Source organism: Rosa rugosa, chromosome 5 (assembly GCF_958449725.1).
Source record: "Rosa rugosa chromosome 5, drRosRugo1.1, whole genome shotgun sequence".
NCBI classification, from domain to species: Eukaryota; Viridiplantae; Streptophyta; class Magnoliopsida; order Rosales; family Rosaceae; genus Rosa; species Rosa rugosa.
The window spans coordinates 48513857-48653684 of NC_084824.1; the positions used below are offsets into that span (position 1 = coordinate 48513857).

Consider the following 139828-nt stretch of genomic DNA (forward strand, 5'->3'; position numbering starts at 1 on the left):
GAGGCCATTAGAGTTGTGGACCACCATACAACAACCATAGAGAGAGATCGGAGGAAGACGTCCTAGTATTAAAAAGTGGTCGGAGCCGCCACTATAGTACTTGTCGATGCCACAAGTCGGCAGCGCTAGGGTTAGTGCAACTAGAGAGAGAGTAGGGTTTTTCATGTTTTTTCTTTGTATAGATCTATACTTTCAAAGGAAATCATTATTAACAAGGCCTCATTTAAAATTTTGCACTGGGCCTCTTAAAACTTAGGACTAGCAATGATTCAATCACTTTCCAATGATTAAAAACAGTTGAAGTATGACTCAAATTCCTGCTATGTTTTTAGCAGGTGCAATATTATTTAAATGAAAATAAATAGGCTGCAATACACACAAAGTAAATGTATGTGATATAACTCATTTATTGTATTATGGAACTAGGTATTGCAATAGCTAGGTTGGTGCAGCCATCCTTAGTTTCAAGACAACAAACTACAATTATGCACCGTTGTTCTTGGAGTGCATAGAGAATGAGCAGGGAGCATGTATGCAGAGAAATCAATAGTTGAGAACTATTAATTGATAGTAATTTGATACTATTGAATAGTGTAGAAATACTGAACGGGTAAGAAGTGAAAGCAAGACTCTGCTTTTCTCCTTGGCATGTTTTCTATATATTGGTTGCGAAAGAGTTGGCTCTAAATTGCCATTAGACTTTGGCATTGAGTAATGTAGCATCCGGGAGATAGTGTACTCCAGTGTTGTCAGAGATTTTTCTTCACTAGTATTGAGAAGGGTGTACAAGGGTTTAAGGGTTCGAGTTAGGGATATAAACTTCAGTGATTGAGTAGTGTAGCATCCGGGAGACTTTCTCTTGTTTATAGAGAATTTCATTCTCTATCCAGTGTTGTCAAAGATTTTTCTTTACTATAGGATTGAGAAGGGTGTACAGGGGTTCAAGGGTTTGAGTTAGGGATATAAACTGGAGTGATACAGCTTGTATTTTGTGCTCATTATTATTAATAGTAAAGAAATATTGGATCATGTCCCATTGTGCCGTGGACGTACCTCAAGAAATGAGGGAACCACATTAAATCTTGTGTTGTTGAGTGTCTTTTTCCCTATACTATTTGCATTCTCGATATTGTATCTTGCTGACCAATCTGCTGCGTAAAACCCAATACAAACTCTATCGTTTCGGTCTTCACTATATGTTGGTCACTGGTCCTACCTGGCTGCAAATCAAGATTATGTGTTATCTTTATCTTTCATTTGGTCAACGGAGTAGCAGCTGCATGCGGAAATTCTTTCTTTTGATACGAAAAAGACTTTAAATTAAAGTTGGAATCCTCTACAGCAACCACAATTTACATTGTCGAAAAGTAAGGCTCTTGAGACCTTATTGGGAACTCTATTGGTCCACATTGAGCCTATTACAAAGTTATGTCCTAAATTGACAATGGCATCCGCAACAAAATTGACTTCCCTGAATATGTGTTTGAAATTAATAGTTGTAAAGTATGTAGCAATGGCCTGGATGTCTTGGATGATCTTTATCAGTCTCCAAGGGGGTTGAATAAGCTTATTTACTGTATCTATGACCAGTTCAGAGTCTCCTTCAACTTCAACAGTTCTGTAGCCTTGCTCTCGTGCGCGTAGGAGTCCATCCCTTAGCGCTAAAGCTTCTGCCAGAGGTACTGTGGTGGAGAAATCCCTTCTTTGGTTGGGAATGTGTTATTAACTTAATTTTCTTTCTCATGGATGTTTCTTTGTTCTCTTTCGTGCATTTTTTTTTTAACAAATTGCATATAAGTTATTGACAAAAAATTGTTTACAGATACATCCTTTAAAGATGAAATTAAACATCCAAGAACAAAATCTTACAGATAAGGACAATCTGCTCTCCACTTGCCACGTGTTATAAGATAAATTACTTATTTGCCCTTAACTTATTTTTTTTGTATCTTTATTCCCTTTCTGCTACATCAAGGATAGACCGTCTCTCTCTCTGTCTCTTTCGTCGGCGACCCGTTCTTCTTCTTCTTCTTTAATTTGAACGCAGTGAGAGAACCCGTCCATGGAAGCTTTCTGATTTCTCTTCTCCTATTGAAAGCGGTCGAATTTCCAGGTTAGTTTTAGGATTCTTCATGTCTTCATGCTTTTGTGTCAATTTCATGCTTTCTAAGATTTTGATCATCTACTGTTTCATCCAATTTCATGTGAATTTCTTCTAGTTTTGGTTTAATTTGTTTTGTTTTGAATTATTGAACTCGTTTTAGGTTGAATTTGATTCTTCTTTTTTCTTTTTACTTTACATTTTGAATTTGTGTGTTGATTTTTTACCTTCTGTGTTTTTGCATAATTGGTACGAGAATATATATTCAATCCTGAAGTTTGAGGTCTGAGTTGGTTTATAATTGGAGTATTGTGATTTTAGTGTCTGATGGTTTATAATTGTGGTATGATTGTAGTAGAGCAGTAGCAGGTGTTTGAATTTGTGTAATAGCAGTAGCAGGTGGTTGATTATTGTGTATGTGAGGTTTGATATCTTGTAGAGCAGTAGCAAAGTTTGATGTGATGTTTAGTTTTAATATTATCATAGTAGCTGTTTTAATTGTTTTGCTTTTAGGTTGTACAGTAGCGGTATATACATTAATAATAGTTTTCTAAATGTGTTTTAGGAAGCAAAGTCGTGGGCAGGGTCAATCCTTTCTTGCTAACTTGCCACCCGAAAACTATGTTATTGCTTGCTTCCCTGCCAAAAGATATGGCGAAATGAGTAATTCTTTGGCAGAGAGCTTCAACAACATGGTCAAAGATGAGAGATGCATGCCGCTGCCTCAGTTGCTTGAAGGCATTCGTGTGAGAGTTATGGAGATGTTTTGTGAAAGGAAGGTTCAATCTTCTACTTGGAGGAGTGTGCTATGTCCTAAGCTTGAGAAAAAGTTGTCGAAAATTATAGAAACAGGGAGAAATTGGAGAGTTCGCCAGTCTACTAATGATATTTTTGAAGTTTGTACAGAGGATAGCACCGTCATGGTGAACTTGGTTGAGAGGGAGTGTTCTTGTGCTTGGTGGCAGTTTAGGTGCTTCCCATGTTCTCACGCAATTCAAGTAATGCAGAAGGCGAACTGTATCCCTTACCGTTACATTGAAGATTACTGGAAGACCTCATTCTATAGAAGTGCTCATGATCTTCCTATTTTTCCAGTCCCGGATCTTGATAATCCCGATCCTAGTAGTTTTAGTGATTCAGCTTTGCAGCCTCCCAAGACTCGAAAACCTCCCAGAAGACCACGGACAAGGAGGATCAAGTCGTTTGGGGAAGAGTCTAGACCAGTGAGATGCACACGGTGTGATCAACTTGGCCACCACAACCGCAGGTCATGCAATGTGGCTATCTGAGACAGTAGCATATTTAGCAGTAGCAGTAGCATATTCAACGGTAACAGTAGCACATGGCATGATTCAGCAGTAGCAGATTGATTCAACAGTAGCAGATGGCATGATTCAATAGTAGCACATGCAATTTTTTGATTCATATATGTTCGCACTGCAATTTTATATAGTAGCAGTGCGTCAGATTAATTTTTTGAGCTCTTGAGAAGTTTCTATGTCATGAGGAACTGAGTATTGTAGGGATAAATGGTCATGGATGATCGTTTTTAAGCAGTACCATATTCAACAGTAGCAGATGACATTGTTTCGTTGTTGCAAATTAAAGATTTTTAAAATTTACAGGAAAAAGTTTAATTTCAGTGATTGATATTTTTGGTTTCCAGTAATGAAGTAGCAGATTTGTTTATGTTCACTCTTCTGTCTTCTTTTAGTTTGTGTAGTAGCAAAATGTTTTATTGTAGTAGCAGGGCCTGTTGGCGGTGCAGCGGCACGCTGCCTTGTTTTATGTTTCGGGTTCTGCCTTCGTGTATATTCAATTTTTTCATTTTATGCTTGGTCACCACAAATGAAGCAGAGAGTAAAGGACACCAAACCCGAAAACCACAATCCAATGCCTTCCAACATTTTGGTTCCCCAACAAAATATCACACCAACTTAACATCAAATTTTGGTTTGGCTTAGAAAACTTGAATCAATTTCAACCTTTTAAGCAACTTTGCAATTCAAGATTTTGATCCCCTTCCCATCCTGCTTGTTGAAAGATAAAAAAAATAATAGGCAATAGCAAATCTACAAACATATCCCTATCTTCTGCACATGAGAATATATACTAATTTGGATGACTAACTTAACACCGAATCCCATACGATTGGTGCACCAAAACAGACTACTAATATGTTTGTGAAGTCCTTTAATTGCTCTTCTTCCTCTGTTTCTTCGATGGTTTCTGCACCTCAAAACCTTCTAGTTGCTTCTCTTTCCGATCGGTTCTTTCTTTGATTCTCTTTATTGTTGATCGTGTCCTCGGTTCATTTGTAGAAGCAATAGCACGAGCAGGAACAGCAGCAGCAGCATCTTCATCGATCTCTTCATCTTTTTCTACCCTTGGCACTATCATCATTAGTTGTCTGCATTTGTTTCTCCATTTTCTAATCTCTTCTTCCTTCTTCTTCATCTTTGTCTTCAACTTTTTGTATTTGTTTGACACTTCTTCTTTTTCATCCCACAACCTCTCTATATAAGCTTGACAGTAGTAGATCCATAAACAATGAATATCATATCATTAACATAAACCATAAACGAAAAAGTAGCAGATCAATTCGATCTAAACAGTAGCAGATCATATCATTGACAATAGCAGATCCAGCAGCTGGAAAACATATCATTGACATAAACTATAAACATATATAGTAGCATTCAAACACAATACTTTCTAATTTATTCACTGTTAAGGGACAAAAAATAATAGAAACCATCTAATCCTTTGAAATATGGACTATATTCAATGACAAAATAACAATAGGTAGAAACCATCTAATCCTTTGAAATATGGACTATATTCAATGACAAAATAACAATAGGTTTTCTTGAACAGTTATCACACAAAGTAAATGGGGATGCCATGATTACTGATCCAAGGCACATCCAGCCAATTTTCATATAATTGACGAGCTATCATAATCGATTCAAATGTTGAATCATCAAGCAATCAAAGTGCCTAGTTTTGATTGTAACAACCACTCGAAACATTACTGACAAAAATTCACAATATAGCAATGCAAATGCACCAGTTCCATTCATAAACAAAATGCACAACAAATACATAAATAAATGAAAACAGAGACACAGTAGCAAGCAAATACCAAAAAAATCAAGAAGCTCAATCAAACAAAACAGAGACACAATAGCAAGCAAACAAGAAGCTTAATCAAACAAACCAGAGACACAATAGCAAGTAAACAAGAAGCTCAATCAAACAAAACAGAGACATAGTAGGTCATCTCTCTCCCTCACTCACTATGTCAAAAAGGCCTTCAGACGACAGAACTGTTCTGTCTTCTGAACGAACAAAAATGTGTCGTCTAGTACGGTGTCGTCTTTTGGGCGTATCGAACGACAGAAGAGTTCTGTCGTCTGAATTTTCAGACGACATAAAACATGTGTCGTCTGATGAGTTTTGCATTTTGGGAACATTGTGATCTGTATCTTTAAAAGCATTCAAACAACGGTTTTGTATTGTCTGATAAACAAAACAATGACAGTATTTTTTGAAATACTATTCTGTGAAGCATATTGCAAGACTTATTTGTGTGGTCTGAATGCCCTTAAATAAGAAATATGAAGACTCATATGTAGTGTCTTCTCTCATACAACAACACTTAAAGGTTGTGCTAATTTACTTTACACGACAATTATATGTGGTCATAAATTATATCAGAGGACAATTAAGTGTCGTTCTATGGTTGATTTGTATGACATTTAAGTGTTGTGTGAAAGATTTTGCAATTATACATATGTGATGTTGGGAAATGATTTAGACAATAGATTTCTGTTATGTCAATCTCATTACGACGACAATTTACTGTCGTTTGAGATTATTTAGACGACAAATTTTTGTGGTCTGAATATAACAAGGACCACTAATAGTACGGACCACTAATAGTACGTGTTTTATATTATCTGTAATCACGTCCAATCACACTTATTTGTTGTTGTTATACACTTTAGCCAGTACTTTGAACTAACTTATGTTGTTGTTTTGGCTTTCAGACTACAATTTTCTGTTGTCCCATTGTCAAACAGACAATAGACTTATTATTGGTTTTTGTGTTGTGTCTGTGCAGCTGCAACCACACATTTTGGTGTGCTTTTGTTGTAGCTTGCAGTTTGTGATGACACATTTTAGTAGTCCCCTGTACAATTGGTATGCATGCATTCTGGAAATTAAAATTGGCTATTCCTGAAACCATAAAATCCACATCCAAAATCATTCTAAAAATAATCCATCATCGTCTCGTGTACACAAGCCTAATCATGAACATTAGTTCAAAATGGCCCATATCTAATAATCTAGGCAGCCAACAAAATATATGCATGCAGTACTGCAAGGTAATAAACTAGAAGCACTACACAATTCGGGCAACCAAGTAAACAACATAGCAAAATAGCTAGCAATACTGCAAGTTTGTCCAAGGTTTTATTGATCTTGAACTTGGGTAAATGGAAAAACTTTTGACCCTGAACTAAAGCAAAGCAGTATCAGCGTGACACTACTGTGAGGGTACCTTATTCAGCACATCGGTAGAGTTTCGAGCGTGACAGGTACCATGGTTACAGTTCCCATAGCTTCTAGGTGGAGTACCGAAGCTTGAAAATTTAATAGTAGAAATGGATTGCTCATTTGTACACTCTAGACGAAGTTTAGGCTTCTTTTGCTCCTTCAGTTTGCCTCGGTTCTTGGTCTGCCATTTCTCAACACGTGGGTGACTTTCAGAAGATCAATCTTTGTAACATCGCCAGCAAGCTCCTCAAATACCACCAACAAATTTTGGGATGGCTTGAGCCAAAACCGAGGAACATGATACCTGAAACATAGATAGAATATAGGAAATTAGTAAATAGGTACTTAATGCTTTTTTCTGATCCAGTGGTAAACAAGTTTATACATACCATTGTTGAGTCGGTTGGAGACAACCAAATTGGCACTTGTTAATCCTGAATGTACCAAAATAATTGCACGCGCTGCAGTTACCATTAGCATGAACAGTCCAGTATCTTCCAATGAACAATCCAGTTACCATAAGCTCAATTATTCCTTACGTTTTAGTTACCTCTAGGAGTGATATACCATATGATTAAATCAGTGGTTGACCCTAAACTTTATTTAGCATGACATAGTGTTTCATTTGATTGCTGAAAAGTACACACAAGTAGAGACTGTTAGATCATAATGTCATGGTGTCCTGAAAAGTACATTGCTGCTAGCTCACTACTTTATTACTGATCCTAGTTTCCTGTAAATTGCTGACTCACTTTGGGACCAAAGCACCCCATTTAGAACATTTACTCAAAACCCAAGGCCAGCTTAGCCCCTCCCCTTCCCTTCCCTTCCCAAGCCTGGCCTTAGGCTTCCTTTGTGTACCCAAAACAAGAAGGGAAAAAAAAAAAAAAAGACGAAGACAAAACACACCAAGAGCGAAGAAGACAAAACACACAAAGCACTAAAGAATCAAAAATCAAAAATCAAAGAAATCAAAGAATTGAAAATTTGAAATAGTAGAGCAATAGAGCATTAACCAATTGAAACGGCAACTTACAAAAATAAAAAATGAACCAGCAGAGCATTAACTAACACTAACAGACCTGGGATCTCTTATTTTAGACATTAAGCAATGGAGGCGACAAGCTTCATATATAATAAGCATCATCACAATTACTCCTATTTTGGACCTGTACTAACCTTGTACTTAACTCGTCATCATACAATACGAAAAGGAAAGCAGCATATCATATGTACCAGACTACCAGCAATGAAAATCACTATGATCTACAAAAGGAAAACACAAAACAAAATCAATCTCAGCCAAATAGAAAAACTCATGTAAATAAGCAAAATTAGAAGTAGCTAACTCATCCAAATCAAGACTAAGTACCAAAATTAGAAGCAGCAAACTCATTCAAATAGATACGAAGAAGTGAACCACTGAAGAACAAATTCTTCTCTTCAAAGTTCAAACTGTCCAATACTCCAATTGTTCAATCCAATTGCAAAATATTGAAATAGATTCAGTACCCAACTACCCATTAAGTCATTAACCAATTCAAACTTAGAACTTACCTTAAGAGACTGAATATGATGTGTGATGCACTCTGAAAATAGAACACCAGAGAGATATTTATAAGCAGCCAGTTATGTTTACATGGAAATTTATACATAACTGACAAACGTGAACACAAGAAAGAAGTGTAAATAATTTCTTTGACATACCAAGATCAATAGAAACCCAAGCCACATGCGTTTAGGTGAAGGGAACGGAAGCATTAAGCGGCCAACACCATAGATGGCAGCTGCAAAGAAATGGAGAAACAAGTGTAATGGACGAGGGTTAAGACCAGAGAGAAGAGAAACTGGTCCATATGAGCAGATGCCTCCAAGCCTCCAAGGGATAAGACAGTGTTGTATCCTTCCCATCTTTGTAAAGAGCATAACCAAACACTTTCTGGGCATCAATCTACTCATTTGCACAATCTGTGGTCAGGAATACATATTGTTCAATGTTCATCAAAATTTAGGTACTAGTTTAGTAATAATCATTCAACTTCAGTAGAAGTATGAAGTTAAATTAAACAATTTCAAAATGCACACAATTCTAGATTAGGTGATTGCTTACCTTCAAGACCCAACTCAATCAATTTGAGATATCCCCCAGGCTGCAATAGCACCCCAACAATTCTGTCTGGCTCACTCAAGACTTTTGCACTCCAAAAATCACAAAGTTTCAGCTGATGTGTGTGTGGATTTACCTGAATATGCACAGGTAGGATTTGAGCATGACCAATAAAGATCAATGAAAGAACAAATATATAAAAAGGATGGTCATCAGATGCAACTTAGTTAGCGTATGTGAATTCTTTTTTTGAACTTATCTGTCATGGTATGTAGCAAGCTAGTAGATCGATACCCCAGTTTGCTCAGATTCTCTACTGATAAGAAACTCTGTTAAATATTTTAAATTCTTATTCCACCATTTTAACAAACGACACAAATCATGATTGCAAAGTAGTAAATTAACACAGACTTTTTAGGGTAATTAGTACTTCAAAGTGGATCCCTCCAGGTTATCTTTCTTTGCATCTGCAGCAGCATTATAGTAACCAATTTTCTAAATACTACAAGAAACACAACTGTTTCTAAATACTAGGAATAAGACTGTGGTTTGGTTCATATGCCTATGCATCTTTTACAAAAGAATGAGCTTGAAAGATGCAATACAAGAATACAACTTCCAGCCAAATCAATGATAAGCCACCACTAATATAGTTCACAGGACAACTTTCTTCTTTCCCAAAACTAGTAGAAATAAACTGTAAATCCATTAGCATCCACAACCATGCTTAGCCTGCTCACCTGTAGTTAATGCAGCAAGAATTTTCTTTGTTAAAGGAACATCTCCAATGAAGTAATTGCCCACATATAAGGTCTTAATCTGTCAAGCACACGATTCATACACTAGTATTAGATACCAATAAGTTAATGCCAGAAAGTAGTGGATTTTCCTGCAGACAACAAGAAAATAGTCTGATATTGCAGCAAAAGATGCCCTTGCACAAACAAATAAGTGATGAACAAAATAAGGAAAATATAGACCATAGCTGGTGTGTCACATATTTATCTTACAGCTGGTGTGTCACATAGCTTCAAAATTTAATAAAAAAGACCATATTTAGCAGGTGTTGTAGACATATTTAGCAGGTTATATTGTAATTTAAACAACCCCATGATTGCAATCTACAAAATACCAAAAAGCACTATTACTTTGTAGTGGTAACGGGAGAGTGAAATTCCAAATTATAGTTTAGAAAACGAGTAAAAGAGGTATACAAGATAATTGTTTTTTATCTTTTTGGTTGAACTTACATAAAATTGTAGATGCTCCTGTAAATACAGCACACCAAACACAGTAAGTAAGTTAATGTGAAACTTGAAGCAATTCCTAATTGAGATACTCCCGTAGGCACCTCTTATTCTTGATTGATGTATCAAATAGCTTCAACTGTTTATGCAATCACCTAACCACAAAAAGAAATTTGGTTAATGCTGGAGATAAAATTGAAGAAAATTGGACAAGAATATACAAGTTTTAATCTCTTTAGAAGTCACTGAATAGAGTTATATGGTTTTCACAACAACAATTCCTTCACATTTGGGTTCTATGTATCACCATTGTTAATGAAACCTAAAAATCGGAGTGAACTTTTTTTTTCCCTGCAATTATTGTAAAATGAGCATAGTTCTTCAAGCTCTAGCAGATGGAACAAAACTTGTTTTTAAACAAGATATTCTTTCTCCATCGAGCTCTCGAGAGTGAGAAGGAAGAGCCAAAAAGTATTCTTGTCACTGGTTTATATAAGCAAAATGAGGCATACAAAATAATAACTATAAACACTAAACCTGATCAGTTTCAGCTTTCATCCCTCAGCCATATCTTAGGGTATATTTGAAAACTAAAAACACTAAACCTGATCCAAATGAACTCAATTATAAACAAAGAAAATGAAAAGTAAGTTACTAACCCCATCAACCTAGGGGTGGGCAAAAAAACCCGAAAAACCGGAAAACCGGACTGGACCGGTCCGGACCGCCCGGTTCGGTTCGGGTTTTCAAAAAAAATTTGACAAAAGTTGCCGGTTCGGTCCCAACCGCTTCAAAACCGGTTCAGTCCCGGTTCTTAATTTTGAGATATTTTAAAACCCGGTGGGCCCGAATTCTTACTTAATAATTCAATATTTTTTTATTAGGCATGCTCGTCTATCTTATTCTCTTCTGAATAACTCTTTTTTCTCTTTCTTCTTTTTCAGTTCCTCTTTCTCTTCCCTCTGATCCTCTTTGGCTTCCTATTTCCCATTTTCATCAAAACCCTAAAATCACCAATTCAATTATTCTAATTCAAATTCCATTGAAATTGAAAGTGGGCTTCCCCGATTCTTCTTCTTTCTGCTCATTCACAGTCTCGTGCTTGGTGAGGATTGCCGTGAAGGAACTGGGTCGGCGTCGTTTCGGGGATGCAAAGGAAAATGATTGGGTCTTTGAGAGGGTGGAAGAGGTCGAGAGATGATGAGAGATCAGTTCAACGTTTAGCTGGTTTGGCTCCATGATCTCAAATTCACACAGCTCATCTTGTTCGTCATTAGCTAAAAGAAATTAGCTTTTGATATTTTGGGCAGTGGACCAATGGTGCAATTTACAGAGGAATGAGGTGTCAAGGAGGATAGGATTTTGGGTTGGATATGAAAATTGTTTGTGTTTTGGGACAGGATGGTCTTTGATTGATGTTTTGGGGCGATGGGTCTGGAATGAAGGATTGATTTTCACTTTTTCAGGTGGCTAAGCTCCCGTGCTTGGTTTATTTCTTATCTTCTTACTGGGTTTCATTCTTATCTTCTTCTTCTCCTTCATTGACTACAGTCAAGTTTGCAGAATGCAGATTCAGTTCTGTCAAAATATTCCAAAAATGGATGGGCCCGAAAAAACCCGAGGACCAACCCCTTTTTTTTCGGTCCTGGCTTTCCCGGTCCATAAAACTTGAAAATGAAATTTGAGCCCGATCCGAACAATTCGGGCTCGGTCCCGGGCCTTGCAAATTACATACCGGGCTAGGACCGTGCCCAGGCCTACATCAACCTCCAACTCTTGGCATTGTTCTGCATCAAGAAGTTCAATTGAAGAAGGAGATTTCTACCGTCGTCTCTTTATATGGTTTTCCCACTCAGTTCTTTCAACATCTATGCACTGCAGTCAATGGCTCAGAATTTAGTGTAACATTCAGCTACTTCTCCCAAAAATTACAATCTTTCCAAATGTACAAAAGATGATGTGAAGATGCAAGATAATAAAATAAAATAAACAGCAAACCTTTCCGGCGTCAACCACACTGAATGGTACAGACAAGGATTCGCCCATATCCAAATTAGTATCTCCCTCATTGACTGAAAGGATGCACCCCTTTTCATCGGACAGACTTGAAGGCCTTTTAAAATAATTGTACAACAAATCCATACTAGTCAAGCAAAAGGAAAAAAAAAAGGATAAATTGAGCAGAATATGCACAAGAAATCACACCTGCATAAAATTTCAACCTCACCTGTTTAGAAAGACAACAAAATGGAAAAAGAAATTGTCAGGACTTGAAACTGATATAATCCCATTTTTAAAGAAATCCAAACTGATCTAATTACTGTAAGATGCATCTCATAACAAATTATGGAATGTCTATCCTTCTTATTCACATTTCCATACAAACTTCACAAGAGGATACAAATTAGACTCAAGTTTCAAACCTTCCTATGTTCGGAAGAAGATTACTTACCACCAGATTCACCTTGGAGACCTTCAAGCAAAAAGTATTCAATTGTCGCATAAACATTGTTCTTCTGAACCCCAGCACATGCTCCCTTAAGAAGTTTAATTCTCTGACCACACTTCCAGGTCCTTCCATTCCTTGTTACAGATTTATGGACCCTTGCAACTACAATTTAAAGAGACATAAATCGATGGTTAACAAGAATGGGAGTAAATTAAAGTCAGAAGAACTCAGTAAGCAACTGATGTAACAAAGGATACAAATTATTTAGAAAAACCAAGCTTCTTATCCATCTACACCTACCTTCAGATGATATACGAAGTTCCTTTTTGTTTGCAGGACTTACAACAAAGACAGGTTGGGCTTCACCACAGTCAGCTTCATCATCATCATCATCATATTGACTATGCATCTGAACTATCCAATCCTCATAGTCCTTCTTTAGTTGAGAAGGATTTAGCAGGTTTCCTTCTTTATAAATTTGAACTTTGATGTCTAGAGAAATAAAAATTTATTCAGACTAAAGAATACTGTAAAACAAGGAAAGATGATAATGTTTCCATATTTATTGCAGAAACAAATATAGAAAAGAAAAAGGATTATACCATTCTCGTTCTCAAGAGGCTCATCGCTGAAATTCCTCAATGCAGTTGTCAAAGGACTGTGGTGTGCTAGATCAGTCTGCGATTAACAAAGCAGTAGATCAGAATTTTGATGTATAGACTGAACCAGACAACCAAGACAGAAGGGGACAATTGAAGATCAGTTGCGAATCTAATTTGGTGAGGCGTTGCATAGCTTGGACGGAAGGTAACTTGCGAATCTAAAGGGTTACCATGTATGACCATCGCTGCAAGGCTATGTCCACTTCACCTCAGTCCTATGAATTAAGTCAACATGCTCTCATACAATCCCTAGATCACTGCAAACATTATAGAAGAATCACAAGTCAAACAGTCAAGCACACATCCAATTTGACCTAGAACCAAGATCATCACAAACCATCTAAGCTAATCAACACCGATAAAAACTTCAAAACTAGCGAGCGATCCATTTCCAAGGCAAATAGAACATAGAAATCCAGATCAACCATCACAGCAACAGTTAGAAGTGCTTGAATTGAAGTAAAATTCAACAAAAAAAAAATCCGGTAACTAAAAATTGCGGAAGAAACAAAGCAGCTGGAAAGACGGAAATCAGAGAAAAGGAGGGATTGGGTACCCGTTGACGGATTTGGTGACGACGCTGAAAGTGGAAGCTATAGAAGCGAAGAAGCCTCCGCCTTGCTTGGGATCCTTGGGCGCCATCTCCGATTACAAACCCTTAGTTTGGTCTGAGTCAATGGCGACCGTCCAGGAGAGATTGAGAGAGAGACGACGACGATTCACTAAGTGATTGACTTCGGATTCAAGGAGACACCAAGCAGAGTCACTGAATGCCGCCGTTTCGTCGTCGTTGAATATCAAGGAGGCTGAGAGAGAGAGAGGTCTGGGTTTTCAGTAACCAGAACCCCGAATGGTGTTCATTATTTTGATGAGGATAAAAGGCACCCCATCCCCAAATAGAAAATAGCCGAATCGAAATCAGCTGAGAGAGAACCGAGATCTGAGAGAGCTAAGTGAAAAGGAGAGAGCGAGGCAGGTGTTTGAGTTTTCGCGGGTTTTAGGTCAAGATGAGAGAGCTGATTGATCGAGTGAAGAATGACAGAAAATGACCTAATTGTGAGGGACCTAGATATGTCAAATAGCACAAGTCAAAATAACTTGGGAAATTTTAAAACAACCCCCACATTCGGACAACATTTAAATGTTGTCTGAATGTCACAACATTTTCCAGTCAATTAAGGTGTGGCTATTTGAGAGGGAAAAGACTCAAATCAACTGTTGGATATCCCTCCAAATTTGAGATAGGAAATCACCACCTTCTACAACTACATAAATGTGTTGTCTGAATGCTCACCATTTATCCAAATTTGAGATAGGAAATCACCACCTTCTACAACTACACAAATGTGTTGTCTGAATGTTCACCATTTTTCCAAAATAAACCAGTATGGTTTTAGTGTATATTCAGACAACAGAAAAAAAAATTATGTCGTCTGAAAAACTCAGACGACATAAAACAAAACTTATGTCGTCTGATGCGTGTCGTCTGAAGGCATTTTTGGCATAGTGACTCTTACTCTCACTATCTCTCTCTTACTCTTAAATCAACATCATTACAAATTCATAATGCTATATGTTACAAATCATCTGCTCAAGAGCAGCAATAGAATTCTCTCTGTACAATTCAACAAAATCCAAGCCAAACACAAATGTCAATATCAAGATTTCTACTCTTCAAACAGTTCTTAAACAATCAAATTTCCTATTCCAGATTCCAAATTTTTCAGCTCAAAAAATCTGAATTATTAAATTTTATGAACCAAACAAGCCGAACCGGCGGTGCGATCAAACAAGTAAACCGGAATCCTCTGCAGTAAATCGAATTGGAGGTTTCAAGCTGAGTAAATCGAATTGGAGGTTTCAATCGATTCTGCTGCTACTTTCGATTTGCTCAGCTTTGGAGGTTTCAACCTGCTACTTTCGATTTGCTCATCTTTGGAGGTTTCAATCGATTCTACTGCTACTCCTACCTCATCTTTTCATATCCTAATTCGAAGAAACATAAATGAAGGCAGCAAAATTGGAGTAAGGGCTTACATTACCGACCTCCATTGGAGCCAGATTCAAGCTGAGTGCTACTGCTTCGGAGATTTTGCAGTGCGTTTTGGATCCGTCGCTGGAGGTTTTAGGGTTTCTGATTTGGGTTTGGGCGTTTTGCGTTTTGGGATTTCAGGTTATGGTCGTTGCTGATTATGCCAGTGGCATGAGTGTAAATTGTAATAAAAACTTAGCATTTTAGTCATTTTCTATCAAAATTCGAAGCCAGGCCTGCTTTATTTGGTTTTGGGTCTGAGCTTGTGTCCTTATTTGTATAAAACTATTTGAAGGTGGGTTTTCTGTGTTTATATCTTTGGTCTGGTGCTACTATGTAATTTTCTATTTTTTTTTTACACACATAAAATAAAAATCATTTTCATTCTTAATGTTTATATCGGTGCAGATTGTTTTTCACGTCCTGGTAATGCTTGCGCATTCAACAATCCATACAAGGGCTTCCCTTTAACACATTTATGGTTCTGTACGAGTGTACTCTGAAGTGCTACGACCACTAACGATTGCTGGGGTTATTCTTAGGTCCAAATTAAACAAATCTCCAATTGGATCAGTGGTTTCAAATCTACAATTCAGTTTACACTAATAGCTTAACTACAATTGCTTGATTAGACTATTATACATGTAAGGATTTCAAGTTTGAATATATAACAAGAAGCAAACAAATGGATTCAAATGATAGCGACTGCATTCTATGATTCTATCTAATGTTTAAGTACTATCACTAAGAGAGCTAACACGGGAATAATTTGCAGCCTCTCTGCAGGGCTTAGATCTTCAGAACATCATAACAGATTCCCTCTACCGTACCATCTGTAGTTCTTCTTTAATCGCTTTGTTTCACATGATTGAATTACCTTTTCGGGTGATTTGCTTCCGAAAATGCATGATAGACCATTTTATTGATGCTTTCTGTGGAAGACTTTGAGTGATACAGATGGGCAAGCCAGTAGAAAATGAACAATGAGCACAGAGAGAATAGGTACAAGTCATTATCATCAAGCTTTGTGGACTTGTTGGTAGTACTGTTATGAAAGCAATAGTGTTGATCATAAGAAGTGTTTTCAGTTTGGACAATATAATGCTGAATATGACTTTTCTTCTTGTTGCACTTTCTAGTTTTAGTGGCAGAACTACATGTACTAGTCCATCATCAGAATGATATATAATGCTTATCTACGTCGAAACCACATCATTGTGTCCACCAAATGTTCCTAGCTACCACGTATATGTTTCGTAATAGTTTTAAGCTTTGCTCTTTCTCGTAATAGTTCCTACCACATCAGTGCTGCTACATCTATCATTTTCGATGAACACAAATTTAATATGCTTGTAGACAGCACAAGTAGAAAAGATTTGTTATGATCCATTGCAATTTTATAGCAAAGAAAACTGCAATTTACTTATCGCAATGGACCAAAGTGATTGGGTGACTAAAGTGATTGATAGTGTAATAGTTGAGTGACCAAAGTGATATATTTGAAACTTCAGTGACCAAAGTATCGAATGAGTCATAATTGAGTGACCATTTGTGGAATTTTCCCTATATTTATTGGTAATTTGCAACACGATTGGCTGAGCGTACCAACTACATGGCATGCCTGCCCTACCTAAAAATTTCTCTCATATATTATATCTTATGTGTTAATGTCTAAAAGTCCGGCGGTAGCTGAACCTTAGTTAACGCCGATCTGGTGAGCGGATCGATACTTGTGGTGTTTTCAAAGCCTCCGTTACCTGTCAAGTAAAATACAAAGGGCGTCAGAGGGAGACCGCGTTGGGCGGTCTTCGACTCTCCGATGCCTAAGTTAGTCAATGTATTTATATTGACAAAGTAACAGTAGGTAAGTATTGAATGCATAATTAATGAGGAGAGAGGAGAGGACCTTTTATAGGTGAGGAAGAGGTTGATCTTCTCTTTGTTTTCAATGTGGGACTGATATGCTTCAGTTCCCAGTTTCGGAAGCTTCTGATGCCATCTTGGCGCGGCGCGTGGCGGCGCGTCGCCGCCGATCTGGAGATCGTTCGACGTTGGGGCTGTAGCCCGCCTGGCGGTGTGTCTGCATGTCATTCCTTTGGTTGGAATTAGTACCTTTGGCGGTACAATGAGCGTAGCCCATTAGAGCTAATTATGCTTGCAAATGTACATGTATGTACAAGTCCCCCAAGTCCCCAGTCAAGGAGGGCAATCTTGGTTGGGGAGTTGTTCGGCGGTTTGAAGCGTTTTCTTCCGCTAGACTTGCAAGAGCATAATTAGCGTCAGTGCGTTGTCAACCGTTGGTTTTACTGAGCAAACGCTTTATACCCTTCCGGGTGGGCCCCTGCTAGGCCCCCCAGAGAGTCCCCCACTCCCCGGCTAAGATAGACCTCCGGATGGTCTGCAAATTGTTTGTTGAGGGGGAGCTGCACAGAGCAGAGGGTGTTGAGTAGCGAGCTCAATCTTAGTACCCGAGTGACGGGGGTCAACGTGCTTGATCAGGGCCGTCGTAGACTGTTGACAAGTCCCCGTGTCCCGTAGGGACGGTCTGACGGTAATGCCGCGTGGCGGTCGTTGTCAGTGAGGCGTGGCCTCGGGATTCGCCGTTTGGCGGATATCCCCCCGCTGAATGTAGCAGGAAGCAGCGTCCGGTAGACGTGCCTGGCAGTATTTTGTTGAGCGATAGTGCTGAACAAAGTACGCAGCTAGCAAGCTGAAAAGAGTGGGGTTCCGCTAGAGGTGTATGGCGGAAAACGCCCAGCTTGCTGGATGGCAAGGGAGAAGTTCCGCTTAGCGGGGTTGCGCTCGGCGGGGACTTCGTCACTTGGAAGATGACAAGGCAGAAGTTCCGCTGGCGGGGTTTCGCTTAGCGGAGACTTCGTCACCTGGAAGATGACAAGGGGGAAGTTCCGCTGGCGGGGTTTCGCTCAGCGGAGACTTCGTCATCTGGAAGATGACAAGGGGGAAGTTTCGCTGGCGGGGTTTCGCTCAGCGGAGACTTCGTCACCTGGAAGATGACAAGGGGGAAGTTCCGCTGGCGGGGTTTCGCTCAGCGGAGACTTCGTCACCTGGAAGATGACAAGGGAGAAGTTCCGCCGGCAGGGTTTCGCTCAGCGGAGACTTCGTCACCTGGAAGATGACAAGGGAGAAGTTCCGCCGGCAGGGTTTCGCTCAGCGGAGACTTCGAACGGTTGGTGAATTCAATCTAAGCGGTTACTTCGACCAGACACTTCGTCTGGTGGTGGTTGACACGTGTCCAACCCGCAGAGGGTTAGCGTGCGGAGGCTTGTCTCCCAAGCCTGGCCGTCTTCTCGCCATTAATGATAGTAATTATGGATTTTGTAACCGAGGCGACGCCTCGGTTAATCCGGAGAGTAAGTGGAGACTTGTGACACGTGTACGGCTGGTGTGTGATGTCGTTTTTTAGCGGACGGCTTAGAACGCGTTGATGTTGACATAAAAAGGGGGAAACCCAGCGAGATTTGACACTTTGGTAAAAGCTTCAAACTCACAGTCGTCGTTTTATTGCTCTGTTGGTCCGAGATTGAAGAAAGAAGTTGCCGGAGCTTAGAGACATCGTTCCCGGAGAGACGACGAGCGCACCCCCCTAAGATTACTGTGCACCATCGTATCGTGGGCTTCACCACCGAGGTTGGTATCTGGATTCCCTCTTTTCCTGTTTCATTGGATCTACTATTTTCTGGGTTTTGGTGTTTTTTGATTATTTGGGATGATTTCTGTTTTGCTTTGGCGTGTTCTGAGGTGTAAAGTGAGATTTGGGGGGTTTGGGTTATGCTGGTTTGCAGAGAGTTGGTATTTAGGGATTTGCTAGATGGTCGAATCTGGGTTGAGTGCGTATGTTCTTATTTTGGCATTTTCTGGGTAAATTGTTCTTGATGCTCTTGGCTATAACTGATGTAATAATAGGCTAGATCTGTGTTTGTGCTAACTGGTGTGGGTTTTAGGGTTTGGGATGGCTAACGTCATAGAGATTTCGAGCAGTGAGGATTCCGGGTCTGACGTGTCGTTCAGCGCGGCGGATAGGATATTTATTGACTCGTTGCGTCCGTCTACCCATGCAGGAACCTCACTGTCAGAACCGCTAGAGGTTGAGCCGCTACAGACCATACCTTGGGAAGTAGCCATGGGTCGTGCGTCACGTCCAGAGAGCTCTAGGGCGGGTGAGGCTGCTGCGGCCAAAGCTAGGCGCGACGAGCGTTTGGCGAGCCATAGCGCTGCCAGCGGCTTCGCTGGGGACAAGGAAACAGCGGGGGAGGACGCTGAGTCAGCGTGGTTCCTCCAGGATGGCACCCCTGTTGACGAGGCAGGAGGGCGGATGAATGTCGCCGCCGTTACTAAGATGAAGCAGACGTTCCGGCTGCCGGGCTCGGTGAAACTGCGCCCGCCGACGGTGGATGAGAAGGCGTCAATTCTCCCAGTGGGATTTGCGGCCGTTCACGAGGCGATACTCCGCCAAGGAGTAACACTCCCGCTGGTGCCAAATCTCCAAATTCTGGTGTGCGAATTTGGCCTAGCCTTCGGTCAGATTTGCCCCAACATGTGGCGGTTGATGTTGGCGATGAACTCGCTGTGGCGGTTGTCCGGGTGCGAGGGGCCTACCGTGGCGGAAGTGCTTCACTTTTACGAGCTGGTGTATGTGAAGCGCCAGGGTTGTAGAGGGCAAGTGAACCTGAGACGTCGCCAGGGAGCGCCCAAGCTGATCGAGAATCTGAGGGATTCGATGTCCTACTGGCGGGGGACCTTCTGCGTCGCCACAGAGGGGTGGGAGTATCAGGCTGGGGCGAACGAAGAAGGGCCGACGTTTAGGATTAAGTCGGAGTTCCAACCTATCCGAGGTTGGTAACCAGTTTCCGCTGGACGTAGCTGGCGGGCTCTTTTATCTTGCAGACTTGGGTACTTTTGCTAATCAACTTGTGTTTGTGCAGCGGGATTACGGTACAACCTAACGCGCGAGGAGGAGTGCCGTGTGGCGCGGATCAGAGGCTGTTGGCGGAACCGCAATTTGCTGGACTTCCGACTTCTGACTGGCTGGGAGCTGTTAGTCGAGCAGAAACTTACTCGCTCCGTTGGTAAGAAATCTCCGCCAGGCTGATCTCTTTTTTTTTTTTTTGTAATAAATAGCCGAGACTGACTGATAGACAACTTTCTGGAGACCATGTACGCCGAGGGGCTGGCGGCCCAGCAGACGCTGGTGAACCCCGAGACACTGGCGCTGAGCCAGTCCGAGGTTCCGGTGGTGCTGCCGATGCCGCACCACTCCCATCTTGGTGAGGATGGTCTACCGGTAGTGCAGGCGGGGGCTCAAGTGGCCGGCGGGAAAAGGGGAGGCGCTGCAGCTGGGCAGCAGAAAGAGCGGATGCCTGCCAACAGGCGTGGCCCCCAAAAGGAGAGGGTGGTGCCACCGGCGGATACTGTCATTGCGCCAAGGGAGGAACCGCCGGTGAGGATGGCGAGGACCGCCGCCGGGAACCAAAGAGCGCTGGAGAGAAAACGTCGGCAGGTTGACTCTCCTGACGAGGAAGAGGGGGAGGACGTGGAGGTGATCGGGTCCCGCCGACAGAAGAAGGCCCGAGAAGCTCCGTCGAAGACTGTTGTGGTGGAGGGAGAAGCGCCCGCCGTTAGTGAGCTGGACTCATTTGCCGAGTATGCGGCGTTCATGACAGATGGTGAGCGGGAGTTCCTCTTCCATATCTGCGAACGGCTTGGGTTCGGCGGTCTAGCGGGTATCTCGCGCCCCACGGCAATTGACCAATCGCCCTTCAGCTTGGCGTTTGGTCAAATATCGGCGGGACTGCACGACATGTTCGTGGAGGCGTCAAAGCAGCCCTTGGTCGAGGGAGAGCTCAGGGAGGAAATCCAAGGTCTCCAGAGGGAGTTTGTGGAGGCGAAGGAGAAACTGGCGGAGGCAGAGCGGCGCCTGGCGAAGGCGAAGTGTGACTTTGCCGACGCCCGCGGTAAGCTCAACGTGGCCATCGAGTGGGACTTGGAGATGAATGAACGCGTCTCCAAGTTGGAGCAGGACGTTGCGCTGCTGCAGGAGCGGATTGCCGCCAAGGACAAAAAACTTATTATCGTGCAGCGGGAGTCCGCTGCCAAGGCGACGGAGCTGAAGCGGTTGGAAGGCCAGGTTGCCCGTCTGAGAGCTGAAGAGGATACTGCCGCGGCAGTCGCTGTTGAAGCGTTCAAGCAGTCGGCGGAGTTTAAGAAGGCGATGACCGAGTCGGCGAAGGCTGGGGCCCTAGCGAACATAGACATGCTGAAGCGGAAGGGCGCCATCGACTTCGCCAAAGCGTCACAGCCTAATGCGCCGCCGGCCAAGAGTACCCCGCTGGAGAAAGACGTCGTGGCCGCCCCAGCGGGAGGTGCCCGCTCAGGCAGAGAAGAAAGTGGCGCACATCCGGCGGAAGGGTCCCAGCAGACTCCCAACCCCACCCCGTCGAAGGTGTCGCGCGCTGGATTTCTGGCGGCGCACACCCGGGCGGACGGCACCATAGAGACCCCAAGTCCGACAGCGCGAGGGTCCGATCAAACCAGTCGAGCGATCGTGCCGCCGCCTGCTGAAGCAGAAGACGCCGAAGGCAACCCCTGAAGCCAGCTGGGATCGCCCTAGATTTTCTTACTCTTTTTCTTGTAGCCGCTGAGGCATAACATTTTGTAATGTATGTTGCGAAATGAAATGAAATTTTGAATTGGTGTTTGCTATGATGTGTTTGTACTGCTAGTACTTTATTTTGCTTTTGTCAATCAATGAAACATTAAAGGAATTAAGATTGGTCCAAGTGCACCACGTAGCGGACGAGGTCCGCTGACGATTGCTGGCGTTGCCAGTTGCCCTCAGTGCTAGATTTGGTAACAATGGTTTGAATAATTCCTCGTTTCATTGATAGCTGATTGATCAGCGTACAAAAGTGGGGTAGTACCCGTTGGGTAGCCTCCCTTAGCTAAATATTGAACAAAAATTTAGCTAAGTCAAGATGCCTCTGGGTAGCGGTCTGACTATTTGTAGTAATACCGAAGGTGTTCAGTATTCCAAGGGTGGGTCGATGTGACGCCATCCTTGTCCTTTAAGTAGAAGGTGCCTGGGCTAACGACTTCCACAATTTTGTATGGGCCTTCCCACGTTGGGCGGAGCTTTGTTGGTGGCGGAATGACTTCCTTCATTACCCAGTCCCCCAACTGGAGGTTCCGGGCTTTGACTCTGGCGTTGTAGAAACGCGATACCAGCCTTTTGTTTTGCAAGTTGTGCAAATGGGCCTTGTGTCTTTTTTCTTCTAGGAGGTCCCTGTCCAAGTTGATGCCGTCGCTGTTGGTGTCTGGGCAGTAGCCCTCGACCCTAGCGGTAGGCTGAGTTATTTCAATAGGTAGGACCGCCTCTGTGTCGAACATCATACAGAAAGGAGTTTCGCCGGTGGCGGTAGTTAGAGTTGTCCAGATGGCCCATAGGACTTCTGGAAGCTTCTCCGCCCACAAACCTTTGGCGTTGTCGAGCTTCTTTTTTAGCAGCTTCTTGATTATCTTGTTTGCTGCTTCGACCTGGCCGTTGGTTTAGGGATGGGCGACAGATGCAAAACTTAACTTGGTGCCCAAGTTGGCGGTGAACGATATGAGTTCTTTGTTGTTGAACTGTGTACCGTTGTCTGTAATGATTGTGTGTGGGACACCATAGCGGCAGTAGATGTTCTTCCAGAGGAAGCGAATGACCTTGGCGGTAGTAATTGCCGTCAGTGGCTCCGCCTCTATCCACTTGCTATTGTAGTCGATGGCTACAATGATGTACTTGAACTGGCCCTTGGCGGTTTGGAACTTTCCCATCAAATCGAGGCCCCACGTGGAGTGAATCCAAGGGCCGATGATGACTGACAGTGGTTCTGCCGGTGCATGTGGGAGATCTGCAAACTGTTGGCATTTGTGGCAAGACCTCGAAATTTGCCGGGCGTCATCACCAAGTGTGGGCCAGAAGTAGCCCTGTCGCAATGTGCGGTTGGCTAAGGATCTGGCGCCTGAGTGGTTCCCACATTCTCCGCCATGGATTTCCGCTAGGACGACCTTTCCCTCCTCTGGGGTTAGACAGCGGAGGTTGGGATGGGTGAATCCTTGGCGGTAAAGCTTGCCATTCTGGATGTTGTAGCGGGTTGCTCTCCGCTTGAGCTGTCTTGCCTGCACCTTATCTTCTGGCAATGTGCCGCTGCGCTTATATGCAATGATCTCGTCCATCCAGCTGGGGTTGACTTCAATGTTGAAGATCTCCGCCAGGGTCTTTGTGATGCTTGGCTTGTCAAGGTACTCCACCCTTGTGTCCGCTGGGCTCTGATGTGGCTGGGCGGTTGCCAGTCTCGCCAGTGAATCAGCCTTGACGTTCTTTTCTCTGGGGATTTGTGTGATGGTGTGAAATTTGAACTTTGTTAGCAACGTTTTGACGTACCCCAAATATGCCGCTAACTGCTGGTCCTTGGCTTGGAAGCTGTCGTTGACCTGGTTAACGACTAATTGAGAGTCGCTGAATATGTTGACGCTGTTAGCCCCTGAGTCAATGGCGAGGAGCAGACCGGCGATGAGTGCCTCGTACTCCGCCATGTTGTTTGAAGCTTTGAAGTTGAATTTCAACGCGTACTCCGCGTTCAGTCCCCCGGGTCCTGTTAAGATGACTCCGGCGCCGCTGGCCTTGGCGCTGGCGGAGCCGTCTACATGCAGGTTCCAATCTGACTGTAGGGGAATTGCCTCCCCAACGGTTACCATTTCTGTTCCGGGCTCTGTCTCAGTACCGGGCTCTGGCTGACGCTCGGTGAGTTCAGCAATGAAGTCCGCCACTGCCTGGCCCTTCATGGCGGTTCTTGGCTTGCATTCGATGTCGAACTCGCTGAGCTCAATGGCCCACTTGCTGAGGCGCCCCGAGTGTTCAGGGTTCTGCATCACTTGCCTCAGCGGTTGATTGGTTCACACATGGATCGTGTGAGCCTGGAAGTATTGGCGGAGGCGCCTGGCGGCAACGATAAGTGCGAGGGCCAGTTGCTCCAAGGGAGGATATCTTGATTCTGCTCCGTTCATGCCTCTGCCGGCGTAGAACACTGGGAGCTCATCTTGGCCTTCCCGCCGGACAATGGCGCAACTTACCGCCGATGCCGAGACCGCTAGGTATATGAATAGTGTTTCTCCTTGCACAGGGACAGAAAGGAGAGGGACTGCCGCCAGGTATTCCTTCAGGTCCTGGAAAGCCGCCTGACATTCTGGGTTCCAGTCGATGACCTTCTTGTGGGTTGTTTTGAGGAGTTTGAAGAATGGGGCACACTTATCAGTGAGTCGAGAGATGAATCGAGAAAGGGCGGTTAACTTGCCCTGGAGGCATTGGACGTCCACCTTATACTCTGGGTCCGCCAGGTTAAGGATGGTTTGTACCTTGTCTGGGTTAGCCTCAATGCCTCGCTCGCTGACGATGTATCCCAGGAATTTGCTAGCGGTGACCGCAAAGAAACACTTTTCCGGGTTGAGGCGCATACCATAGTCCAAGAGAATGGTTACTATGACCTTGAGGTTTGCCACATGTCCGCTGGCCTTTATGCTCTTAACTAGTATGTCGTCCACGTAGACCTCGATGATTTTTCCCAGATGCTCAGCGAACATGGCGTTCATCAACCGCTGGTAAGTTGCACCGGCGTTCTTCAGACCGAAGGGCATGACATTGTAGCAGTAGAGGCCTTTGTCAGTGGTGAAGGTGGTGCATTCCTGGTCGCTGGGGTGCATCTTGATCTGATTATATCCGGAGAAAGCGTCCATCATGCTGAAGAGCTCATGTCCGGCAGTTGAATCGACTAGCTGATCGATACGAGGTAGTGGGAAACTATCCTTTGGGCATGCCTTGTTGAGATTTTTGAAGTCGACACATATCCGCCACTTGCCGCTGGGCTTTTTGACCATTACCAAATTGGAGATCCACTGGGGATAGATGACTTGGCGGATGAATCCAATGTACTGGAGTTTGGCGACCTCTTCTCCGATTGCCCGGTATTTTTCCTCATCAAAGGCCCTCCGATTCTGCTTGATGGGATAAAAGGAGGGTTTGATGGTCAGCTTATGAGTGATAATGTCAGGAGAGATACCTGGCATGTCCGCGTAGGACCATGCAAAGACGGCGGCGTTATCACGTAGGAATTGAGTGAGTTCTGCCTCCACGTCTGGGTCTAGTTGGGCTCCTATGCGGACTGTCCGCTCAGGGTGTTCGTCTGAGATGCAGACAACCTTCAACGACGTGTCCGGGTTGACCGGTTCCTTCTTTACATATTTCTCCTCCTCATCTCTAGGATCCTCAAAGATGTTTGGTGGCGGTGCCTCACTTCCCACCGTTAGAATTTCATGGCGGCGCGTTGACCGCGCAATAGTCGTTGAATAACATTCTCGTGCCAGCTGCTGGCTGCCCCTCACATAGCCCGTGCCGTTGGGCGTGGGGAACTTCATGAGAAGCATGTACCCGGCAATGATGCACTTGAGCTTGTTAAGCGCTGGTCGACCAATGATGGCGTTGTATGAACTGGAACAGTCGACAATAATGAATTCCGTATGTATCTCCGCCATGCATGGACTAGTGCCAATAACCAGTCGCATGTAATCCGACCCCAGCGGTTGTGTGACGTCGCCGGAGAAGCTGAGCAGTGGCTCGTGATCCTGGAGTAGTTTTTTGTTCCGCTTGAGATGGTCGTAGCAACCGCTGAAGATGACGTTGACAGCGGACCCGCTATCCACTAAGATTCTCCCCACCGAGAATTTGCCAAGAATGGCATCGACCAAGAATGGGTCGTCATGGGGTAAATGCACTCCGCGTTCCTCCTCCTCTGAGAAGGTAATAGGTTCCCAACCAGATCTTGGGAGTTTGGCGGATCTCTCGTAGCGGATGTTGCAGACCTCCTTCGGATGATTAGCGCGTGCATAGCGCTTTCTCGCCCTGTGAGACATGCTGGTAATTGGGGCACCGCCATCGATGGTGTTGATGCGGCCCAAGGTCTCAACGTTGGCAATTACTGGCGGTGGTTGGCGCACCTTGAACTGCTCCAACTTGCCGTCACGATATAAGGTCTCAACGGCCGTTTTGAGAGCATTGCAGCTGTTGGTATTGTGGCCGCTATCCTCGTGGTACTTGCACCACTTGCCAGTGTTCCTGGGTTTACCCGTTTTTGGGTACCTTGGAGGGGGTGGCGGTGGGATCTGATCCTTGCACTGATTGTAGATGTCCTCATACGAGGCAGTGAGGACTGTGAATACTGCATACCGCTGCGAGGACTCCGCCTGCTTGTTGCGGTTATCCCCATGGGTTGGGCGGCTGCCCTTGTTGTAATGTTGGTCCTTCTGCCGCTTGTTCTGGTGGTGGCCCGGCTGCCACTCCCTTTTCTTGTCAGTTGGCGGTGCTGACTGGATCTTGTCAGCGGTTTCCTGATGAATGGAGGATGGTGGTGTTGACTTTGTCGGAGTTGCTGGTGGCGGTGGGGTCTCTCCATATGTGATGAATTCCGCCTGGGCGTGAATGACCGCCTCACTCATGACGTGGTCATACGTCGCATTGGGATGATTGTAGTTGAGGTGATAAAGGAATGGTCCCTTGAGAAGTCCTTTCCTGAAGGCCGCTGATGCCATTGTTTTGTCTAGGTCACGGCACTGAGACGCTGCCGCTCGCCACCTTGTGACGAAGGCCTTCAGTGATTCGTCCTCCCCCTGCTTGACGCTGAACAGCTGACTTGTGTTGTGATGCCCAGCGGACAATAAGATGAACCGGGAGAGGAAAGCGTGCGACAGTGCATGGAATGAGCTGACAGACCCTGGCGGGCACTCAAAGAACCAGTTCATTGCCTCGCCATCCAACGTTTCGCTGAACAAGTGGCATAAGGTGGCGTCGTCGAATCCCTTGTTGTTGGTGACTTTCTTGAAAGTGTCCATGTGGACGAAGGGATCAGACATTCCGCCGTAATGCGACACCTTTGGGGTTTTTGCATATGCCGGTCTGACATCCTGCAGAATTTCAGCGGTGAAGGGCCCAGGTCTGGAAGCGAAGAGCGGACTCTGAGTTGGCGTTGGGGCGTCCGACTCCGCCCTGATCAACCTCTGCTCCAGCTGGTGCATCCTTTCCAAAATTTGGGCGGTTGCATCGTTGGCGGAATCAGCCTGAATGATCCGCTGGGTCGGTCTGCGCCTCGGCACAGGCGGATTGCCTTCAGTCCTCGCCCTAGTTTCCGAGCGGTTGGTGTGCGGGAGTGATTCCGCCTCCTGCTCTAACATTAGTTGGGGTATGGGCGGTGGCCCCATTCCCAACAACTCAGGTGGGTTCAGCGGTACCTGCATCTGTATGACCGGCCCTGGCACCAATGCGCCGGTGCCGGGTCGACTACGCCGGGTGCTACGTGACTGCTCGCTCTGTGCTGGGCGGGCGTTGGCCTCCAGCGTCTTCTTTAGTTCCTCAAAACGTGTCATGAGCGTAGCCACCTGTCTTTGGGCTTCAGCCTTTTCCTTGCGCTCCTCCTCACGTTCTCTGTTTGCCTTATGAAGATCCGCCAGTGCTAGCTCGTACATAGTGACGAGATCTTGGCCCGGTGGGCGGCTGCTGCTTGGATTTGTCTTACCACCGGGGTTGGCCGGGGTTGTGAATAGTGCGCGGTTAACGCCTACTGCTGGGTCGGAGGGTTGGGGGATGGTGGACTGGTTCGCCTGTTCCTCAACGTTTCCTCCGCTACCGTTAGTCATGGTGGATGTGGTAGGATGACCTTTTGTTCAAGGATTCCCACAGACGGCGCCAATGTTAATGTCTAAAAGTCCGGCGGTAGCTGAACCTTAGTTAACGCCGATCCGGTGAGCGGATCGATACTTGTGGTGTTTTCAAAGCCTCCGTTACCTGTCAAGTAAAATACAAAGGGCGTCAGAGGGAGACCGCGTTGGGCGGTCTTCGACTCTCCGATGCCTAAGTTAGTCAATGTATTTATGTTGACAAAGTAACAGTAGGTGAGTATTGAATGCGTAATTAATGAAGAGAGATGAGAGGACCTTTTATAGGTGAGGAAGAGGTTGATCTTCTCTTTGTTTTCGATGTGAGACTGATATGCTTCAGTTCCCAGTTTCGGAAGCTTCTGATGCCATCTTGGCGCGGCGCGTGGCGGCGCGTCGCCGCCGATCTGGAGATGGTTCGACGTTGGGGCTGTAGCCCGCCTGGCGGTGTGTCTGCATGTCATTCCTTTGGTTGGAATTAGTACCTTTGGCGGTACAATGAGCGTAGCCCATTAGAGCTAATTATGCTTGCAAATGTACATGTATGTACATTATGATTTTCCTAATGGACCACCTTATTTAGTTCTTTTTTTCATAGTTTTTATATTTAGTTATTCTATAAGAAAATATATCTTTCTTAAATATATATATATATATATATATATATATATATATATATATATATATATATATATACAGTCCGGCTACACTAAGGATGTCCTTAGTTTTTCTTAGGTACGAATTTCCTGTTTTCAACCACTTTCCGATCAAATTTTCACATCTTAACCGTTCAGTTTTTAGGTCCTAATGTATAGATCACCTCTGCAAAATTTCAGCCAAATTGGTGATCATTAAGGCATCCAAAACTGCAAATTACAACAATGTAAACGAACGGTTCCGGTTCGACAGATTCAGTTCGTTCGTGTAAATTGCAGTTTTGGACGCCTTAACGATCACCAAATTGGCTGAAATTTTGCAGAGGTGATCCATACATTAGGACCTAAAAACTGAACGGTTAAGATGTGAAAATGTGATCGGAAAGTGGGTGAAAACAGTAAATCCGTTCCATAAGAAAAACTAAGGACATCCTTACCTGAGAAAAATCCTATATATATATATAAAAGTTTGCTCAGGTGCGGATATCCGAAGAAAAAGGTGCGGATTTCTAGTTTTGACCCACTTTCCGATCACATTTTTACATCTTAGCCGTTCAGTTTTTAGATCCTAATGTATAGATCATCTCTGCAAAATTTCAGCCAATTTGATGATCGTTAAGGCATCTAAAATTGCAATTTACACGAACGGACCGAATCTGTCGAACCGGAACCGTTCGTATTTATAATGGTAAATTGCAGTTTTGGATGCCTTAACGATCACCAAATTGGCTGAAATTTTGTAGATGTGATCTATACATTATGACCTAAAAACTGAACGGCTAAGATGTGAAAATGTGATAGGAAAGTGGGTCAAAACCGGAAATCCGCACCTAAGCAAAAAGTGCGGACGTCCGCACCTGAGAAGCGCTGTATATATATATATATATCTTCATCAAAAAAAAAAAAAAAAAAGTTAGTTGCAACGAGCCGCCAATTCCTTTACCTGAGTGTCGGTATATACACTACACAAGCCGCCAATTCCTCACTGTTAGAACGACATTAACTTCTGCAACGTGGCATCCAATGAGACGGTGTTTCACGATTAAAAAAAAAAAAAACATAAAAAAGGTAACTCAGTTCTGCAAAGTACGAGTTCTTCATTACTATTACTAAGCTGAGCCGTCCCTTTCAACAACAAAATAAAATTAAATAAAATTAAATTAAAAAAGATCTTTGTGTCTCTCTTTATTAACTAATAACAGTTGTTGTTTTTGTTGTTTTGGCACCAAATTCTCGTTTCGATTCGGAGAAGGGGAAAACGATCTAAACCAGCCCCCGCCATTTGAAACGTTTCGATTCTTCATCAGGTTTCGTTTCGTTTCGTTTTCTCCCTCTTCCAATTTCGTCTGTGATTTTTCTGCAAACCAATCCGTCCCGTTGCAATTCAACCCCCCACCGCTGATGGGCGTTGACTTTCGCGGTAACGGCGATTCACGTCCCCGGCGACGGCAAAGTTTCGAGCTTTAGGGTTAGGGTTTGTGAATTTTGGAAACTTCACGGATTTTGGGGATTTTGGTAAATTCGAGAGATTTGACCTGTTTCCAGCTGGATTCTGATCACTGGGGGTTTGAGCTGGCTGAGGGGTTGAGGTCTTTGGAGTCTTGTTTGTTGTTAATGGAGACGGATGAGAAGGAAAAAGTGCAAAATGGAGGTGAAAATGAGAGCTTGAGTGGTGGTGGTGGGTCTGGAGAGAGTGAAAAGGTTGAGGAACAGGGGAATGGGGATGAAGATAGTGAGTCGAATTCGTTGTTGCCGCCGAGGAAAGGTGGAATGTCGAGGAAGACGAATAAGACGAGGCGAAAAGTGCAGTGGAATGATAGGAATGGGAATAAGCTTGTTGAGGTGTTAGAGTATGAGCCAAGGTAATGTGTATATGCTGGATTATGTGTGTTTAAGTGTGCATTGTCTTGGCCAAAGTTTTAAGAGTTTTGAGTTTTTGGTTTAGTTATGCTTGTTGATTTTGTTGTTTTTGGTTCCGTTATGTAGTATTGTTTGAGCTTTGATTTTTGGTTTTCAGTGCATAATTTTGTATTGATTAGGTGGTTTGCGCTATGCTCGATGCTGATATGTGAATTTGCGGAAGTGTTCTTATTGTTTCTTTGAACTGTAGAGACAGCTTGCTATTTTGGCCATGTTAAACTGTTGAGTATATCCGAATTGATTCACAATGTCAGACTGGAATGCCTTTATCAGGTTTATTTCTTTCATAACAAATTGAAGATTTGTTAAGCTGGACTGAGCAATTCTGAAGTGGCCGAGCGTAACTGTTGGAGGTCTCTTTACAAAGGTGTTGTTGCTTTTGCATGCTTCATCAACAGAATTAACTGGCTAGTCTTAGGAACCAAAATGACAGGTGGGGGTCAGAGTACCCATTCAATAGTAATATTCTGTAAGCTAGTGTAGGTACCAGAATGACAGGTTGGGTTAGTATAACCGTTCTATTGTAATATTGTGTTTCTCCTCATTAGGGTGGAGGCTTTGGTCAGAGGACAATTTAAGGGGATTTACCAAAATGGAAACTGAATTATAGTTTTGCACAAAAATAGCATTCATGAAACGTACATGACAAAATCTTACAAAAGTGCCATGTTTCGTAAATTTGGAATTCTTGGGTGCCATTTGTGGTAAAACCCATTTCAGGGAAATTTATTAGGAGTGAAATGTAACCAGTTAATCCCTTTTCGCACAACAGAACAAAACATAGACCAGGTGTATCTCATGCATTTCTACCTTATTGAGGAAACATGGAACCCCGACCTGCACTAATTTTTTTGTTGCTGTTCTGCTTTGTACTTTCTTTTATTTGGGGGTGTTATTTTGCTGAGTTTAACTCTAGAGTTCACCATGTTGGTTTCTCATTGATTGCCCTTTTAGCTGTGCTAACCAACATTGTCTATATACATGGGCCATTTGTCTTTAATCTTGTCTGATGTCATTCCCCTTTCACTTTATGGGGATCTACCATTGCTGCAACCCTGTGACCACTAGTTTTTTTTTTTTTGTGAATCTGTGTTAACATCCCCACTTATTGAAGTTGCCTGTCAGCATGAGGGTCATACTTCTTTAAAAGAGACTCTGCATAATTTTGGATGGACCACAGTATTAAATTTAGCATCTGATGGAAAATCTTAGGCCCATTGGAGTTTAGCTAACCTGCTTGACTGGGTATTGCTGTCATACTTGAGTTGAAGTGGTTATCAACTCTTCCTGCCCTTGAAGAACTATTTAATTTTGAGGCACTGGATGGTTAGTAAGAGTTTAAGAATTGAACAATTCAGGTTACAATTTAATGCAGTGCTCAAGTTTTGGTTGGTTGAATAATTAGGTGTTCTCTTCTTGTCTATCTATAATTTCCACAAAGGATTCCACTATACAGCATCATTTCCATCTTGGCAAGTCATTATTTGCTATAGATCTTTTCCTAAGTAAATAGTTATCATTGCTGAAGGTCTCTCCATCTGACTTCTCATGACTAGAATGTTGTATTCCTCTTTTATTCTAAGGCAACTGATTTCTCTTTTCTTGGTTCTCCAAATTCCCATATCTGGTCATATAATTCAATTCTGTTAATGAGTCAGTATGCATCCTTTTATCTCATTAAGAACCTCAACTTTTAGGATGTAATCACTGTCTCTGTAGATACTGGGAACTTAAGCTATTACAAAAGTAGTAAAGGCATTTAGGGACTGTTATTTATATGTACGTGTGAGTATATTTGTGAATGTGAATGTTGCCAAAGGAATTGGAGAGAAACTGTGGAAAATGAGGAAGCTCAATGGGCCATGAGCAGTGGAAGTCAAACCCTATGGGTCTTGGTCATCTCGAACATTGTTTCTCAGCTGATAAGTTTTAGGGCTAAGTTATGCGCCTTAAAAAGACTCATTATAGTGGTCTATGGTTGTTAAGTTAGACTGCTATATCAAATTAAAATATATCTTTTATGCTTAGCAGTTCATTCATATACCTTGAACTTCTTTTGAAGAGCTAATTGTATGGAAATCATAACATGATTTATTGTGAGTGAAGGCTAGTAAAATTAGGAAGCTGGACATTCCTGTAAGTGGGTTGCATTGTCCAGTTCAAAACGTCAGCTACTTGTATGACTGTTGGTACATAATGATATGTTTTTGATTGTGCGATGTGATACTTAGATGATTAAAAGCATGGGCTTACATTAGACTTCTGAGGTCCTGCAAAATGATTTACTACTGACTTCTAGACCTCGCCAGTTTATCATATTTTTTTATTGGCTCCAGTGTATTAGAATGTTCATTCAGTGTTACTTGCTAGAATTTGGCTTGTCATGTAAGTACTGATAGCTTGGGTTCCTTCGTGTCTATGGTGTGTTAAAACCTTCATGTTTCTGGAATTTTGGAGAATCCTTATATTGAAATATCTCTTGATCTAGCTCACAATTGTTTGCTTACACATGAGGCTCTTTGATTTACATAAGACGTAACTTCTTACTCTGTCACCCTTTCCCTAGATTGAAATAGTAATCAGTGGCTATCTACTTGTGCGGAAACAAACAAGAGTAACTGTTTGTAACATTATTTGCACAAGTCTTCAATAATTTTTATAGATTCATTCTGGCGTTTCTAGTATCTCACCCCTGTTTCCTGTTTGCAGTGATGTTAGTGATTCTGATGACGAAGATGCAGATTCTTGCATATGTGTCATTATGTAGATATCATTCAGTAACTCAAGAACCAGGATATCTGCTGCATAAATCAACTAGGCATTCTCTCCAAGCTGATTTTGATGATTTCTATACAAATTGGCTCTGTTTTAACCGTGTTAAGGATGGACCAAAGGTCCTGAGACCAAGACAAGGCAGTCTCCCATGTTTTGCATCAAGTCTAGTGCCATTTTTTTAGGTTAAATTGCACCGGGCTTTATTACAGCAAGATATTCAAATTGAGTTAGAGCCATCTGCCGGGAATGAATGAATGAAAGCAGATAGGGATAAAAGCAATATCGTGTTCACAATATGTAATTTACTAAATACAGTTAATGTATGCTTTTTTTTTCTTTTGTCTTTTTCTGTTCTTTTAAGCTTTACCGTGCATGTTATAAGGCATAAGCTGTATGTGTTTCACAATGAGGTTATTTTGATGATCATCTTTAAGGTTCTTCAATTTTTTATTTTATTTCTTCTTTACTCTTCGCCTTACAGCACTCAAAAGAAAGAACAAAAAAGATATCCATATGCAGTCTGAATATGAAAGGAATCTATGACTATAATTAAAAACCAAGTGGATTTGCATGTTCCTGCAAGAACAGCATGTGCTAGTATCACTCAGGTGAGGTACAATTATTTTGTTTGTTTTTTGATTGATTGAAATTCGAATATTCCAGTTACCAGTGTAGCTCCAGTAAAGTGAAAAAGAAAAAGAAAATTTCTGAAACACTCGGTGATTGATTTATTAGGTAGAGCTTTGTGTAGTTTGATATTGATTTATTCTTCGCTGAATTTTTATTGAATTTCTTTTGATGAATCGACTCTGCTTCTATATCAAATGTTCATTTGGAATCTATACCTGCATGTAGCTCGTTATTGGGCATATCATCTACTCTATGCTGCATTATTAGGCATAAAAAATTTGAAAACCATTTCACCAACTTGGTACACTCAACATCAAACATAAAGAAATATAATCTTAGAGTTATTTCAATAAACTCCAATTACATCTAAAAAATGATGATACATCAAAAATATATTTTTCACTGTAAATTACAAATCAAGGATTTGGAATCCATGACTTGTGTTTCCTTTTACTGTCAAATTCTTACACAAACAGTTGGGCAAATCTACCCAACAAAATCTTCATATACAACACAATTGAAAGAATCAGAAAGAAATACCCAAACAACAATCTCCCAAATATCACACCCTATCCAAAATTTGCTAGAGAAGTAAAAAGCAGTCTCAAGTACACGTGTTGAATATCCTCCTCAGTTTTCAGTATCCGAAATGTAACTGAGCTTAAGATTGATATCATACTCTCTATCCATTGCATTATTTTATCCAACTTGAAAGGCTGGCGTGGACTGGGATTTCTTGCAATAGAGGTTTGGACTGGTTGCAACTTGATCTGCTGTATAGAATTCTTGGTTCTTGAATTGATGGGACATTCTCCTTTTGCTGCTTTGGTGCTGCTATTTTTGCTTTGGCTGCTTTCCACTGACTCAAATTTTCAATTGGACTCAATACAGAATGTGCATATGGGATATTATCTCCCGCATTCAGATTCCACCGGCACGATTCCAATTCTCCATTTATAGATGAAGAGAAACTTTGCTTAGGAAACCCTTCTTGGCTCATTCTTGGATCATCCATATCACTGTCACCATCGCAGTAGTCATCATCACCATAGTAATCATCATCATCAAGATCACTTTCTTCATCTGCTACGTAGTCCTCTTCTTCGTAGCTGTCGTAGCTGTCTCGAACATTTTGGTACCTGTAGTTTGAAGGAAAAAGTCCTATTGATGAACTCAATGCAGTTGAAGCCCTCTTAGATGCTGAAGTGGATGACCTTCCTTTTGACCCTTCCTGTCCATTGTTGTCAACTTCTTCTTCCTCCTCCTCACTCTCCACAAAATCATAATCATTCGAAATAGGCTCGTAGGTCTGGACATTCAGATTGAAGCTGACTTTCTTCCTGACCTTGAAGCTCGTCGCCTCTTTCGGCTTGTCTCTAAAACAACAAATATTCAAAAAAAAAAAAAACAAAGTATCCAGCTAGTAAACACTTGGTCCACTCCACATATTAACACAATGTATAGAGAAATAAAAGCAAAAACTGACCTGAGTTGTTCAGAACCTGCACTATTGGGACTTACTTTCGGACCATCAAGTCCGATTATTGCAAGAGATGATGAGTCCAATGGTACATAACTCCCACGTCTCTGCAGCAAAATGAAACCCGAATTCAGCTTAGTGTGACACTAACTGTAAACACCGGAACATACACCGGAAAACTAACAAAATATGGGTGGCTTCAGATTGTGGTTGAAGATTAGGTAAGAGAATTTACAGAGTCTCCACCAGCTGCAGCAACTCTATTGGAAAGTCTTCGCCTCTTTCGCTTCTTCGAAATGCCGAAGCAGGCAAGGAAGCACCCCATTAGACCTGCTACTCAGTCTGAGGAATGTGGATTGATTCATATAGATGGAGAAAGGTGACGGTGGTAGTCATAGGAATTTTAAAACCATTTGGGCTCCAACGGTTTTTGAAAATAGTAACGTTGGAGTTCAATGATGAAAGCTGTGTGTGGTGGGTGCACGAGTTCAATAAAGAAAGAAAGACAAAAACTTTGCCTGGCTTGTGATCTAGATTTTGCAAAATGCGGCTCTCACCTTATTTATTTTGTTTTTAACTTTTGGCCTGGTGAGAATTTATGAATGAGAGACAGCCATGCTCTTTTCATGCTTGAACTAGGTAGCCGTTGGCCTGCTACAATATTCGAACCCACAGTCTTGAGATTCAGTAATGACATTGTGAGATTGAGTAATAAGGACAAGAGAATTCACTTTCTCAGTCAAAACGGATGTGAAAGGATTAGTATTAATTAAGCCAATAAGGCTTGAGGTTAAATTTTCAAAAACCCTGCAATTGTCCTTGGTTAATTAAAACTCTGAGACTATAAACTTTATTAGATAATGGATAAAACAGTAAATTAAAAATATGAAATATAAAAAGAGGACAAGAGAAAAAGAAAACAAAAAAGAAAAAAACAAAGAGAGAAGAAACTGTTAATCTCAACGTGGGAGAACTTTTACTAGACTTGTGAGCAATGGATCACCAACTGCTATTTACCACAAGCTCACAAACTGTATTACTCTTTATTTTTTTTATTGCAGTTTGAGGAAGAAAGAAATTATCTAAACCAATTTTTTTTTTTTTTTAAAACATAAAAAAAGCCAATTGACACACGCTTAAGTATCTTTACACCATAATATCAAATTATATTTAATATGTCGAGGGTTAATTGTAAATAACAAAATCAAAACCAGACTTAAAAATGATGAGAAAAATGGAAAACTCTCATGCATATAACTTCTCACCTTGCTAGTTTATTCTACTTTGATGATGTTTGGATGATTGTAAACATTACTTGTTGACTTTTCAATCAGTTACAATTTGGCATATTTTCCGTGGAGCAAATGGTGTTGCAGATAGACTTGCTCACCTTGCTAGTTTATTCTACTTTGATGATGTTTGGATAGATGAGACTCCTGCTATTATTCAGGATGTTAACTACGAGGATTATTGTAAGTGTTTCTCTGTAGCTCGGGGTTCAGGTTTTATGTCCCCATCGATGCAAAATTATAACTATAATATAATAAATGGAACCGAGCGTGGGGCTGAGCCTCCTAGCTAGGCTGGGTTCCAAACCACAAACCCCTTTCAAAAAAAAAAAAAACAAAGAAAGAAAAACTTCTCACTATCTGCACTGACTTTTTATATGTTCAGATAACTTCTCACCATACTGATATAATCACAATCTCTACTCACACCCATTGGGTGTGTGATTTTTCTAGTTATGCGATTATTTAAACAAATCTAGACAAATTTGGTAAGAACAAAATTATCATGGTGACCAATCAATTTGTCTTATTAATGTATCTAGAACCCTAGGGTTTGCAAAGAGAATGAGGCAAGAAAAATCCCAAGATACTTTTGCGACTCCGATCTCACAATGCCCGACTTTTGGTTGACGACTGTCGGAGGTTGTTCTATATGGCGGTGCTCCATTGTAGAGGTTCGTTTGTGCTGCAGGCAAGATTTCACGGTCGGCTGGTTATTGTTGATCGCGGCGATGTTAGTGATCTCTTTGAAGAGGCAGAATAGGGGTGCAAACCGGTTCTAGTTCTTTTGGGTTTGGTGCTCGACGACGTTGGGCTAAAGAAGACGCTTTGAATGTACGTAGGCGCAGGAGATCGGGTTTAGCTCTGTCGCTTGGACTGGGCTTTGGACGGGGTGCTCTGCTCTGTTCTCTTCACCGGTGGACATAGACCTGGAATTGATGACCTAATGCTATACTAGAAGAGTCGACCACCAGAAAGCGTGGTCTAGCCTAAGGGGTGGACTTTCTTGGACAGTTGGGGCGATATATAGTCCAGAACCAATCATTTCGGATCATGATTGTTACGGAAGTTGGTAACTATCTGGATTAAGATAAATTTTTCAAGTATAGTATGTGTGGGAATAACTTCTAGAAGTTTTCTAAGGGTTTCTATGTTTCATTTGTACCACAATTACGTGTAGGCAGGTCAGATGTAGTTGAATGTTTTTTTTTTTTTTTCCCCAGAAGGTGAGCTTGTTCTTGCTTATATTAGGCTTGCATTTTTATGCAAGCTTCCCCTGTTTTGTAATGAGCTGCAAGACTAGGTAGAGGGCTGGTTGTTTCCCTGACACACCTCTATTTTTAGCATTTGTAGACTCTAGTCATCGAGGTTGTTGATCTAGTATATTGATCGGACGAATATTTTCTATGTTTTTAGTGCATTTCTCTCTACATTTTGCTTAGTTATTTCCTTAACATTATCATTTCTAACTTAGTTTTGTGTTTTTAGGTAGAAATGAGCTTCAAACGCAGAAATGAGCTAAGAAGAGCAAGAAATGATGGAAATGAAGGTAAGGAGGAAATGTGGCGCATAAATGACAAAAAAATGGAGAAATGAAGCTTTCCTAATCCTACCAGGAAAAGGAATCCCAGTTGAAGTAGGAATCCTAACTAGGAGTGAGCTCGGAAAAATGGTGTTCGGAAATGAGAAATGACAGAGTCCCAGTTCGACTAGGAAACCTGATGACACTAGGAGTCCTGGTGGTGCTAGGAGATGCTGTGGCTTCAAGATGACTCAAGATTGCTCAAGAATGTTCTAGAATGCACAAGAAATTTCGACAAAAGAAGAATAGGCTTTGAAATTGTCCAATTGAGAAGTCTGGCCCAAAGATTGAAGCATGTGACTTGCACATGAGTTTCTAGACCTTTCTTGACATCTTGGAAGAGTCCTAAATCGATTTTAGTTGGTTTTTGCTGTGAATTACAAAGAATATTCAAGAAGATTTCGGAAATCCCAAAAAGGGAGAGTTTTTAGGAATCTGCCTGTGCAGATCAGTCAACTTCGACAGAGCCCTGAGGACAGCTCAGAACTCAGAAAATTGCGATCTATATATAGTTGGAAATCTACGGATGTCTAGTTTCCATAGCTTTTTACAGTTTATTAATATCAATTTTCTAGAAGAAGTTATGGCCGATTTAGTGCACGAAGGTCAATCTGCCCGGAAATCGGTTTTGTGTAAATAAAGAGAGTTTGGATGTGAATATTTTTGGGACGAGTTTGGGAAGGTTTCTACTCCATATTTGATCTGATTTTGAGGATATATTACAGCCATGATGATGTGGACCAATGAGAAAATTCAAAAGGAAGTCGACATCAACACGAAGAAGGAAGGAGAATCAAAATTGAAGACGAAGAGCTAGGGTTTGACGTCTAAAGCTTCCTCTATATATACACACACCTATTTTGGACGTTTTTCACAAGGTTCAGTCATCTCTCTCCCTCCATACACGTTCATCTCTTCCATAACTCAAAATATCATCAAACCCTGAATCAAATACCCAATCCTCCCCTTTTCTCTCTCAAAATTTTGTCATCCTCTCTTCAAGTCAAGAAGCCGTGATCAAGCTCCATCAACATCTCCTTGCCATAGTTCTCATCATCCTCCACCACCTTTGAAGCTTTCTTGCGTTCTTGAGATCTTCAAAAGTGTAACCATGTCCTATTCTAGTTTAATTTCGGTTTTCTTTTCTTGTAATTCAAAACAGATTTTTGTTTTGTTATTTTGGATGTTTCTAATTCTTGTTAGATTAAAGTTTGGATGTTAAAGATTGATTTCCAATAGCCATGAAGCATGTTTTGTTTTAGGTTTTTCAGATTATAATTTTCGGTTTCATATATATCATGATTGTTTGTTGATTTTGTGCTTCAATCCCACCTTTTATGTGTTTATATTCTTTGGTGTGCAACTTATAATTATAACCATGTAATTGCATCCAAATTAAGATATGCTAGCGTTCTAGGTCTTAATTGCTTAAGTGGAAAACCTATAATTTCTTAGGTAAATCAACAATGAGCTTTACATGATAAGATTAGCGTTCTAACTTGTTGTCTTTGTTTAAATCAATCAAACTTCCACATGTTCTTAATGCGTTAAATGTGTTTTGTTAATGAATTGATCACTCACTAGCTTTGCATGATTAATAGGGTTAATTATGGTGCGTTCATCTAGTTAATCTAATTAAGGGAAGTAATAAGAACTTATGCATGCATTCATGGTTTATTCTTAATTGTTTTCTTTCTATGACAGGTTTGATTCGAAAATTATGTTTGATAATCTGCTTAATGTGTTAATGGTTGTTAATTATATCTCTACTTCTTCCATCCATCTACTTCTACTTTGATTCAGATTTGTTTGAACACTTGTATAATATTTAGTAGTTAGATTTAGATACAACTTTCGAAATCCCCTATCTTGTAATTTTGTGAATATAATTTGTTTTATTTTTCTTTTATACTTTGTGAATAATACTAATTTGTTTAACGTTTTTGACAAGAAGTATACCCCAATCCCCGACTTAGAACGATACCCTACTTACTCATACTACAATTCGATTCAGGGTTTAAATTGACACTTATTTTGAGCGCATCATATATTAACTTTAATTTTTAAAAAAAATTGTCATATTAATGTGAATGGTTCTCGTTGTAACATCTCAAAGTATGTATTTGTTTATCACCACTTAATGAATAAGTGAGTTCACCTTGAAAAGAATCAAAGAACTTTAAGCTAAAATGCGTGTGTATATATGTATAATCTATACCAATTAAGAATATAACAAGTTCATACAATATAGTATAAAGGAAGATTGGTGAGACAATGGTTGCTGCTTATGCTAGGAGTCTTAAGTTATGTATGGAGATGGCATCTTGTGCTTAACAAATCATTAAGGTTGGCAAATTGTCATCTTATGAGCAAATGTCAAGGGTGAAGAGAAGTTTAACAAGATTCAAGTCAAGATGGAAGAAACGACATCCGGATGAAATGTTTCCTGCTGAAATGATGTTTTGTGGCTGGCACAAGGGTAAGAAGAAAATACTTGTGGTCATAGATGAATATGTTGAGTTCTTTGAGGGTTTGCACACCTGTGTTTCTATTGGTAGTGCTTCAGAAGATGCAACAAGCTACATAGATATGATTGTTGCACGTTGTATCATACCTGAACATTATAATCAATGCCTAAGAGATGCTATTGTGGTCAGCGCTATTCAGGACCCGTATACTGGAGGTTATGTCTTATCTGGAGTGCATGGAAAGGGAGGTTTTGTTGTTAACCCTTTGCGGACACATGTTTTTCGCATTATGGAGATGCGTTATGATATGGTGGAGCAACGTATGCAAAAGAGGCTTTTTTGCGTTTCTGAGGGATTGAGCTATTCTTCTGAGAATGAGCGAATGGTTAGATTTTTCCTGAAGACTCTATTTAAGTTGTCTTTTATGGGCTTAATTGTTGCATTGATTATGTTTAAGTTGACCCATTTTACAGTCTTTAAATGCTGTATTGATTGTTTTTGTATTTATTATTATTATTAAAAAAAAAACGATAGTTTCATTTAGGTTTGTCGTTCTTAGACGATGTACGCTCATTTTCCAACGGTGGTGTATGGCTCGAGTGGTCATCATAAGTGGCTTGTTCCCTCTCTAGATAGGTTGAATTTGTGTAGGTTTTGAGGTGAAGGTTGGGCGGTGACTCTCGTTCCTCATTTAGATCCTATCATCCTAATCTATGTTCTGATATTCTCTTGGTTTAGGGCGTCATTCGCTTGGTCTCTATGAGTCTTGATTTGCGTGTGGCAAGGAGCGGCTCAAGTGATCATCATAGGCGACTTGTTCTCTATTTGTACAAATTGGATTTGTGCATGTTTTGATGTGAAGATTATCTGACTCTCATTCCCTCATCATATCATAATTCATATTTTGACGTTCTTTATGTTTGGTGCGCCATTCACTTGGTCTCTAGGAGTCTTAGTTTGTGTGTGGCAAATATCGGGACCAAATGAGTTGTCCTTGGATTGTGCAAACTCATGTTCTGGTGATAATGTGGGGCTCGGGTGATCGTTATAAGCTAGGGGGTTTGTTTTCTCTTTAGACATATTCGATTTGTGCAGGTTTAAGCTTGAAGGTTTGATGACTCTGGTTCCCTCATCCATATCTTCGTCCAGTTTCGACATTCTCTTAGTTTGGGGCACTATTTGCTTGGTCTCTAAGTGAGTCGTGGTTTTCATTTGGTGACTTTGGTTCCCTCATCCATATCTTCGTCCATGTTTTGACATTCTCTTAGTTTGGGGCACCATTTGCTTGGTCTCTAAGTGAGTCTTAGTTTTTGTGTGATGTTTTGACTTGAAGGTTTGGTGACTCTAGTTTCCTCATCCATATCTTAGTCCATGTTTTGACATTCTCTTAGTTTGGGGTACCATTTGCTTGGTCTCTAAGTGAGTCTTAGTTTACGTGTGACGTTTTGGCGTGAAGGTTTGGTGACTCTGGTTCCCTCATCCATATCTTGTTAGTCCATGTGCCGACATTTTCTTAGTTTGGGGCATCATTCGCTTAGTCTCTAAGTGAGTCTTGCTTTACGTGTGACGTTTTGGTGTGAAGATCTAGTTCCCTCATCCATATCTTAGTCCATGTTCCGACATTATCTTAGTTTGGGGCATCATTCGATTGGTCTCTAAGTGAGTCTTGGTTTACGTGTGACGTTTTGGCTTGAAGGTTTGGTGACTATGGTTCCCTCATCCATATCTTAGTTCATGTTTCAACATTCTCTTAGTTTGGGGCACCATTCGCTTGGTCTCTAAGCAAGTCTTGGTTTATGTGTGACAACGTTTGGTATCAAATATTGTTGCTAGTTCTACACTGATTGAGTTGAAATCTTGTCATCTTCATTGATGCTCCTATTTGAATTTGTAATGGCATAGTCTGGTGGCTTTCTTAGGATTATAACCATGGGGCATGGTACAAATGACTGTGGATTAGGTTGGTGGTTTACAAGATAAAATTAGGCAGATTCACTCTTATGGGTTCTTCCATTGATGGTCATTTTAAGCTGGTCTCGTCTTCAAGTGTTGGGCTCTTAGGCTTGGTCCTTTGTGCTCTATCCCAATTTCCCTTCTCTCTGTGAATTAGGTCTCGGTTGAGTTGTATCCTCAAATAGGTTGCATCCCTTGACTTTTTGATGTTTTATTTTTTATTTTTTTTATTTTTTTATAAGAGTATCAAATGATTTCACTCCTACCCTCATGGTAACTCGAACTCAGGACATTAATCTTAGGTAATGGATACTATAACCACTGAACTAATACCATATCGTCAAGACAAACTTATTTTAGTTTTTTTTTTTTTTTTTTTTTTTTTTGACTTTTTGATGTTATGTTCAAGACAAACTTTATTTAGTTGATTAGTACTTTTGCACACTAATTTATTACATTAATTTGTTTGAGTCATGTAAAGTTGAATAAGTGAATGTTTTCATTCTATTAATGACTCAATAAAGTGTGTCCCTAAAAAGTTATCATATACAAATATACTGATAGGGTTACATCAAAAAGTTACTAATTATACTACTTCAAATTCATTGTATTTTCTTCTTTTCAACTTAAAACAACCATCCTCTACAAGTGAAAAGTCTCCAAAGATGTGAACTTACCCACTTATCCCATTTACTTGTGACGTCACATTGAAGATGCTCTTTAAACTCACTATTCTTTCTTTAATTAAAGTTAAAGATCAACATAGTTTAAGGAAATTGGTACTATTTTTGGCAGGTAGTGAAACTAAAAGCTCATCATCATCTGTGCCACTCACGTGCCAAACACAGAAGTAAAATAAGAAGACTTCGTACGTACTTAGCCCACTGACTCACTCCTGACGACTCACACCAAATCCTAGCCGTCCATCCCCCACCACTTACATCACAATCCCTTCCCGACCAACCAATCCAGCAAATCTCATCCGTCCAAACTCAGTACTTCCACCCCCGAAAACCCAAAGGCCTAACACATATTCGTACCCGAGAGACCCCCCCCCCCCCCAATCTCTCTCTTCTCTCTCTCTCTCTCTAGTCGGCCACAAACCCTGCCCTGGTTCTTCCCCAAATCGCAAGACCCAGAAGCCAAATTGAGTAAAGATCGAATCTTTGAAGAGGGTTGAGAAGGTTTGAGAGGGAAGATGGATTCGGATCAGGGCAAGCTTTTCATCGGCGGGATTTCGTGGGAGACGTCGGAGGATAAGCTGAAGGAGTACTTCAGCAATTACGGCGACGTTTTGCAGACGGTGGTTATGAGAGACAAGATCACTCAAAGACCCAGAGGTTTTGGGTTCGTCGTCTTTGTGGATCCTGCTGTTCTTGATAGGGTTCTTCAGGAAAAGCACACCATCGATGGCAGGACGGTACGCCAATCCCAACTCTCTTTCTTTCTTTCTTTTTTTTTTGCACAAAGTTCGATTCTTTTTTGCTTCTGATTCATTTTGGATGAGTACTTGGTGGTTTTTTTTGGTTTTATATGAATATGTTCAGGATTTAGAGTGATCGAGTAGTTCAAGAGATTATGATTCAGGTTTCCAGGTTTATTTTTGAAGCCGAAGATGGTCATAGTAATTAACCCAGAAGTGTCTTGATTGATGTTGAGCTGTGGTGAGTTGTAGAGTTTAGTACTAAGAACTTGGGAGGGTAGAATTCATGAGACAGAAGGGAGGTTGATGTAGGGTATCGCAAGGGAGGTGATCTTTACGCTTAGGTTTTAGGTGGGAGGAACTTTGTAGAGTAGATTTTGGATTGTAGAGGACTTCTAGTAACTTGAGTGTGATCGAATGTTTGTAAGACCAGAATATATGGGACTATAACTCTTGATATTAGCTCTTTGATGGGGAGACTGCTGAAAAAAGATATTTCTTTTCTAACCATGTTGGTGCTACTGCGTCAGTTAGACATTATATTGAAAATATGCATCCTTATGTGATCGTGTCACTTTTTTTATGAAGCTTTTTTTGATTATATATTGAAGGTTTTCATTCGTTAAGTTAAAATTGAGCTGGCTTTGCGCATATGTTATCTCCACATACGAATATTTCCTTAGTTCTGGTGTGTAACATCTGGTTTTATATTTCAGGTTGAGGCTAAGAGGGCCCTCTCAAGAGAGGAGCAGCAAACTTCTGTTAGATCAGGAAATCCTAATCCTGGTAGAAATGCAGGAAGCGGTGGAAATGTTAGGACCAAGAAGATATTTGTTGGTGGGCTGCCTCCCACTCTAACTGAAGAAGAATTCCGTGAATATTTTGAAGCTTATGGCCATGTAACAGATGTAGTTGTAATGTATGACCAAAATACTGGACGACCTCGTGGATTTGGATTTATTTCATTTGACACTGAAGATGCAGTTGATAGGGTTTTGCACAAGACATTTCATGATTTAAGTGGTAAGCAAGTGGAAGTAAAGAGGGCTCTTCCAAAAGATGCCAATCCTGGTGGGGGTGGCCGTTCCTTGGGGGGTGGTCAGGGCGGTGGTGGTGCATCTGGTGGTGGTTACCAAGGCTATGGGGCATCTGGTGGCAACCCAAATGCATATGATGGTCGAATGGACTCCAACAGGTACATGCAATCTCAGAGCACTGGAGGTGGTTTTCCTCCTTATGGTTCTTCTGGGTATAGTGCACCCAGTTATGGGTATGCTCCTTCTAGTAATGGTATTGGTTATGGTGGCTACGGAGGTTATGGTGGTACCAATACTGGATATGGTGGTCCAGCTGCTGCTGCCTATGGAAACCCCAGTGCCCCAAATGCTGGTTATGGTGGTGGTCCACCAGGTGCTCCTAGAAGTTCATGGAGCTCCCAAGCCCCCTCAGGATATGGTGGTATGGGCTACGGGAATACTGCTCCTTGGGGTGTTCAAAGTGGCAGTGCAGCTACAGGAAGTGGTGGTCCTGGATCTGCGCCTGCTGGTCAATCTCCTAGTGCAGCGGCTGGGTATGGAGCTCAAGGTTATGGTTATGGTGGGTACAGTGGAGGTGATGCATCCTATGGAAATCCATCTGCGTATGGTGCAGTTGGAGGGCGTTCTGGGAGTGTCCCAAATAACAACGTTGGTGGTCCAGGTGGGGAGCAAGGTAGTGGTGGTGGATACATCGGAAGTGGCTATGGCGACTCGAATGGAAATGCAGGTTATGGAAATTCTGGTTGGAGAGCTGATCCATCACAAGCTTCTGGAAATTATGGTGGTCAGGCTAATGGCGCTCACAGTGGGCAAGTTGGCTATGGAGGGTATAGCAGTGCTCAGGCACGACAAGCCCAGCAGCAGTAATTTTGATGGTTGGCTGTTCAATTGAAATGTCTTGTATCTCTTGAAACATGAGCAGTAATGGTCTCTTATGACCAGCGGCAGCAGCAGGAACAGCTCAAGTTGGACGAATGCTTTGGGACTGGTTGGATTGCTTAAATCCTAGTAGTTTGCAGTATCTATTTTGGTAGTCTATAATAAGTAGTATTTTAGTGCGTACTAGATGCTCCTCCTATTTACTTTTTGCTTCTGAGTGGTGTTAAATTTGGCGTGCTTATTATTGTCTACTTTCTGCTAGTGGCATTTACCTCTTTGGTCATAGTGTTAAAGCTAAAGTAGCTTATATAACCTTATTTTTGTTGGTTTTATCGCAGTTGAGTATTTTGTTACTTGACATCTATTATTGCTTTATATTCTGTTGAATTTTCAGTTAATTAGATGCTGTAGGAGTTCTAGTGATTAGGATCTTGATTTGATGTGACAAGTAGGAATACAAAGATGTAGTGAAGGTTATTTCTGATAGCACTGGAGCCATGGGATGGTCACTTCGTTATGGGTAGCGATAATCGTAGTGGTAGTTGACACTTTGACGATCGGATAATCATTTTCCCCCTGTATTTGCCCTTGTGTTGTACAGGAGGAGAGGTGCACAAGTTGTAAAGTGAAGTGTCCATCATGGCTGAACACCAGCTTCATAGTCGGCCATGTTGATTGGGGGCGTGTTCAGCATGGATTGGGATTTTGGGAAGTTTGTTCAGTTGAAAATATGTCATTCTCCAGCCAAGCCCTGCCAACACTATTTTGCAGAATCTTCCAACCTCACGTCATTCATATCCTAAACTTCACCCTGGTTTGTTGTTGCATGACAGAATGTGAGATGAGCAGCCTACGGTATGTTGACTTGAGCAGTTAAGCCAGTTTCACTTTAAAATTGATTGTGTAAGGCTGTGTTTTGATTCGTAGCAGCAGAACATGGCTTACTGTTCTGGAATTTAGAGAAGCAGAAAAGGATTCTGTTAGAGTAGATATATATAGAACTTTAGAATGAAGTGGAAGAACTAACATTACATTTTTCTATATTTAGTGTCCAAAATCTTAGAATGTAGGGTACTGTTTCTTATGCAGATCTTTCAATAAGAAATATTACTTATTTCTTCCTAGCCTGTTTAGTGTAGCTTCCCTTATATCTCATTTCCTCCCCTCTGGTCTTACCTTATCTTACCCTGTGTTCCATGCTGGCGCGTTTTGTGTTTTGATTGAACTACAGGGTAATTTTCAAGTGAAAATGAGAAGACACCGATACTGTGGGAGTGTGGGGACTCTCCTTGGTTCTTTCCACTTTTTTTAAGCGTACTCTGCTGTCTTGTGTTTCTACCCAGCTGTGTTCTTCTAAAGTTAACCCAACTAAAGAATGAAGTTCCATTATAAATTAGCATTGCTGAGCAAAATTAAGCATGCTGCTGTGTTGTAGTGAGTTTTCCATATTAACTTAGTAGCAGAATTGAAACAAAAACTTGATGGTAACTGCTGGTCCTTCAAATCTTTTGTTAGATTTTATTCTATTTGTTTCTTTTGTCATGATATCAAACACACCAGAAAATAGGTATTGTGCAATCTCGAACCATAGGAATATGAGATTTAGTCCTCGGGGAGCTATTTGTGTTCCCGATTTCTTGCAGCATCTTGTGCAAGAGTTCCGTCGAGGACGACAAGCAGCAAATAAAATAGGGTTCAGGCTTTCCCCTTTATACTTGACACCTGATTTGGTGGATCTTAGAACTGAATTCAAATATTTGTTTTGGGAATTATGTGAAGGATTTCTCTTCATTGGAGTTGGGTAGGATGAGATGTTATTGCTATGAATTACATGTTCTGGCAGTTTGACTGAACAAATCAGAATTTTGTGATAACATGCTAAATTTTAAGCACGGGGGAGAGTAAAGGTTAGTTTAGCGTGTGTTGGTCAAAATGATTGGAAATTCGACAGCATGCTTATCTACGGCATGCAGTCACAATGTGCTGAAATATGCGTCACAATAGTAGGTGAAGAACACAGCAGGTCTTTATGGGAAGCTATGTTCATTGCAGAACAATATTTTGACACCAAGACCAGTCCCACTTAGCAAAGAATGAAGGTCGGATCCTTTTACAACGACCAAGAATTAAAGAGGGATAGATTTCCTAAATAAACAGAAATATTCGAAGGAAAATAACATTCAATGTGCAGAAGGGAAGCCTTTGTAGGGGTTGCTGAATGCTGGAACATTCCCAGGACGTGAAAACACAATCTACATCACAGCCAAATATGTGTCATTCAACTTTTTGACAGTTGCAGAAAATAGGGTATAAACTAGATGATTATTACTTCTTATCTAATGAAAACGGGAGCTTGCAGTGAGTGTGCTTGGTTGAGAATTTTACCTGGTAGTTTCCAAGCGTATGTGTCTTGAAACCAGCAGCACAATAATCAAAATAGTATTCCCATGTCCGAATAAATTTCTCGTTGAATCCAAGAGCTAGTATTTCACTATGAACACACAAGTCATCTTAGCTAGATCCAGTTGTGTACATTTGCTATAGATGCATGTATATAAAGAGTTTTACATGATTATTTCTCACCTTTGTCTCTCCAAGAAATTTTTTCTCCAATATCTCAGTGTTTGGTAGTAATGAATTCCGATATTTTCCAAGTGCTCCACACTGCAGTAGTTAATGAAATTCGCATGGTTCATAAATGAAAAACGGTATAGCAATAGTAAAGACTAACTCTAAATTTTAGTCTCATGATAACAGATCATACCAGAGCCTGGAAGAACCAACCATGGCAGATGTTACTCTACTCAATGAAGGTAGACAACCACCAGGGAAAATGTACTCCTTTATGAAGTCTGAACTTCGTCTGTACTCATTATAACGTTCATCCGGTATTGATATGAACTAAAGAAACTTAAACTTTTTAGCAATTGACATGCATGACACAACTATAATTGGCTAATTCTAGTATTTTAGATGTTACCTGCAGAACAAGAAGTCCATTTTCTGCTAGCACAGATTCACAGGAAGCAAAGAAATCATTCATAAATTCGTGGCCAACAGCCTCTAGCATCTCGCTGAAAAGTATGACCACAGATTAAGGTATGTTTGCCAAAACTTTCATGGACATGATCTGGTGAGAAAAATACTCACCATGATATAATTCTGTCACATTTGTAGTTAGAAGGCATTTGGCGGTAGTCACATAGAAGAAATCTGATCCGGTCCTGTTAGCAATTCAATTGAAATTAATATATGAATCGATTTTGTTTAGTTAATCTCATACAGTTTGTTAAGCTTGATACCTGAAGGCCAGCATCTTTCACTTTCTCTTGCGCAAACTTAAGTTGTTCCTCAGATAAAGTGATGCCAGTGTATCTACAACCCGTTTGTTTGACAACTTCGATAGCCAAGCTTCCCCAACCGCAGCCAATCTCTAGAACTTCATGGTTCTTACTAATTTTAGCCTAGCTCAATTGAATGAAAGAAAGAATAAAAATTAGAAAACCAATTTGAAATAGCACAACAAAACATATATTGAAAGCTTGACATAATTCTTCAAGTCACTCACCTTTTCAATGAGAATAGATATTTTCCTTAGCTGTGCAATCTTCAGCTCCTCATCTTCTGTCTTTATTACTCAACATAGAAAGAAGAATATTAGCTAAACTATAATGTACTTCCCTTTAACCACTGTTAACTGTAATCATATTGGAGGATAGAGACTGTAACCTTAAATATAGCACTGGAATACGTCATTGTTTCGTCCAAGAACAGCGAAAATAGTTCATTACTCTAGAATGAACAGATAAAAACGAATGTCAGGTTCTGCGTGCTTGATAGTATGTTGGATTGAGTACAAAAAACCATGAATAACTTCAAACCAAATCTTTTTATATATTGAACTCATTGTTTCCAGATAAGTTGTATACCAGGTCATAATGACGAGAGATGTTCCTCCGAGCCTGTGTTAGAGTATTTTGCCTCGAAACATGCTGAAAGAAATATTTTGCTGAGGCTATACTAGCTGTGAACAACATTGGAGTCCACCATCCCCTACAGCAACAACAATGGTAAGTCCTAATGTAATGAGATCTCAATGACTACTAGCTATTTTAATAGTTCAAATTTAAGCTAGCAACCAATTCACATCACACCTTTTCTTAATCAATTTTGAGTCGGAAGAATCGTTATCTCTGTTGGCAATGAGAATCTGGAAAATGAATTAGAAAAAGATTCTATCAACATCTTGAGGGAGTAAAGGAATAAGCAATGGTTTTGCACTGGAAAGTGAGATTTTATTACCATGAAAAGATTTAGAAGGCCTCTGTCTTTGTCAACAAAAGAGAAATCTCCGTTGATATATGCATCTGCAAGGCCTAGATCAGCCTGTGTCATTACCTGACAAATAATTTATCTGCTTATCAGTGAAAGTGAGGAGTTCATATATATATATATATATATATTTTTTTTTTTTTACAATGATATGATCCTACACTTCCATATACTCTGCTTGTTCTTGAGTACAAACACTTTCCTTCCTTTTCACTCGAATAATATCTAGAAACTAATCAATTGAAATTTTTTAAATTCATACTAAGAACGCATACCTTCCAGTAAAACTGAGGATTATGAACTTTAAGAACACATTTTAAAGAACACCCTTTTCTTGTTCCTTCAAAGGTGAACATTGTGCCCCCTTCTTCTAATAATCTACAAGAAGACGAGGCATAATATTTTAGTTATATGATTCAACTTGAGCTTTACAAAAACACTGGTAGTGAAAATGCAGAATAGTGTGCTGTCCTAGGAAGCAATTAAATAGGAGAATCGTATGAACCAGATGCATGTTTAATTAAGAACGTAAGTATTACTCACATTAAACATCCAGTAGAGATATAATGTCTTATAAATCTAGTTACAAAAAGGCGTGCCCCAGTTTCTGTCAATGATGGAACCATGTGTTTCGGGTTGCTCAAGAGGGCACAACTGTTTCCAAGAATACCATGTGCTACAGCCATTCCAGCCTGCAATATAGTACACCTCACTATCAATCTGAACTCCTAAATTTGAAGCAGCTATACAACAATGAACCACTACTGAATTGCTGCATACCTTTAATCCATCCTCATGGAAGCCATAACCTGGAAAAAGAGAAAATAGTTCTAGAGTCAGTAATGGAAGCTAATCCAAATTTTAAGAACACATGAAGTATCTGTTCTGAGAAATGAAGATTAAGGTAGTCTTGAACCTCACCCTGGTATGCTCCACAAAACCAGATTCCTCTCTTTCCTTGAATATGAGGAAGCTCAAGTGTAGCCTTTGATGCAGCAACAGATGGGATTGGATGGCTTGTTGACCACTTAAGCAAGGTATGTTTTGGTGTATGATCTGGATTGAGAGTCACAAGAAATGGTAGACTTGTTTCACCAAGGTTCTGCACATTAAAAATGAAAAAATTATAACGAGAATTGTCTTGTTTGCCAAGTCGCATTATGTACGTTGATCCCTAGTATGAAGGTTATTTTCTCAGAAGTTGAGCACATCATGTACCTGAAGCACATTGAGCCAGTATGTCAAACATACTTTGTTGTCAGTACTACCGAGAAAATTCCATGCACTCCATGCTGCCGGGTTCTGGGGCATTAAATCTTTGTCACGATGGAGGAAAATATCACTGCCAACAGAGAGTTGAACAAATGATTCTGGATTGACTGAATTAGCAGTAGGGGCGACCAAAGGCCAGATCAACTTGAGCATAACCATTTTTCCCAAATCAAGTAGGAAAGTTTACCTGTATACATATTGGAAGGCACCAAGTACTCTCAGTTCATCTGATGTTGCCTGATCTCCTAATATTCTCACGGCGTCGGGGGCGTGGACAGCCATTATGCATCCATTGTATATTTCCTCAAAATCATCTCCAGAGACTACTGTGGAACCTGGTATAGTTCATATAAACTTTATTAGTACAATTAGATTGTAATTCTGTTACTCTCATACAAATGAGTAATCAGTAAATTGCTTATTACTTGTTCATTTAGAGCAAGAAAAAAGGAAAATGAAGTCTTATCCAACAATTTCAAATACTCACCCTCATCGGTTGTGGAAACTTTATGCACCTCACAACCTGTTCTTATCCGACACCCTTTACTCTCCAGCACTTCTCTAACCTACAATTGTAACAATTACTTTAGATTAGGACCTTATAAACTGTGTTTTTAGGAGTTACTCCACAAGAGGCGTAATGCATATTACCAATACTGGTTCCTAAAAAAAACAATTAGTACCTTCTTCACATAACAACGTGAACGCCATCTGACAGTTAACCATTGTGGGCGGCCAAATAGCTGTAGAAGAAACCAGGCGAAGGTCAAGAATATGAATACTTGTTTTCACAATGATATTAAAAATCATATAATATACTTATACTTCATTTCAAATGTGTAGGTTTTTGGTTCAGCTTGAAGGCGAACAAACAGTAATGTACCTGAAGTAGATGATGATTGCGACAAAACGAAAGAACGGAGAAGGCTGAGAAGCTCATAACCCCTTCTGCAGGGCATGACCAGATTGAACCACATATTGGAACCTGTAGGATAATGACAGTATTGGACTTATTGCTATTGCCACCAAGCAAGTAACTAAGTAAACTGTATAGGACTCAAAAAAGCTCCTATTCAGATAACTCACAAGATAAGCCTTCTGAAATAATTCGGAGTAGTGACGGGACTCGATAAATTTCCCCAAGGTTTCATTTCGATCAATGTCCGGATTGTTCTCATGCACCTCAAGATAACTGCAGCAAAAAACCACACACATGCATCATTCATAGATGCACTGCAACAAACTATTTTACACATGCATTTTTGTTCGAAACCATTCGGATTACTTGATTAATTACCATTACCTGATGGCATCGTGCTTGAACTTGGTAATTTCTCGAAGCATTTGCCAAAAGTATGGATTTAACACGTTGCTCTTTTGCGCAAACAAGCTCGACAGACCATTTCGACTACCCCATTCACAGCCTTTTCCTTTGTCTAAGCTTGCCGAGAAGGACATGTCAGATATCTCCATCTCAACTCCAAGACTCTCAAAGAACTCCATCATGTTGGGATATGTTACCTGCAGTCCAAGTTTCATTGCTTAATTGGGTTATGAAGACCAAGAAATAAGGGAAAAAAAGAGTCCTGTCATCATCAAAATGAAAATTAATGGATACTAGAAACTACCTATTCAAATTAGCTCTGTGCCACTGTGACGACTCTAGTAACTCTACGGTAGGTTTGTTTCAAGGAACTAAATGGTATTATATATGTTAATTTGCCAAAAAATGGTATTATGTTAAATAAGAGGCCCTAATTAAGTGGTATGGCTGTGTATGGTGTCAAAGTACAAAAGTAAATGGGACTATCTTACCTAGCACACAATTTCAGCATCCTTAACCAGTGTTAGTAATTGTTTTTCGTTTCTCAAGAGAAGGCTGGTCAAGTATTAATAATAGAGTGACTCAGACCTATCCGGGTTGCCAAACGATCCCTTATAGGGAAAAAGTAATTTTGTGGTACTATACTGGTCCCTAACGTCATCCAATATAGTTGCAGAGAAGCAAACTGGTAAGAGAGGGAAGAGATGAGAAAGAAGAAAAACTAAAGACTAGAAGGAGATGATTTTGGTTAGTGTTTTGTGTTGAACAAATGCCATTTGCCTTGAAGGTGGTGTTATTAGTGGGATTAAATGACTTTTGCCGAGGTGTCATAATGTTGGCCTTTGAATTTTGTGTGGACGGTTGTGATTGTCTCAACCAAGAATGAATTGATGCCAAAGAGAGGATCTAGATCCCTCAGAACTATCCCGATTATCAAATGAAGGCCGGTCAAGTATTAATAACTGAGTGAGTTCAATTGCCAAATAAAGACCGGCCCAAGTGAATAACACCTCCACACACACAAGTTACAATGGCAAACCCTAATCTCTCTCTAAGAGCGCTCCTCTTTGTGCTCACCCTAACACTGTTCCCCTAGGGCGGTGCCAAGCACAGCAGTTCCGGCCGTGTTGAATCTCAAGGACGACTCCGTCCACTCTTAACAAAGGAAGGCGAATCTAGCTTTAGGTATGGACCGCTCTATTTTTCCCGATCTCTTGATCCTTCTTTTCGGATTGGGGTTGACAGCAATGACCCACAGCTGCTGGAAGTTTGGGCAAGAACGATCGAGGAGCGGATGGGCAACGAAGATGCACAAAGGCGGGGCAAAGTTTTTGAGGCTTCGGTCATAGGGACGGCGATAGCAGACCTTCTATGGATGGTAACGACCCGCAATTTTCTGCTCCACGGTGACCTGAAATTGGGGTGGTGGTCTACTGGGTGGTGGCCTGATTGGTGGCGGCCCGATCTCCATCTGTCTTGGTATGATGGCGCTATACCGTCGTTGTATAAGGCTCGAATGGGCGGCAGAGTTGGGATGGAGCTGCTGGTAGGAGTGATGTCTGGCGAAGCTCGATCGAAGTGGCCTGAGATGGTAGAGCTGATGGAGACCAGCTGCTGGTAGGAGTGATGTCCGGGGCGAGTTGGGATGGAGCTGCTGGTAGGAGTGATGTCAGGCGAAGCTCGATCGAAGTGGCCCGAGATGGTAGAGCTGATGGAGACCAGTTGCTCGATCTAGGTGTCCAAATCAGTTTCGATAATGGTTGCCCGGTGGTATCAGATGGCTAGGCTGGTCTTTGGCAGTGTGATGGGCGGCGTGATTTCCTGCGACGGTGAGGCCGGGGACTGTGGCAGCGGTGCTAATGCCTTCATGAAATTGAGTTTGGACCCAATTGGGCTAGGTCAAACTATTGGGCCTATGCTTATGTTTCTTGGGAATGGGCTCATCATTGCTATTATGGGCCAGACAAGGAAAATGCAGGAAGAAAGTGATGGGCTTGGGCTCTACTGTGGGGCCCACTTCACTCTACTGCTAGGTCAAATCTCCCTAAAGTTCGGGAAGTGTTTGTGCTCGACAGAACCCCTAAGCCCTAACTTGCAGGGCAAGGATAAAATATAGGTAGGTGTGGTAGGGGCCTATATACTATGTCTTACAATCTCCATAGTTTATAGGCTCACTTAAATAAGTGAGCGGTTAGTTCGAATATAGATGGTCTATCTCCTATGTATCACAGTAGTTCTTCTACTACAACTTCTTGATCTGTCTAGTTGAAGGCAGCAGAAGGATATGTAATGACCATCTTGGCATGCGTTTAATGAAATCCACATTTCTTTAAAAAAAAAAAAAATAATAAAGACCGGCCCAAGTAATAATAATAGAGTGACTCAAAACTCTATCCCGGTTGCCAAACTACCCCTTACAGAATTAATAATAGAGTGACTTAAAACTCTGTCCCAGTTGCCAAACTACCCCTTATAAAATTAATAATAGAGTGACTCAAAAGTCTATCCCGGTTGCCAAACTACCCCTTGTAGTGGGTTTAAATGACTTTTGCCGAGGTGTCATGATGTTGGCTTTGAATTTTGTGTGGACGGTTGTGATTGTCTCAACCAAGAATGAATTGATGCCAAAGAGAGGATATAGATCCCTCAGAACTATCCCGATTATCAAATGAAGGCCGGTCAAGTATTAATAACTGAGTGAGTTCAATTGCCAAATAAAGACCGGCCCAAGTAATAATAATAGAGTGACTCAAAACTCTATCCCGGTCGCCAAACTACCCCTTACAGAATTAATAATAGAGTGACTTAAAACTCTGTCCCAGTTGCCAAACTACCCCTTACAGAATTAATAATAGAGTGACTCAAAAGTTTATCCCGGTTGCCAAACTACCCCTTGTAGTGGGTTTAAATGACTTTTGCCGAGGTGTCATGATGTTGGCCTTTGAATTTTGTGTGGACGGTTGTGATTGTCTCAACCAAGAATGAATTGATGCCAAAGAGAGGATCTAGATCCCTCAGAACTATCCCGATTATCAAATGAAGGCCGGTCAAGTATTAATAACTGAGTGAGTCAGAACTATCAATTGCCAAATAAAGACCAGCCCAAGTATTAATAATAGAGTGACTCAAAACTCTATCCTAGTTGCCAAACTACACCTTATAGAACCAGTAGACCACTATAGGTGGTCGAGTTGGTAAGAGCCTCCAGGTATGAAACCCCTAATTCCGCCGACGCTGATTGAAGTTTAAATTTCAATCTATTCTTATTGGCCAGGGGGAGGAAGCGTTTTGACATGACCCTTCGTGCACGGATTAGTCTCTAAACTTAGAAAGTATTTGAAGATACCGTGTGATATCGTTTATAAAAAAAAAAAAAAAAAAAAAAAAAAAAAAACTGTAAAGAAAAAGTAATTTTGCGGTACTATACTGGTCCTAGCGTTATTAGCTGCAAAAAAAAAAAAAGTCCAAGGAGTTTCAAATCGGCCTATAGCAGAAGAGCGGGGGGACCTCATAATATCACACTTTCTGAAAGTCTCCTATGTCCTGTGACAGCCGACCTATGTTTTAAATCTAAAGAGCAAAAGGGCCATACTCCAGCAACGCATTTCACATGCTTGTTTTTATTTTCTTGTTTGATTATGGAAATTGGAGATCGAGTTTGGGACCTCAATCATTTTTCTGAAGAATATTACAATTGAACCAAATAGATTTCAGTCACGTGCTTATACTTATGTTCATCTTCTGTAAATTTAAGAACTCTAAACGGTTAAAAAGGCTCCGATTTGTTATTGAAATTACCGTACCTAATGTCTTAAAAAGCAAAAGGAGTGTGTGTCTATATATATGTATATATATATATATATATATATATATATATATATATATATATATAGAGGGCTTCCACTAAGGGATCTCTTTTTTTGGTCTTTTATAGGGATAGACATTAGACCAACTTTTAGATCATATTTTCACATCTTAACCGTTCAGTTTTTAGGTCTTAATGTATAGATCACTTCTGCAAATTTTCAGCCAATTTGATGATCGTTAAGGCATCCAAAACTGCAATTTACCATTATAAACACGAACGGTTCCGGTTCGACAGATTCGGTCCGTTCGTGTAAATTGCAGTTTTGGATGCTTTAACGATCACCAATTTGACTGAAAATTTACAGAAGTAATCTATACATTAGGAACTAAAAACTGAACGGTTAAGATGTGAAAATATGATCGAAAAGTTGGCCTAATGCCTATCCCTATAAAAGACCAAAAAAATGGATCCCTCACTAGAAGGGTCCTGATATATATATAAGAGATTGAGTCATGAAAAGGATGTACAACTAACTCTTTCCTATAAACTATGTTACACGTGACGTACTTAATTATTCATGTTTGTGAAAGCATGAATTCCAACTAATCATGTTAGTCATAAAAAAAAAAAAATCATGTTACCTTAATTTTATTAATGAAATGGCGAATGTAAGTACTTGATTATGAAAACGAAATCCGACTAGTCTTACTCATTAATCTAAAAATAAGAATAAAAATTAAAAAGTGAAAGTGGAGGCAGATCTGCCAGGCAACAAAACAAAACAAAGCAATTTTTACCCCTAACTTGCATGGTAGCCCATCCCCTGCTCCTACTATTCATTGTTTTTTTCCTTAATTTAAGAGATATTCGAGAAATTAATCTCAGTATACTGATGATCTTGAACTTGGTAAGTGCTCAAACACCAGAACTTGAACCCCAAACTAAGTTGGTTCAGAAGCTTTGGATCACACTAATGAGGTCACTGTTTTTATGGTTCATTTTTATTAATAAAACTCGAGGCATATAGAACAAGTCTTAGAATAGTCAAATAATGCCAACACTAAACAAAAAATTGAAAACGGATAAGCAATAATCAAAACTAGCTGATGAATGTGTGGTACTTACTCGATTGAAGACCATGAAACCAAGGTCCAAATCGACGCCATCAAATGTGACCGTCCTGGCATGACCACCCAAGTAGTCTTCTTTCTCATACAGATCCACTTCAACCCCATCTTTTGCAAGAACATAGGCTGAGACCAAACCACTGATACCAGAACCAATCACTGCCACTCTCATCTTTCAATCTATCTCACTTCAAATCTTCCTGTATATTATATGCATTTCAGTTCACTAAAATCTACAAGCAAACACAACCAGAAAAATATATATATGAAATCTGTTTGAAGTTTAAACAATCTATAGCTGAACTATATATAGGCCTAAATTCACCCACATTAAACTTCCAGTGCTATATATCATTCTCAAGGACTCAAACAACAAACAGAAAGCAAGGGACAAAGAGAAAATGAGCTCTAAGATTTACCAGAATAGTACTTTCAAGTTCTTGAATTGGAGGAACCCAAAATCTCAAAACCTCTCAAAAAATAACCGGCATTCCCCTAAAACCCTCTTCCTTTCTCTTTGATAGAAAAAAGGAGAAGATAATGCAGAAGTGTTAGAGAGGGATGAGAAAGGAGCCAGAGATGTCACTCCAACTCTGCAGAAAAGAAAAGTAGATAGATAAGCTATTGGACAAGGGAGGAAATTTATAAACATGTTAATTTCAAAGCTACCACCATGTAGGTAACCTTTATATCTTCAATGTTTAAACACATTTTTCTTAGCAAACATGAAAAAGGACAAGGATGGTCAGTACAGAGTAATTATAACTATAACTAATAAGAGGAGTACGTTCACATAATTGTAATATATGGCTAATTAGTTATGTAATTTTTAGGTCATTATATTATAACATTGAATCAAATCACTGTCCGTCTCTGTGGGGTTGATCAATAATGTATGGATTTGTGAAGATACTTCCAAAACTTCTGTTTTGTGTATGATTTTCAAGATGATGGACAGTGGTAGTTGTCTACTGGCTCTTGTGATAAGCCATAAAGATTCTAAGTGAATGTGTTAACATCCACACGTTTTGGTTGCTTAGTTGCTGCTAGTTTCATGGAAACTTGGTCAATTAGACACCGTGTAATCTAACCGATGCCTCCCCACATTATGTATATTTCATGTTTACTTTACTACTTGCTAAGGAAAAAGGGAATCTATCTTGACTATCCATTTACATCTAATGAAAAGTACTGGTGGATTTTTTTTTTCTCCCTCTAAATTATGCAGTAATCCCTTACTCGCAAATTTAGATTTTTTTACTTTTAAAGAAAATATTTTGCGAGGAAAAATAATAAAATTTGACTAAATATAAACAGCACATGACCATTTGATTTAGTGACATAAATCTCTTATTCAAAAGTGGGATTGATGCATTGATATTTAATACAATTGAAAGTGTCACCTTTTACTTTCTTAGATTGATCTGATTGATGACCTTGGGCTTTGGAACTTGACTTCTCAAAAAGATTTATGAATCGTATGCGGTATGACATAATAGCCAAATTACCCCCTAACTTTTCTCATGATTGTCGATTTACCCCTTGACATTTCAATTTTGATTATTTACACCCTATAGTTAAATTGTGGCGTCCCTTTAGACTTTAATGAGTTTAGTTGTGGCTTAGATAGGTTACCCGGTTTGTTCCGGGATTTCTTATGTAAGTTCTGTTTAGACTTTGGCCTGTTTCCATGGCTTGATTACTAATGCAATCAACTCCTTTTAAAAAAAAAAAAGGTAATTTCTGAACCTAGTTTATTCAAGAATCAAAGTGATTTTTTTAAAACACTTTATGACTCTACAGCTGGTTTCTTTTGAGTTTTAAGATAGTACAAGTTTGAAGTTAAGCACATATGGCTCCATAAAGGAGAAAAAATTGAAGACATGGTACACTGCAGCTTATGTAGCACTCCGGCTATACTGTAAAGCTTCTCCAGATGATTGTCAATGGCCTTCTTCAGCTGAAGGGAGGCATGCATTACTTGCCTATGAAGATACAAAGTAAACAAACACCAATCAATTTGGTGAAAATAGTAATATTAATCCTAAATTCCTAATAAAAGATAATTTGTCATGAAAAGAAAAATGAGAGAGATTACCAACAATTGATTATGATCTTCTAAGCATGTCCTTTAGTTTCCGCCTGATCAAAGCCACCCTCACATAAAGCCAGTCATATAGAAGATTCAAGAAACCATAGTATGAGTATCTCCATGACCTGATGAAAATCAAGCTCCCACAAACTCCCCAAAATCCAACCACAAATCCAAGTCCCATGCTGATGTACAATCCATGTCTTATAACCTCATCCTCATGCTCTGTGGAGTTGTCAATAAATCTCGGAAGGATACCCTCATTATCTGTGGAGTTGTCAATAAATTTTGGAAGGATGAGGAGGGGGTCACCAAGGTAGGACTGCTTCTCAAATGTTGCCAATTGCCCACTGGAAGGAATTACCCCAGAGATGAGAGGATTGTATGAGATGTTGAACTTACTTAGCTCAGTCAATCGGTTTAAGCTGCGAGGGACGGTACCAGAAAAGTTGTTGTAGGACAAATCCAAATTCTGCATGCACTTGATGTTTCCGATTTCCATCGGGATTTGGCCCGAAAAACTGTTCTTAGTGAGGTTAAACACTATAAGTGGCATTTGTCCAATCTCTTCAGGGAGTTGTCCCTTTAATTTATTAAAAGCCAAGTGCAACATACTAAAATTGTGCATCTTACCAATCTCTGGAGGGACTTGACCTGAAAGTTGATTCCCACTCAGTTGAATGTAACCGGAGATTTGTAATGTCCTTATTGCAGAACCAGAAACACATATGGGAAAAAGGCCATTTCCCTTGAGGAGCTGATCCCATATGTTTTGACAACTCTTCCCAGTGAGGATTCTATACACAAAACTGAATGGGGGGTAGTCTGCTGGAATCCATCTCTTCATTACTAAGCACTCCCTGGATCCAGCTATGATCTGATGCTTGTCCCGACTGTTTGATTCAAATGTTGGACCAACATCTGACCCTATATTCTTCAATTCAGTTGGGATTGTCCCACTAAGCTTGTTGTTTGAAAGGTTCAGCCACAACAAGCTAGTACAATTCCCCAACTCCTTGGGAATAGGACCAGTTAGCAAATTATTTGCAAGCATAAAAAACATAAGAGGTTTCAAGTTTCCTATGGTGGGGGGGGATTGACCCAGATAGACTGTTGAAGGAAAGGTCTAGTGCTTGGAGGTGTGACAAATTTCCATACTCTGGTGGTATTGTTCCATTGAAGTGATTATAAGCAAGGAACAAATACTTCAAGCTTGGCATTTGAGCAATTTCAACTGGTAAAGAACCTGTAAAATTGTTGTAGCTGAGGTCTAATAGAGAAACATTTGGTAGCTTAAGAATTCCAGATGAATATACACCGCCAGTGTATGAATTTGAGTGCAGCACAAGAAACTTCACCTGCTTGAATCTTCCAAATATATCTTGTATATCCCCTCCAAAATTGTTTCTGCTTAAATCCAAGGACACCAAGCTGCTCAAATCCAGAAGGGATTCTGGGATCACTCTAGAAAAACTATTATTTCCCAAGAACAATGATTTGAGACTCGAAATGTTTCCAATCTCAGATGGAATTGGCCCTGTAAATTTGTTTCCCCAGAGATTCAATGTAACCAAATTCTGGCAATTTGAAATCCCTTTTGCAAGTTCACCAGAAAATTCATTTTCTGACAGTTCCAAATTCACCAAGCTACAACTACCATTGAAAATAGAAGGCAAAATAGCCCCACTGAGATAATTTTCGGACACTGAAAACTCCCTAAGCCTTGTAAACCCGACCCACAAATCACCACTAAAACTGTTTGAGCTCAAATCCAAGTACTGCAAATTCAAGCATTCATCAAAGCACTGATCAATCCTACCAGTAAAGCCGTTCGTTGAAACATTGGCAACTACTAAGTTTTTGCAAATTCCAGGGAATCTAATATTCATGTCCCCATAAAACCTGTTGACAGCCAAATCAAGAACCTCTAATTGACTAAACCCTTGCAATTTCATCTCACCTTCAAGAATGTTATGTGACAGGTTGAGGTGTTTGAGGCTCTGGCATTGACTCAGGTCCTCTGGGATAGCTCCACCCAAAGTGTTCATGGATAGGTCAAGGTGAGACAGTGCTGTCAGGGCAGAGAAGTTTCCGAAAACCTCACCGGAGATTTTGCTATTGGAGAGATCAATTGCACTGACTCTATTGTCATCATTGCATGAAATTCTAGGCCATTCACATGGGTTGTTGCTCTGGTTCCATTTTAAGTATTGGCCTTGGTTTATTCTATTATGTTGTTGCATAAATTCCTTAAGACTTAGCAGGACCTCCATGTCTGTGTCTAGCGAATCTCCATGTACTACATCAACTGTGAATCAATAAGAACAAAGTTGCAAACTTGGTATTAATAAAAATTAAATAAAAAAAATTAAATAAAAATCAACCTCAAACAACACAAATATGAAATTCTGACAAATCCCCAAAAGTGTTTGATATAATTTTCTGAATGAAAAGACGAATCTTTCTTAGATTTGATGAAATATATGGGGTGATATAAAAACTGAACAGAGAGAATACCCACATAGAGATTTCAAATTTTGACATAAACATGTATGAATTTGAGTGGTACCTACCTGTGATCATAGTGATGACTACGAGTGACGAGCACAACCTTAAGCGCCATGAATCAGCTTTCGAATTTGAGTACATGATGTTCTGGCCTCAATTTTGGTGATGATGATCAATAGCTAAGTAGATATGAAAGAATCATACTTTTGTCTTGTAATAGCAATGTTGAGTTTTCTACAAGTCCAGACAATCTGAAAGTTTGAATAAGTTTGAACATAACGCTGCATATACACTGACCAAACCAAACTTGGAACAACGTCCTTGTCATTTCGCTTATTCTATTCCATGTTGTTGTTAGAAAATGTTTAGTTTATTAAATTATTGATTTTGGGTTTACAATAATCTCTAATATAAGTGATCGAAAATAATTGTACTAATGACTAGGGTTTAGCTACATATGTTGACCGGTTCGCTTAAATTATCGAAGATCGGATTTGACTCACACACACAGAATTGATATAATTACATTTTTCTAAAAGTTAAGATATTGTTGGACTTGAATGGAGTTTGAGGCAAAACTATTTTGCTAATAAAACATATATTATTATTTTGTCTTTTTAGCTAATTTATTGTAAATGATAGAAAAAACAGATGTTAAACCCGCAATGTGGAACATGTGGTATCTATATCCGGTATATAGAATAGTTTTTTTCCTCAATTTGGATGCTTAAGATCTAGAGGAATCCAACTAAATCCGAATCTACGTACAACTCAAATAGTCACTTGATTTAGTTTTAATGTTTTTCTGGCAGGCAGTTGTGTAGTAGCCAACTAGCTTAGAAGCTAGCATTTCAATCCTGATTTGGGTATTGCTGACCGAATCTGTTTCATTCTTCGTTATTCTGAGCCAACCTCAAATCAGAAATGACAAGATGCATAGCTAGCTTTCCAAAGCTGTTTCTGTTTGTTAGTTGGCTGTACTAGTCCTGTGCTGATTCGTCCCCGCACAAACCGCACAGATCAAATTTGTTGCGGAAACATGAAAGATAACAAAAATCAGAAGCTTTTTCAGAACGAAATACTCGGAGGCAACTTTGCTATCTATGTCCCTTTCCTTCTCGTTTTGTTCGCACAGCCCCATCGATCCAACACCATCTATTCGTTTGTGCACTTCTCTCTCCCTCCCCCAAACAAAAAATTGCTGTCACAAACCATAACCAGTAATCATATCTGTCGATATTCTCCTCTTCTTTTAAGAGAAATGCACGCTTTGTCTCTACCGCCGGATATCTGACGCCGACCGCTATTCAGACTGATCTATCTGTCTATCCCAAACCCTGGCCCCTCCGCCTACTCCTCCTCCTCCATCTTCCCCGCCATGGGCCACCATGCTCGCCGTGACTCTCTCTGCGGCTCCCTACTAGCTCCTAGGCCCGACTACCACGACTCCGACCCCGACCTCGTCTGGCCCTTCGGCAAGCTCGATGGCATAGACCGTGACGATATCCGCGAGACTGCCTACGAGATCTTCTTCACCGCCTGCCGTTCTTCCCCGGGTTTCGGGGGCCGAAACGCCCTCGTGTTTTATTCCAACCACGAGAATGGTAGCGGGGAAGGCGGTGGGTCTGGGGCGGGGCCGAAGCCAAGCGGGGTGGTCACCACCCCGATCAGCCGGATAAAGAGGGCACTTGGGCTTAAGATGCTCAAGCGCTCTCCGTCGAGGAGGATGAGTAGTGGTGGACGTTCAAGCCCGTCGTCTCCGAACGGGGCTTCAACTATGGAAAGGTCTCCTTCAACTATGGAAAGGGGTTCAGGAATGTCGTTCACAGCGCCGCCATCGAGGCCGAGACGGCCAATGACCTCGGCGGAGATCATGAGGCAGCAGATGAGAGTCACCGAGCAGAGCGACGGCCGCCTTAGGAAAACCCTGATGAGAACCCTCGTAGGCCAAGTACGTATATCTTAATTATATGCATCCATTACTCATTCTAACACAATAACGTGCACGACAATTGAAGAACTTGCCCAGTGGCAAACGCCCAGGCCTGCATGAAGCTCATTTTAGTTTGTATAATATGCAATTCCTTCATCACTTGCTACATTCTTGGATAAAACATGCAATTTTTCGCAATGTCATGTGTATCAAAATGGCAAAATGAGAACAATCGTCACAGTCTATTGATTTGTCCAAACTGTTAGTCAGGGCAACATTGATGCCGGACTTTTAACCCTTTTAACACATTTTTGTATAAAGCTTAAGATTTAGTGATTCTCGATAATGACCATCTCTTTCAGAGGTAAAGGTATAACTATAATCGGTAAGTGTGGTACAAATATGTTAAGAAAGAAAATGTGATGCATGTTGGAATACTAACTGTGCATGATTTATGATAATATGAACAGATGGGTAGGAGAGCAGAGACGATAATCCTCCCACTGGAGCTTCTCCGCCACCTAAAACCCTCCGAATTCAACGACTCCCACGAATACCACCACTGGCAAAAGCGGCAGCTCAAAATCCTCGAAGCCGGTCTCCTCCACTACCCCTCAATCCCACTCGACAGGTCCAACACCTTCGCCATGCGTCTTCGTGAAATCATCAGATCAGTCGACACGAAACCCATCGACACTGGCAAAAACTCCGATACAATGCGAACCCTATGCAACTCAGTAGTCTCATTATCATGGCGGAGCTCCAACGGAACCCCAACCGACGTTTGCCACTGGGCCGATGGCTTCCCCCTCAACATCCACCTCTATGTATCTCTCCTTCAATCTGTCTTCGATATCAGAGACGAGACTTTAGTCCTCGACGAGGTGGACGAGCTTCTCGAGCTGATGAAGAAGACTTGGTCCACTTTGGGGATCACTAGGCCGATTCACAATGTTTGTTTCACGTGGGTTTTGTTCCAGCAGTATGTTTCGACGGCGCAGATTGAGCCGGACTTGTTGTGTGCAGCGCACGCAATGTTGGCGGAGGTGGCCAACAATGCCAAGAGGCCTGACCGTGAGGCTATATATGTTAAGATCTTGTCGGCGGTGTTGAGCTCCATGCAGGCGTGGGCGGAGAAGAAACTGCTTCGGTATCATGAGTATTTTCAGAGAGGGACAGTTGGACAGATTGAAAACCTTCTTCCTCTAGCCTTGTCATCATCCAAGATTTTGGGTGAAGATGTTTCCATCACAGATGGGACAGGGGATGGGAAAGGTGATACTACGTTGGTGGATAACTCCGGTGATCGTGTTGATTACTACATTCGATCTTCCATGAAACAAGCTTTCGCAAAGGTATGGCATATGGCTTATGACTCCTTAATCTTCTCTTGCTTGATATATGCTATGTTTTGTTGTCATACTGTCGGTTAAGTTCATTTCTTCATTAACTATGTCGCAATATAACATGTCATACTGGAAAGACAATATAAATTCCTATTTATGATTCTTTAATGTTCTGCTGCTAGTTATCTAGTTGGTTATGTTGTTACACTTAAATAACGTGACCTTATTTGATGTAAAGTTGTGGTTATAATTTGATTCTCATATTTTTTGCTTTTGTTTGTTGCAATTAGATCATAGAAGCTGGGAATGTCACCGAGGTGAAAGAGGAGGCAGTGACTGAAGCTTTACTTCAATTGGCCAAAGACACAGAAGATTTAGCCTGTAAAGAGAGGGAGAGCTTCAGTCCCATACTAAAGAGATGGCACACAACAGCGGCGGGGATTGCAGCCGTGACGCTGCACAACTGTTATGGAGCTGTGTTGAAGCAATACTTGAATGGAGTGTCCACACTTACAGCAGACACAGTTGAGATACTGCAGAGGGCAGGAAAGCTAGAGAAGGTTCTGCTCCAAATGGTGGTGGAGGACTCTGCTGAATGCGAAGATGGGGGGAAAGCGATTGTGAGAGAGATGGTTCCATATGAAGTTGATAGCATCATAGTGAACCTTTTGAAAAGATGGATTTATGAGAGAATGAAGAGAGGGAAAGAGTGTGTCAACAGAGCAAAAGAGAGCGAGGTGAGTCTCTACAAGGTTTATGTATATCATGTTAAAATTCATTTGAGTTAGAGCTTAAATAGTAAATGTACGTACATTGTTTTGCAGACATGGAATCCAAAGTCTAAATCAGAGCCATATGCACAATCAGCTGAGGAGCTAATGAAATTGGCAAAGGAAATTGTGGACGAGTTCTTTGAAATCCCAATTGGAATTACAGAAGATTTAGTTCAAGATCTTGCTGATGGTATGGAACATCTCTTCAAGGAGTACACCGCATTTGTTGCTTCTTGCGGTAAGAGCCACTCTCTCACTCTAGGAACCCTTCATTTGTCAATTGTCATTAATAAACATATTCTCATGAAGATAATGAGAAACATGGTCATGGTTAGCAGTTTAAGATTCTGGCAAGCTTTTCTTGTTAATTGAAGCATTTCTTTCTCAGGTTCCAAACAGAGTTATATTCCTACACTTCCTCCTTTGACAAGATGCAACCGAGACTCAAAGATCCTCAAGCTGTGGAAAAAGGCTAGCCCTTGTAGTATTGGAGCTGATGATTTCCACCCAAATGGAACAAATGAAGGTCACCATCCCCGACCTTCAACAAGCCGAGGAACACAACGCCTATATATTCGCCTCAACACCTTGCACTATCTTCTCTCCCACCTTCATTCTCTTGACAAAAACCTTTCTCTCTCCCCTCGAATCATTCCTTCAACACCACGCAGCCGCTATGCCAACAACCGGAGGGCCAACAATTCCTCATACTTCGAAATCACCCATGCATCAATCCAAGCAGCATGCCAACATGTCTCAGAAGTAGCTGCTTATCGCTTAATCTTCCTCGACTCCAACTCTGTCTTCTATGAAAGTCTCTATGTTGGTGATGTAGCCAATGCAAGAATTAGACCTGCATTGCGAATTCTCAAGCAGAATCTTACTCTTCTGGGTGCAATTCTCACTGATAGAGCACAGGCATTGGCAATAAGAGAAGTAATGAGGACATCTTTTGAGGCATTCCTTATGGTTTTGGTTGCTGGGGGAAGCTCCCGGGTGTTTTATCGGAGTGATCATGAGATGATTGAGGAGGATTTTGATAGCCTAAAACGCGTATTTTGCTCTCATGGAGAAGGATTAATAGCCAAGGATGTGGTGGAACATGAGGCGGAGACAGCGGAAGGGGTGATTGATTTGATGGGCCAGTGCACTGAACAACTTATGGAAGATTTCAGCATTGTGACTTGTGAAACAAGTGGGATAGGAGTTGTTGGTTCGGGGCAAAGGCTGCCGATGCCTCCAACAACAGGAAGGTGGAATAGATCAGATCCAAATACTATATTGAGGGTCTTGTGCCACAGGAATGACAAAGCAGCAAACCAATTCTTAAAGAGAACATTCCAGTTAGCAAAGAGAAGATGATGACATGATGTAAATGATTTTTCCGTGTACATTCAAAACCAGTGTATTCTAGCTGTGGTGCATTATAGTACTAACTTCCGGCATTGTAATTACAACAGAGAAATTGAGGGAAGCGTGAGGGCATGTTGATGTATGAAATTTCACTGCAGCATTATGCTAAACCAAGATGTAGCCGGGAATGGAGATAGAGATGATTGTACGAGTTTGTTGCCTTTGTTGTAGGCACTGTTGAACCTCATGCAGAGTTGGGACAAAAGTTGTATTCTATCATAGTGGTGAGCGCAAATGGAATTTGTGAAGTTCAATTTTCCTTTATTAAGAGAAAAATGATGTGTATGTGTGTGTAAATGAGTTCTCGCAACCAAAAACAAAACTGCAGTTATTACTGTTGAAATTTGAATGTTGGTGTTTTTTGTATATATGTTTTCTTACCAAACATGTACACGACTATATATAGTGGCTGAAAACCACAAACTAAAGACAACAACTCCTTAAAACAAGGAATCCCTAAACTAGGGAAAAGGTAAACAACACAACTCCTTAAAACAAGGAATCCCTAAACTAGGGAAAAGTATGGGCATAATCCATAATTCAGCAGCTTCTAATACTCCCCCTCAAGCTGGATCAAGGGAGTTCCTTGAGCCAAGCTTGGAAAGCAGACGTTCAAACTGAGCGGAAGCAAGAATCTTGGTAAAAATATCTGCTAGTTGATCACATGATCGTGTGTACACTGTTTCAATAAGTTTAGACTGAACCTGATCTCGAACAAAGTGACAATCAACTTCAATATGTTTGGTGCGCTCATGGAAGACTGGATTGGCTGCGATATGCATGGCAGCCTGGTTGTCACAATGTAGAGATATAGGCGCAGTGCACACAATGCCCAAGTCACCCAACAATGTCTTTAACCATATGAGTTCACAAGCTGTGGATGCCATTGCACGATACTCAGCTTCGGCACTAGAACGAGCAACCACAGTTTGTTTCTTACTTTTCCAAGTAACGAGGTTGCCTCCAATGAAAGTACAATACCCAGTTGTGGACTTTCGATCAATGGCATTTCCTGCCCAGTCAGAGTCTGAGTAGCCCACAAGGTTGAAGTGGCCATTGTTCTTCATAACAATTCCTCGATCAACTGTGCCCTTTAAGTAGCGAAGAATCCTCTTGACAATCTGTAGATGATGAGTGGTAGGAGAGTGCATGAATTGACTGACCAAACTCACAGCATAAGTGAGGTCTGGTCTTGTAATGGTGAGATAAATGAGCTTACCCACAAGGCGTTGATAAACACAAATATTTGAGAGAGGTTCTCCGTCAACATCTATTTTAAGTCTACTATTAAGAGGAGTGCGAGCAGGCTTACTATCCTTCATTCCTGCCTCATCAAGAAGATCAACAACATATTTGCGTTGATTTAAGAACATACCATTTGAGGAGTGATCCATTTCAATTCCAAGAAAGTACTTCAATGGTCCAAGATCTTTGATGGCAAAGGCATTGTGCAAGGCTGACTTGAGAGACTTAATCTCATCCATATTGTCTCCAGTGATGATTAAATCATCCACATACACTAGAACAACCAACTTCCCAGCCTTGCCATTTCGAACAAACAGGGAGGAGTCTGCATGACTTCGCTTGAAGCTTGAGGCAAAAAGAACCGAACTCAGTTTGGAATACCAAGCACGTGGGGATTGTTTCAAACCATACAAGGCCTTGTGAAGTTTGCACACCATTCCAGCTTCACTTTCACGTGGATGTCCAGGAGGTAATCTCATATACACATCTTCTTCTAAATCCCCATGCAAAAAGGCATTCTTGACGTCCATTTGGTATAGAGACCAGCCACAATTCACAGCAACAGATAACAAAACTCGTACTGTGTTCATTTTAGCAACCGGAGCAAAAGTCTCCTTATAATCAACACCAAAGGTTTGAGTGAAGCCACGAGCTACTAACCTTGCCTTATGTCGCTCAATTGAACCATCAGAGTGGAACTTGATTTTGTAAATCCATCTTGCCCCTACAATTTTCTGCCCTTTGGGAAGCTTGACTATACTCCAGGTTCTATTGTCATCAAGAGCTTTGAGTTCATCATGCATAGCTTTCTTCCAAACTGATGATTGATTTGCTTCTTCAAAGTTCCTTGGTTCGGTTTCTTTGGAAATCTTGATGAGGAATGCATTGTGAGGAGAGGAGGTACTGGTGGAGTGAGCAATTTGAGCAAGAGGATAACGTGGTGTGTAAGTCTCATATTCCTGAAGTCTTGTTGGTTGATGTCTCACCCTTGGTGGGTTTCTTCGAGGTTGAGACGTGTTTGGTGCCATCTCTTGTTGATGATCTTGAGTGTCAGAGTCTGCATGTACCTCTTCAGTATCCACAAATTGTTGAACTGGTTGTTGTGAACTAGGAGTGTCTACTGCAACTTCAGCAGGAATTGGTATGGGAAACAACTCACAAATATGCTCCCCCTGAGGTTCATTATCAGATAACTGAAAGAAAGAGTCAGACTCATCAAAACGAACATCCCTTGAAACAAATATTTTTCTGGTCTTTGAATTGTAACACTTGTAGCCCTTTTGGGTAGATGCGTACCCTAGGAACACACATTTGACAGCTCTGGGATCAAACTTATCCCGATGATTTGATTGAATATGTACAAAACACGTACAACCAAATACTCGAAGGTGTGCTATGTCAACTTTTCGACCTTTTAGAACTTCAAATGGAGATTTGAAATTTAACACACTGCTAGGCAATCTGTTTATAATGTAAGCTACAGTTTGAATTCCTTGAGACCAGAATTTTTTTGGAACATTTGTTTGAAGCATTATGGCCCTAGCCTTCTCAAGTAAATCTCTATTTTTGCGTTCTGCAATGCCATTTTGTTGTGGTGTTCCAACACAACTAGTTTGATGAATAATCCCTTGAGCACTGAGATAATCAGTCATGCTTTTGGATGTGTATTCAGTGCCATTGTCTGACCTTAGAATGCAAATTTTGGAGGAAAAATGATTTGTGACAAGGTTATGAAAATCTTGGAAACACTTGAAGACTTCACTCTTGAATTTCAAAAGATACACAAAAGTGGTTCGAGTGAAATCATCAATAAAGGTGACATAAAACCTATAGCCATCAAATGATTCTAGGGATGCTGGTCCCCATACGTCAGAATGTACAATCTCAAAAGGCTGAGTTACTCTAGATTGAGAGATTTGAAAAGGCAATCTAGTAAACTTTGACATATGACATGTCTCACATTCATGGGAGACTTTACAAAAACTAGGGAACAACATTGACAAAACATGAAAGGATGGATGAGCTAGGCGTTTATGCCACAATTTTTGTTGTGTTGCAGATTTGGACTCTGTTAGAAAACACTTTGAAAAACTTGATGAAGTTGATATGTAGTACAAGCCATTTAGAAAGAACCCTTCACCAATCTTCTTCTTGGACACTCGATCCTGAAACACAACATTGTAAGGAGAGAAAATAGCTAGACAATCCAACAAGTTTGTTAACCTTCCTACAGATAGGAGTTGGAATGGAAAAGAGGGTACAAATAATGCAAATGACTCAACGCTATCTGAAAAAAGCTTTAATTTTCCTTTTCCTAAGATGGGAACATTGTTACCATTTGCAATTGAGACATGTGAAGATTTTGACAAGGTTTCAAAATCATGTAATATGGAATAATTATTTGTCATGTGATCAGAGGCACCTGAATCCACTATCCAAAAATCATGATTCTTACTGACATCCAAAGCAGTGGAAATGGCACAAATAATACCTGGTATATCCTTTGAAGAAGCCATATTTGATTTTGCCAGAAAACCAGCAAACTTTCCAAGCATAGCAGTTGTGCTTCCATTTTCATTGCTGTCTAAACTGCCTTGCTTCTTTTGAAGATATGTAGCAAACTCATTTATGAGAGTTATTGGATTGGACGTGAAGTTCATAATATCTTCAGAAGTGTTGCTGAAGTTTGCCTTTGAATTAGAGATGTAAGAGGTTCTCTGAATGCTGCCTCTTTGATTCTTCTGTTCCTCATTGAACTTAGGTTTCAGTTCTGGATGCAATATCCAACATCTCTCTCTTGTGTGGCCTATACCAGTTCGTCCAATGCGTTCACAATGTGTGCACTTCAGATCTGGCCTCTTGCCCTTGTATGTTCTGTCGCTTATGACACTTTTGTTTACAGCAAATGCTCTAGCTTCTGACCCTCCAGCACTAGTGTCTACATTCATCACCTTTTTACGCACTTCTTCACGTTGAATGGAGTTGCATACTGTTGTGAATGAAGGAAGCTCAGGGCTCATCAAAAGATGGCTTTTGAGATCTTCATATTCAGATCCCAGACTTGCAAGCAGTTGGAACACTTTATCTTCTTCAGCTCTTTTCCGCAATATGGTGGCATCAGTGGTGTGAGGTCTATACATATCAAGTTCATTCCACTTGGCTTTTAAGTTCCCAAGATGTTGAACAAATGAGAGATTACCTTGTTGAATCCCTGCAAGATCCTTTTTGAGTTGGAACACTCTTGCTGCATTGTTTAGGTTGCCATACATATCTTTGACAGCAACCCAAAGATGTCGAGATGATTCTGAATAGCTGAAGATTTCAGCAAGTTTTGGCTCCATTGAATTAAGAAGCCATGACATAACCAGTTGGTCTTTGGATAACCAACTTTCGTATTCAGCTGATGAGGCATCTGGGATGTTGTTTTTGTCGCTGATGAAACTGAGCTTTGATCTTCCACCAAGAGCTAGAGTGATGGCTCTTGACCAAGGAAGGTAGTTGAACTCATTTAGAAGCATTGAGCACAGACGCTGATTTGGATTCCCATCTGGGCTTTCTGTCTTTGCAACGAGAGAACCTTCTCCTTCTGTCATCTTAATGAGAATGATAAAGGAACACGAGAATCTTGAAAGAACAATACAGATGCAGGTCCTATGAGAATTTCTGCTCTGATACCATGTTGAAATTTGAATGTTGGTGTTTTTTGTATATATGTTTTCTTACCAAACATGTACACGACTATATATAGTGGCTGAAAACCACAAACTAAAGACAACAACTCCTTAAAACAAGGAATCCCTAAACTAGGGAAAAGGTAAACAACACAACTCCTTAAAACAAGGAATCCCTAAACTAGGGAAAAGTATGGGCATAATCCATAATTCAGCAGCTTCTAATAATTACAGTTATTCTGAAAATGATAAAAGTTTCAAGAGTTGTTGCTGTGCCCTATCGTTATACTTCTTACGCTATTTCTGGTCTCGATTTGGCATTTTTAATACAAACTTCTGTATAAGTGTAGTAAAAGGGATCAATTTGGATGAGAATTACATTATGGTTTATGATACACCTTTTATTAAGCAATAAAACATACTCCACTTGAACAGAAAGTACTGTTTAAGGAAAATAGATTGCAAGGAGATTGTAGAGTGAATTGGCCGGTGTGTCTTTTATTGATAATAGGAGCCCTATATATAAGGAGTACAAATACATAATCTTTGAGTATAAGGAATCTTATTCTATTTAGAACTAGGAATCTAGAACAATCTCTCCTATTACAACAATAGAAAGTAATCCTAATTATTTGGTATGGCACACATAAACTGAATATCCTTCAACGAGTACAATATATTCTAACATTTGTGATTAACGAGTAAATTTGTAATGAATACTATCAAGCATTCACAATAATTTTTTTGCGTTTGTCTACTGAGTTGAGGTAAAACATATCAAGCATACACTCCTAAAGCAAAAGCAAGCAGCTTCCATTTCTATCACACGAGTCACTTACTTGAGACTATGACTTGGACTGATCTTCTTGATTTGGTAGCCTGTACATTGTTGCCTCCTTCAATTCTTCGGTGAGAACTTTAATTGAATCCGAAATTTCAGCCTTGTACACATACATCTTAGTCATAAACAAGAAGAAAATGAAGTTTAAAAAGTTGAGTATGGCAAAAAAGGCATAATAATAGTCAAGATGAGAAGCATTCAAGTTGTTGAGTATCCATCCTTTGTGTCCATGCTCTTTGGTGATGTGAGAAACTGTCGAAAGAAGGAAACTACTGAGAAAGTTTCCTATTCCCAAAGTGGTCATGGAATAAGAAGTCCCAAGACTCTTCATGCTTTCAGGTGCTTGATCATAGAAAAACTCAATCTTTGCAACCTCTAGAAATGCATCAGCTGTTCCCATAAGCACAAATTGAGGAAGCAAAACCAATATGGTAAGAGGAACCTGTCCTCCACTTTCAACTACTCCATGTTCCTTGGCAATATTAAGTCGATACCTCTCAGTTAGAGATGCAATTACCATAATGAAAATGTGGAGAATCATTCCAATTCCCATTCTTTGAAGGAGAGTGATTCCTCTAGGATTCTTTGTCAACTTTCTCATGAACTTGACAAAGAACCGATCATAGAGCACGACATTGATTAGCATCGATAGGGTTACAAATGCAGCTAAACTTGCAGGGGGGATCTTGAAGTTTCCAACTCTTCGGTTGAGCGTGGTGCCTTGTTTGACAAATAGGGTATTGATTTGTGCAACCATAATGCTCGGAACGAATGTTGCAAGCAAGATTGGGATCATTCTCAACATTTGCTTCGTCTCCTCTACTTGAGTTACTGAGCACAGCCTCCATGGACTAGTTGAGGCTGTTTTCACAGCAGCTTTGTTGAGGAACCTGCATGAATGCACACATTAAGTCTTGACAGAATAGCTTCCCATGTAAAAGGTAAAGTTTCATCATAGATTATGCTAGAAAATAAGATGGATAAAGGTTTTTATAATGCACTGAAATATATGTAAGCTAATGAACAAGAAAATGTTAAAAAAAAAAAAAAAAAAACACAATGAGCTAAGGTACGCGCATATATAAGGTTTGTATCTGGTGGTTGAGCTAATTTGGCTAGCTGCACAACCATTTTACTTATTAATGTAAATTCAAACTAAAACCTAAACCCTTAACGTCCAAGTTTCAGAATACCCTTTAGATGCTAGCTAAATCACATTATTTGATAGGTAAGATCTTGCTTAAATGTGGTAATTAATCTGAGATTATGACAAAATAATATATATATATATGACATATATCAACATGCGGATATTTTGAATATAGTGGTTTTTGAATAAATTGAAAGTAATTTCTTAAAGTAAAGGCATATATACAAACCTTATGCTTGGTGTAGAATCAATCCTGAATTTTCCTTTGGTTGCATAGTCATCCAAGTGAAGCTCATGGAGTTCCTTAGGGTCACTAGGAAGAGTCACCTTCCATTTCCTTACTGCAGCCACTATGACTTTAGCCATTCTTGTAAATGGACTCCCAGAAGGCACCTTGTGTCTATAAAAGGGTGTGCCAGCCAAGAAGATCACGATAGATATGAGAAGCCCAAGAGTTGGAAGCGCATATCCCAAGGTCCAGCCCACATTGTCTTGAATGTAGACAAGGATTGTGTTGGCAAAGAGTGTGCCAAAGAAGATGCTGAACATCCACCAGTTGAAGAACGAAAGCTTGTGAGCCTTTTCCTTAGGATCAAAGTCATCAAATTGGTCTGCTCCAATGGTTGAGATATTAGGTTTTGTCCCTCCTGTTCCAATAGCCAGAGTGTAGAGTGAACCATAGAACACAGCTAACTGTAATGTGGAGGCCTTCTTGCAGTTTTCGACATTCGCGTCAAGGCATTTTGGAGGTTTCAAAGCAGGAAGTGACACTGCTAGGGTAAGTACAGACATTCCCTGCAAAATGAAATTAGTTAGATTCTTTTCATTTATCGTTTACAGTTTACTAGAGCCTAGCCATAAGGTGACTTGTAACATATCGTATCGGAAATTTAGAGCCTCGCAGAACAATATAGTAATATTTTGGAGCATGAACTTCTTCATCTATTATCCAATAAGTTTGAAGTAGATGTTCGATTAACCTTTTACGTAATATCAAAATAAACAATCAAATCTAAAAAATTCATAAGCTATATAATACTTACGAAACATAGTATTCGTGTCAAGCAAGTGAAATGTCATTATCAACATAAGGGGGAAAAACTACCTTTTAATTTATTAGGGTTAAATGTGAATCTATTATGTTCTACAAGTCTCTCTTTCATATTTGGTCCATGAACACTACTCTCGGCACATTACGCATGCTTTGGTTGAAATTTGAAAGCTAGAGTCACCTTCTACGAACAACAATATCGAAAACACTAATGTGTGATAGGTTTTGTCACATTGCTAAAATAAGGAAAGCTGGGGAAATATGAAAACCACAACCAAGGTCGACTAGCTAGTTGTAATGCTTATCCGAATACAGCTAGCTATAGTTGACTAGTTAATATTGTGGTTCAAAGTTCAAGCAACATATATTGTTGTAAATTTCCTTGTGAGATTGACATAATTGGTTTTTGTTATATATATAGTCTTCTAGATGCTGGATAGCTTTCGATGCAGTCAAAGACACACACCTTCATTCTCATTGACTATTGAAAACCAATCAAGCAATAAAATTATTTCCCTGAATTTGGCATTTTCTTCTTACATTTATATAACAATAGAAACCTCAATATAAAACCTAAGGATGATCGATAATAATAGGATCACGTTTACCATATATGTTATGTTTTGGATTAATTTCTCGATTCTTATATTTGATAAACATTAGTAATCTACGTGACTCATTATTAAGAAACATTATACTAATATTTTTCTCAACTTAAAAACATCTTTATAATTATGTGTGAGGTTTATAAGTTTGTTCAATGTAATTAGTGATAAACTGTTCATTTATAATTCGTATTTTTATTTGATTACTTTTCAGATGTGCAATTTTTCCTTTTTTGGTTTCTCAACTCTATACAGGACCACATACAAAATTTCCACATGCGATGTTATGTTCACTTGGGGAGTTGACTAAGATAACGTAAAATAAATACAGCTATGTACGTAAGACTAAAAATGAGGGAGACTGGTCCAATTGACAAAGACGCCTTCCTACAACTTGTGTTGAATGCCATGCCAACTAGATTTGGAGTCAAGTTTTCATACAAGAAGCGATATGATTAGTTTGAAGTTTCAATATGAGATGCATGTACATGACTTGACTAGTTTAGAAGCTTCTGCACTTTATTGATTAAGTAGATCGAAACGACATTGTTTAATTAAAATTCCTGGTTACATTCAATCTAATGGTTGTTAGTCTGTCGATGAATCATTACAGTCTCACGCGTATGAAGAAATGTTATTTATAACTAATTTATTGCTAAATAAAATTTTAGAAACTTCGACTCATGTTGTCCGATTATTAAACCACGTTATTTATGACTAATTTGTTGCTAGATAAAACCTTAGAACTCTATTGGTACGGTATAGATATGCAATCAAAATTCAGATAAACTATGATTAAAAGAGAATCTTATCCTTCTCTAGCTATGTGAATATACAATATACCATACTAAACAAATAGATACTAGAATCATGGTGGATATGTATGAGACGGTGGTTTGACTTGATAGATAGAACTAGAAATGCATGTGGTTTGCACAACACGACGTACCGATAGATAGATGATACAGGCAATGAGGAATGTCCAGTAACGACCCAGATGAGCATCAGCAATATATGCACCCAAAATAGGAGTAATCCAAATGGTGCCAACCCAGTTGGTGACATTATTAGCAGAGGCGACTGTGCCTTGGTGAAGCTTCTTCGTCAAGTACAGGATCAAATTCGACGATATGCCGTAGTAGGCCATTCGTTCAAACACCTCATAAACTGCATATTCGATCAAGAAGCTTAATTATAGAGACCACTGAATCCCAACTGATTCTGAAGCTGATCTTGTATATGGGCAAGACATGTGAACAGCTAGAAGATCTATGATAGTGATCCATAGCCAAAAGAGACAAGATAAATATCTAAATCAGTGGATATATAATATCTGTTGGATTCCCTGGCCAAGATTTTGTGTTTCGTGTTAAATAAGTGTCGTAGGGGTGCCCCTGGAAGGACCAAAACAACAAAAAATGGTGCAATACTAGAAAATCTGTTCCGTGTAGCCTACATATTAAAAGATTACATATTAGAAAATCGTATTTTGTATATTGGATTACAGGCAATGCCTTCAGGATTTATGATGGCAATATATTTAGAATATAAGATTACTCGAGATTGGTTTAAGATTTAATTATTAGATTTTTAGTGATAAATACCATGTAAGTAGTAACACTACTTGTCAGATGATCAAGTAGATGGAAAAAAAAAAAGACCAATTAGGCCTCGAACGACAACTCAACATGAATTCCGCATAGTAATCACATATATATATTGGATTATGGGGCAATGCCTTCAGCATTTATGATGGCAAATATTTTTAGAATATAAAATTACTCGAGATTGGTTTAATATTTAATTACCGTGTAGGTAGTAACGAAGTGGTGTTAGCTCAGTGATTAGAGCACCCACTACTTATGTACGAAGTAATGGGTTCGAGTCACCATGGGAGCAATAGTGAAACTCTTTGATCTTCTTTTTAAAAAAAAAGAAAGAAAAAAAGTAACACTACTTGTAATGGGTTCGAGTCACCATGGGAGCAATAGTGAAACTCTTTGATCTTCTTTTTTAAAAAAAATAACACTACTTGTAAGATGATCAAGTGGATGAAAAAAAAACATACAAATTACGCATCAAACAACAACTCAACAGTCAACATGAATACCGTATAGTATTCACATGTATATGGTGTATCCCACATACATAATAATTATGTATGTGTGATCTGAAAGTGAATGGTAGGTGGTTGCTTCGTTTGTGCATATGAGAGAGAGTGAATGAATGATGGGGGTTATGATGAGTAGGTGCAAATGCAAATACTGTTATCCATCTACGTTTGGTTATGTTATGAGAAATAAATAGTGAATTAAATTGTGCAAAATGAAATAATGAGACTATGAGAGATTGTTCATAGCTTCGTACATGCAAGACGGTAAGATGTAGGTGTAGGTTGGGTAGTGGGTACACCTTCATCCATGAATACATCAGTCAACCAATAATGAATTATGAACAATAATATCCTATGCATGAATTTCATATTAATTTCCAGGGAACTGTTTACTGGCATTTTCAGGTTAGTGTGAAATGAAATATAGAACAACCAGTGTCGGTATAACACTGTAACTTGTCACGATAACGAAGAAGAATTGAAGAAGTTGGTCCAGAAATCAGACTAGGTAGCTTTGGCCAAAAGACGGACTAACTGAACTGCTAAGGCTATAATAGAAGATATTGCTGTAAATTTTGCTCATGACAGAGTTCTCTCAGTCCAAGTTTCATGGAGAGAGAGAGAGAGAGAGAGAGAGAGAGAGAGAGAGAGAGAGAGAGAGTTACCAACAACAAAGGCGCAAGCAGTCCATCCACCTCTCTTGGATCTAAGAACAGGGTTTCCTTTGAGATCGACAGTCCCGTCTTGTGTATACTGATTGGGGTTAACTCCTTGTTCAACGGCGGCCATGGCTGCTGCCTAGAGTTTTGCCCTTCGCAGCAACCAAGCTAGCTGTTTTGTTATGAAAGTAGAGCTAACTCGTCCTTACACTCTCCATAGCTGAAGCACTTTTATAGACGTCGAGAACTCCATGCGAACACTCCCGCACGTGCCAGCCACTTTCCAATCTTAGCTCCTTTTTTCATTTGTTTTTAGCTTAACCATGTCACAAGCTTAAAAACAAAAAGAAAATAAATTGGTTTCTCTATAATTAAGGATTAAGCACTCTAATAAAAAAGAGAAGAGACAAAAAAGATTCTTGTAATATTGCAACAACTGGTCCAAGAGTCTTCGCCAAAAGTCCAGAACAAGTGGTGTTGGGACTTGGGACCTTCTGGAGGATGATTGTTCTTTAGCTCAGGAGCCGAAGGATTAAGATGTAGAAGTGGTAGCTCCTGGTGGTGGTTCATACTCTTTGGACCTTTTGTAAATGTCGATGGGTGGTTCATATCCTATGCTTGGACTCTTCTATCAGTCACGTTCAAGCGTCAAACAACAAGCTAGCAGGAACCTGGTGGTTCATACTCTTTGGACCTTTGTTAAATGTCGATGGGTGGTTCATATCGCTTGGACTCTTCTATCAGTCACGTTCAAGCGTCAAACAACAAGCTAGCAGGAACCTGGTTCGGTAACACTAGTATTGATCAATACTAGTGTTTTGAACATCGGCATTTAACTTTTTTCTTCAACTTCCTCTCGTGTGAGTTATGGTCAAGGCGCAGTATTATTATGTAGTTCATGTTATGCAAACAAAAAGTCATACAAATCCTTCCTGGGACTACCAAAAAACCCGAGCGGCGCTCTCGTTCGCCGAGTCTAGACTGATCGCTCGCTGCCTCTCTTGGTCGTCTCATTCGTACCTGTAGCTCTGTAGTGTTGATTGGGTCGAGTGGTACTCATCAATTGAAATTCTCTTTGATACGGATAGCATCGGATATCGTTTCAACGGCAACATCAATGGTGTGGATCTCTGCTGCTTCTGTCTCTGTCTCTACCTGCGCTAAAGGTACAAGCGTGTGTGCCTTGTTCTTTTGGGGCTTACTTGCATCAACATGCATATGTAGAAATTTGAGTTCTCAATGAGGATGTCTTGTCACACTCTCATGTTACTTAGCGGTACATGATGAGCAGTATGATCTCTTTAGCTGGTTGGATTGGTATCTTGTCCTCAAGTGTCAAATTTTGAAATCTAGATCATACTATTCAATAGGTTTATGTATAAGGAGTTGTTTTTATATGTTTACTAGGACGTGGTGTTTTGTTTGTACTACAATTACGTGCAGCCGAGTGGATAGATAGTTAATGAATTTTTCCCATGACACGAAGTTTTTTTTTTTTTTTTTTTTTTTTTTTTTTGGGAAAGCGAGAGAGGGACTAACTCCTCGTCCCCTCTCGAAAGTTTATTAAAGAAAAAAGGAGAGTACAAACTGGCTGGAGGACTAGACCAAAGCCAGCCATGGAACAATACACAATGTTGCTGACCAACAACAATGACCATCTAAAATATTCCATCTCATGCTACAAGAGAAAGAAAGCAAAGGAAACAGCAAAACAAGGACATCAGACCAAACTCCAGAAAAAAGAAAACAAGGATTGAACAAATAATCAACAAGCAAATCTATAGGCCGGCCATGAAACAAAGTCTCGACCAAAGGCAGAAGACAAGAACTGGGGCAACGAATCCCATCTGTGAGTACCTTCATGTGATGCACCATAGTTAGCTAGCACATCTGCCACAACATTCCCTTCCCGAAAGATGTGAGTGACACGTAACTGCAATTGTCTTGCTAAAACCATACCGTTTAGCCACTCAATGCGCAGCCTCCAAGGGACAAGAGATGGGGACGCAAAATATCTGACCACTACCGCTGAGTCCGTCTCAATCCACAAATGGCGCCAATTACGTGACCTAGCCACCCCAATTGCTTCCAGGAAAGCAAGAACCTCAGCATCAAGGGCACTAGGAACTCTTACCCTAGAAGCAAAAGCATGGACAAAAGCACCCTCAGCATCACGAACGATACCACCATAGCCAGCATTGTCCGCATCCCGGAAAGAACCGTCGGTGTTAATCTTGACCCAAGGGGGAATGGGAGGCGTCCAGGTCACTTTTATGAAACGAGGAGCGGTTGCTCTCAAAGATGAAAGTAATAAGATATTAAAAATAGGATAAGTTGAGGTTGGGGGAGAATGGACAAAAGCCATACCTGCTGACTCTTTCAAGGACAATAAGAAAAAGCGCATGAATCTGATGAGGTTGAAAGTGCCACCCTCATGTCTCAACCAATTTCTTTCTGACCAAAAGCACCAAAGAAGATTGCAAAGAGTGATGGTTTGTAACTCAATCAAAAGAGCGGGCTCGAAAATGAGTGACATATCTAATTAGGGTTAGTTATTCTCAACTATCCTTGTTAAGTGTGTGTATGACTCATGTATGACATATGTATGACATATGCCTAATTAGGGTTCTAGTTAATCAATAAAAATTAAAAAATTAAAAAATATATAAAAAAAAACACAACAAAACAAAATTCAATCTTTGGAGTAAAGGTATTGATAACATGTGCTTCAAGAGTATAACTTCAGTGTTGATGTCTACTGGCACTAATGTAATACCCGCAATTTTCCATTTCGTCTCGTGAAATTGTGCGAATTGATTAAAGTGCTTTTGCACGAATATTACCCGAAATAATTCAACTTTTTGAATTATCGAAGTTTCGAAATATTCGTTTTAACAAAAGCTCGAATTGTGCGATTCAAGAAAAATCGACTTTTCTACGTACGGAATTTGGGAAAAACTTCCTTCATAAAAGTTGTAGAGCTCGTCGATATGATCGCGTGCATATGTCGAACGAAATTTTTGGAGTTCGTACGATTATGTTACGAATTTTGGAAATATGAGATTCTTTTTATAATCTCTTTTCCTCGGATTCTCTTTTAGAAATTTCTTTTTCTTCCTTTTCCTTTTCCTTTTCCTTTCCTCCGGGTCTCCTTCCTTCTTTTTCTTTTTCTCTTTTTTTTTCTTCTTTCTCTCTCTCGCTCGACCGAAACCGAAAACAGAGCAAAGGCTCTTCGATCTCTCTCTACCTCCACCGGCCACCAAACGGCGTCGAACCACTTCCTTTTGCTTCGTCTCAGCCTTGCGCAGCTGCCAGAGGCAGCCTTGCACCGTGACACGGCCACCAGCGGCGGCGGGAAGCTCCGCCCGGTTTGAGCTCGTTTTGGAAACAAGCTTGATATCTCAAGCTACCGGTCACCAATCCTCACCAAAATCCATCCACAAGCTCGCCTCAACTTCCTGAAACTCCCAGAAGCAGCCTCACACGGCGGCGTGGCCCGTAGCAGTGGCTGCAAGTCAAACCCAACCAAGAACGAGACCGGAGCTATCGATCAAGATATCTCGAGCTGTAGTGCATCGTTTTGATTGATTCTTTTTCCAGTGGGTTCCCCTTGATGTTATTAACAACTCTCTAGAAGGCATCGAGGCCTGAAATTGAAGCTTTGACGTCGAAATCGAGCCTTGCCGGATTCTGTAAAATTCTGGAATTTTTCCGACCACCGAAGCTTTCGATCGGTATATCTCGAGCTACAGACCATATTTTTCTGTGATTCTTGAACCAGTGAGTTCTTCTTGAGTTTCTTAACAACTCTTCAGAAGGAATCGAAGCCTTAAATTGACGTTTTTACGTCGAATTGGAGCTCGCCGTTTTCTGCAGTTTCTCGCCGGTTTCTGGAAAATTCCGGCCACCTTCATACTGTTCAAGGTAATTTTCGACCCCTTCCGGTCATTTTCAGACTTCGTGCTAGTTATGAAAGTTGTCAAGCATGATGAGAGGAAGAAGAGCAGCCCGGCCCCGACACCATTGGTGGTGGTCGGCGGCGGCTCTGCCACTAACTCCGGCGGCCCTTTCCGGCCACCTCCGGGGATCAAAAATATGGTTTCTGTACATTTTCAGATTCTATATTTCAATACGATCATTTCGATATATTATACGCAATTTTTGGATATCGTATGATTAAGTTATGAATTTTTAAGTTTAGATCGATTTCGATCGTTAGATTTGTGATCTGTGAAGTTAGGACCGTCAGATGGACTTGTAGTTTTGATATGATGATCTTATGACTGTCCCAGTGGCTTTGTGTGGTCATGGGCGAAGATCCGACCGTTGGATCTTCGTATAAATGCAAAACAGTGATTAGGAAGGCGATCCGTGAGGATCCGACCGTTGGATCATCATGTAATTTCAATCCGACCGTTGGATTGTCGTTTGATTATGTTTTTGAGTTATTGGCTAAGTTAAGGTCATGTTTGATTAGGTGATCGACGGTTTGATTTGGCGGACGATTCGTGAAATTGTATTTTGAGCTGTTAAGAAGACGCAGCGGGAATTTAGAGGTGAGTAAACCTCACGTGGTTCATATTACGAACCGAGTACCTTTAATTACTTTATTTTCTGTAGTAATTGTGTGAAAATATTTATGGAATAAATATTTGTTTTAAATCATATGGACTTGATCAACTACGGTCCATAGGTAAGTAAAATGATTTAATTATACAAAATGAATTTCATGATTTTCTTGTGTGAACTATAGTTGGTATTAGTGGTCATTCCTGAGTGGGTGATTACGTATATATATATATATTTACGTGATTATATGTGGAATGGTGTGACATTGAAGAGTGTGGAATTGTGATGATTTATTTATTATGGTTTGAAATTTGACTTATCATATTTATATGTGATGATCATGATTGATGAGTTCTTGTTAATATTCATGATTTACATTGGAGTATGTATAGAGTTGGAGAATGTAGGATTCTGAGGACGAGGTGTCCGAAGTTTGACGGTTATGGATAACCGGAGTGTTTGTGTACTGAGGACGGGGATGTCCAAAGTGCGACGGTTTATTATTAACCGAAGTTGTGTACTGAGGACGGGGATGTCCAAAGTGCGACGGTTTATTATTAACCGAAGTTGTGTACCGAGGACGGGGATGTCCAAAGTGCGACGGTTTATTATTAACCGAAGTATATGGTGCTGAGGATGGGGATGTCCAAAGCGCGACGGTTATAGTGTTAACCGAAGTATTTTTGCCGTTGCTTGACCCTAGGCCAAGGTGTCAGAGGTAACGAGGCAGTTAGAGCTCTAACGTGTTATTGGGATGGACCAGAGTGGTGTTATGTGGGTTGGGTACGTGTTTGCAGGACCAGTGTGGTGTATTGTGATTTGAGGATTGTGAAAATGTATTCCTTGTGGTTTTCCATGAGTGGTTTGATGTCTCTTTGCAGACGTAATACTGTTGAATTTTACTTGAATTGTAATTTAATAAATCAACAGTTCTTTCTTGTTTACTCATACTGGCTGTAAAAAGCTTACCGGGTTTTGTGTTGTTGCAACTCCCGGTACACTATTCAAATTGTGTAGCGGGTAATCCTACAGGATAGGAGAACCAGGACGGTGATCGTGCGGTTAGAGCAATGGTTATAGTTTTACAGCAATTGTAATAGTGAGGCGAGTTAAGCTCATTTGAGCATTACAATTTGATTTGGTGGGAGTGTGCTGTAATAAATAACTTGAGGATTTGGGTTATTGTAAATTTGAGAGTTGTGAAGTGTGGTTGTTTGTGAGAAAAAAATTCAGGATGTTAGTTGTAATTTGTTATTATTCATGTTTCGGATTTGAATTGATTATTCAAAATTCGGGGCGTGACAGTTTGGTATCAGAGCGTAAGGTACATATTTGGTGATAATCAGTACCTCCCGAGTGATGGCCCGTCTGCAGCGGATCCCCATCATATACTCTTCGGTACTGGTATAATCATTGGGTATGTCTTAGTATGGGGTCTAGACAACGTGTAAGTCCGTAGGACGGTAGAGTTGTCTACTAAGCTCGTATTAGAATAAGTTTAGTTTCCGCGAGTTGTGATCTTCGAGGAATAGGAACCTCTGGATTTAACTCTGATGAGTCGGTGAGGTAGAGGTCGAGTCTGATGTAGGGACAGGATCTTTCTATGGAGACAGTTGAGGATGAGGTGGAGGCATTAGAGGTTGAGTTGCCTAGTCTACCTGTAGTTGATGTGATGGATGTTATTCTTGGGTTGAAATGGTGAAAGAGATTGAGACCCTAGGAATAGTTGAAAAGAGAATTGATCTCACCAACTCAAGATGATAGGAGTGTGAGAGATTATGAGACAGAATTCTCAAGACTATATTGGTGTACGAGTGTAGTGATGTAATTTGGGAGATACTTATGTTACCTTTAATAAGGGTAGTATGTTAAGTGATCATGGCATAGGTTGACTTTGTAAGTGAAGTGGTGGAGTTTGTGTAGCTTCTTTGAGTTATAACCTTTGAGGAATGGGAACCTTTGGATTAAACTCTGGTGGAGTTATTGAGGATGGTTTCCACAAAAAAAACAGTATCCTTATGTGCATTGTAGTCGTTGGTTGTTGGGGTCATGGTGTTTGACCAATGCTTGTATCTAAAGTCGTTACGAGTATTTGACTAGTAGTTGTGATACTTTCCATTAGTTGGATATGCAGATGTTTTGAGTTGAAGAATACTTAGCAGTTATTGGTTGCTTAGTGATGGAATTGTGTTATAATGGAGCATTCATTCATGCTCAGTTGTTTGGTGTTTAGGATAGCTACTATATATTAGCTAAATGTCGGGGTGTGGTTTGAGGTCTGCGGATGGTATTGGAAATTATTGTGGAGTGCTGCTTCACTGACTATTGTTGAGTAGTAATGCATAATTCGTTGTTACTATGATGGATTTTGTGTATGGTTGACTTATGGAAAGATTGATATGACCTCGTGATAGGATTGACTGTGAAGAGACATTGTGTTGATGTATGAGCTTAGGTAATAACGTTGTTTTCAACTCTAGGAGTGCTAGGGTTGTATAACTAATTTATGAGGCCAGATACTGTTGTGAGGACAGATTATGGATTATGACGTGGTTAGTGTGAAGTGCTATAATCACAGAATTTTGACCACTAGATGTTGACTTACCACCAAATGAGCAGTGAGGTGATTCGTGGGTGAGATACTGAGTGTTGTACTAGTATCGATTAGTGGATGCTAAGATGGTACATATTGCTTGTTGAAGCAATTGATAGATGGAATGATCGAGATTTTTTTTTAGAGTTGTAAGTGTAACTCTAAAGATGTGGGTTTTTCCTAACTAACTCAGGAAGTGTTTAGCTTTATTAATCCCTAATTCTAGCGACGAAATTATTGTGTTTGGTTTGACTCAGAGGATACTAGCTTGACCTCTGTGTGACTTAATTGATTGCTAGGTTTTGAGTGATTGTTTTTATTGCATCATTATGAAAGATGTGTGCAGCAGAGTTCTCGATGGTTTTGAAAAGAGTATTGAGTGACCAAGGTTCGATCCTTGGTGTTGTTGTTGGTTAAACAAAAAGAAAAGAAAACATGCACACAATCTTATTGATTTTATATTACAAAAAGGGAAACGAGGACTATTCTATACTAAGCCTAGTCAGCAGCTCCGGATGGGTTGAGGCTGAGCTCAAGAGAAACGTTTGAGCCACTGTGGTAACCGCCTGAGCCACCAGAATAGTAACCAAATGCGCTACCTTCCTCGGAAGTAGTCTTCAGGTTACCAAAGACGTCCTCGCCGTGCACGGGGAACAGAGGAAGAGTTTGAACCTCCTGGTGATCTCCTCCTCGTTGTTGTAGGGATGTTTGTCCTCCTGTTGTGCCAAAAGAGTTGTACTGGTATTAGTGTTGAAGTGTGAGGAAGATTATGAAACAAAATTTAAATCAAGAAATCCTTCATTACCAGTAGAATAGGTGGAACCAAAGTTGAGATCAATGGATCTACCATCATCAGTAGAACTAGTGGACCCAAAATTGATGTCGATGGATCCACCAGCTGGCCCAAAATTGATGTCGATGGATCCACCAGCACCAGTAGAACCAGTGGACCCAAAATTGAGATCGATGGATCCACCAGTACCAAGAGAACTAGTTCCCATGGGCACTGGAGCAGCCTGATTACACCTATTCATCTGCTTCTCTCGAGCCCTGACGTTCTGGAACCAAAAGTAAATGTTCTTACCCTCAACATGTCCATACTGGTTCAGCTGGAGGCAGATCTCGTGAATGTGCTCTGTAGATGGGCACTTAAATCCCTTGACGTAGTAAAGATCCTTGAGGATTCTTATTTGTTCTGGAGTAGGAATCCATCTGGTACGGCTTCACCAGAAATCCATGTTGGCACTACTTCCAGCTGCTTGGGTGTTTCCTCCCTCCTCTGTTGGTTGCTGTTGTTGTGGTTCCATTTGTTGCGGGGTTTGGAGCTCCATTAGTTGCAGAGTTCGTGGCTCTTGGGTCATGAGGTGAGAGGATGTGAATATCGAGGAATACATGGGTTAGTGTTTGAGGGAGATTTTGTTAGAAGGATTGGAGTTGTTGAACTGGTGATTGGAGATCTGAGATTCTCAGAGGAAAGATGAAATCGAATCTTCAAATGGGAGAGAAGATCAGAAGAGAAGGATTGAAATTGATGAAGAAAGGATTTGAGTTTCGAGAGGAAGACTGCAGAGTTTGAGAGAGAATGGCTGGGGAAAATTTCTTTTCTTTGGTGTGAACAGTTTTTCTCCAAGATGCACCTATTTATAGAACGAGGTGAGCAGATCTCCACCGTTGGATGGACGATCTCTGAGATTCAATCTACGCGTTGGATTAAAGTCGCCCTGAAACCTGGAAAAGTTGTTGGCGCGTGGAGAGCGTGTAAGGGGACCGAGGGAATCTCGAGGCGCTGTGGCAGACAGCTGTAGCCGAAAGCAGATTTGACTGCCGTAAATCACGGAAGGGATAAGCCGTGACACAAGTGGGCCGTACTTGGGCCTGTCTCGGATCAAGGCATCACTGTAGCTGTGGGTGGAGGCCTGATGGGCCGAGTTTCAGAAACAGTTTTGGACATGATGGGCCGAGTTTCTGAAACAGTTTTGGATGAGTTGGGCCGGATTTCTGTAACAGTTTTGGATACGTTGGGCTGGGTTTCTGCAACAGTCTTGGATGTTTTGGGCCGAATTGTTGAAACAGTTGAAACAGTTGGTTTAAATAAAAGGATTGGTATGGATAATAACGTGAGCAGCCGTGCTCGAGTGGTTGAGTGTAAAGTTCGTGTACAAGAGGTCTGAGGTTCGAACCTCGCCTCTCGTTTATTTTTATTATGTTCGTTTAAGACATAATAAGTTTAACGTTTGTACACATTATATTAAGCATAGCTTGTGCTCCAGTGGTTGGGAGCGAAGCATTGGTTTAGGGGGTCTGGAGTTCGAGACTTGCCTCCACTTATATTTTATTTATGTCGCTTATGACATAATAAATATAACAAGTGAGCATATATTAATGAAAGCAGTTCTTGCTTCAGTGGTTGGGAGCAAGACCTTCGTGTTTGAGGTCAGGAGTTCGAAACTTACCTCTTACATTATTTTTGGAATCTTGTATATACTCAGTATACGGACGTATTTTTATACGTAGAGCAGTAGTTTCGAAAATTTCTACAGTTTATTCTGTATAAACTACAGAAAACTTTAAATCGGGAGAAATTGACTCGCGATTAAATTTCGGGACGAAATTTCTTTAAGGAGGGTAGATTGTAATACCCGCAATTTTCCATTTCGTCTCGTGAAATTGTGCGAATTGATTAAAGTGCTTTTGCACGAATATTACCCGAAATAATTCAACTTTTTGAATTATCGAAGTTTCGAAATATTCGTTTTAACAAAAGCTCGAATTGTGCGATTCAAGAAAAATCGACTTTTCTACGTACGGAATTTGGGAAAAACTTCCTTCATAAAAGTTGTAGAGCTCGTCGATATGATCGCGTGCATATGTCGAACGAAATTTTTGGAGTTCGTACGATTATGTTACGAATTTTGGAAATATGAGATTCTTTTTATAATCTCTTTTCCTCGGATTCTCTTTTAGAAATTTCTTTTTCTTCCTTTTCCTTTTCCTTTTCCTTTCCTCCGGGTCTCCTTCCTTCTTTTTCTTTTTCTCTTTTTTTTTTCTTCTTTCTCTCTCTCGCTCGACCGAAACCGAAAACAGAGCAAAGGCTCTTCGGTCTCTCTCTACCTCCACCGGCCACCAAACGGCGTCGAACCACTTCCTTTTGCTTCGTCTCAGCCTTGCGCAGCTGCCAGAGGCAGCCTTGCACCGTGACACGGCCACCAGCGGCGGCGGGAAGCTCCGCCCGGTTTGAGCTCGTTTTGGAAACAAGCTTGATATCTCAAGCTACCGGTCACCAATCCTCACCAAAATCCATCCACAAGCTCGCCTCAACTTCCTGAAACTCCCAGAAGCAGCCTCACACGGCGGCGTGGCCCGTAGCAGTGGCTGCAAGTCAAACCCAACCAAGAACGAGACCGGAGCTATCGATCAAGATATCTCGAGCTGTAGTGCATCGTTTTGATTGATTCTTTTTCCAGTGGGTTCCCCTTGATGTTATTAACAACTCTCTAGAAGGCATCAAGGCCTGAAATTGAAGCTTTGACGTCGAAATCGAGCCTTGCCGGATTCTGCAAAATTCTGGAATTTTTCCGACCACCGAAGCTTTCGATCGGTATATCTCGAGCTACAGACCATATTTTTCTGTGATTCTTGAACCAGTGAGTTCTTCTTGAGTTTCTTAACAACTCTTCAGAAGGAATCGAAGCCTTAAATTGACGTTTTTACGTCGAATTGGAGCTCGCCGTTTTCTGCAGTTTCTCGCCGGTTTCTGGAAAATTCCGGCCACCTTCATACTGTTCAAGGTAATTTTCGACCCCTTCCGGTCATTTTCAGACTTCGTGCTAGTTATGAAAGTTGTCAAGCATGATGAGAGGAAGAAGAGCAGCCCGGCCCCGACACCATTGGTGGTGGTCGGCGGCGGCTCTGCCACTAACTCCGGCGGCCCTTTCCGGCCACCTCCGGGGATCAAAAATATGGTTTCTGTACATTTTCAGATTCTATATTTCAATACGATCATTTCGATATATTATACGCAATTTTTGGATATCGTATGATTAAGTTATGAATTTTTAAGTTTAGATCGATTTCGATCGTTAGATTTGTGATCTGTGAAGTTAGGACCGTCAGATGGACTTGTAGTTTTGATATGATGATCTTATGACTGTCCCAGTGGCTTTGTGTGGTCATGGGCGAAGATCCGACCGTTGGATCTTCGTATAAATGCAAAACAGTGATTAGGAAGGCGATCCGTGAGGATCCGACCGTTGGATCATCATGTAATTTCAATCCGACCGTTGGATTGTCGTTTGATTATGTTTTTGAGTTATTGGCTAAGTTAAGGTCATGTTTGATTAGGTGATCGACGGTTTGATTTGGCGGACGATTCGTGAAATTGTATTTTGAGCTGTTAAGAAGACGCAGCGGGAATTTAGAGGTGAGTAAACCTCACGTGGTTCATATTACGAACCGAGTACCTTTAATTACTTTATTTTCTGTAGTAATTGTGTGAAAATATTTATGGAATAAATATTTGTTTTAAATCATATGGACTTGATCAACTACGGTCCATAGGTAAGTAAAATGATTTAATTATACAAAATGAATTTCATGATTTTCTTGTGTGAACTATAGTTGGTATTAGTGGTCATTCCTGAGTGGGTGATTACGTATATATATATATATTTACGTGATTATATGTGGAATGGTGTGACATTGAAGAGTGTGGAATTGTGATGATTTATTTATTATGGTTTGAAATTTGACTTATCATATTTATATGTGATGATCATGATTGATGAGTTCTTGTTAATATTCATGATTTACATTGGAGTATGTATAGAGTTGGAGAATGTAGGATTCTGAGGACGAGGTGTCCGAAGTTTGACGGTTATGGATAACCGGAGTGTTTGTGTACTGAGGACGGGGATGTCCAAAGTGCGACGGTTTATTATTAACCGAAGTTGTGTACTGAGGACGGGGATGTCCAAAGTGCGACGGTTTATTATTAACCGAAGTTGTGTACCGAGGACGGGGATGTCCAAAGTGCGACGGTTTATTATTAACCGAAGTATATGGTGCTGAGGATGGGGATGTCCAAAGCGCGACGGTTATAGTGTTAACCGAAGTATTTTTGCCGTTGCTTGACCCTAGGCCAAGGTGTCAGAGGTAACGAGGCAGTTAGAGCTCTAACGTGTTATTGGGATGGACCAGAGTGGTGTTATGTGGGTTGGGTACGTGTTTGCAGGACCAGTGTGGTGTATTGTGATTTGAGGATTGTGAAAATGTATTCCTTGTGGTTTTCCATGAGTGGTTTGATGTCTCTTTGCAGACGTAATACTGTTGAATTTTACTTGAATTGTAATTTAATAAATCAACAGTTCTTTCTTGTTTACTCATACTGGCTGTAAAAAGCTTACCGGGTTTTGTGTTGTTGCAACTCCCGGTACACTATTCAAATTGTGTAGCGGGTAATCCTACAGGACAGGAGAACCAGGACGGTGATCGTGCGGTTAGAGCAATGGTTATAGTTTTACAGCAATTGTAATAGTGAGGCGAGTTAAGCTCATTTGAGCATTACAATTTGATTTGGTGGGAGTGTGCTGTAATAAATAACTTGAGGATTTGGGTTATTGTAAATTTGAGAGTTGTGAAGTGTGGTTGTTTGTGAGAAAAAAATTCAGGATGTTAGTTGTAATTTGTTATTATTCATGTTTCGGATTTGAATTGATTATTCAAAATTCGGGGCGTGACAACTAAACTCTGGATGCTATAAGTTAATTTGGTTGTTTGGCATATGTAAATTTAAATTTAAGTATCAAGCGATTTGTACCATCGAATGCAGTCAATTTGAGACTTATAGCCAACGAATCGAAATAAGCAAGCTAGCCACTAAAAGTGGACATAAGTCACAAGTGGTGATTTCTCCATTTGATTTGATTTAACATTTTGGGTCTAGAGTGACTTGCTTAATGTTTTGAATCTGATGACCGGGGGGTCTGGAGATTCGGAAGTCACGGGGTGACATTTCCTTTTTGGTTTGGTTTAACATTTTGGGTCCAGAGCGACTTGCTTAATGTTTTGATCTGACGATCAGGGAGGTCTGATGATCGGAGGTCACGGGGTGACATCTCCTTTTGAGAGTTGAGTAACATTTGGTCCTGAGTGACCGCTTTTAAATGTTTTGATCTGACAACCGGGGAGGTCTGAGGATTCGAGGTTGCTAGGAGTGACCTCAGGCATATATATCGGGACTTCACGCCTTTGGCCAGGTGAGTGGATACGATCAGTTAGAGCTCTAGTCTGTTGCCACTGTATATCATGGGGAGTAGTGGGGAGCTATTTGATGCTCATGAGTACATGTTTTAAAAGGGAGTGTCGGAGATTCTTTCTTTTAAATGTCCAGGGAGGACTTGCGTATCATATTTTAATTGTCAGAGTTTCAATTAATATGATTTTGTCACTGTATGACTTTTGTGGTTTTCTTTTGGAAAAAGAATATTTTTTTGGGAAGCATGGTATGTGTTCCTTTTCTCGAGTTGAACGGTTTTCCTCATTTTGGTGTGAGTTGTGTGGAGTTTTGTTTTGAGTTACTCATACAAGCTTTCATAAGCTTACTGGGTTTGTTGTGTGGCAACCGGTGCACTATTCAATGGTGTAGGGGTTAATCCTACAGGTTAGAGTAATCGTGGCTGAAACTGAGGTAGCGTGCTAGCAGCTTTACGGTAGGAAGCCAATTTTATGATTTTACCGTTATTAAGACTTCCGCTTGTGGTAAGCTTTGAGGAGCATTACTTATTATTTTGTTGTAGCAATTTAATTTGTAAACTTGTGTAATATATGACTCTGCTTAGCGAGTATATATTGACATTGTGGGTTCAGGGCATCAGTATGTACTTGGTTTAAAAGGAAAAAGTTTTCCAGATATTTTGTATTGATGGCTGAACCATCACGCATGTATAATTACGGAATTATATATTGATTTTTAATTCTGTTTAAAAATCGGGGCTTGACAATACTCTATCTAGATCTTTTGAATATACTAGCCATTTTCTTTCACGAATTTCACCATTCGTTGATCTGCAAGTATAGTGTTTTGAAGCAAAATGTTTAGACTTTTCATCTTTGGAAAAATCTAAGTCCTTGTGCCTAACAGGACCTTTTCCTTCTCATAAATTTCTTAAGTGTGCATCAATGTTTTTCCATTGGCTAGGATAAAAAATATTTGTGTTAACATCGTTTAATTGTGGCACCCTTTCTACTAGATTTGGTTCAACACTCTGTGCTAGATTTTCCACTACATTTGGTTCAACACTGCTTTCTGCTAGATTTTCTACCACACTTGGTTCAACACTCTCTGGTACATTTACATTTTCAACTACATCTTCTTCTAAAATTGGCACTGAATTCTCTATTGGACTTGCTACTGTCTCTTCTACTGATCCTGTAGCTTTTTCTTTGACAGTAACATACTTATCTAGTGCTCCTTTTTGGGATTGAATTAGCTTTTCTATCCTTCTTTTTTTCTTAAGTTTATCAAATCCACATTCAAACTTCCTAGTAGACATATTCAGTACTAAAACAAATCAAACAGCTATTCAACTATTCAAGGATTCCAATCAAAAACAAGCAAATTCCTACCAAAAACAAAGAGAACAATTTAACCTTTCCAAAAATATAAATAACACTAGAACCTGGTTTTATTAACCACAAACTTTGTGACTCGAGGCCTCGAGCGACGACAGCTTGTTACAATTGTATCACCTTTCTGAATACAATAGAAATTAATTACGATTGAGTAAACTAACTTACGGAGATTGTCAGCAGAAGTTTTAACATCCTTTGCAGAAGAACTGACAGCTATAGACTGTTCACATAGAACCAACGCTATAGACTGACAGCTATAGACTGTTAATTAGGGTTTTTTGTTTGGTTTGTTCAGGTTTAATAAGTCCCTACTATTCTGAGTTAGGGTTGGTCTCCTACTCTTTTGAGCTAGGAATTGGTCTAGGTGTTATGCCATGTAAATGGTGTCATTCCCGAGGACGAGGACGATTTTGTTCAACTCTGGTTTACTTTTGTTGTTGATTTGTTGATAAGCGATCATTTACACGTGGTCTAGCACCTTCGGACACGGTGTTGAAGAGGACTCTATCTTCTTTGCGGTTGATTACGAGGTTATACTGGAATTTTCGGGTTTATATGCTCAAAGTAGCTTTTGAAATAGGCGTTTGGTGGTTAGAGTTTGGGCCACGGTTTCTTAGGGTTTTGGTTCATGTCCCCCCCCAATGTAAGCGTTGTTGATTAATGGTTATTTTCTTTTCTAAAAAAAAAAAAAAAAAAAAACATAGAACCAACGCCATTAGGAAGACAAAGAGCACAGCAGCCTCCACCGCCATGTTTAGTATCACCACCAGCAACCGGAACAACTCTGTGGCCTGTCACCAACCACCACGTCATCGAGGAGATGGAAAGAACCAGGAGCCACGGGTCTGTAAACCCATACGCCGCGGTCTCCAGCAGAGGGATGGGACTCAGGCCAACCACGGCCGCCACCAGTCGCAACAACAATAGGAAGAGGTGATCCAAACCCCGACTAAACCACCCTAGCTCCACCGGACCACGCACCACCAGCATCGACGGTGATACCACCATCACAGTCACCAACCAAACACCCAACACAACTCAGCAATTGAAACACACCGTTGCTTAACCCACGAGCACCATGCCTTGCAGCCACGCTGAAAAGAGACCAATCAAGGTCTGAAATCCCACCTCCAAGTCTAGTAACCACCGGAACTAGAAAAGGTCCACTGCCGAAAACATCCGCCAGCCATAGAACAAAGCCACCTCCGACCAACACGAGAAGGCTGAGAACAGCTATTTATACTCTTAACAGTACAAACGTGCGCTGCACAAACTCATTCCACACTAAAAGAAAGTCTTGGACTATATGCTTGAATTAATTTTGAAAGTCTCAAACTAGAACTCTAAAGAACAGAAAGTCTCTTCCCAAAATATACATTGTAAAAATCGGGAAACCCTTTTTCTAAATACATAATACATAATACATAATGTGGCCAATGAACATCGGGAAACCCTTTTTCTCTTTTAGGATATATTTTCCTTGGTAAAAGAAAAAATCCTGGCGCCGCCTTCTTGGTTGCAGAAGTGACTCAGCGCCGACGTGAGGGGTGCGCACATGAGGCATGATGTAGGACGAGATTTTAGCCCAAAATCTCGAAAAGAAAGAAGCGTCTTCACATTAATAAGAATAATTTGAATATTGGAAATTGGTATTCAAATAGGCTTCTTAATGATGGAATTAATCATAAATTACTCTTTTGGATATATCGGGATTCTCGAGCAAAATCTTGATTGGGATTCCAAGCGTAATATTCTTTAGTATCTAGGATTTTATTTTCGATTTTTATTTAATCAGGTTTAATTAAGTTTTCTAGTTTTAGTCTATAATAAATTATTCTTTTTGTTTTCTAGTTGTATTAGGTTTATGCTATGTGCCCTATATATAAGGCACCTCTTAGATTGTAATATTCATTCAAATTATCAATAAAAAACCAAATATTAGAGAAGTTTCTCTGTGTTTCTTACGGTTGTGCCCGTAATTGCTAGTGGATTCTAGCTCATCTCATATGGCTTTCGACGCTTGACGGAGCCTCTTACTATCGTGTTCACGCTTCCCGCATCATTTGGTATCAGAGCGGGTATCGCCCGCTTCTTAGCAGACGACGATCCAAGGGAGAAGTTCACTACCACCAACCTCAACGACGCTGGTCGTAGAGTATCTATCAAAGAAAGTTTCGTTGAAGAGGAACATACCAAGGGATTTGCCCTAGGACAACCTCATCAATCAAAAAAAAAAAAAAAAAAGGGAAAAAAAAAGAAGAAGAAAGAAGAAACATGGAACATTGGATATTCACAACTAGGGGTGGGATCGGCTCGGTACGGTTCGGTAATTAAGGTATACCGAAGCCGAGACCGATTATTTGACTCGGTTCGGTACGGCTCGGTACTCATAAAAATGCCTAACAAAACCGAACCGTCCCGAAACCGATCGGTTCGGCACTGGTTCGGCACCATTCGGTACCCCAGTTCTGCTTTCAAAATGCCTGTGAAGAAACAACTTTCAACTTTCAATAAGCAACTAAACATTGCAGCAAAGGCTTACTATTACAAGTTTACAACAATACAACCCAAATAAACTCATAGAAGTATTGCACAAAGGCTGAAACCATAAAAAATTAAAAAGTTTAAAACTGAAAATGAGATTGAGAAATGAGGAGTGAGGACAGTTCATGAAATGATAGAAATTAAAAATGAGCAATAGCCAACAATGAGGACAATCAACTTGTTTCTGAGTCTTCAGAACTAGAATTTTCAGATTCATCTTCAATCACCTCCACAACTTCATCACTTGCATCCTTTCCCTTTGCTTTTGGAGGAGGCCTAGGACATGAGTTAACACTTGAAGATGCTGAGCTTATATGATCTATACACCAAACAGTCAAACACAATGGTTTGCACAATATCAGAACTTGAAATACATAAAAATGTAATGATATAAAAAATAAAAAAAACTGAGCAGTTGAGTAGAAATCAAAAAACTTTACCTTTCTCACATTTCTCATAGAATTCTGTTTCCTTGATTCCTGGAACATCCTCTATGTGGCTAATATCATTACCTCTCAACCAACTTTGCAAACATATCAAAGCTTCCACAGATTTAGGAGTTAATGAACTCCTAAAGTTGTCGATTACTCTCCCTCCAGTGCTAAAAGCAGCCTCGGATGCAACTGTGGACACTTGAACAGCCAATACATCTTTGGCTATTGCTGCAAGAACAGGGTACTTAGGTCCATTCAGCTTCCACCATAACAAAATTGGGAAATCTGATTCTCCTAAATTTGTGTACTCAAGAGGGTCCAATAGATACTTGTCCACTTCATGTGCAACCACTTGCTCATCAAGTTCTGAAACAACTTTTCTCCAATCACTCAAGATTGATGCTCTTCCTCTGCTGTCACTGCTTGTTACTGTGCTTTGTGAAGTTGAAGTTAAAACCTCCCTTTTCTTTGCAGGGGCATCCTTTGGTGCATAAGCTTCATACAATGACATCAACACATCCCTTAACTCCTTGCCTTTTGCTTCCACAATGTCATTATCATACCCCTCTTTTTTCAACAAATGAGTGATATTAAGAAGCTTGAATCTGGGATCAAGCACAAGCCCCATAAACACCAAAGGATTTAGATCCTTGAAGCTGCCATAATATTTGAGAAATTTGGAACTCATGTGTCCTGCCATATCAGTCAACACTTTCTCAGTTTCACTCCCTGTTTGCATTTCAGGTGCAATAAATAGCTTGTTGATCTCAGTTTCCATGGACAACACATCATGGAAAGTAGTATGGATTGTGGGATGATTACTTGCACTGACCCTCAAAGTAACTTCATAAAAAACCCTAAGAAAATGCACAAACACCTCTGCCTTATCCCATTCTTCATTTGTCGGTGGCCCAACTCTATTTATATTGCCTTTGACTGGAACCGGATTCCCTTCCTCATCATACTCTTCCTCAGGCTCACTAAAATATGCAGCAAAGCCACTATCAGTTTCCTCTAGCATCCTTCCAAAGGCTTTTTTGAACTTCAAGGCAGCTTCCAACATTAAGAATGTTGAATTCCACCTTGTGGGAACATCCATAACCACCAAGCCTTTGCAAGGGACTTGTTCCTTTGCTACACATGCCTTAAAACTATCCAGCCTAGATGACGAAGACCTAACAAACTTTACAGCATTTCTAATGGCTAGCACTGCCCTATTCAACCTCTTCAACCCACTTCCAACAATCAAGTTACAAATATGAGCAGTACACCTAACATGCATGAACTTTCCCTCTAAGATTGATTCCGATTTTTCCCTTTTGTTAAGTTTGGACCTAACAAACTCAAGAGCACACTTATTAGCAGCCGCATTATCTACTGTGATGGTTAAAACCTTGTTTATCCCCCACTGAATCAAACAAGACTCTATCAACATCCCTATTGAATTTCCACTATGGTTATGGATAGTGCAGAAATTGATAATCCTCTTATGCATAACCCACTCATCATCTATAAAGTGTGCTGTTAGCACCATGTAATTGAAATTCTGCACACTTGTCCAAGTGTCAGTAGTTAGGTAGACTCTATGATGTGACAAATCCGATTTCAATTTCTTCTTTGTCTTATCATACAACTTCAGAAAGTCTTTCACTAAAGTTTTCCTACATGGGACCTTAAACAAAGGCTGCATAACATAACAGAACTTCCTAAACCCTTGCTTCTCAACAAAGCTAAAAGGAAGCTCATCAACTACAACCATTTCAACACAAGCTTGCATGACTTCGTCAGGATTATAAGCTACAGCCTTCAGTGAATTACCCTTGCTTTTATCACCAACAAGCAGTTTTTGATTCTTATCAACAACCCTCCTTCCTGGATAATACTTACATGAGTTGTTTATGTGCCTAATCATACCCTGAGTCCCATTTTTGTAAGAATCACAAGCATAGTCTCCTACAGCACCCTTAGGACAATATATACACTTAGCCCTCCTAAACTCTTGTATAATATCTTCTTTACCCTTAACTTTAATCACTTTCGTATCAGTGTATTCCTCAAAATGCTCCCAAACCCAACTACGTTTCCTATCACCTCGAGGATTGTCATGTACCTTTTCAGACGAATTTTCAGTTGCTGCCCCTGCTGCTGATTGAGTGACATCTTCTTCAGCTGGCTGGATTGAGGGAGAGGTCCCACTGCTCGAAACAACCAAGCTGGACTGAGGGAGAGGTAAGTGGTCTGCTCCTTCTTTGCCTACTTCACCCCTCTTCTTACTTCTTCTAACCTGGAATAAAAAATAATAATTCAACAATAGTAAGTTAGTAACTAAAGAATGAAGATTTAAGATTGAACACAGTTCATGTAACCAAACATTCAAACATAAATAAACTGATAAAGTAAACTAAATTGATAAACTGATAAACTGAGCATTCTATGCAGAAACAAGAGCACATATAAACTGATAAACATTCAAACATATAATCATTCTATGTAGAAACAAGAGCACATAAAGTCATAAATTGATAAACTGACAAACAAGCAGTAAACTAATATCATAAAGTCATAAACTGATAAGCAAGTAAACTAATCCCAAATAATCAATCTAACAATCATAGATTCATAATCTCTAATTCCTTCAATAATTAATCTAATCCTTCCCCGTCCTCTACTAAAACTCCAGCTATTAGAGTATTAGCCTTAAAAAAATTTCAATGTTAAAAACCCTCTTCAACTCTTTAACGATACCAAGTTACCAATAGCAAGCTCAAGTTTGCAAGTAAGCCATGCATGATAAATTATCAAATTGATAATCGAAAGAGCATGGAATTTAGTTAATCTTTGGAATTTGGATAATCGAAGGAGTATCTACTATCTAATACATGATAATCGATCAATCTGAAGTTCTCAACCAGTCAACCATCATACATGATAATCACATACTAACAAAACATCTCTAATCTCTTGATAATCATTTGAAATTCAAAAGATCAAAACCCATTAACCCAATAATACTCATTACTCAAACTTACTCCTAGCTTTCCGGCCTTTCTCATTGATAATCAAATCAAAGCCTTCTTGAGTTCATGAGTTCGTGAAAGCTGCAGACGTATTGGAATCGGAGCTTCAACTTCTTGTCTTCTTTAGTTCTTACTTCTTCTCTTCGATTTGAATGGAATCGTGGTGCATCGAAGTGATTGAAGGAGGTTTGGCTGTTTGAGAGTGAAGGACTGAAGGCGGCTTCTTTAGGTTGAAATGTCAAATGAGTGAATAACCTACCCGAGCTCTTCCTCTGCATCGATTTGGAGCAAATTATTGGGCCGGGTCGGTAACAACCCGGTATTAAAAAGGCCCAATCCGATCCCGACCCGAAGCCAATATAATCGGTACGGTCTCGGTTCGGTACTACATAAAACAGAAATGAAACCGACCCGATCGGTATCGGTACCGGTTCGGTCGGTATCGGTATCGGTATCTCGGTCTCAGATTCCCAGCCCTATTCACAACGCCAGATTACGACGACTTCCGAACTACATGTGTCATCAAAGACAAGGTATGCTCTGTAATAATTGACAGTGGTCTACGAGAGAATTTTGTAGCAAACAAAATTGTGGATTATTTTCAATTGCCGACAGTGAAGCTGAGTGATCCATACTGGATTCCATTTGGGGAGGATGAATATGCACAAGTAACAGAGGTTTGTAAAGTTCCTGTCTCTATGGGAAAATTTTATAAAGAAGAGATTACTTGTCATGTGATTGATATGGACGACACTAATGTGCTTTTTGGAAGACCATGGCATGAAAGCGTCAAAGGTGGTTATTGCAAAGACAACACATATTTATTTAGGTGGGAGTCGCACAAAATTAAAATCAAGCCTAGAAGGAAGAACGTCAAGAATGACCATCCTGAGGTGTGTGAAAAGGAACATGAAGAAGCAACTTTGAAGATTGAAGAGAAACTCATTAAGGATAAGGAAGCTGATTCATTCATCACATCGATATCCATGTCATGCTTGCCTAATTGTGTTCAAGAACAACCCAAGGAGAAATCATTGCCCATTCCTTTTCAAGTGGAGGAGTTCAAGTTTCAAGATGCCTAATTGCCTTCTTGGTTGCAGAAGTGACTCAGCGCCGACGTGAGGGGTGCGCACATGAGGCAGCTGTCTCAAGCCACCGGTTGCCGGTGGGACTTCAGGATATCTGAATTTCAATGTATAATAATGTGTGTATATAACTTTTGCGCATTAGTTGCATGTCGTTCATGTTGGCGTAGCGGTGACACAGTCTTACAGTGCATCTGTGCATTTCTTGCATCCTTGTAGTTGAGGCGGGATAAAGGTTTGAAGCACTGTTGTTGATTTTTAATTGTTCAGTTGCAGCCCCCATTCGTCAGAAACTCTGGCCTCTCCCGCTACACCGGAACCTCTGTATAGCTATGGGTTTTGCTGGTTTTGTATGTGCTCAATGGAGTAGTGAGTGCCGGGGTTTGGCCCCATCAAGATGTTCCTTTTCGACCTCGACCTCGTTATTACTCTAACAAATTATATTGATGGGGAGATTGGTCAACCAAATGCACCGGATGTGTGGAGAATCACGGAAATCTATGGCTATGCCAAAGCAGATGACAAAGTTCATCCCTAGTCAATGCCTAGTCAGTTGATAGTAGTCAAGCTTCTCTTCCTTGTTTAATCTTTTTGGTGATTTTCAACGAAAGGGAAGATAATTCCAGAGGACGACCTAGATGCTTGAGTGTAATGGCTCGTTTTTGGTCGGCGGCGGATTGGGATCTCATTGATATGGGATTTGTTGGGAGTTGTTTCACCTGGTTAAACAAATATACCAAGGAGCTAGCGTTTGGATACGAGCTTATGCTCCACTTCTTGGAAAGATCTTTTTCCACACACTACCGAGCTGTTACCATGGTAATTCTGATCATAATACTATTTTGGTGATTGTGGTAGTAATATTGTTCTTTTTTCGTTTTGCGAAGGGAACCAAACCATTTCGATTTGAAGTAATGTTGGCTTCGTTATTCAACAAGGTACGTAGGTCTACCTTTATATGGTGGTAAACTGGTAATCCTACGCAGAAGGTTGTTTTGAAAATTAAATCTACGGGCAACATATAACTGAATGGCACGAGGGTGTTTTTCAACACCGGTTGACGTAAATCAACTTGGCCCGTGAGAGCTTGATGGCCTAGTATGAGACTTATCACTTATAGGAGCCAGCGGTCGAGAGTTCTATGGTTAAACGATGGTTATTGGAATACTTCTATTTTTCCATAAGAGAGCATCTAATCCACGAGCTAGAAATAGAATCTTTGGTCCAACTGATACTGAAAGGGTTCATCATATTCAACCCGAGAGAGTTTAGAGTACCCTTCTGGACTACTTTCCGAAAGTGTATTCTTCAAAAGGGACATATCAAGAGGCCATTAATTTGGTTCTGGAGAACATGAATATAGTATTGAATAATAAGCTGACTGTAGGTGATAAAATTGTCAACATGAGTGACTTAAATTAACAAAAGATCGATCACTAGGCACCTCCTCCAAGCAAAGCATAAAAAATCTAAAAAATCCCAAATTAACTTCCAGTAACCATATGTTTCATCTACGCAGACACACTTTTGAAAAATACTAAACTTAAGAAGTGCAAAGCAAAGTTAATCCCACTACAAGCAAAAGTGCAAAACCAAGCTAGGATCTGATAATGACCATTTTGATTCAGAATGTCAATTCAGGAGCACGGTTGTTGAAATGCTCATGCTTCTTTCCCTACAAGGAAGGCAGTGCTGAGAGCTGACTCTGACTGCAGGGACGCCTTAAGCAACTTCAGACCCTAAGTAAGAAGCGAACCAAAAATGATCACTCCAAATATATAAGATCGAGATATCACATTCGCTAGCATTATGTAAAACTAAATTGGCTCAACTCCTAGAAAATAGAACACACAATTCTGAAATTTGGGAGAAATGTAGAAATAGATTCATACCTCTTCGTTGCCAAGATGAACCACCTTCTCTATAAGGCTACTGACATCCTTAACATTGAATTTTTTTAACATAGCCATAATCAAAGTGGCAGACATGGGCCTCACTTCCAAATCATCCATTACAATATAAGTAACAACATCTTTCACATACGATCCCTCGCGGAATGATATTTCATCCTCAGTAAGCGGTGGAGCAACATAAGTCGCTGGGGTCGACATTATTGCTTTGCACCCTGGACAAATGGATTTAGAGTTATCCGTGACATAGTATACCCGTTCTTTGGCATTGCTCTTGCTCAAACAGGACACACATATATAGAAGTCACTATTAGCATTTGATTCATTGTCATCACTTGATTGCTTGTCGCTTGATTCATTGTCATCATTCCATTCATCGTGACTGGATTCATCATCAGTACCTTCCTCTTGGGTCAACAAGTTCAAAATATCAGCAGTATCAACTGGTGACATAGGATTTAGCAGTACATCTCTGTCAAGATCAGGGTTTAGCAAGTATGTGCTACTGAGATTTTCAACACTGTTGTAGAGTTTTCCTAAGCAACCAACCATTCCATGTTCTTCTTTGAGTAAGCCAATGATTGTGCCAATAGGCAAAGGCAGAAGAGTGAATAGAAAATCCACAAAATCCTTGCCCACTTCAGCAAACAAAACCTTTTGACGCAGCGGGTCTATCATGAGCTTCAACTTGATAGGAGAGGTGTAGGTTTCCATGGATGAAATGAGTCTGATCAATATGCAGACTACCTTTAAGAGTATATATGAGAATCAAAACCTCAATTAACCTAAATACAATAAATTATAGTCAAACCAATACAGGGTATAGGAACAGATGAGTAAAAAAGATTTCATTGAAATGTTTGGAAGAATAACTCATTGAAGATTCTTCCATCCTACATCATCTAAACTGATGTGCATTTACATATGCATGATTTAACCTACTTGAAACAAACCATAGTAGGGCATGCTACGAAACAAAGAATCACAATTAAATGAAAGTTAAAGGTGTTTCTTCAATCTAACAAAGAGCAGATTTGTTTCAGCATTTTCTATACAAAACCATGCCACGGAACCAATTACCAGCTTCTTGATCACTAAAATTATCCAATTGGTAAGATAACCTCCTCCATTACTGCATGCTCTATCTGTAAAGAAACTTGCATACATAGAAACATCAAATGCTATAGTACTCTGAACATATTTGTGTCAATCTGCATATCAAATTGAAGGCAATTCACTATTGCCGAAGTCGGCAATGCCATATATAAGCTAGCTTCCACTATGAGAATCATTATGATCATGAGAATGTCTAAACGCATACACCAGTATCACACATTTGTTACTTGTACAAATAATTAACAGGCAAGACACACATTACATCCCATCTGTATATCGATTTGCAGGCACAGCTACACAAGAAAAAGTCAATTTTTCTGAATTTAGGAACATATTTCCATGTACTCAATCTTTCAAAAATGGAACTTAGAAACCAGTTTAGTTCATTAGCAAATTTCGTACCTTTCTACCATTTAGTACTAATTTGAAACAGTTCTAATCAAGGAAATGGAGACCCAACTAAATGTAGCCTATATTATTATCAGATTTTTGGTCTTGATCACATACAAGAATAAGCAGTTCGTAAAGGGTTTTCTCAAAGAAAAATAAAATAAAGCTACAGTTCATTGTGTTAATGGAAAAGGAACATAGGCAAATGGGTCTACCTTATAATGAAATGAATATCAAGTGAAACTTTGATGTGGAGAGAATGATACCTGGTAATGGAGGAAACCCCAACTTGAAATGGAGAAAGAATGGTGTGAGTGAAGACAGAGGGGTGTGTTCTCAGGGAGGGAGACGATGAGACCCACAGTCCGCTGTAGAAGCGTGTCCGAGACGAGTCGACTCTTTGAGGGCTGGGTTTTTAGTGTGAGACGTTTTTTTTTTGTTTGTGTCCCTACAGTTCCAATATTAGCAATTCAGACCAACTATTATCTCAGTAGTTTTCGTATTAGCAATTTGGACCGAGTACTTTACTAACTTTGCATTTTGTAAACCACGTGGTGTGGTGTGTTGGTCGAACTACCTAGTCTGGAACCCCCAGGTCTAGAGTTCGAATCCTAGCTCCATCTCGTGGCCAGCAGATTTGAGGGACTTGGGTTAGTTAAAACACTCAATGGTTCGTGCGTCTGCGGTGCAGTGATTAGTCTGGCTATGCTGGGATACACTGCATGGGTGTGTGTGTTGGTTCTATTGACGTCTTCCACTCAAAAAAAAAAAAAAAAAACTGTGCATTTTGTAATTTTGTCCCTCATAAAAACAATTTTGTAGACACAGACTTACAGTAACTCAAGGCAATAAATTTGTTTCTAAAGGATCCGTTTTGTTGGCTATTTTAAGAGATCTCTTGTAGGACTCACTTTTTTTTATCACATTTCGGCATTTTGACCGTTCAGTTTGTTCAGTTTTTAGGTCTTAATGTATAGATCACTTTTGCAAATTTTTAGCCAAATTGATAATCGTTAATGTATCAAATTAGATTAAATCAATAGATGAACCAAATCTGTCTAACCTGGACCGTTCATGTTTATAATTGTAAATCACAATTATGAATGCTTTAATGATTATCAATTTAGCTGAAAATTTGCAAAGGTAATCTAATCATATAGATCCAAAAACTGAACGGTTGAGATGTGGATAGGTGATCGAAAAGTGGGTCTAAGAAGTGATCCCTTAAAATAGACAAAAAATGGATCTCTCACCAGAAAATCTCTTTCAGTGAGGGATTCAGGAAAGTTATCATCTCATATAGAAGCCATAATCCAAATATATAGATTGGCACTTGAAAACCATAGATTGACCCAACTGCCCAAAAAGATCCAAGTCTTAGACCAGGCCAGCCCAACTCAATAAGTGATAAGTGAGGTCAGCATGACACCCTCCTTGAAAGCCTAATTAACAGGCACAACTGTCCCCAACCTGAGCCCAAGCCCAAACCAGAGCAAGGCTAGCAAGAGGGCTACTTTGCATCTCCAGCCAAAGAATCACCGCCTCTTTTTTCGATGACCGCCCTGTCCAACCCATCGCCCTCGACACCAACGCACGGAAGACCGTCGATATACTGCCATCCCAAGTAAATTACCAATTAAACTCGTTTCTATATTTAAGAGAAAATAATACTTGGGGGCAATTATTTTTCTTTTTAGTATATATTAACTGTAAATTTTAGGAAAAAATATAGTTTTAGTCACTCAACTTTCGCTTGATTGACACTTTGGTCACTCATGTTTATAAAATCTCACTTTAGTCACTCAACTTTAACTCTGACTATCACTTTAGTTCGCCGGTGAATTTTTCCGATAAAAAAAGTCACTTAACCCCTCACATGCCATTTTTTAAGGGTTATTTTCGTCCTATAATTTCAGAAAATTTCAATCTATATTCAAACCAAATGTCTCACATCTCTTCAGAATCTTAAAACAACACTTAAAAAATGGCATGTGAGGCCTATATGACTTTTTTTATCGAAAAAATTCACTGGTGGATTAAAGTGATAGTCAAAGTTAAAGTTGAGTGACTAAAGTGAGATTTTATAAACATGAGTGACCAAAGTGTAGATCAAGCAAAAGCTGAGTGACTAAAACTGTATTTCTTCCTAAATTTTATGGTAGTATTCGAGGATCACTAGATCAAGTATCAAGCAACTTAAAAAAAGGCCTCAATATGATGCAGACAGTTCCATGTAAAATATTATATGTGACCGGAAAATAAATTCATTAAAATAAGTTAATATTCAAGATTCCACAAAAGATCAATATATCTATCAAAATTCCAAGTATAAGGGAAGATACAACTCACTCAAAGCCTGCATCTCCTAATTACAAATTTATCTAAGCTCCTCACGCTAATAAAGAACACTCGAGACCAAACTAAAGAACTAGGTACTCATTAATAAGATGCCGATAAATACGACACCAATGACGAGCATAATACCTATGAAATAACCACCACAAAAATATAGAAGACCTCCGACGGCAAAGAAGAGACCGATTAGAGTTAGTAACATAGAGTCTGACGGTGGTGCATCGGAAGTAAACACTAGCGAGTCATCATGAACATATGGGCTAGAGCCTTGGTCAGATCCCTCTTGCATTACGCGATGATGTTTATGCTGTTCCACATCCTCTGCTTGTCAAAAAAAAAGGTATTAATGGCGACTTGTTCTAGTTTGTTCATATCGAATGTGTTGTATCGACTATATATATAACAGGGAAAAAAAAATACATATGGAGAAATTAATAACGTTCTTACGAAGATTGTCAACAGATGTTTGAGTATCCTTTGCAGAAGAACGGAGAACTATGGACTGTTCACAAAGAACCAGCGCCATCAAGAAGAAGATGAACATTGAAGCTTTTGTGAAAGCCATTGTGAAGGAGACGAGCAAACTATAGGTTATGAGAATAATGCACCACAACGATCTCATTATATACAGTCATCCTAAATATTCTAGGGTCCTGGTTATCGATTTCCAAGATTAAATTCTTGATTTTATTAAATCATACATAATATTTTGTTGATTCACTTTCCCTTTTTTGATTTCTTGTTTTTCTACCACCGACACTCCTCAACCTTCCCTTCTAGGGATCAGTCATGAACTAAAACTTTAGAAATAAAACTAGGAAGTCAGAGAATCAATCTGGAAGTTCCCAAACTATTGAAATTTGGAAAGTCTCAAACTACAACTCCAAAGATCGATTTGGGATTCAAAGACAAAATTGATACAGTAATAGATCTTTGACGATCAAAATTTTACCGATGGCATTTAAACCTTAAAATAGTTAAAAGATTTCCTATCGGATGTGTGATAGAAATGAAAATGATGGACATGAGAATCCAACTGTTTTGTGTGTTTTTCTTTTTCTTTTTTTTAGTTGACCCTAATTGTTAGACCTTGACTTGCATACAGTGGATGTAAATATGTTTTGATTTTATTTCTATTTTACCCATTTTTTGTGGTTGATGACAATTTTTCCGATTTTACCCGTTTTTGATAAAAATATTTCTCTGCTACATATTGATATATCATGGACATAAGAGGTAGTTTCAAAAATTTAACCACTCTCCTTAAGAATTGGCTTAATATATAAGATGTCCGTTTTTGTTAGGATGGAATGATGGATCCTAGCTTGTCCCTAAATCTATGTGTTTTAATTCTATTTATTTAACTACCTCTTGATACGTAAGTGTGTGAATATTTATTTGAAATGGAGAAAGAGATGAAACCCAATATGCTTTTGATAGAAATGAATTACCTACTCATCCTTTGTAAGTCCCCAACTTCCAAAGCTCATGAAAACATAATTTATTGTTATTTCGTGTATCTAGAAAAAAAAAAAAAAATCACTTGGGCCATGAGAAGGATTGACCTTAACCCAAGCCTTGAGTTGGGCTTTAACATGTCAAACCCAAATTCCCTTCCAACTTCAAAAGCTCCAAACCCCCAACTTGCCCCACATCAATGTCATACACAGTCTCTCTTGCACAACTTGTAAGAAGATGATGTTTTGTCTCCCAACAAAATGCAGCAGCCAGCAGCCACACTACTGCCTGGTACATGCATAATGGAATTTGCTCTCCAAATGAACTAAATTTGCAGCTCTAATTATTAAAGCAAAACCTTCTTTTTATACCAAAACAATCACATAAAGCAAAGCTTATCCGACAATAATCCAATAAACCCAACACAACTGGGCCTTTTCCTCCTAATACACTGCACCACTCTCCACAAGTGTATAAAAGAGGCAGAGAGACAGAGAGAGCAATACACAGAGTCAAACTAAAAACAAATGGCAGAGAACAAAGCAAGCATAACCCATCAGCTCCAGGGTGTGAAACGCAAGTCTGGCAAGTCATATAGTCAGATAGCCAAGGAGACAGGCCTGACCAATGTCTATGTTGCCCAGCTTCTCAGACGCCAAGCTCAGCTCAAGGCTGAAACTGCCCCCAAGTTGAGGGCTGCCCTTCCCGACCTGCCCGAGGACTTGATTGCGGAAATGATGACTCCACCCTTGAGGTCCTATGATCCCCAGTTGATTCAGGATCCCACTATTTACAGGTGGAAACCTCTAAAGTTTTGTTCTTTCATGGTTTTGAGGTCTAATAATCTATTGGGTTGCTTCTGTTTTTCAAATTTATCAAACTCTAGTTCTGATAAAAATCTTGGGTGGCTTTCACATATACATAGTAACCATATTGTTGGATTGTTCATAAGCTTTGTTATTATCTATATGGTGAAGGGCCCTTGTTGTATTGTGCCAAAATGGGATATGATTAAGGCAAAATTATACTTTTGGTTTAGGCACAATTTCAGTTTAGTCCGCTCAATAATAATTCTAAAAAAGTTATAAAATATCTGTTTTTGATCATTTTCATCAAACAATGGGTTAGAAATGTAAAGATAGACCACATCAACAAGGTGATTTAAAACTGTAGTGATAGCTAACGAGAGTCTTACAGAACAGTGATAACTGGAGATAGTGCAGAGTGTATAGAATAATCGTGCTTCATCCATGTTATATTCATACTAGCTTTTTTTCTTTTTTTTTTGTCCTTCTCTTTTACAAAGTGTTGATGTTGAGAATATTTTGAAGTGGTTTATATGGTTGCCTTTCATCTGATGATTCTTCAATGCTGTAGGTTGAATGAAGCAGTTATGCATTTTGGTGAAAGCATCAAGGAGATTATCAATGAGGAATATGGTGATGGCATGTAAGTTCGACTTTGTGTCGGTGCCTTGATTTACAAAAAATTGCTACAGGATTGTTTACAGACTTGGTTCTTGATGAACTCTGTTGAGATTAAACGGCCTTGCTGAACTTAATATCTGATTGTTGAAAAAGAAATTGTATTCATTTTGCTTGGACACTTGGAATTTCCCAAATTAGATTAATTTACCTCTGTTAACTATTTCAAATTCCATATGGAGCTGAAAGGTCTGGATTCCAGTTCTGTATGCATTTTCTTATTCCTCTTTTGAATATTTTTGTGCTTGGATACCGCTCACATTGCTTTTCATGATGTATCTTTTTCAAAAGTTCCAAAATCATGATAGAATGGTTTTTCTAGCAGTTATATAGACATTGTAGCACTAAAAAATGGAATCATATAGTAAGATTTTCTTTGATTTGAAACTCATTAATATTTGAGCACTACTGCTATTGGCAGTTACGGTGAGAGATACATATAATACCCAAGACAACTCATGTTTGAATTGCTGTACTGGGTTAGAAAAATTTATTTCACAAAATTTTTCTTCTCTAACTTCATTCATTTTGTTTCATCTGTAGTATGTCAGCTATAGATTTCTACTGCTCAGTTGACAAAGTTAAAGGTGTGGATGGTAAGGACCGTGTAGTTCTGACATTTGATGGGAAATATTTGCCTCATACTGAGCAGGTCAGTTGCATTCCTAGTTCGCTGCCTTTTCCTGAGTATCTTATTTATAGATATAAATTTTGAAAACAGATTAAACAAGAAATCAATAGTAAATCTTATTGCACAAGTAGCCTTTAAAGAACAAAGAAGAAACTATAGATGATTGTACTTTCTTCGTGATTGAAGATGCTCAACTCTAATCATGACTAGGATGTGAAAATATCAACATCAAACTATTTGCTCACAAGTTTGACAGACCAAGTTAGTACAATATTCCATTCATGTAGAAGATACATTATTTATTATATTTTGGCTTTTATATATGGCCAAGGTTGAATTGAATATAGGGATGCTCATGCTGTTGAAGGCAGCTGCCCTTCTTTTCTTTATTTGTTCTCACAATATCCCAATTTCTATGGAAATGCAGAAATTGGAACACATGGTTTCAAGGCTGAATTTAGGATAGCCTCATGCTGAAGCAGGTCTTGCAAACTTTTATGCTTACTTGATCAGTGATCTCCTTTCATTTCTTTATAACCCTTATAAACAAATTCTTTAGTTGACCTCCATTTATAATCCTTTACTATGATTATGCTTAAATTGTTCACTTTTTCATGGACAGAAGATGGTTTCAAACCTGGAAGGAAGATAATATTTATACAGCCTCGTGCTGAGGCGGGTGTTGAAAATTTATTTCCCCTTTTAGCATAAGCTCCAAGCAGTATTCTATCAAAATATAGTAATGTATGGTGTTGCATGGAAATCAAATCACCTGGTTTGCAGGCTGCTAGGAAGATGATGTTGCAGCCTCAGCTCATGTTGACACAGTGTTTTTTATTTTTCCTTTTATCAATAAACTCCATGTATTTACCTATAGTTGTTGTGCTGCATGCTCTAGTGCTGAGGCGAGTGTTGTAAACTTTGTCCTATGAATAAAATCTTTGCATTTCCCTTTAGTTGTCAGTGTTACCTGCATTTGTGTAACAGACTCACTTTTCATTATTTGTATGAGGTTCCTCTGCGTTTTTTATTTAAGCTTTTTTTACTACAGAGTCTTCCATAATTTGGCCGTGCAACTTATTTATTTGTTCATTAAACGGAATTAATAACACATGTAATGACCCTTTTTGTTAAATGCCATTAATTTTCTTTATTGAAAGCCATGTTTAATATTTATAGTAGTGACACGCTTATTCTTCTATAGCGCATCCATCATCTAATCACTTACCATGATCCGTGAGCCGACTTGTTGGTTAGCTAGTCTAACTAATACCGTAAGGTCATGAGTTCAAATTTTACTGACATCGAGGTGGGGTGGTGAAAAATTATCGTCTAGAAAAAAAAAAAAAAACAAACAAACAAACGAACACCCGATTGATGATATGTTGCCTCACAATATGACTCCGTCTATTGTATCCCTTTCTCCGCACCAAACTTCTTGATCTTAGGTTTTGACATGAGTGCTCAAAAGTCAAAAAAGTAAAAGAAAAAAGCTCAAGACAAAAAAGGACACTCAGAATTAGTGATAATTAATCAACGTTCACAAAAAAAGGTACAACAAATTGATACTTTGGAATACATTTGGCATAAGAAAATCTGAAAATCTTGGAATAATCTGAAGAAAAAATTCCATTTATTATGGAAGTCTTAATTGAATGTACGTACCTACCACAAAGTCGAACATTTTATTTAGTAGCTAATGAATTAGAGAATCCATATCCTTCAAATTCGAATCCCAATTCTTGGCTGGAGATTAATTTTCATGAGCATGCATTGGATCTGGATTGTCTTCTCCGGATAAGATTAATTTCTTTTTTTCTTTTCCTTTCTTGAGAGCTACGCCAAGAGAAATACAAGTGTATCTACCATATATAATCTTCAATGCTAATACATCTTGTGTACTATAAAAACCATCTCTTGTGTGTTAGTAATCACCGCACAAATTCATCAAAAATCTCATTCAGATCTAAAGATATCAAAGTCCATTTATCAACAATGAAATCTCAAGTTTCATTGCTCTCTCTTTTGGTGGTCTCCATTGTTTCCTCAGGCAAGTACAAGGAATAACAATTGATCTTAGATAGATTTCAAATTGATTCTTTGTTTTTGGTTGGACTCTCCGCAAATTATTAGGACATTTTTTTATATGTTTGTGAGGCTTATATTTATAATTTTTGACCATTATACATGTTGCATGACGTGCAGGGGTTCAGTCGGCTACATTCACTTTCACGAACAAATGCCCCTTCACAGTTTGGCCCGGAACCCTAACCGGCGGTGGGGGTGCACAACTATCCTCAACCGGGTTCGAGTTAGCATCCGGTGCCTCCTCAACTCTAGATGTCCCTGCCCCATGGTCCGGCCGCTTCTGGGGCCGGACTCAGTGCTCCACAGACTCATCGGGAAAGTTCACCTGCGCCACCGCAGACTGCGGCTCAGGTCAAGTCGCATGCAACGGCGCTGGTGCAATTCCACCAGCGTCGCTGGTGGAACTGACCCTAGCAGCGAACGGCGGCCAAGACTTCTATGATGTTAGTCTCGTTGATGGCTTCAACGTGCCTGTTCAACTGGTTCCACAAGGTGGCTCGGGCGGATGCAGCGCCACGAGCTGCGCGGCCAATGTCAATTCGGTTTGTCCCGCAGAGTTGGCTGTGAAGGGATCAGATGGCAGTGTGATTGCTTGTAAAAGTGCGTGTTTGGTTTTTAATCAGCCTCAGTACTGTTGCACCGGCGACCATGGTACTCCGCAAACCTGCCCTCCGACTGATTATTCGAAGATCTTCAAGAACCAGTGCCCCCAGGCTTATAGTTATGCTTATGATGATAAGTCTAGCATTTTCACATGTAACGGTGGAGCTAATTATGTGATTACTTTTTGTCCTTGAGCTTCTATGAGTGAACGGAACATTATATTTATTGTTCGTTGTTCACCAATAGAATACAAAGGTTGAATCTCAATTCTCAACAAGTAGCTTTTATTTCATTGTCAATCCAGTGTTCTTAGTTTCGTTTCTTGAGACTTGGTGTCTCTGTTCAATAGTGAAGTACCCAGCAAATTTGCCAGATTTCAAATATGTACGTGCGTTAATATACAAAACACCACCTGGGAAAAATTGTCACTCTATTGGATCAGACATGAGGATAGCCTCTATTAGTACTATGTAATTCCTCTTGTTCAGAGATTGCAAGAAAAGTAGAGGTACTATTAGCACAACTGCACAAGCAAGAACAATTGCAACGCGAGTGATTGTGGTCTTGACATTTGCAGTTTTGCACATTTGAGAGATTATAGGACCTCTGTTTCCGTTATATATGTGAGATGAATGTCGGCCAAATCCACATTCTCACATGGCAATCAAGTGGCCTTGCAGATGAGCCCTTATGTTCTTGAATCACTGATATTGCTGATCCTAATTTTCAATGGAATGCCAATCTTAACTGATGGTAAGGGCAGTACTGTTGGTCTAGGATGATAGAAGCTCTCACATTAATTAACCATGGCAATATCCTCCAAGCATGTCTCTGAGGCATTACTAGCTGTAGGAGAAGCAGGCCATGTTCTGATACTCGCACATGTTTTGCGACCAGTTCTTGGGTTCTTCGTTTTGATACAGTACGTCACTCCCGGTTTCAATTTATGAATCAGTAATGTTGATTAAAGTTGAACGCCCTTTATATGGATTCCATTTGTGTTTATGCTTTCTTCAGGTGCGGTGATGTGAACATGTTGGAAAGTAACATTGTTGCAACCAAGAACATTGATGTGGAAACTTTTGGTATCAAGTGAAGTAATATCTTTCATTCGAGAATTGTTGAAGCTCAACCTCAGTTTGATTGCATTATGTTTATATCTTGGCCGTCAAAAGTTCCACACTCCGATAAGGTGAGCATGCTAATGTTCTCAAAAGAACCATAGTTTCATTTTAAGTGAGTGAGTTGGAGTCTGCCAGAGCCTGCAACTTGCCCTGGACATAAATCTCAATAGAAGCCTTGTGAGGACCTTCGTATTTCGCTCCTACTAATATGTCCAACTCGAAACAACAATTTTACTCGCCGACGGTGATGCACATCCCTCGTTGTATGCCTTCCCCAAGGCTCAAGTGATATCAGATCCATTCTTTGCACAACATGCTGCACTTGTCACATTGAAGATTCCTGTGGATTGAGCTTAGCTTAGCTGCAGATGTTAGCTACAAGAACAAAACTGCAAATTTACAGTGGTTCGACTATCCTAAAGTTAGTAAGCAGTTGATGTCTTCTTCCTTGTTTGTGAATGTTTAACCTTAGAACAATCATCACCAACAGAAGGAGCCTAAGACAGCCTCTTTTATAATAGTGTAGTTCACAGCAAAACACATGTATGACAGTATGAGCCTTTTGTTGGGCAAAAAATGTTCTTCATATTCAACTCTTTATTCATTAACACGGCTTAAATTCCATTTCTCATCATTAAGGTGGTTAAGCAATTTCTGGCTATGCATCTTGATTTTCTTTATTGGATTAGAGCATTCCTTCACATAAACTGAGATGTATGATGTAAAACAACCTTTACCATTGCATATGCAACTATTTCATGTTTAAATTTTTGAAAAGGCTTGTACAGATGTCATCTAAAGACTAGAGTATATTCTCACTACAGCAATATTTTCAAGCTTAACTATGCAAATTGAATACAACCCTAAAAACGTAGTCTAGGAGAACAATGGCCTTGACACCAGAAAAGAAAAAGGGCTGAATATTGTCAGAAAGACCTTATACGGTCCATTTCTCAGGATATTGGTTTGCCATAAAAAGGAAGGGCAGAAACAGAAGAGGGCATTGCCAACGAGAAAAGCACAACATTACTCAGATTCATTCTTCATACATACACCAGTGAGCGAAAGAGAACTTATAGCTTGCAGAATTAACAACTCATTGATTGTAAGAAACAAAGATTAACAGATTAGTGAGGTAGATAGAAACAAAATGTACTCGGTAGAACAGAACAAAACACAGTGATTAGGAATGCCTTACAAAAGAATCTAATGAACCAAGTGCTATCAACACTTACGAAGATCTATCCCGGCCTTCTTGGCAACGGCTTCCAGTCCATTCTTCTCTATGGTCTTGATTGCTTTTGTTGACAAGCGCAGCTTCAAAAAGCGCTTCCCGCCTTCCCACCAAATCCTCTTGTACTGTAGGTTCACAAACTGCAACTTCTTGGTCTTGTGGGCAGAGAAGGAAATCTTGTTTGCCTTGTTTGCTTTCTTCCCAGTAAAAGGACAAATTCTACCTGAAAAATCGAACCACATCACAAGCCAAATCAATTCCCACCATTCTAACAAATAGTTATAACGACAAATCAACGAAGAGACCAAATTAGACCAAAATGCGGGATATTTATCTACCCAAATTCATCATCAGAAAAAGACTCTTATCACATAATCTGGTAACTAAACTGTGACTCAGTACAGCCCATTTAACTTGTTTCCATTATCTATCTACTAAGAAAAACTTAAATATCCTCCACTATCATATAAGAAGCAGATAAAAGCATAATTAGCAAAATGCATATCTCATCAAACAAACGAAACAACTGGTTCAGTTTCATTTTATCAGCATTACCATATTATGAACCATGTACCACATTTGCTTACTAATTCAGCTAAAAAATTTCAACCACTGCCCGAAACCCCAATTTTACTTTTCACAATGAACCAGTGAAAAAATTTGCACAAAAATTGAGAAAACATGGGAAACATTAGGTGGGGAAATTACGAGCAACAATGGGCTGAAGGCCAGGGAGGGAAGGAGTGAAGATGGGACTGGGGAGCTGAGACGACACGTCGTAGGAGATTTTGAGGCCGCTGAGCTGACCGGTGACGAACCCAATATCGGAAACTGCTTGGGTCTTGGAAGAAAATATTCCCTTGGAGGACTCTGCTCCGCGGCGGAGGCATAGACCGGAACTGCTGCCGAAGAAGACAGCCGCGGTTGCGGAAGCTGCCATGGCAAATAGAGGTTTCACTACTAGTCTGGAGTTGTTATCTTGTTGTTCTTAACTTCTTATCTGTTGGTTTTGAGAAATGAGTTGCTTTGGATTGAAGCCTCTGGTTTTGGAGGGGCTATGGGTTGTGATGGGCCTTAACAGCATTGGGCTTGATCTCTGTTGAATGAGACTCAAAACCTGAAGTCCAAGAGAGAGTGCTTCTGTTTTTGTTTTTAAATTTGTTTGCACATATATATATATATATATATATATATATATATATATATATATATATATATATATATATACAGCAAGGTTCCAAAGAGGACATCCTTGCTATACATAATCTGCGGATGGGTCAAGCACAGCCGTCCGTTGCTTTAAATGAAAACCAACGGCTCAAATCGATCTCTTCCCAAAAACCATCGCGGGTCGAAGTAGAAAGCCTCAGACGAACTGTAGACTCTCCACTTCGATGCAACCAAAGTCTCTGGTTCTCCATCTCATCTCCACGAAAAAACACTGTGATGAGTCTCTTCTCACCCAAAATCATTAACAGCGCCAGAGTGATTCCACCGGCGACACCCGATATCAGTCCCCGCCGAACCTCGTCATCTCCTTAGTCCTCCTCACTGCTACCGTTTGGGTTAAACGATGACGCGGTCAAAGGAGCTCATCACCGGTGAAGACCCCGATGAAGGTCCCCAAGTCTCCGTATAAGGTAAAGCTTTGAGTTTTCTGAGTTTGAAGATTTGGGATTACTGATTTTTCTGCAATTATCTACAGGTGACTCCTGATGTACATTTCCAAAAAGATTTGGGCTTAGATAGCTTAGATAATGTGGAGATTGTAATGGCTCTAGAAGAAGAGTTCAAGCTTGTTTAAACATCTTTGCAATGTTTTGATTGTAAACAGTGACATGTTTTATCCAATCAGTTTTGAGGATTGGTTTTGTTCCTGCTCATGTTTTAAGTGCTATTTTTCAGTATATGGTTGTACCTGCTAGCTTGTGGTTAATGTGTCTTGGAGTTGAATGTGCATCAACCCCAATTAGCCTTATGGCCTTGGCTGGCCCCAATTTGACTACATTTTTCAAGAGTATTAGATGGGCCACTTGTTTTGAGTTTTCTAGTGATCCATTGAAGTGTTATTAGAACAGTTGCCAAAACCGTGCATTAAGGTCCAGTTTTGAGAGAGCTTATAGTTATGTAAAAGTCATTTATTTGTTTTTTTTTTTTTTTTTGAAGGGGTTTGGAACCCAGCCAAAGTGGGAGGCTCATCCCCACGCCTGACTTATTTAATTAATAATTAAATTATGCATAGAGGGGGACATATAACCTTGACCTCTAGCAATAGTACAAGAATCTTCGTAGAGTACATCCTGGATAATCGCAGGAGACTCATCTAACCATACATCGTCAAGATAATCCATACTAGCAAGGTGATCAAGCCTATTGGCTACACCTAGGGATGGCAATGGGGCGGGTTGGGGATGGGGATCACAATACCATCCCCATCCCCGGGGTAATTCTTCACCCCCATCCCCGCCCCAATCCCCAATAAAAATATATTGGGGATTCCCCGTCCCCATCCCCACTGGGGATGAAGCCTCCAAACCCGCCTCAAATCTCCTATAAGAATTTAAAAAATAGAATAAATTTTTTCTCATATTGCCTTTTTTAAAATCAAAATCTACAACAAGTAAAATTAAAACATGATTAAATTCATAAATCATAATTCAGTGAGTGCAAAAGTCAAACACCATTAAAGTAAAAGTGTAGTCATTAGAGTAAAGTAGTAAATGTATATATTTGTGATTTATATTATAATATATATATATATATATATATATATATATATATATATATATATATATATATATATAAAATTAAATATATGTAAATATCATTGGGGCGGGTTTGGGGATGGAGATCATAATACCATCCCCGCCCCATCCTCGATCTTAGATAGCGGGGATTGGGGATCCCCATCCCCATTCCCCATTTGTCCCCGAATTCTCCCCCCATTAGGGGCGGGTATCCAATGGAGCTCCACCCCGCTGGAGATTTTTGCCATCCCTAGCTACACCATTTGCTTCCCGGAAGATATGCCTAATCTGAACAGAGTGTAACGACGTCAAATAAGACTTACAATCTTCAATAATCCGCCCTGTTTCAGATCTATCTTCCATCCCATGTTTCAAGGCATTCACCACAATAGAGCTGTCACACTCTAAATCAAAAGCAGCGTAATCTTGGTGAATAGCAAGAAGGATACCTGCCCTAGCAGCCTCAGCCTCCATATGAAGAGTCGAAGAGACATGAGGAAAGTGCCTCGCAAAAGCAGCCAGACAAGTACCAAATTCATCACGAATTACCACACCCACACCCCCATCCCCGTGGTCAGCACGGTAACTTCTATCCACATTAACCTTGAGTCTGCCACTAAGTAGGTTCTCCCACTTGGCCAACTTCCTTCTACACGTGGTCTTCCCAGAATTATGAAAACTTTGATAATCTTCTAGAAACTTCTGGGCCCATTGCGCAGCATATGAGGCATTAAAAACACTTCCCTTCCACACTATATTGTTGTGTTCAGACCATAGGACCCATAAAGCCATAAAGAAAACACACCTTTGACCATCATTAAGAATGTCCACTATATTCATTATCCATTCCTCTAGAGAACTTGCTGGAACATTCCTTGCCTTTAAGCCCAGAGACGTGAAGACCCAGAACCATGCAACCACTTCACAATCACGGAAGACATGCATGCCAAGCTCAAGTTCCTTATGACAGAACACGCAGCGGGAGTCCGGGAGATAAACTCTCTTAGCCAGTAGCCCTCTTGTGGGCAAGATTTCTTTCATTAATCTCCACATGAACACACGAACCTTCGGCGAAACTTTGGATTTCCAAATCAACTTCCAATATTTCCCCTTCGTACCTACCATTCCCACCGAGGTAGACCCCTGATCAGATCTTCCCTCCTCCATCCGGGCAATGTGATAACCATTTCGAACACTGTATATCCCCTTCTTATCATAATGCCAAACAACTCGATCAACCGCACCTCTGATGCTAAGAGGAATCCGGGCTATTAGGCTCACTTCCAGAGGAGTGAAAATCTCATTAAGAAAGGGCACCACCCACTCATGTTCATCAATAAGATCCGCTACTTTCAAATCTTCCAGCCCTTCCATCGGTGGAGAGAATGGCTTGAAACTGTAGGGAAGGGGTAGCCAAGGATCTTCCCACACTGAGATGCTAGTGCCATCTCCAACTTGGTAACGAACCCCTTTGTGAAGCAGCTCCTTTCAGAACATGATACTCCTCCAAGCATAGGAAGAACCTTTGGGCAATTGGGCATCCAAGAAGTCACAGTTCGGGTAATAGCGTGCCTTGTACAACCGTGCTAGCAAAGAGTCAGGATTTTGCAAAAGTCGCCAGCCTTGCTTCGCAAGCAAAGCTTGATTAAAATGGACCATATTACGAAACCCCAGCCCTCCCTCTGATTTAGGCACACACAACTTCTCCCATGCTAACTAATGAATCTTCTTCTCATTCACCTTATCTCCCCACCAGAAACGAGCCATCAGTCTATGCATCTCCAAGCACAGGTGTTTAGGTAATTCAAAACAACTCATGACATAAGTCGGAATCGATTGAGCCACAGCCTTAATCATGATCTCTTTCCCAGCTGCGCTCAAATACTTCTCTCTCCACCCTTGTGTCTTCTTTCGAACCTTCTCAGTAAGGAAATTAAACGCCTCTGACTTGGAATAGCTCAACTCCGTGGGTAACCCCAAGTACTTATCATGTTTGTCAACCCGCTGCACCCCCAGTACATCTGCCAAGCCATCCTGTTTATCTCTCTTAACATTCTTACTAAAAGAGATGCGGCTTTTCTGATAATTTATAGCTTGGCCCGATGCTTTTTCATACTTGTCAAAAATCTCTTTCAACACAAGGCATTCCTCTAATTCTGCTTTGAAGAAGATGAAAGCATCGTCAGCAAAAAACAAATGTGAAATAGAAGGAGCACCTGTACATAAACGGACACCGTGAATCCTCTGGTCTTCTTCAGCTCTCAGTATCATCTTAGATAACGCCTCTGCATAAACCAGAAAGAGATAGGGGGATATAGAATCCCCTTGACGAAGACCCCGTTCCGGAATAACTCGACCCCTGGGGACCCCATTGATTACAAATGAATACGAAACCGTCCGAACACATCTCATAACCCAGTTTACCCACACAACACTGAAGCCAAGCTGCAAAAGCACAGATTGGAGGAACGACCACTCAACTCGGTCGTACGCCTTACTCATATCTAACTTCAAAGCCCCAAACCCCACATGTCCCCTCCTGCGTTTCTTGAGAAAATGGGAGATTTCAAAAGCAGCCAAGGAATTATCCGATATTAGTCTTCCCGGCACAAAGGCGCTTTGGAAAGGGGAGATGATGGTCTTCAACAGTGGCTTCACGCGATTAGCAAGAACTTTAGAACCCATTTTATAAATTACATTGCATAGGCTGATGGGGCGTAGCTGATGGATAAACTCTGGGGCTTTAACTTTCGGAATCAGTGTAACATTAGTGTGATTCACGCTACGTAACAGATCATCGGACTCCATAAAGCAACATATAGCCTTAGTCACATCATTGCCAACCAAATTCCAAAAGTGCTGATAGAAGCATGGAGCAAACCCATCTGGGCCAGGTGCTTTAGCAGGATGCATTTGTTTGAGTGCCATATACACCTCATCCACTGTAATCTCCCTAGAAAGACACACATTCATTTCGTCAGTGATTCACGGAGGCAGAGAGGAAGCAACCTCATCAATACCCTGAGGTTGAGAAGAAATAAACAACGATTGAAAATATCCCAAAACAATCTGTTCAATTTCCCCATCATTAGTACACCACACTCCATTATCATCGAACAAACCTTTGACCCGATTCTTCTTCCTCCTATTACTAGCACGTTGGTGGAAAAATCTAGTGTTCAGATCACCCTCCTGAAGCCAAAAAACCTTAGCTCTTTGACGCCAAAAGTCCTCCTCTTTTTTAAGAAGCTCATCCAACTCCTTTTCTAACTGAACCCGAATCTCATCAAGAGGAGTAGAGAATGTGGGCTCATAAAAGGCAGATAACTTATCCCGTAAAGTTGAAATTTCCTCCCTCAAAGACCCAAACTTGGCATCACTCCATTCCTGCAAAGCACGCCGCGTTTCTTTAATCTTTCCACAAACTACCAAGAACGGATTATCCCCTTCGCACACACTCCACCCCATCTCAACCACCTTTTTACAATCCTCCTCCCGTAACCAGAGTTCTTCGAACCGAAAGCTCTTTTTCCTATTTTTTTTCTTATGTGGGCGGCGCTCTCTTACCTCCAACAAGATTGGAAGATGGTCAGATTTATTGGGACTCTGATGGATAACTCTTGAAACCGGAAAAAGATCAGACCAACTATTGTTCACTAGAAAACGGTCAAGTCTTACTCTTATCTCTTCACCACCCCGTTTTCCTCTCCACGTGAAACAAGGCCCCGAGAATTTGATCTCCCGTAGAGAGAAAAGGTCAACAAACTCCCGGAAACCCTCCATTTGTCTCTCACAACGTGCAGGGCCGCCATCTTTCTCACTACTATAAAGAATCTCATTAAAATCTCCCCCAGGACCCAAGGGAGTGAACACTGCTGCCCTAGTGTTTTAAGGAGAGCCCAAGTACGATGCCGTTTTTCGGTCTTCGGAAAGCCATATACCCCGGTGAACCTCCATCTCTTCGGATCAGAAGCACTTCCCACGACAACATCTATATGATTATCAGAGTAACTTCGAAGAGACACTTGAACATCATCTTTCCACATAAGGCATAAACCGCCAGCCCTACTCACACCTTTGCCACCGCGTTTATCTCTAATTTTACAGGGAACAGCAAAAGCATTGCGCCAACCCAACTCAACTCTGACATCCACTATCTCACTCACAGTACACTTAGTTTCAGACAGAAAGATCAACGAGGGATGAATGAGGGACTCAAGCCCTTTAAGACCACGAACTGTCCAAGGGTTCCCTAGCCCTTGGCAGTTCCAAGACAAAACATTCATGGCTCGTGATGGGTCAAGTCCGGACCCATCACGGAAGAGCGTTCAAGAGTACGCCCATGATTCTTCGTAGGAGATGCAGAAACTACCACTGACTTGTGCATAGCAAACCCTGTCCTTATTACCTTTCCTTGCTTATTCACCGCCCTTCTATCTCTCTTGCAACTACTTTCAGCACCCAATCCCAGGCCGGTCCCTTTTTTTTTGGTTAAGCCCGACCCACGACTTTGAGAACCAATCCGTGGCCCAGTATTCTTCAACTCCAAGATTGTAGGGTCCCCACTAGGCCCAGAACTTGACTTAGTCAGCCCAGAACCCTTCAAAGAATGGGGCGGAATATTACAGCACAAATCTCGCTTATTTTCAAATAACTCCTTTCCCTGTTGGGACCCCGAATCGTGCTTTTTCTCATTTAAACTTGCCTCCAGCAAACTCGGATCGGACTGCAAGAACTCCGCCACCGTCAACTGCAATTCCATCTTCTTTCCAAAAGAATCCCCCTGATTTGGGATCTCCAATAATGAAGGCCCCAAATTCGTGGCGAGGAAAACCGGCACATCCCGGAACTCACTCCTTCCAACTGTGGCATTTTTCGGCGACGACTGCAAGGCGTCCACCAGCTCCGTTCTCCGCCTCTTTATGGTCCCCCGTTCTGCCATCTCAACGTACTCCACCCCATCCACCTCCATATCACCGTCGTCTCTAGGTACCAGAGAGACGTCAGCGGCTTCCCACTCCCCTCTAGGTCGGACCACACCAGAGACCGGTAGCTCCGGGGCCGTCATGATCCAGCCCGAATTTTTCTTGGGGAGCAAACCGAACCGAGTACCGCCCCCAGAAGATGCATTGCTCTGCTGCGATGTTTTCATCTGCGACAACAACCATTCCTCCTTTTTCTCAGCATTAAGCAGAGCATCATAGGATGGAACAGAAAGCTCGCCAGACTCACGACGAGGACATCTTCCTCCGGTATGCGTCAGCAACCCACAATAGAAACAAAAGTGTGGGAGCCTCTCATATTCAAGATCAAAACTCTTCCTCTCCAACCACCCCGCCGGTTTGAAACTCACCCACCTCTTCAATTGAGCCTCGACATTCACTCCCACCCTAATCCTCAGGTATTCCCCCAGGCAGGTAACCCCACAACCCTTAACAGCACGAACAAAAACGCCAATCGCCTGTCCCAACAACCTCCCCGTAGTGTCCAGCGATTTCTCCTCCAGGTATATTGGTGGAAGGCCCCGAATACGAATCCAGAAGTATTGTGTGGTGAGTGAAACTCTAGACGGATCCTCCCGTCCGTCTGTTACGGCGACCGCCAACAGAGATTTATCAAAAGACCAAGGGCAGCCCTTGATAGCCCACTTTAAATCTGCTTCCCTCCTAAAAGCGAACAGCACCCTTCCATCCCCTAGCTGTGTTGCCACGATCCTCCCTCGATCCGGCGGGTCTGACTTGGGGATCCAGAGACCATTCATTGTGTTAATAAGAGACTCTACCCTGAAAGGTTTCGGAGTGAGCAATTCACAGACGATGAACCAACGCTGCGGCCCCATATTCACTGCTTCCTCCGGCAACACCACCGTACCTCAACCTCCGTCTCCGTCAAAGCAAGCTTTTGAGCAAACGTCCCAACAACTTCCTCCATAGTGCAAAAAGATTGAGACACAAACTGATAGCCCTTGACAACACCCTCAAGACACCAGAACATTAGTCAGCCACCCGCGACGTCCAAAATGGACACTCTTCACGAAGGTGAAGAAAAACCCTAACCCTCAGAGACAGAGAGAAGGGACCAAATTTTGAAAATACACAATTTGTCACAAATGACTCTTGTCATTTATTTGTTAGAAGCACATGAAATTTCAATAGAGCTTTTACGATACTGATCTAGTGTGTGTGATTTTTCAGGTTTTGGATTTGCAAGATGATTTCACGTTGACTATTGGCTTGATTGATTAGCTTCTGCGCTGGTTTCGATATTGTTGCTGTTATTGGTGAATATTGTTATGAATTTTGTGATGTGTTTGATTCTTCAAGCTTGGGATGCACCGGCAATGAGTTACGATTTCTATTTGAGGCAGGTGGATTGGTTGCTGCATAATGTATTGGTTGTGGGATAGGAAAACTGTTCATTTGTGGAATGTTTGTAGTAGTGAACAATAAATGCAATGTGAATTTTCTGGAATTACAGTGTATAGAACATGTGAATGTAATGTGCATTTTCTGGAATCACAGAGCTTTGCTCTTGCTATGCTAGAGAAAGTTCATTTGTTGTACTATACAGTATTATAGAAGGTAGAGGTGGCAAATGGGCCGCTAGGCACGAGCACGGCACGAACCCGGCACATTTAGAAGCGGCCCGGCACGGCCCGAGCCCGTTAGAGGCCCGGCACGGTCCGAGCACGATAATTTAACGGGTCGGGCTGGGCCGAGAAATATTGGCCCAAAAGCCCGGCCCGGCCCGAGCCCGTTAGAGGCCCGGCACGGCCCGAGCACGATATATTACGGGCCGCAGCCCAGCCCGTTTATAATATAAAAATAACATATAAATATATAATTTATAAACATTGCAAATTTGCAATTTACGCAATAACTCAAATAGTCAATAACAACATTAATTTTTAACCAATACTTTTTCTGGAAAACTTCAACCATTTATCAAAGAACTTCACGCTTGGACCTTCCAACTTATCAATGGAGGAAGATGCCAACGGCTTCTTCTCCTCATTTATATATCTCTAACCTTTGGCCCTCAAATTACCCTCAATTTCTCCATCTCTTGCTCTTGAATTTCTCTTCTAATCGCTAAATTTGATCACTTTTACTGGCAGCGGACACCTCTGATCTTATAATTGTAAAGATGAAGGTATTTGATTAATCAATTTTACTCAAACCATTGTGCTTCATGTTTTAGATGATTGTATTTCATATATTGTATGATTTTCCTTTGAACGCATTGTTTTCAAGGAATTGGAGGGAAGTTGGCCATTGAAAGTTTTGATTAATCAATTACGTTTCTACTGAATGTTTAATCAATTAAGTTTGTGCTTTGTACCAGTTAAGTTGGGTACTGAATGTTTTGATTAATTGATTAAGGAATTGGAGGGAAGTTGGGTACTGACTGTTTTATATGCCTCTGTACTACACTCTTATATTCCCTCAAAACAATATCATTGAGATGTGCTGTATATATATATAATATGATAATATAGAAACAAGTGTGCCTTACAATCTCTGATGTTAAACATTATCTTTTGCGTATACTTATGCAGTTTGAGGAGCAGAAAGAACAAGTCATTGTTGAGCAGGTTTTACGTTTTGTTTTCCTTGACTCGAAACGCCCTACTGTTGTAAGTTGGATGGAGATATCTCCAATTTTTCATGTCCTTGCATTTTGTTTATTTTTTGCTTATCCTAATTTGACCTCAATAATGAACTTTATCACTTTGAATTTGATTTATATTAAGGCAATGGAAAAACATGAAACTGAGAATAAAGATAATACAGAGAAACTAAAGTTGATTAGCATGGACTCTAGCATCAGATCTGAGAATTACTTGCTTCAAGATCTTAAACATGAACTATGATGATAATTTGACATACATGCTCTATTATCTATTATTTTTTTACTTATATTACATGTCTATATTTGTATGAAAAGCAAGAGTCTCTTTCCTTTGATGCAAAGATGTTTCATAGGATTGTTGTTGTTTTGTATTTGGTACCCGAATACTTTATTGTTCTTGTGACAATAAGAAAATGAAATCAAGGAGGCAACGGCAAGTCTAAAGAGCAAAGTAGGTGGAGCTGCATGGTTTCTAAAACCTTTATAATAATTGTGATCCAAACCTTTATAATAAATTTGTGCAGATGAGAGAAATTTCAAATTTCTGCTTCTGATTTTCTAAACTTATCCAAGTTTATTATATATTGTTAACGTTAGTGACCGAGGGGTCTCTAGTTAGCTTAAAGAATGAGAGAGAGAGAGAGAGAATGACACAAGAAGTATAGTGGTTTGTCTCCCGCCTTAGCGGGAAACTACGTCCACTTGAATGTTACACTAGTGTGTTGAGCCTTGCGGCCCAAGGGGATTACAAAAGATGTAATGGAGTGGTGTTTAAGTGGGAGGTGGCATTCCTTTTATAGGTGAAGGAGTGCTCTTCCTTTACATTTTCTTAGATGTGGGACAATAACCCACTATTCTAGTCTAGAAATGCCTATTATGGAGGCAACTTGGCAAGGCCGGAAAGGTGGCTTCCCAGCGGCGGATTTGCGACTTCTGGATACCGTAGCGTAGCTTGAACATAAGGCTACAAGATGAAAGTAGCGGTTAGGCCTCACCATGGCTTGTGGGTGTCCCAAAGAGGGTGTTACTTATACTTGGTGAGATAGCAAATACTCCATATTGTTGGAGGTATGTACAAGTCCCCGAAGTCCGCAAGCAAGAGGAGCTTCTTGGTTGGGGAGTTATAATCATGAAGTCATCAAGCATAAGTAACCGGGCGGCACGGAGCCCCTACAAGTCCCCGAACTCCGTAAGCAAGAAGGGACTCGTTAACCTGCACAACAAAGACAAAAAATAGGCATATGTAGAATGCTTGTTGTATTGGGCAACAAATGTGAGTTGCATTGATATGCGTTGGCATATATGAATGTATGAGGTGCGTGATACATGGTCGTGTGAGCGTATGGATTGCGTATGATAAATGTGTGACGCGCGCAAGGAGACGAATGAGGTCGAGTTTGACGGGGTTACGCTCGTGAGATGTAAGTTGCATGAGTGCCGCGAAGGTATGCATTTGTAACTCATGAACGATGACCGCGCGTATGGTTGTGTCCGTTTGTTTTTCGCTCTTATTAATGGAACGCGAAAAGAATTTGATTTGTCGCGGTCGGTAAACGACAAATGGTAGAAAAATTCAATGTTTCATTAACGTGTGGTGTGTCGAGTAGACATGAGCGTAAAGCTCGAGGATTGCCGGGAAGGCATGAGCGGAAAGCTCGTGAGCGGGAAACTCGGGGTTGCCGGGAAGGCATGAGCGGGGAGCTCAATGGTGCCGGGAAGGCATGAGCGGGAACTCAAGGGTTGCCGGGAAGGCATGAGCGGAAGCTCAAGGGTTGCCGGGAAGCATGAGCGGAAGCTCAAGGGTGCCGGGAAGGCATGAGCGGAAAGCTCGTGAGCGGAAGCTCGTGGTGCCGGGAAGGCATGAGCGGTAAGCTCATGAGCGGAAGCTCGTGGTTGCCGCGAAGGCATGAGCGGTAAGCTCGTGAGCGGAAGCTCGGGGGTGCCGCGAAGGCATGAGCGGTAAGCTCGTGAGCGGAAGCTCGGGGGTGCCGCGAAGGCATGAGCGGTAAGCTCGTGAGCGGAAGCTCGGGGGTGCCGCGAAGGCATGAGCGGTAAGCTCGTGAGCGGAAGCTCGTGGTGCCGGGAAGGCATGAGCGGTAAGCTCATGAGCGAAAGCTCGTGGTTACCGCGAAGGCATGAGCGGTAAGCTCGTGAGCGGAAGCTCGGGGTGCCGCTAAGGCGTAAGCGGTAAGCTCGTGAGCGGGAAGCTCGGGGGTGCCGCGAATGCGTGAGCGGAAGCTCAGGGTGCCGCGAAAAGCTCGGCGGTGCCGCTGAGGCACAAGCGCGAAAGCTCGACGGTTGCCGCTGAGGCACGAGCGCGGAGCTCGGTGTTGCCATGAGGCATTAACGGGTAGCTCGATGGTGATGCCCTGAGGCATGAGCGTTGCCGTTGCTAATTATGCTGGGCTGTATGTATAAGTCCCCGGAGTCCCCAGTCAAGGAGGGTGTTCTTGCGGGTTGATACCAAAGCGTAGCTTTGTGCCGTATATCAAGCATAATTAGTGCGAGTGCGTCATCCATCTAGAATTGGTCGGAGCGAACGCTTTTGCCCTTTCGGGTGGGCCCCTGCTAGGCTCGCCAGGGAGTCCCCCACTCCCCAGCCACGATGGACATCCGGATGGTCGGTAAATTGTTTGTTGAGGGGGAGCTGCACGGAGCAGAGGGTGTTGGGTAGCGAGCCCAATCTTTGGTACCCAAGCGTCGGGGTTAACTGCCGGATCAATGGCTGCCGTAGGCTGTGTTAACTAGTCCCTTTACTATTTCTCGGAGGAGAAACTTGACTGCAATGCCGCGTAGCGGTCATTGTCATTATGAGGCGTTGCCTTACCGCTTGGTGGTTGGTTGCCGATGAAAAATGATAAACACATAGAGCAAGTAATAATATTTTGTTCGAGTGTCCCATGTTTATTTAATTGAGTTGCAATTAAGTAGTAGCATGGCATATGTGTATAGCATGTACTTGTAGTAAAGTTGCTAATAACATTTTGTAGGCATGCTTAAGTGTCATGGAGACATGTATAGTCATGGAAAAGGCTCTAATTGCAAGAGCGTAAGAGATAAGATATAGTGACTTATCTTATGCCGATTTGGAGCGAGTTGGAGTTGGCATTGATATAGACCCAAAGCATGTTGGAGTTGTCCAAGCATGACGCTCCATTGCATCGGAGAAGCACCATGGTAGAAAGCTAATGATTTCGTTGACTGAAACGGTGCTTGTGCCTCCTTAACATAAGAGAAATGATTAGTAATCAATCCATGTAGTTTAATTGATTAAACATGTGTATATGTAGCCTCGTGTTACGATGTTAAAAATGCTACAACTCTACGCAATTGCTATCTCACATATACGCACAACGTCAATTTACCGTTTACACGCTTGAATTTCGTAAGCATGGCCATGTGCAAATTTGTACTATATTTGAATCATGTGAAGCAAAAAATCTGAGATCTTAGGTATTGTGCGGTCAAGATGTGTGACCAAACATCACTAAGTATCAAGGATAATTTAAAGAACTCACAGTAAGGCCATGTCCATGAGGTCAATAAAATATGGCGGCAAGTCTTGTTTTAGATGTCTAATGCTAGTGGAAGCATGAATAATGAGCTAGTCTCTGATGCATGCACAACAGCTATTCTCTAGAAGAGGACAAAGGAGTGGCCACTGATACCTTGATAAAGATGTGTATAATAATAATATGGGAATAATGCATCAATGGCTGTTGGCCACAAAGTTGATAGATAAGGTTAAAGTAAAACCATGCATGTTGATACGTGGTACTGGTGCCAGCACCATATTGTCATGTGAACACATGAAACTAGAATATGTGAAGTATATGTATGGCTAGCGACAATTAATGAATGATGGTCTTTGTAAATGCCACGTGCAGAGATGTTATAGATAGTAATTACCCACTTCTGATAGACATACGTGTGTATGTATGTAGCATAGGCACGATGACATTCCAATTATGGCATTCAAATAAGATTGAATGCATGGGTCCTATCAGGCTATCACGTAGGCACGTGTATGAACACATATATAACCGACCGGAGACATGCATGAATGGCAGACCGCGTTGCAGATATGCATAATATAGGATAAGGACTTAGCTTTTCTGCTGCGACACCGCTTAGCAGGTCCGGCTAAAAAAGGCTTGCTGTTATGAGTCGAATATCAGAGATGGCGCTACTGGGTGTCTGAACGGGTCACCGAGAGGGTGGGTCATGAGATGGTTGGAGCTGATTGTGCTTATTAGCGGATCAGTGTGCTGGTTTGTGCTGGTGCTAGCGGAGAGTGGCCGGTGGAGGAAGCTTTGGCTAGCCATGCAGGCCAGCGGAGGAAGCTGTGGAGGTTGCCGCTGCTGGTGCCTAGCGGAGGAAACCTTGATTGGCGGCAGAAGTGGCCGGCGGAGCGGAGCCTTGGTTGGCGGAAGATGTGGCCGGCGGAGCGGAGCCTTGGCTAGCGGAAGATGTGACCGGCGGAGCGGAGCCTTGGTTAGCAGTTGCTCCTAGCGACATGGTGGCCGGCGGAGCTTTGCTAGGGGAGGTATCTAGCGGAAGAAGCTTGGGTAAGCGGTGGTGACCGGCGGAGCTTGGGCATCAGCGGAGCTTTTGATGCCTAGTGAAGATTTGTTGCTCAAGAGTTGAAGTCCATCGGAGGCTCGGAGTCCAGCGGAGGCTTGCTAGAGGTGCCTAGCGGAGGTAGTCCGGCGGAGCAGAGCTCGGTGCTCGGCGGAGACCACTCAGCTGTGAAGCCCAACGGATGAGTTTGGCGGTGAAGCTCATCGGAGCTTTGGCCAGTGGGTGAAACTCAGCGGGCAAGCTCGACGGATGTGTGGGGCAGCGGAGCTTTTGCCGGCGGAGGTGGCTGGCGGAGCTCTTGCCGGCGGAGGTGGCTGGCGGAGCTCTTGCCGGCGGAGGTGGCGTAGCGGAAGATCATGGCGGAAGCATTCAGCAGACCGTCGGCGCTGGAGCGTCAGCCATGGTGATTGTGGCTCTTAGCGATGTACAGTTTGCCGCTGATGATGATTGAAAGTGTTGGTTTGACCGGAGGCTTTTCCGCTGATAGAGTTGAGCGGAAAAAGTGCCGCTGATAGAGTTGAGCGGAAAAAGTGCTGCTGACTGGAGTTGGCGGTGGCTAGCCTTGCGGCCACTTCAACAAGCTGCGATTGATGGTTGGAGATGGTTAGCGGTGCCCGGCGGTGTTGCTGGTTGGTGTTGTCGCCGGTGGTGGTGCCCAGCGGACAAGGCCTCACTGTTGGTGTTGATGATCGATTGAAAGAAAAAAAAGCAGAGTGTCCAAAGGAGCCTTGTGGGTGCCATGAGTAAATTGGCAAAAAAAAAAAAAAATTGTTGCCAGCGTTGACTTTTTTTGAGTTGGGCGTTGACCAGTCCTGACTGGCGTTGACCGAATGTTGATCGGCTCCAATGGGCGTTGACCAAGCATTGACCGGCCCAAATGGGTCAAAGTTCGTGGTAGGTGACGAAGCCTTCGTGTGTCGGCTTCCCACAGACGGCGCCAATGTTAACGTTAGTGACCGAGGGGTCTCTAGTTAGCTTAAAGAATGAGAGAGAGAGAGAACGACACAAGAAGTATAGTGGTTCTCCCGCCTTAGCGGGAAACTACGTCCACTTGAATGTTTTACTAGTGTGTTGAGCCTTGCGGCCCAAGGGGATTACAAAAGATGTAATGGAGTGGTGTTTAAGTGGGAGGTGGCATTCCTTTTATAGGTGAAGGAGTGCTCTTCCTTTACATTTTCTTAGATGTGGGACAAGAACCCACTATTTTAGTCTAGAAATGCCTATTATGGAGGCAACTTGGCAAGGCCGGAAAGGTGGCTTCCCAGCGGCGGATTTGCGACTTCCGGATACCGTAGCGTAGCTTGAACATAGGGCTACAAGATGCAAGTAGCGGTTGGGCCTCACCATGGCTTGTGGGTGTCCCAAAGAGGGTGTTACTTATGCTTGGTGAGATAGCAAATACTCAATATTGTTGGAGGTATGTATGTATGTATATATATATATACTAGTCTTCCTCCACACATGCTCTGCATGTGCAAATAACTTTTTTTTTTTTTTCAGAAAATAAAAAAGAAAAGATAATGGAAGAAAACGGTTATTGCAGAGAGAAGTTAGTGGGAGAGAAAAGTGGGTTGTTGGATTTATTTTGTTTATTTTTATTAAAAAAAAATATAATTTGTAATTGTCGTAATAGCCCTTGTGATTTAATTAATTCTCAAAGTATTTTAATCTCTTAAGGTCATTTCTGGCAAAATTTTTGATTTTGGCTAACAAAGCCTCTTCTCTTAATAATAGTATATATATATATATATATATATATATATATATATTGAACCTAGCTACTTGCTGGACACTATTAGCATCTAGACTCTAGAGCATGATGATTGGTCTGGAGAACTTGGAAACAGAAAAGCATATTATGCGATGTGTGTTTTTTCTTGTTAAACTTGTTTTTGTACTATCTTGCAGCAAAATTTGTAGCTGAAAATCTCAGCAGTAGAAACTGAGAATAAAGATAAGACGGAGAAACTACAAGTACGTAGAGATATAGAAGAAACTGGAACAAATAGATGGTTTACTGAAGGACGGTGAAACACATGAGCAGCATGTAGATTTGATGGATAACTAAGTCAGCCAGATTCATAGCACACTAGAGGAAAACCATATTTTACATACTTATAGTTTTGTACTTTGTTGTAAACTTATGATATCTAGCATTCTAATTATGTCTTTATGTATGAATTTTGTGTTTAGTGCTTATGTTGATTGCATTTATTTTATCTCAAAGTGGAACTCGTTTTCGTTTTCTCACGGCACGAGCACGGCCCTGCACGACCCGCCTTAGGCCCGGCACGAGCACGGCCCGGCAAGCTATGGGCTTGGGCCGTGGGCCGGGTTGGGCCTAGTGTTTGAGTATATGGGCCGGCCCGAACCCGAGCCCGATAAGAAATGGGCCGACATGGGCCGGTACGAGCACGGCCTGAAGCCCGATTAATTGGGCCGGGCCGGGCCGGCCCGTTTGCCACCTCTAATAGAAGGAATGAAACCATTACATTGATTTTCTGGAATCATTACATATTAGTCATTTTCTGGAATCATTACATATCAGCAACTTTTGACTATCCAATATTCCAACAAGACTATCAACTTTTGACTAGCCAATATTTCAACAATATTGACTATGAACAACTCTGCCATATAACCTTGACATGATGCAAAATGGCATCCAAAACCTGCAGAATCAAATAGACCACAAAATCTGCATAATCAAATAGACCCCAAAACCTGCAGACTGATCAATGCATCCAAAACCTGCAGAATCAAACAGATCCCAAACCTACTGCAGACTGATCACTGCATCCAAAACCTGCAGAATCAAACAAACCACAAACCTATATAAAACCAATCACAGTAGCTATTTCTCAACAAACTCAAAACCACCACAGTAGCTAATCAATAAAATTAACACCGAACCTAAAATCATCTTCCAAATTCAAAACCTGAAAATCAAACACACCACAAAACCCGCTTACCTTAAACTGACCAAATCAGATGCAAAATCTAAAAAAATACCAAATACAGAAAACTGAAAGCTTACCTTAACTGATGTGTTTTCTGGTAGTTAACTGATGTGTTTGAGACATTATTCTGCGAAATGAGATGATGAACAACTATCCTCATCCATACTAGTGGAACTTGAATCCCCATCTTTATCAATAGCAGGTCTACATAAATAAGCAAAAATAAAGTGATTAATATGAATCGATAAAAATGTTGAAGAGTTTCAATAATATCAAACACAGGTATCTATAGATTCTTACCTTCCATGAAGTGTTGGACAATTTCTTTTGTCATGTGACTGACCAAATAGTCCACATCCATGGCATTGCCTACCTTGACTGTCCTTTACCTTAACTTTCTTCTTCTCTTTTCCTTTCTTCAACCTTCTCCCACACCCTTTTGCTCTCACTTGATTTGGTTCATTAAAAACATGCTGAATAGTATCAGTCTTGGTCTCCAAACCAACTTCACTTTGTCCACTTTCATTACTAATTAATGGTTTAATATTCTCCAAAAAAGCATCTAATGCTTCCATAAAGAGCTGTGTAGCCTCATCACTCACCATAACCTTATCAATTGCATATGTAGCATGCTGGAATAGTTTAGTCCTCCTTGCAAGTAAAGCTTTGTTATCTTTTATCTCCATTCCATAAGAATCTATCACAACTCTCTGTCTTACAGCTTTAGTCCATCTCTTCAAGATGTACTGAATAGGCAATTTATCAACATCTTGGATCTTAATCAAATATGCCAAAACATGCCGACATGGAAGTCCTTCACTGTCAAACTTTCTACAGCTGCATGATGCAAAATCAGAATTCTTTTCGTAAGTGAGTTCACGAGACTTACAAGTATCAATGTTCTTTCGCATAACCTTAAACTGTTCTTGAGTGACATTTTCAAACATAAGTTCTAGTTTATATTTGAAGCTCTCTCTCTCAACTGTTCTTGAGCTTCATAAAATAGTTTACGTGTATAAACCTTGGCCTTATGATCTTCTATGTCAAGGGACATGACAGTTTTTGCCTTCTCATCAATATTAATATGATCCTCCTCTAACTCAGAATGGCGTTGGTGAAGAAGTCCCCTCTTAAACTGAACCATAAATTCCACCAATGAATTCCACTTAGAAACATAATTCTTGAAGAAAGAATGTTGACTCTCTACTCTTTGACTACTTGACATTCCAGCTGAGAAAACATGATTGACATATGCTGGTATCCATGATGAACAAATTTCGTATATCGACTCCAGCCACTTGTTATCACTCAACCCACTCTTCTCAATAATTTCAATCCATCTTGAGTCAAACTCCTCTCTACAACTTGAATTCCATATGCAGCTATGAAAGTCTTGGTAGGAATCCCGATATTTAATCGCTTCTAGCTTCTCAGAAAATTTATTAAGAATGTGCCAACTGCAATATCTATGAAATGTTTGTGGGAGTGCTTCTGCAATGGTTTTAGTCATAGCAGGATCTTGGTTGGTAATAATCATCTTGTGGGTAGTGCATCTCCTAGCATAGCATTTAGAAATTCCTTGAATAACCAAACAAAAGTATCGGTTGTCTCATCATTTAAGAATGCACGCAAAGATGATTGTCTGCCCATGATTGTTAACACCAGTGAATGGTGCAAAAATCATTCCATACCGATTTATGTTGTATGTAGTATCAAAGATAACTACATCTCCATAAAAGCTGTAAGCTCGTCTTGAAATTGAGTTAGCCCAAAAGCACCGTCTTACTCTGTTTTCCTCATCTGACTCCATTGTCTAGACAAAAGAGGAATCTTTTTCTTTCTCATTCTGAAAATGCATGTACAGGAGATCTCCATCATGCCCCTTCTTCTCTTCACGACAAGTTCTTCCATAATTATATAGATCACGTTGTATAAAACCAATATTTTGAATGCCTCTTGCTTGAACACCAAAGAATTCAAACTGTTTATGTTTCTCAACATTTACCAAGCTTAGTTGCTGTGATAGAACTGTGTTAACTTCTGAAACAGGACGGTGAGATCTCAACAAATGTACTCTAGGAGGGCTTGTTAATGGATGGTTGTGACCCTCGACAAATACAGAGATTGCATATCTTCCAGACTCCTTCTTTCTCACAACTGCAATTCTCGCTTTACAACCCACTTTGGGTAATCATCTCTTACGTTTTTCTCCTTCAACTTTGGAATCTCCTTGCTTATAACAGACATACTCCTTCCTCATAAGTTGTTTCTTATCTTTGTCGGTCGCACTAGAATGACTTCTAATACTAAACCCTGCTTCTTGATACGCTAAAAACAAGCGCTCAACTTAACCCTGCAAGATGTAGTCGTTAGCAATATAGAGTAAGCAGGGATCGTTCAAGCCGGGGATTGAGGGTAACAAATTATTCACACAAAATAAAAACAAACTAATTTAAACTAACTAAAACAAAAATCAAACAAATAAAATCTGAAACTAAACAAAACAAAAACGTCAAATACTAGAAAAGAGAGAAAAATATGGCAGGAAACAGAAGGGGATAGAAAGGGGCTCTGCAATCCTAAACAAGAACAATATTTTGGGGTTTTTGGTTTTTAACGAAAATAAAAGATAATATAAAAGAAAAACAATTTTGATTTTAGGTTTTTAGAAAATAAGATGGAGAATATGTTAGAGACTTGGAAATCCACCACCAATTACTTTCGAACAATGTTAAGTTAACCTAGTTTCAATTACTAAGGTGTGAACAGAAATCAACCAAGAAACAAGTCGGAGCAGATCATGTCCCTTATTAATGTTTCCCTAAATACTTAGTCTACGTGAACGCACAATAGCTAAGCCTATCAAACATGCAATCAAGGTATAGAACGCTATCCTATCAACAACACATATAGTGTCAACATATTTGAAGCATTAAGATCTCATGGAAACGATTGATTATAGAGTTGCAGTCTAGTGTGGAACGCCTACCTAGCATGCTCTTCCAATTGTTTAAGACATCAGCTTTTGTCCAAAGCCTTGCATACTTGTGGATTAGAAAACAAGACGATTAGGTGAATTATTTTCTAAACCTAGCTCCAATTACATGCATAAATCCTATGTTCGCGACCATAAAACATACACATGCAAAAGTTTTCAATCAATCAGAGATAAACAACCAATCCACACCAAAGATCAAGAAACTAAATTTAAACAAACATATGTTCTACATAATTGGGGCTTCAAACCTTGCCCCTAACAAAAAGAAACTAGCCACACATCGTCTTAAATTCAACAAATAAAAGCATGAGTATTAGATTACAAGATGATAAAAACCGTAAAAGGGAGAGTATGAGAGCCACGAATTCACTTTTAGGCAGCCTTAGATGCAAGTACTCCTTCAAGATAAGTCACGGCAGAAGCTTGGTGGAGGATGGAAGATGGATTGCACGGTTTTTCTTCTTGAAGACTTGGGAATTTTAGACTTTTTGTGCTAGGGTTTGGGAGCAGAAGATGGCGCTGTAGGATGGTCCTCTTCAACGTGTTTAGAGCCTCTATATATGTGGAATACACAGCCCAAGTTTCCTTTTCCAATTCTGCTTTGAAAGCCTCCCCTAGTTGCTTGAGGATTACTCTACTTGGTGCATAATTAAATGATTTTCAAGCCTTAATAATCTTCCCAAAATCTTGAGGAATCATTCTAGGACTCTCCTTCATATTTGCAGCAGCAACAACCTTCCAAAAATGCCCTGGAAATCCGTCCAAAGAAGAATTCTGCCAAAATGCCCTGTTTTGACTAGGATTCTATTTCTGACTCTGAAGCTTACTTCTTGGGCAAGGAACGACTTCGTCTTGACAAGTTTCTGGATGGTTCTTGACTCCCACGTGCTCTATGACATCATATAATCTAGAATGATCAATAACCTTCAGGAAAAACTCCAATAAAATCGCCGGAAAAGATCTCCCAAAAAGCTTCGTGAAAAGCTGACAGTTTCTGCCTTATCGGGAAGCCTAGTTTGTGCTTGGTTTCCTACTGCCTCGTTGACGATTATGACCAGTTCTTTAGCTGTACTTGAAGTATAACATCATTTATTCAAGGATCGCTGGTCCTTTCTTCAAATGTAAAGCTGGAATGATGCAAGAATTGCTCCTCAAAACCGTTCCCAGAAAGCTGATTCTGAAACTGCAGTTTCTGCTTTGCAGCAACTGTTTTGCACAATGAATTCCGTGGACTTCCCTTGTAATTTCCGGCCAAATGGTTGATCAAACTTGGCCCTCTGCATCAGTACTTCATGTTTCATCGCTTCGTTGCTCCCTTTCAGCTCTTATTTCTCTTGAATCACTCCACGAACTACCTAAAAAGAAAACAAAGTTAAAACTGACTTTTTAAAGGAAATAACTAAGAAAAGTGTAAGGGATTTCACACTATATTCGTCGCATTTATGCTCCTATCACTTCTTTTGCGTATCTATTGTAGAAAGCAGCAACATCATCTATTGTTTCAAACTCTTGGTATAATTTAGGCATCAACTCTGCCTTTACTTGAGGAATATAAACTTGATCATCCTCTGACTCCATTTATTTGAAACTGAAAAGCACACATAAGATCAACAATCGAAACAAAAAAGAAACCCAGAAACAGAAAGAAGAAAAGTCCTAAATATGGAAAAAGCCCTAAATTTTGTAATTGGAAATCAAACAAATCAGAAAAGAGAGAGAATCCATACTCTAGATGTGTTTCTCTGTTTCCAAGTCTCCAACTTTTGGCGCGAAAACTCCAAGGGATGTCGGGACCATAAGAGAGCTACAATTTTCATGAGAGAAAGGAAAAAAGAAAACTTCGGTTGCAACAATCATGCAACCTGAGATGAGTTTCTAGTATTTGGAGACGAGAAGACCTAGATTTTGGGTGGAGAAAGAGAACCAGAGACTTTGGCTGCATCGAAGTGGAGAGTCTACAGTTCGTCTGAGGCTTTCTACTTCGACCCGCGATGGTTTTTGGGAAGAGATCGATCTGAGCCGTTGGTTTTCATTTAAAGCAACAGACGGTTGTGCTTGACCCATCCGCAGATTATGTATAGCAAGGACGTCCTCTTTGGAACCTTGCTGTATATATATATATATATATATATATATATATATATATATATATATATATTCTATCCAGAGTGAGGCCTCACTTTGAAATTAACGTGTGAGGTTGGAGTTTATGGTCACTTTTCAGTCTCATATTCACATCTCGACTGTTCAGTTTTTAGGTACTAATGTATAAATCATCTCTGCAAAATTTCAGCCGAATTGATGGTCGTTAAGGCATTGATAACTGCCTTAAACCTGGTACGGTTCATGGTGGACAGATTATGTTCGTCCATTGGTTTAAGTGAGTTAGATACCTTAAAGATCATCAATTTGGCTAAAACTTTGCAGAGATGATCTATACATTAGTACCTAAAAACTGAACAGTCGAGATGTGAATATAAGACTGAAAAGTGACCATAAACTCCAACCTCACACATTAATTTCAGAGCGAGGCCTCACTCTAGATAGGATAAATATATATATATATATATATATAGATATATATTTGGTGTGGATATTATTGATCCTATGAACAATCGATAGGCAAAAGGTTAGGACCAACAAATCGACTCTAGTTCGGAGTTGGTTTGCTATGCAAGAAATCATAACTGGTCAAATTTTAAAACAAGTTGGTCAATGTTCAAGTAAATCTAGAATATGTGTATCGCCCAAACTCTAGGTTACTTGCTCTAGTTCTAATAGGGTTAATATTAGAGATATTCTCGGAGATATCTTCGTAGATATCTAATCAATGTATGATTATGTTTCTTTGTACAACTCTAATTCTATGCTTGTAATCCTCTATATAAAGAGACCCCTATTATCAATGAAAACATGACTCAATTCTCTCCCAATTTCAGTTTTCCTTAAACACGTTATTAACATGAAACCCTAACCCTAAAATCCTAATTCCGTAACCTTCAAACCCTAACTTCCTCCGCCGCACACATTAAAGCTCTAGATCCCAGGAGTCTAGAACCGGCGGCGGAACCACTGTAACCGACCGGAAAAGCACCGAACCGACCGCCTAAAGTTCCGAACCCTTCTGGTTAGCCTCGCTTGCGTATCCATGTAGCCACCTGCGCGTGACACTCTACTACTTATCAATCATTGACTTGACTCATAAACTCTCGCAAGCGTACAAATCGTTGCCAAGTAAGGGAAAGTATTTGAACCTTGATTATCGTACCTCGGGGATTAGGCGTTGGACCTAACCGAGGTAATTGGCGGTAGAATCACTCAAATGCATACAATGAAAAATAAAAATAAAATAAAGTAAAATAATATTCACAAGG

The 139828-nt window shown here is 40.6% G+C and overlaps 14 protein-coding genes, 3 long non-coding RNA genes and 2 pseudogenes across 23 annotated transcripts; 7 read left to right on the top strand and 12 right to left on the bottom strand.

Annotated features, from left to right (window-relative positions):
• Window positions 1-2760: 2760 nt before the first annotated feature.
• On the top strand, window positions 2761-3390 carry LOC133711797 (uncharacterized). Its single transcript, XM_062137891.1, has one exon. The coding sequence runs from the start codon at window positions 2761-2763 to the stop codon at window positions 3388-3390; it is 630 nt and encodes a 209-aa protein (XP_061993875.1).
• Window positions 3391-6684: 3294 nt separating this feature from the next.
• Window positions 6685-8908, bottom strand: LOC133708142 (uncharacterized). The gene is made up of 5 exons (XR_009845598.1): window positions 8775-8908; window positions 8372-8615; window positions 8222-8253; window positions 7054-7296; window positions 6685-6968 (listed from the first exon to the last, which is right to left on the bottom strand). It is a non-coding gene; the product is annotated as an uncharacterized LOC133708142 (long non-coding RNA).
• Window positions 8909-12852: 3944 nt separating this feature from the next.
• Window positions 12853-13387, bottom strand: LOC133709414 (uncharacterized). The gene is made up of 3 exons (XR_009846283.1): window positions 13300-13387; window positions 13070-13145; window positions 12853-12959 (listed from the first exon to the last, which is right to left on the bottom strand). It is a non-coding gene; the product is annotated as an uncharacterized LOC133709414 (long non-coding RNA).
• A 16384-nt stretch (window positions 13388-29771) lies between these two features.
• On the top strand, window positions 29772-33718 carry LOC133710851 (uncharacterized). The gene is made up of 2 exons (XM_062136990.1): window positions 29772-30435; window positions 33203-33718. Exons 1-2 carry the CDS (start codon window positions 30188-30190, stop codon window positions 33258-33260), a joined length of 306 nt encoding a protein of 101 aa, XP_061992974.1. The 5' UTR covers window positions 29772-30187; the 3' UTR covers window positions 33261-33718.
• A 500-nt stretch (window positions 33719-34218) lies between these two features.
• On the bottom strand, window positions 34219-35870 carry LOC133710823 (histone deacetylase HDT2). The gene is made up of 3 exons (XM_062136950.1): window positions 35614-35870; window positions 35385-35485; window positions 34219-35274 (listed from the first exon to the last, which is right to left on the bottom strand). Exons 1-3 carry the CDS (start codon window positions 35701-35703, stop codon window positions 34593-34595), a joined length of 873 nt encoding a protein of 290 aa, XP_061992934.1. The 5' UTR covers window positions 35704-35870; the 3' UTR covers window positions 34219-34592.
• Window positions 35871-43708: 7838 nt separating this feature from the next.
• LOC133710578 (heterogeneous nuclear ribonucleoprotein 1-like) lies at window positions 43709-47405 on the top strand. Of its 3 annotated transcripts, XR_009846748.1 has the most exons (4): window positions 43709-44090; window positions 44810-46118; window positions 46611-46864; window positions 47241-47405. XR_009846748.1 is itself a non-coding variant. In XM_062136685.1 (2 exons), exons 1-2 carry the CDS (start codon window positions 43869-43871, stop codon window positions 45995-45997), a joined length of 1410 nt encoding a protein of 469 aa, XP_061992669.1. In that variant the 5' UTR covers window positions 43709-43868; the 3' UTR covers window positions 45998-46362. The 3 variants fall into 3 exon arrangements, 1 of the variants encoding a protein (XP_061992669.1); XR_009846746.1 differs by lacking the exon at window positions 47241-47405 and having other exon boundaries at window positions 46611-47136; XM_062136685.1 differs by lacking the exons at window positions 46611-46864; window positions 47241-47405 and having other exon boundaries at window positions 44810-46362.
• A 608-nt stretch (window positions 47406-48013) lies between these two features.
• On the bottom strand, window positions 48014-58653 carry LOC133710577 (uncharacterized). 4 transcript variants are annotated; one of them, XM_062136683.1, is made up of 26 exons: window positions 58557-58653; window positions 58292-58465; window positions 57871-58072; window positions 52917-53134; window positions 52700-52805; window positions 52497-52598; window positions 52297-52356; window positions 52101-52179; window positions 51801-51948; window positions 51560-51683; window positions 51263-51443; window positions 51122-51150; window positions 50885-51033; window positions 50617-50719; window positions 50312-50407; window positions 50164-50219; window positions 49939-50062; window positions 49739-49801; window positions 49578-49637; window positions 49312-49473; window positions 49160-49233; window positions 48990-49083; window positions 48774-48910; window positions 48593-48673; window positions 48395-48500; window positions 48014-48261 (listed from the first exon to the last, which is right to left on the bottom strand). In XM_062136683.1, the coding sequence occupies exons 3-26, from the start codon at window positions 58042-58044 to the stop codon at window positions 48190-48192; spliced, it is 2598 nt and encodes an 865-aa protein (XP_061992667.1). In that variant the 5' UTR covers window positions 58045-58072; window positions 58292-58465; window positions 58557-58653; the 3' UTR covers window positions 48014-48189. The 4 variants fall into 4 exon arrangements, 3 of the variants coding, with proteins under 3 accessions (XP_061992667.1, XP_061992665.1, XP_061992668.1); XM_062136681.1 differs by lacking the exon at window positions 58557-58653 and having other exon boundaries at window positions 58292-58538; XM_062136684.1 differs by lacking the exon at window positions 58557-58653 and having other exon boundaries at window positions 57871-58105; window positions 58292-58538.
• Window positions 58654-59603: 950 nt separating this feature from the next.
• LOC133710604 (probable LRR receptor-like serine/threonine-protein kinase At1g74360) lies at window positions 59604-62714 on the bottom strand (annotated as a pseudogene).
• A 652-nt stretch (window positions 62715-63366) lies between these two features.
• Window positions 63367-68234, top strand: LOC133712026 (protein unc-13 homolog). Its single transcript, XM_062138107.1, has 5 exons — window positions 63367-64423; window positions 64876-65760; window positions 66042-66488; window positions 66576-66762; window positions 66913-68234. The coding sequence occupies exons 1-5, from the start codon at window positions 63851-63853 to the stop codon at window positions 67884-67886; spliced, it is 3066 nt and encodes a 1021-aa protein (XP_061994091.1). The 5' UTR covers window positions 63367-63850; the 3' UTR covers window positions 67887-68234.
• Window positions 68235-73398: 5164 nt separating this feature from the next.
• Window positions 73399-79548, bottom strand: LOC133711999 (protein NRT1/ PTR FAMILY 5.2-like). Its single transcript, XM_062138074.1, has 4 exons — window positions 79279-79548; window positions 77450-77667; window positions 75074-75639; window positions 73399-74584 (listed from the first exon to the last, which is right to left on the bottom strand). The coding sequence occupies exons 1-4, from the start codon at window positions 79400-79402 to the stop codon at window positions 73699-73701; spliced, it is 1794 nt and encodes a 597-aa protein (XP_061994058.1). The 5' UTR covers window positions 79403-79548; the 3' UTR covers window positions 73399-73698.
• Window positions 79549-86474: 6926 nt separating this feature from the next.
• On the bottom strand, window positions 86475-87610 carry LOC133708038 (uncharacterized). The gene is made up of 2 exons (XM_062133489.1): window positions 87240-87610; window positions 86475-87150 (listed from the first exon to the last, which is right to left on the bottom strand). The coding sequence occupies exons 1-2, from the start codon at window positions 87466-87468 to the stop codon at window positions 86933-86935; spliced, it is 447 nt and encodes a 148-aa protein (XP_061989473.1). The 5' UTR covers window positions 87469-87610; the 3' UTR covers window positions 86475-86932.
• Window positions 87611-96780: 9170 nt separating this feature from the next.
• On the bottom strand, window positions 96781-101426 carry LOC133711798 (zinc finger BED domain-containing protein RICESLEEPER 4-like). Its single transcript, XM_062137892.1, has 3 exons — window positions 101331-101426; window positions 97048-99325; window positions 96781-96926 (listed from the first exon to the last, which is right to left on the bottom strand). The coding sequence occupies exons 1-3, from the start codon at window positions 101424-101426 to the stop codon at window positions 96781-96783; spliced, it is 2520 nt and encodes an 839-aa protein (XP_061993876.1).
• Window positions 101427-102526: 1100 nt separating this feature from the next.
• On the bottom strand, window positions 102527-104950 carry LOC133712611 (uncharacterized). The gene is made up of 3 exons (XM_062138721.1): window positions 104826-104950; window positions 103036-103800; window positions 102527-102882 (listed from the first exon to the last, which is right to left on the bottom strand). Exons 2-3 carry the CDS (start codon window positions 103765-103767, stop codon window positions 102805-102807), a joined length of 810 nt encoding a protein of 269 aa, XP_061994705.1. The 5' UTR covers window positions 103768-103800; window positions 104826-104950; the 3' UTR covers window positions 102527-102804.
• Window positions 104951-108675: 3725 nt separating this feature from the next.
• On the top strand, window positions 108676-111443 carry LOC133709515 (cyanate hydratase). Of its 2 annotated transcripts, none has more exons than XM_062135288.1 (5): window positions 108676-109168; window positions 109750-109821; window positions 110400-110508; window positions 110915-110969; window positions 111113-111443. In XM_062135288.1, exons 1-4 carry the CDS (start codon window positions 108900-108902, stop codon window positions 110951-110953), a joined length of 489 nt encoding a protein of 162 aa, XP_061991272.1. In that variant the 5' UTR covers window positions 108676-108899; the 3' UTR covers window positions 110954-110969; window positions 111113-111443. The 2 variants fall into 2 exon arrangements, with proteins under 2 accessions (XP_061991272.1, XP_061991271.1); XM_062135287.1 differs by having other exon boundaries at window positions 108682-109168; window positions 111110-111443.
• A 953-nt stretch (window positions 111444-112396) lies between these two features.
• Window positions 112397-113477, top strand: LOC133709514 (thaumatin-like protein 1). The gene is made up of 2 exons (XM_062135286.1): window positions 112397-112537; window positions 112693-113477. The coding sequence occupies exons 1-2, from the start codon at window positions 112483-112485 to the stop codon at window positions 113370-113372; spliced, it is 735 nt and encodes a 244-aa protein (XP_061991270.1). The 5' UTR covers window positions 112397-112482; the 3' UTR covers window positions 113373-113477.
• A 125-nt stretch (window positions 113478-113602) lies between these two features.
• LOC133711799 (exopolygalacturonase-like) lies at window positions 113603-115252 on the bottom strand (annotated as a pseudogene).
• Window positions 115253-115360: 108 nt separating this feature from the next.
• Window positions 115361-116566, bottom strand: LOC133709516 (large ribosomal subunit protein bL28c-like). The gene is made up of 2 exons (XM_062135290.1): window positions 116245-116566; window positions 115361-115759 (listed from the first exon to the last, which is right to left on the bottom strand). Exons 1-2 carry the CDS (start codon window positions 116474-116476, stop codon window positions 115527-115529), a joined length of 465 nt encoding a protein of 154 aa, XP_061991274.1. The 5' UTR covers window positions 116477-116566; the 3' UTR covers window positions 115361-115526.
• Window positions 116567-125782: 9216 nt separating this feature from the next.
• Window positions 125783-132610, top strand: LOC133710765 (uncharacterized). The gene is made up of 2 exons (XR_009846852.1): window positions 125783-125919; window positions 132405-132610. It is a non-coding gene; the product is annotated as an uncharacterized LOC133710765 (long non-coding RNA).
• A 1353-nt stretch (window positions 132611-133963) lies between these two features.
• Window positions 133964-135266, bottom strand: LOC133711801 (protein FAR-RED IMPAIRED RESPONSE 1-like). The gene is made up of 4 exons (XM_062137893.1): window positions 135148-135266; window positions 134478-135012; window positions 134059-134376; window positions 133964-133975 (listed from the first exon to the last, which is right to left on the bottom strand). The coding sequence occupies exons 1-4, from the start codon at window positions 135264-135266 to the stop codon at window positions 133964-133966; spliced, it is 984 nt and encodes a 327-aa protein (XP_061993877.1).
• Window positions 135267-139828: the final 4562 nt, after the last annotated feature.

Excerpts from the sequence above, each read along its gene's own strand:
- LOC133712611 (XM_062138721.1), bottom strand. The coding sequence starts at position 103,767 with ATGGAAACCTACACCTCTCCTATCAAGTTGAAGCTCATGATAGACCCG. Across the intron at positions 102,883-103,035 it reads TTCATCTTGGCAACGAAGAG|GGTCTGAAGTTGCTTAAGGC; the intron begins GTATGAATCTAT and ends CTTCTTACTTAG.
- LOC133709514 (XM_062135286.1), top strand. The coding sequence starts at position 112,483 with ATGAAATCTCAAGTTTCATTGCTCTCTCTTTTGGTGGTCTCCATTGTT. Across the intron at positions 112,538-112,692 it reads GGTCTCCATTGTTTCCTCAG|GGGTTCAGTCGGCTACATTC; the intron begins GCAAGTACAAGG and ends CATGACGTGCAG.
- LOC133709515 (XM_062135288.1), top strand. The coding sequence starts at position 108,900 with ATGGCAGAGAACAAAGCAAGCATAACCCATCAGCTCCAGGGTGTGAAA. Across the intron at positions 109,822-110,399 it reads GAGGAATATGGTGATGGCAT|TATGTCAGCTATAGATTTCT; the intron begins GTAAGTTCGACT and ends TTTCATCTGTAG. Across the intron at positions 110,509-110,914 it reads ATTTGCCTCATACTGAGCAG|AAATTGGAACACATGGTTTC; the intron begins GTCAGTTGCATT and ends ATGGAAATGCAG.
- LOC133710851 (XM_062136990.1), top strand. The coding sequence starts at position 30,188 with ATGGAGACGGATGAGAAGGAAAAAGTGCAAAATGGAGGTGAAAATGAG. Across the intron at positions 30,436-33,202 it reads GTGTTAGAGTATGAGCCAAG|TGATGTTAGTGATTCTGATG; the intron begins GTAATGTGTATA and ends TCCTGTTTGCAG.
- LOC133708038 (XM_062133489.1), bottom strand. The coding sequence starts at position 87,468 with ATGAATAGGTGTAATCAGGCTGCTCCAGTGCCCATGGGAACTAGTTCT. Across the intron at positions 87,151-87,239 it reads TGGTTCCACCTATTCTACTG|GAGGACAAACATCCCTACAA; the intron begins GTAATGAAGGAT and ends TTGGCACAACAG.
- LOC133710577 (XM_062136683.1), bottom strand. The coding sequence starts at position 58,044 with ATGAGAGTGGCAGTGATTGGTTCTGGTATCAGTGGTTTGGTCTCAGCC. Across the intron at positions 49,084-49,159 it reads TGTGACAGAATTATATCATG|CGAGATGCTAGAGGCTGTTG; the intron begins GTGAGTATTTTT and ends CATACTTTTCAG. Across the intron at positions 48,262-48,394 it reads ATACGCTTGGAAACTACCAG|ATTGTGTTTTCACGTCCTGG; the intron begins GTAAAATTCTCA and ends GCTGTGATGTAG.
- LOC133711801 (XM_062137893.1), bottom strand. The coding sequence starts at position 135,266 with ATGGAGTCAGATGAGGAAAACAGAGTAAGACGGTGCTTTTGGGCTAAC. Across the intron at positions 135,013-135,147 it reads ACTACATACAACATAAATCG|GAGATGCACTACCCACAAGA; the intron begins GTATGGAATGAT and ends ATGCTATGCTAG. Across the intron at positions 134,377-134,477 it reads TAGAAGATCATAAGGCCAAG|TTTAAGGTTATGCGAAAGAA; the intron begins GTTTATACACGT and ends ACTCAAGAACAG.
- LOC133711798 (XM_062137892.1), bottom strand. The coding sequence starts at position 101,426 with ATGGGGGCTGCAACTGAACAATTAAAAATCAACAACAGTGCTTCAAAC. Across the intron at positions 99,326-101,330 it reads AAGAAATGCACAGATGCACT|GTTAGAAGAAGTAAGAAGAG; the intron begins GTAAGACTGTGT and ends TTTTTATTCCAG. Across the intron at positions 96,927-97,047 it reads CTATGAGAAATGTGAGAAAG|ATCATATAAGCTCAGCATCT; the intron begins GTAAAGTTTTTT and ends TTTGGTGTATAG.
- LOC133710578 (XM_062136685.1), top strand. The coding sequence starts at position 43,869 with ATGGATTCGGATCAGGGCAAGCTTTTCATCGGCGGGATTTCGTGGGAG. Across the intron at positions 44,091-44,809 it reads ACACCATCGATGGCAGGACG|GTTGAGGCTAAGAGGGCCCT; the intron begins GTACGCCAATCC and ends TTTATATTTCAG.
- LOC133711797 (XM_062137891.1), top strand. The coding sequence starts at position 2,761 with ATGAGTAATTCTTTGGCAGAGAGCTTCAACAACATGGTCAAAGATGAG.
- LOC133709516 (XM_062135290.1), bottom strand. The coding sequence starts at position 116,476 with ATGGCAGCTTCCGCAACCGCGGCTGTCTTCTTCGGCAGCAGTTCCGGT. Across the intron at positions 115,760-116,244 it reads CCTTCAGCCCATTGTTGCTC|GTAGAATTTGTCCTTTTACT; the intron begins GTAATTTCCCCA and ends TCGATTTTTCAG.
- LOC133710823 (XM_062136950.1), bottom strand. The coding sequence starts at position 35,703 with ATGGGGTGCTTCCTTGCCTGCTTCGGCATTTCGAAGAAGCGAAAGAGG. Across the intron at positions 35,486-35,613 it reads CTGCAGCTGGTGGAGACTCT|AGACGTGGGAGTTATGTACC; the intron begins GTAAATTCTCTT and ends ATTTTGCTGCAG. Across the intron at positions 35,275-35,384 it reads GCAGGTTCTGAACAACTCAG|AGACAAGCCGAAAGAGGCGA; the intron begins GTCAGTTTTTGC and ends TTGTTGTTTTAG.
- LOC133712026 (XM_062138107.1), top strand. The coding sequence starts at position 63,851 with ATGGGCCACCATGCTCGCCGTGACTCTCTCTGCGGCTCCCTACTAGCT. Across the intron at positions 66,489-66,575 it reads ACAGAGCAAAAGAGAGCGAG|ACATGGAATCCAAAGTCTAA; the intron begins GTGAGTCTCTAC and ends ATTGTTTTGCAG. Across the intron at positions 66,763-66,912 it reads CGCATTTGTTGCTTCTTGCG|GTTCCAAACAGAGTTATATT; the intron begins GTAAGAGCCACT and ends TTTCTTTCTCAG.
- LOC133711999 (XM_062138074.1), bottom strand. The coding sequence starts at position 79,402 with ATGGCCGCCGTTGAACAAGGAGTTAACCCCAATCAGTATACACAAGAC. Across the intron at positions 77,668-79,278 it reads TGCTTGCGCCTTTGTTGTTG|TTTATGAGGTGTTTGAACGA; the intron begins GTAACTCTCTCT and ends TCGAATATGCAG. Across the intron at positions 74,585-75,073 it reads GATTCTACACCAAGCATAAG|GTTCCTCAACAAAGCTGCTG; the intron begins GTTTGTATATAT and ends GCATTCATGCAG.